Raw genomic sequence first — 138,726 nt, 5'->3', positions numbered from 1 at the left:
ATTTTGGGCAGAGTAGGTCAACTTAGCAGTGACCTTAATGTCAGGGTCCAAAGAAATTTGGGGTACCATTAGCAATTAGCTGAAATTTTCACTCCAGTGCACCATGCACTTTGCTTCTATATTGATTATCTGACCAGAACTGGAGTAGACCATTCTAAGTGAATGACCTTTCTCGTCAGCAGTGAGATTGTGCGAATGTTTATAGAGAAGGGTATGTCATCCCTGGCAGAAGCTTCCTCAAGTGTGATGGCTTTGGCTTCCATTGCAGCTCTGCAGTGGGCATCTATTGTTATATTATGAGCAACATTTAGCTTATGATTCATGGCTATATCATCTCTCAAATGAGCTGTGCAACCCTCCTTCCTTTCTTTCTTGTATCCCGAGCACTGTGACAATTCTAACATTTTGATTCAACTGAATTTGGCTCAGTCATGCATTTTGCTGTGGCCTTCTGAATGCTGTCACATAACTTGTACACAGTGTTCAATGGATCGCTGAATACACAATGTTTATTCATTTGCTGAAAGTAACACTCATGACTTAGTAAGTCTGTACTTCCTGCCTTTACATGCAGTGGCCTTTTGGGGAAGGGGATCAAAATTGAAACTCTTAACCCCTATCCATAAAAAGGGTTAAACCATCACTGTTTAAGGCCAGTGTGTTTTCTGTTGCAAAGGCAGAAATGCCAAATATACATAGCCTTTCAGTGGTCTATACCAGGATGCCATATATCCAGCTATGCTGATCTTCCCTTAAAAGATGGATCTATGGTGCACAGTGCAGTCTCTTGTGTTTTGACACTTTAAACAAATGTAAAGGAAGAGCCTTGCCCTTGTCAAATTCACTTGCATTCCTCTCCATGTGCAGAGGCTTACATGTGAGATAAGGAACCAAGACGCAGCCTGAAATGATGCAGGATTACTTCTTTAAGACAAATAATACTTACTATAACCTCAGTGTCATTTACCAGTAATAAAAGCCAATCAAACACCCAGTTTGTATGTGATGGACTGATCAAAATTTAGTCCAGACTGAAAGAACTGAGTAGAATAGTAATGAATAATAAATTTGCCAAAAAATGCATTTTTCAGAGCACCGAAACAGCTCATGAATTCAGGTAACAAAACTGGAAAAAAGATTTGGAAATGTCTTAACGTTTTGTTTCGTTTCAGTATTCAGTTTTGAACTGACATTTTTCAATGAAAAGTAATTTCAGATGGATATTTCTGAAATGAAATGGTGTTTCAAATTAGCATTCTAAAAGTTTTGTTTGATCTGCATGAAAAAAATTGGGGTTTTGCATTTTGGTAAGAAAAGACTGAGAACATTCAGTTTCAGTTCAAAATGAAGCAATTTTTCCCCCAGAGTGTTCAGTTCAGCCACCAAACCAAAACAATCAATTATTAGCTCAACTCTAGTTTATTTCCCTCCCATACCCGCCATACCCTCAGAGCTGCAGTACTGTGATTAAATACACTAGCATGCAGTTGGCCCTGTAAAAAACCGAAACTTTTATGTGCTGTTTGGTTGAATTTCACCTGCAGTGCCTGTGTTTTTCAGCATTCAGGGAACATAGCAGAGTTGGTCACTAGTTTTGATATTAGCAGTGTCTGATCTTATTGAATTTTGTAGTTCATGGACATGAAAAACTGTATTCAACGAGTAGTTATCAATGGTTTGCTGTCCGACTGGGAGGATGTAACTTGTGGGGTCCTGCCAGAGTGTACTCTGGGTCTGATACTACTCAGTATTTTTATTAATGGCTTGGATGATGGAGTAGAGAGTACACTTATAAAATGTGTGGATGACACCAAGCTGGGAGGGATTTCAAGGACAGAATTAGAATTCAAAATGACCTTGATAAATTGGAAACTTAGTCTGAAAACATGATAAAATTCAATAAAGACAAATTGGAGAATTGGTCTGAATTCAGTAAGATGAAATTCAGTAAAGACAAGTGCAAGGTACCATGTTTGGGAAGGAAAAAGCAAATGCAGAAATTAAAAAACAGGGAACAACTGGCTAGGCATTGGTACTGCAGAAAAGGACCTTGGGGTTATAGCCGTGCATCTGAAGAAGTGGTTTTTTACCCACAAAAACTTCTGCCCAAATAAATCTGTTAGTCTTTAAGGTGCCACCAGACTCCTTGTTGTTTTTGTGGATACAGACTAACATGGCTGACCCTCTGATACTTGGGGTTATAGTGGATCACAAGTTGAAAATGAGTCAAAAATGTGATGCACTTGCAAAAATGACAAATATCATTCTGGAGTTTATTAAGAGGAGTGTTGTATGTAAGACCTGGGCAGTAATTGTCCCAGTATACTTGGCAAAGGTGATGCTTCAGCTGGAGTCCTGTGTTCAGTTTTGGGTAACACACTATAAGAAAGATGTGAATTGTGATAAGGTGTGTACCCCACAGTCTCTGAAAGTGTTAATGTGGTCCTGAGAGTCAATTATGCTACCTGGCTGCACCTGAAGAGTGGGCCAGGTACACTCACACTTCACACCCTTCACGCCCACACCCTGGTGTCCCGCCCCGACACAAAGTGGTGGGACCTCCTGCCACCTTTGGAGGGTGAGCAACCTCGGTGGGCCAGCCTGTATTCCACCTTGGTCCCGAGGCCCGTCGGAGACATCAGTTGGCGGCTCCTTCACGGAGCTGTGAGCACGGGCGTGTTTTTGACATGGTTTACTTCCATCCCGGATACTTGCCCTTTTTGTAATGTGAGGGAAACCCTGGCGCACGTCTATTTAGAGTGTGCCAGATTGCAGCCCCTTTTTCAGCTCCTCACAAATATTCTATTGCGCTTCTGGCTTCATTTTTCCCCCCACCTCTTTATCTATACACTCCCCATCCATGGCCCCACAAAATCGCGGGATCTCCTGGTTAACCTCCTCCTAGCTTTGGCAAAAACAGCCATTTATAAAACCAGAGAGAGGAGGTTGGCCCATGAAACGTCCTGCGATTGTAGGGCCTTTTTCCGATCCTCAGTACATTCACGTATCCGGGCGGAGTTCCTCTGGGCGGCGTCCACCGACTCCCTTGACACCTTTGAGGAGCGGTGGGCGCTGTCCGGGGTTCTCTGCTCGGTGACCCCATCCGGTTCCCTCCATCTAACCCTTTGATTGAGGGGAAGAGTGAGAGACACTAGCCCCAGCCGTTGCCACTGTGGATACCATCGTCACTGTCATCTAGGAGGGCCCTATAATACGTGGGTGTCTACCCCCCCAACCCCAAACTGCCCACCCCGCAGCCGTGCCCATCTTGCCGGGCACTCTCGGGTGGGGGATAATCGGTGACACTGGGTGCGGCACTAGGTAACTCGAGGGGGTGGAAGACCACGAGTGTCGAGGAAGCCCCCCCGCTCTGGGCCCAGGCTAGCCTGAACACTTCTCCCTCCTGAAAGCTGCTGTGTTATACCTTCTGTTTGCATTGTTTTGTTGCATACTATGGTTTATTTCTTTGGTAATTTCTTGTAACTGTCACAATAAAATTCTTTTCTGTTTTACCCAAAAAAAAAAAAAAAAAAGAGTGGGCCAGGCTTAATTAAAGATGAGTCCAAGCTGGGAGAGGAGCTGGGTGATTAATTTAAACTGGAGAAGTTTGGAGCAGAAGGGGACTGCAGAGAAGACAGAAAAGGACTGTATAGTCACTCTCTTGGACTAGAGAGTGAAGAGACTGGGAGGGTCAAGGAGGAAGCTCAGGGGAGAGTAAACCCTGAGATCCTTGTCTGAGTAGACAAGACTGGCAAGCAGATAGGAGAGACACAGAGCATTCACTGGAGTGATGTATAATCTGGGGGTGTGCCCTGGCAAAGACCCTTGGGAGGCATTTAACTGGTGAGTAGAGTAGGAGAAAGTAGAGAGAGATGAAAGGTCAAGACCCAAGGGGGCAGAAGTTTGTACTTGTTGTTTTGGGATTTTGTTGGGGGATTACAGGAGAGGGCCCTGAGAGTACTGGATCTAAAAGAAGGGTGAACCTAGAGAGGTTGTGGGTGGAGAAGGCCTGGGAAAAGCTGGGTAGGAAGAAGTCCTGTGATGTGGCAACAAGAATTCTTGTGGTGTAAACCTCAATTGCTTGTACTGGCAACCCTGGACAGGAACCCATTGGAGTGGGAGGGCCTGGGTTGCCTTAGCAGCCCCTGGTCTGAGGTATAAGGCCCTGAGTAGGGACCAGAATGAGAAAGTCCTGAGAGAAGGGAGTGAGGATCCTGGTGCCCTGACTTAGGGCTGAAGACCTTTTTTGTAATGATTTTGGACTCATTTGTTGGCCTTTGTGACACCAAAAGTGGTGGGATTAAACTGTGACCTGGACGAAGGGCTGAGTTACAAGAAGAGAGACAACCAGGGGGCCAGAGTGGCAGTCAGCAGGATGTGTCATATGGGAAGAGAGCCTGCTATGCCACACCAAGCCACAAGGGAGCACCTTAGAGGTGAGTGCACTTTTTTACATGGACAAATTGGAGAGAGTTCAGAGGAGAAGAACAAAAATGATAAAAGATTTAGAGAACCTATGACCAAAGGTTAAAAAACCAGGGATGTTTAGTCCTGAGGTACGAATACTGAGTGGGGAACCTGATAAAAGTCTTCAAATATGTTAAGGACTGTTATAAAGAGCGTGGTCCCACAAACATAAGACAAGAAGTAATGGTCTTAATGTGCAGTAAGGAGATTTAGGTTAGACATTAAGAAAAAACGTACTAACTATAAGGATAGTTAAGCTCTGGAATAGGTTTCCAAGGGAGGTTGTGGATATTCCTGTCCTCAGAAGTTTTAAGAACAGGTTAGACAAACATCTGTCATAGATGGTCTAGATTTACTTGGTTCTCTCTCAGTGTGGGAGGATGACCTGTCAAGGTCCCTTCCAATCCTACATCTTTGTGATTCTTTGTGCATAAAGACAGGGAGGAAGCTCCCTGCAAATAGGCAGGTGGATGGATAGGAGGGGGTATGAGGGGAGATACTTAGACTCAGGGGAGGATAAGGGTGGGCAGGAGGGTCTGGGGGATTCCTTCTTGCTCCAGGTCCTGTTATCTACTCCTTGGCCTAATTCTGGTCCCTAAGGCAGCTGCTCCACCCCTCTGTGTCCCACTCTCACCTACCCACACACACACACACACATCCAGCATGTGCAGGAGTTAATGTGGGGGATGGAGCCAACACAAATTTTACGTTGTGGAGGTGCTAGCCCTCCCCCCAAAAATTCCCTCTGGTTCTGCTGCCTCTGCTTAGAGGTGCATTTTTATAAACTGGAAGAATAAACAAATCCTCACTACTTTATAGTTCTAGTCTATTAACAAAACTCAATCTTAGCAAGTTTGTGTCAAAAGAAGTTTGACTGGCACTAGTTGCATACATCTTAAGGAAAGGGATAAACTTTGTTTTTCTGAATTGCAAATGATGATGTTAATTTACTCTGAGCACAGCAGATGGCATGAATACACTGTGTCCATTTAATTCAATGGGGTTATTCATGTGTATAAAGTCACTCATGTGCAGGAACATTTGCATAATTAGGGTTCATAACCAGGAATAAGATTGCACTTTTCAATTGGTCATTTCTAAACTTTCATTCTGCTGTTTCATACCACATAGTTAAGATTAGATTTCCTTTTTTCTGGTTTTATCCCTAACACTTTTTAAACTGCACTGGTCTCTTTTTTTTTTTTTTTGGTTATTGTGTTTCTCACATGATGTTGGGTGCATGAACTGATTCTACCACTTCCCTTTAAAAAGGATAAGATTCAGACCTTCTTTTGGATATTTGTGCAGCTATATCTTGTAGCCATTCTAACTTCTGATGTCATTGTAGAGCTCATTTGTAAGGGTTATTGCTTTAAGTGCAGTTGAAAGGCTTTAACTCCTGCCTCTATGTTTAACTCCTGCCTCCTGTCTTTGCCAGCTGCTAGTATCTGAAACATAAATCAAAGGTGGAAACCTGTAGATCCAGAGGACTGACAATTCGTCTCATCACAAGCACATTAGATATGAGAACTGAAATGTGAGCAGGATGGGTTGACTTAAAATCACTGACTTTAAGTGCAATTTTAATCGGCAAGTAGGAAACCATTGATTTAAATATTCTATTTTGTTTTTTTTTTACAGTTTTTAGTTATTTTCTTTAAAAGTGGATTACTGTTGATTACTTTAAAGCATGTTGATTTGTAACCTCTATTTTAAATTTGGTACTTTGTGCTGACCAGGACAATGTGCTATGTAGCAGAGAGACCACATCTATACACATTTATTTAAGCAATTATATACCTTAACATATTTATTCAGATTCTTAATTCATTTTAGTATGTTAGAAAATGGTGAATGAGTCATTTCTTATGATATGATTAATATTTGTTTTATTTGCGTCAAGCTCTGTGGATCGAATTTAGAATTCAATTAAAAATCCATTAACAATATTTTTAATTTTTTAGTTAAATGACCATAAGTATGCTGGTTACAGAAGAAAAATGTTTATAAAACATCTCTTGCAATTAAAAGTAACCAATTTATTAAACAAAAGTATTATCTGGAGTTAGTGAATTTAACTGTTTCTGGTCACCAGGTCCGTCAAGATTTTAGAACTTGTAGATCTCATCCTCTCACATGTAGTTTTATTTTATTCATAGATTGGAAGGTGAAAACACACTTTTCTGCATTTTTCAACTCACTTTTTTTTTAAATTTTGAATTAACTTGTCATTGAACTGAACTAGCTGAATAAATTGAAATGAGAAAAATTCTCTATGCACTTGCAGAAGAGGCTACTGCCGTCAAAAGCTGGCTCTGCACTTCAACAAACTCTGGTTCCCGAGGCTTAGCTAGTGACTTCCACCAGTTCAGTGATTTTTACTTTGTTTAAAGCATCAGAAATATGTAATGCTTAATACAGTTTTTATAATTTTATTTAAACTATTTTAGATTATAATATGTTTAGGCCTTAACAGTTGTCATAATTTCAAAATTAATTTTAAATAGGTTTATTTTTAAAATCAAATGTTTTTAATTTAAATTTAAAAAATCTTATTTTAAAAAAATCAAGTTTTATTCATTCTGGACCTGATGCAGTGTATAAACAGGAATAATTGCTCACCTAATTCTAGGGCCTGACACTGCACTGTTTGCCCAAACTACTCCTCACTACTTTTAATGGGGGTTTGGGGTGATCAGGCAATAGGGGATCTGTCAAGGTTCCTTCCCCACTCTGAACTCTAGGGTACAGATGTGGGGACCTGCATGAAAGACCCCCTAAACTTATTCTTACCAGCTTAGGTTAACAGCTGCCCCCACCAAAGTGTTACACAAAGAACAGGGGAAGTGCCCACTTGGAAACGTCTCTTCCCCCTCCGCCCCCAAATATCCCCCCAAGCACCACATGCACCTCTAAATAGACTATCAAGTATATAAAGACTAACAATATTTTTCACATCTCAAGGATGATTTTAACCAGTTGATTCTGGGAAACTTTCACGGGGGAGTGCATCAGCCACTTTGTTAGAAGCTCCTGAGATGTGTTGGATGTCGAAATCAAAATCATGGAGAGCTAAACTCCACCGAATAAGTTTTTTGTTATTTCCCGTGGTGGTATGAAGCTACCGTAGCGCAGCATGGTCGGTTTGTAGGTGGAAACACCGTCCCCAAACGTATGGGCGTAGCCTTTCCAGAACATAGACAATGGCGTAACATTCTTTTTCACTGACTGACCAGTTGCTTTCCCTCTCAGACAGCTTCTTGCTAAGAAATACTACAGGATGGAATTCTTGATCTGGTCCTTTCTGCATTAAAACTGCTCCCACACCACGCTCGGACACATCTGTGGTTACTAGGAACGGTTTGTCAAAGTCTGGGGCCCTTAGCACAGGGTCAGACATGAGTGTCGCTTTAAGCTGGTGAAAGGCCTTCTGACACTCTTCGGTCCACTGAATGGCATTTGGCTGTTTCTTTTTGATTAGGTCTGTCAGTGGGGTGGCGATTTGGCTGTATTGAGGTACAAATCGCCTGTAATATCCAGCGAAGCCTAAGAAGGATCGGACCTGTTTTTTTGAGTTTAGGACAGGCCACTTTTGGATAGCATCCACTTTGGCCTGTAGGAGGTTGATAGTTCCTTGACCCACCTGGTGTCCAAAGTAAGTCACTCTGTTTAGGCCTATTTGACGCTTCTTAGCCTTAACAGTTAGTCCTGCCTCCCTTATGTGCTGGAAGACTTTTTGTAGATGTTCCAGGTGTTCTGCCTAGGAATCTGAAAATATGGCCACATCATCAAGGTAGGCGACTGCATATTCTCCCAGTCCTGCTAGGAGACCATCTACAAGTCTTTGGAAGGTGGCGGGTGCATTCTGCAGCCCGAAAGGGAGTACATTAAATTCATACAGCCTGACGTGTGGTGAAGGCTGACCTTTTCTTGGCGGATTCATCTAGCGGTACCTGCCAGTACCCCTTGGTTAAGTCCAAGGTAGAGAAAACTGGGCCCGTCCCAGTTTCTCTAATAGTTCACCTGTGCGTGGCATTGGATAGTTGTCTGGGCTAGTCACAGCATTTAGCTTACAGTAGTCCAAGCAAAAACGTATCTCCCCATCTGGGTTGAGAACTAGAACCACTGGAGATGCCCATGCACTGCCAGAAGGGCGGATTACCCCCATCTGTAGCATATCCTGGATCTCCCATTCTATAGCAGTTTTAGCTTGAGGAGACACCCGGTAAGGCTGGGCTTTAATTGGGTGAGCATTACCTGTGTCAATGGAGTGGTATGCCCGTTCAGTCAGTCCTGGGGTGGCTGAGAACGTCGGCGTGTAGCTAGTGCACAGCTCCTTGATCTGCTGTCGCTGCATACGCCCAAGGGTCATGGAGAGGTTCACCTCTTCCACGCCACCAGCACTTTCCCCTTCATAGTAGACACCTTCAGGCCACTCAGCGTCATCTCCTCCCCGGGCTATAAACTGACAACCCTTTAATTCTCTGGAATAAAAGGGCTTTAGAGAATTAATATGGTACACCTTAGGCTTTCGGTTGGAGGTGGGGAATGCTACGAGATAATTAACAGCTCCCAGGCGCTCTTGGACCGTGAATGGCCCTTCCCATGATGCTTCCATTTTATGGCCCTGGAGGGCCTTTAAAACCATGACCTGGTCCCCTACTTTGAAGGAACACTCTCTGGCATGTTTATCATACCAGGCTTTTTGCTCTTTTTGAGCATCCTGTAAGTTTTCTTTAGCAAGGGCTAAAGAGGTTCGGAGGGTGTTTTGTAGGTTGGTTACAAAGTCCAGAATGTTAGTTCCTGGAGAAGTTGTAAACCCCTCCCATTGCTGCTTCACCAACTGTAATGGCCCCTTAACCTCACGGCCATACACAAGTTCAAATGGTGAAAACCCTGAACTGGGATGTGGTACAGCTCTGTAGGCAAAGAGCAACTGCTGCAACACTAGGTCCCAATCATTGGAGTGCTTATTTATGAATTTACTTATCATGGCCCCCAAAGTCCCATTAAATTTCTCCACCAGGCCATTTGTTTGATGGTAAGGGGTGGCAACCAAGTGATTCACCCCATGAGCTTCCCAAAGGTTTTCATAGTTCCTGCCAGGAAATTAGTTCCTGCATCTGTGAGGATGTCGGAGGGCCAACCTACCCTGGCAAAAATGTCTGCTAGTGCCTGGCACACACTCTTAGCTCTGGTGTTGCTTAGAGCTACTGCTTCCGGCCATTGGGTGGCAAAATCCATGAAAGTCAGTATGTACTGCTTTCCTCTGGGTGTCTTTTTTCAGAAAAGGACCCAGAATATCCACAGCTACTCACTGAAATAGAACCTCAATGATGTGGAGTGGCTGGAGAGGGGCTTTGACTTGGTCTTGGGGTTTTCCCACTCTTTGGCATACCTCACAAGCCCGGACTTAGGTAGAAACATCCTTGCCCATTCCCTCCCAGTGGAATGACCTCCCCAAACGGTCTTTGGTCCTGTTCACCCCAGCATAGCCACTAGTATGATCGTGGGCTAAGCTCAAGAGCTTGACCCGGTACTTAGTTGGAACCACCACCTGTCTCTGATGATGCCAGTCTTCCTGGTGTCCTCCAGAAAGAGTTTCCTTGTATAAAAGTTCTCTTTCTACAACAAACCTGGATCGATTAGAAGAGCTGAGAGGTGGTGGGTTGCTCCATGCTGCCATCCAAGCTCTCTGGAGGCTTTCATCTGCTTCCTGTTCAGTCTGGAACTGCTCCCTTTATGCTGGAGACATCAGTTCCTCATTGGATTGTGGACCTAGGCTTGGTCCCTCTGGAAGCGATGTAGGGGATGGAGCTGTTTCCGTTGACTGTGAACTGCTCTCCACTGGTGCACTATGTTGGGGTTCAGGCTTGGTGGAGCCCTCTGGTGTTGGGGTTGCAAGTACTGGATTCAGTGCTGGCAATGGGTCTGGTGCTGGTTCTTCTTCTGGTTCTGGGACTGGCTCTGTCTGGGTCTCTGGGACTGGATCCACTACTGCTATTGCAGATGTTGGCATGGGGTCCAGTTCCATCACCTCTGACCGGGTCCTGGTAGAAGTTTCTGGAACAGAGCTAGGCATGACTGCTTGCTTAGCCTGGCTGTGGGTGACCATTCCCACCCTCTTGGCTAGCTTCACATGCTTGGCTAAGTCTTCCCCCAACAGCATGGGGATGGGATAATCCTCATAGACTGCAAATGTCCACGTTCCTGACCAGCCCTTGTACTGGACAGGCAACTTGGCTGTAGGCAAATCGAAAGAGTTGGACTTGAAGGGTTGAATTGTCACTTGGATCTCTGGATCGATTAAATTGGGGTCCACTAAGGAAGCATGGATAGCAGACACTTGTGCTCCGGTGTCCCTCCATGTGGTGACCTTCTTCCTGCCCACACTCACAGTTCCCCTCCGTTCCGAGGGTATCTGGGAGGCATCTGGGCCTGAGGACCTCTGGTGTGATTCTGATGCAATGAACTGTAATCTGTTGGGGTTCTTGGGGCAGTTGGCCTTTACATGCCCCAGTTCATTACATTTAAAACAACGTCCAGCTGATGGGTCACTGGGGTGAGGTGGGTTGCTGGAGAACGGTGTGGCAGGATGATAAGGGGTCTGGAGTGTTCCTTGGGGTGTAGTTGGGGCCCTGGGCTGCCCCCAGTAGTAGGGTGTGGTCTGAGGTTGTCCCTTCTGGTATCCACTCCAACTGCGACCAGGATTGTTCCCCTCTCCTCCCTCCACCCGTTTTGTTCCGGTTTGCCCCTTCTGATATTCACCCCAACTGCTACTCGTCTTTTTCTTTTCTGCCACCTCCACCCACTTGGCTCCAATCTCCCCTACCTCGATTACAGTTGTGGGCTTCCCATCTAGGATGTATCTTTCTATTGCCTCAGGAACACCCTCTAAGAACTGCTCCATTTGCATTAGGAAGGGGAAATCTTCTGGAGATTTAACATTTGCTCCTGATATCCAGGCATCCCAATGTTTCACAATGTGGTAGGCATGTCAGGTAAATGACATGTCTGGTTTCCACCTTAGGGCTCTGAACTGCCAATGGGAATGCTCGGGTGTTAACTCCATTCTGACTCTCGCCTGTGTTTTAAACAGTTCATACTTGTTCATGTGTTCCTTAGGCATTTCAGCCACCACCTCAGCTAAGGGTCCACTGAGCTGCGGCCTCAGCTCTACCATGTATTGGCCTGTAGAGATGCTGTACCCAAGGCAGGCCCTTTTGAAGTTTTCTAAGAAGGCCTTGGTATCTTCGCCTGCCTTGTAGGTGGGGAACTTCCTGGGATGTGAAGCGGTACCTGGAGAAGGATTGCTATTCTGCTGAGCCTTTGCCTTCTCCAGTGCATGCTTCCTCTCTGCCTCAGCATGCTTCCTCTTTTTCCTTTTCCTCCATTTCCTTTTCCTTTGCCTCCATAGCTCTCCTGTGGGCAGCCTCTTGGGCTGTTTCTGCCTTGGGCTCTCATGTTTGCCTCTGTTTTTACTAACTTTACACCTGAGAGTTAGAAATAAAACAAACAAACAAAACTTGGCTTGTCAAAAAAAAAATAGATTGTGCTGTAACCGGATACCTAGGTTCTCGGATAGTGATTGTCAGCACACCAAAAAATCCTTTAAAAAAAAAAACCTAACACCTTTGTCTCCAGGCAAATAGACAGAAAAACCCTCTAGTTGCTCTTAGCTAAAAAAAAAAAAACACCTCTTCAGTTCTGTGAAGAACTTGTGAATTTCCCTGCAGGAGGTTAACTACCCTGCCTTTAGGTAGAGAAACTCCAGCTCACAGAAGCAAGCTCCCTCTTGTCTCTGCTCTGGCCCCCAGGCAGAGACAAAAAAACCCTCTTACTGCTTTCAGCTTAAAACCTGTTTCCAAGCAGCTCAAAGGGGGGAAAAATATTTCCTTTTAAAATCTTTGCTTCTGGTTCAAAAAAAAAATCTCAATGATTTCAGATTAATCCCACCACTCTGCCATCATGTCAATATTCCTTCCCCACTCTGAACTCTAGGGTACAGATGTGGGGACTTGCATGAAAGACCCCCCTAAGCTTATTCTTAACAGCTTAGGTTAAGAGCTGCCACCACCAAAGTGTTACACAAAGAACAGGGGAAGTGCCCACTTGGAAACATCTCCCCCCCCCCAAAAAAATCCCCCCAAGCACTACACCCCCTTTCCTGGTGAAGGCTTGATAAAAATCCTCACCAATTTCCATAGGTGAACACAGACCCAAACCCTTGGATCTTAAGAACAATGAAAAAAACCAATCAGGTTCTTAAAAAATAATTTTAATTAAAGTAAAAGAATCACCTCTGTAAAATCAGGATGGTAAATACCTTACCTGGTAATCAGATTCAAAACATAGAGAATCCCTCTAGGCAAAACCTTAAGTTACAAAAAGACACAAAAACAGGAATATACATTCCATTCAGCACAACTTATTTTCTCAGCCATTTAAACAAAACAGAATCTAACGCATATCTAACTAGATTGCTTACTAACTCTTTACAGGAGTTCTGACCTGCATTCCTGCTCTGGTCCCGGCAAAAGCATCACACAGACAGAGGGGACCCTTTGTTTCCCCCCACCTCCAGCTTTGAAAGTATCTTGTCTCCTCATTGGTCATTTTGGTCAGGTGCCAGCCAGGATATCTTAGCTTGTTAACCCTTTACAGGTGAAAGGGTTTTTCCTCTGGCCAGGAGGGATTCAAAGATGTTTACCCTTCCCTTTATTTATGACAGGATCTGATTTCCCTTCTGGTTTGAACTGCTACACAATCATTATGTAACCCTTCTGCCCATGAGAGTTGGCAGCAACAAGGGTCAGGTTCAGTATCTAGGGGTTCCATTCCAATAACACAATGCAAAACCAGCTAGAGCCCCCACCCAGTGACCTGGGACAAATATACCACCCCCGCTGGGCGCCTCCAAGAGGCAATACTTCCCCTCTCGCAAGCACAGAGTCTGAGTGTAGCAAAGCCTTTTAATAACAGAGAGAAACAATGTGGCATTATGCTGGGGAAACACCACCAACAGGATTCATAACACAACCCATGAGCAAAAAACCCACCCCAAGCAAATTGGGGCATGCCCTTTCCCTTTGGTTCTTGAGTCCAGCAACCCAAAATCACCCAAAGTCCCAAAAGTCCAATACCCCAAAAGTCTCTGTCCCTGGTCAGTGCAGCCCCAGAGTTCGAAAGTTTATCTGCAGAGTTTTACCTCCCAACCTGGGTGGAGATGGGGAGGGAGGTTAAGGGGCACCTTATGTGGTCCAAAGCCGATTGCCCCACCTCTTCATGGGGCTCTGCTCCACCAGCCATCCCATGAATCATTCTGCTCTGTTAGCCACCCCCATGAGCTGCTCCAGGCATCCCACAGACTGCTCTGCTCCACCAGCCACTCTGCTCTGCCAGCCGTCCCATGAGCCACTCCAGCCATCCCACGAACTGCTCTGCTCCAAGAGCCACTCTGCTCTGCCAGCCATCCTGCAAACTGCTCTGCAATATATCTTCAGGCTCCTCCACTACTTAACACAACACCTAGTGATTTCAGCTCTTAGTAAGTTTAACTCTTTTGTGATTTCAGCTTGTAGTAGGGGAGCCTCACTGCTGGTGCACCATTGGCCCAAAGTGAATTCAGCTTAGCAGTCTTGAACTAGATTCCTAATGGAATCAAAATTAGCTCTGATAGTTTACAGTGGAGAGAGGAGGAAGTACAATTAGCATGTAACAGCCTCACCATGGGACCCATACCACCAAGTATTAATACCTATCCCCAACCTCTCTCCATTCACTGGGTTTTGGAACCCATGACCCTTGCCTAGCAAGTGCTGCTTCGTTGATGGTGAGTCCCTCCATCATAACAAAAGGCCAAGTACAGTTCCACTGTCCTTGATTCACATAGTCAGGATAATAACAGTTTATTCCTGCCCCAATAATAGAGAAACTGGGGCTCTTACAGCAGCCAAAGTGACCATCTAGTGGGGGTGGGTGTGCCTATGCAAATGAGATCAGCCCCTGAAGTTCTTTTCCACAACCCACCATGACTCGCCACCAGATGTCAGGGTAGAGCTCATCCTGACTCTGCTTACAGTTACAAAACTCGTGGAAACAAAGTAGAAACTAGAAGATGTTCCTGTCTCTCCCTGTCTAGCCTAAATGTTAGAGAAACTTAATTGCAAATGACTGAAACGCCCTAGGCTGAATTCTCCAATGGTTTGGGAAAATAACTCCTAATTATGTTCAGCAGAACTTGATTTTTTTATAATTTTGATGGATAATATTTTTAAGCAATGATTTATTTTTATCACTTATGGTGGGGTCAGACAATAATTATTTAATGATAGTCATTGAGATTCAAAAAGTTTTAAAGCTTTATAACCATTAAAACACAAATTGTCAATGTCATATGTCAAAATATACAAAGTAAACATCCTTAATCAAACTCTAAGTTCTCAGGCAAAAAAATAAAAATAAAAAAATGCTGCTTATCTGTACATTTCAATGGTTCTCAATGGAAATAATTCTGTCAGTTTGTGTATATATGGTGAAGTCGATTGTTACTGTTGGGAACTGAAGGAAAAGGTGCTGCACTCAGAAGATTTTCATTGCTGGAGGAGACATTTAATCCTCTCAGGCTCAGTTTTCCAGAGATGCCAACATTTGAAAGCAATTACGGGGGATTTGGAGGGCAGTGATTGTAGAGATATGTTCATGGAAGTCTGTGATTTGGAGATGCTCCCTCAAAAGGGACAGTGCTGTGAGTGTGGGAATTTGCACAGGTGGTGGGTCACATAGGCTGGGGGAGGCTGTGCCTCCCCAAACAGCCAGCTATGGCCCTGCCTTCTGCTTACCCTCACTCCCTTCATGCAGCTCCAGTCCTCCAGGCCCCAGTGATCCAGCTGGGGCTGAGGAGGCTGCATCCATGCGCTGCCCACCTTCCCAGCACTCCTTTCTGGGACTGGGGCCGTATGACACTCGCCCTCCTGGTGCTCCTTTGGGGCTGGGGGCCGAGCCTGGGCCAGGACTGGGCCGGTGGCCACAGTGGGGGGCGCTGGCTCTGGGCTGTGGCAGGGGGTGAAAGGGGCAGGGCCTCGGGCAGAAGAGGCTGGGCTTGGGGCTAGCCTCCTCCAGCTGGCGGGTCACGTGCCACTCATGGGAATTAGGAGACATGACCTGGAGGCGGGGTTTGGCAATACTGCATGGCTGTGTGCAGCAGTTCACTACAGAAGCTCTGCCTTCAGACCCCCTCTTGCAGTTCCAGCTCTGTCCTGGCCCAAGTTGGCTGGGGCTGGCCAGTTTGCTGCAGGGTCTCAGGGAGCCTGATGCTGGGGCTTGCTGCCTGCCTGGCGTTGCAGCCACGCTGCCTGGCTGCCCAGCACACCAGGACTGTGGGCACTGTGGCTGTGCCTCCTGGCCACCTGGCGCACCGTGGCTGGGGGCGCTGTGGCCACCCTGGTGCTGGCAGCCACGGGGGGGGGGGGTGTGCTCTGGGCTCCTGCAGGGGACAGGGGTAGAAAGGGAGTGGAAGGGGAGAAGCCTCAGGCAGAAGGAGAGGGCCAGGGGCTAGCCTCCCCCAAGGGCCAGGTCAACTGCAGCCCTTGGACCCATACTTAAATCTGTCTCCTCAGACATAACCTTTCTCCACCCACATTGTACCCCTGGGAGGTGAAAACTGACTGCCGTGCTGCTCTGCAAATTAGAGAGCTGTGAATCCTAGAGCACCCTGCACATCTTTTCTCTCAGCACAAATATGTTGCTTCTGCAGTGCAAATGTGATCCATCCATCACATGTCATCTTTGTGAGCAAGTTAATTTATTGAAAGCTTTAATTATTTGGGATAAAGATGAAATTGCATAGTGAGTGGATTTCTGCTCCTCCTCATCTATTATTGGGAGTGGACTATATCCACCCTGATCGAAGTGGCCCTGTAAACACTGGTTCTCCACTTGTGAGGTAACTCCCTTCTCTTCATGTGTCAGTATAATGCCTGCATCTGTAATTTTCACTCCATGCACCTGAAGAAGTGGTTTTTTTACCCATGAAAGCTTATGCCCAAATACATGTTTTAGTCTTTAAGGTGCCACCGGACTTGTATTATATCCTGAATTTCAGTTTTCAAAATAGAGTTCTAAATACATTATTCATGCTGCATTTGTATTCATTAGTATCTGTAGTGCTGGATACCCTTAGCTGGAAAAAGTATTACCCAGGTGGATGGAATAGGCTAGTCAACTCAGGGTAAGAACTTCCTTTAGAGCAATGGCACAGAAAAGTTCCTTGAAACCAGTGTTACCCTACAGAGCTAGAAGAGGAATTTGGGGCTATACAAGAATCCTTTTAGATATCCTGGAAGGGGTTCAAGGAAGAAAGTTGTTTCAATCTATTTGCATATTAATTCTAGTTTAAAGACACTCTGCCAGGATAGCTTGGAGTACTCCTGTGTATTATGTTTTAGAGACTTTCTGAATTTTCCTTGAAGTGAGACAAGAAAGCTACCAACCTTGGAAGGTGTTCATCATCACTGCATAGTAGGCTGTTCCTAAGGATTGTACCAACTGAGAAAGTCACTGGGAATTATCATTTTAGGATCACTTGTAAAGGTAATGGTTGCAGAGAGTTGCAGAGGTTTCAGCTACACAGATGTTGGCACAAAGGTGGTATAGTGAAGCGTGGAGTTCTGTCCCTGAGCCTGAAAGAATCTGCATAGTGCAAGAGGGAGCATGCTAGATAAAGAAGTCACTGCAGCACTATACAAACCAGTAGATTTGTTTTCAACCGTTGCATCCCAGACAGGACATTAAGATGACTAACTTCCTTCCTGTTTTGTAAGTGATGCTTCCAAATGCTTTCTGACATGGTCAATTGTGGTATGGAGCAGATGCGGTGCGGGAGAGAAATCTGAAATTCAGATAGCGAGACCAGGTTCAAACTAATATGATTATTAAACTAGAAATGCTGTTTGTTAGGAATTAAGATGTGTTCCTGCCATAGTTGTATAATTGTGGTTTGGGGCTGAGTGTTCACTTACCACCTCATCTCTGCCAACTGCTAGGTAAGGAAGTCATTGCAAAGATTCCTGCAAATGCGGGATTTTTCTACCATAGCAAGCACATCAAATGGTAGAGATCCTTATGGTTCCATGAGTGTGAACTTCGATTTCCAAAATAAACTGCCATCTGTGCTACCACAAAGTGTTGCCTGTTACTCACAGAATTTCCCAGTCAAAGGGTTAGAAGAGGATGTTAGTCTCCTAAACAGACAGCTGTGAAACATTGCCTATTATAAGAAACAAAACAATAATACAGAACTACCTCTGTGCACTAGTCGCATGCTGCTACATTATTGTCTAAGACACTGAGAGCTAGTGCGTGGGTAAGTCTTTGCATATCTGAAATCCCTTATTCCAGAATTTTGCTGTCACCATGGGGAGAGTATTTGTTACATACTCAGTCTATGGATTCTTTGGATTATCAGATATTCCCTGACTTTTTGTGTTTAGGGTGATAATCCCATTTGGAATCTCAAAGTTTACTGGGTTTTCTGCCTCAAAACAAGCATAGAAGAACTTAAATCTGTCCACCCTGAGTGCCACCACCAAAGAGATCTGTAATCATTTTTACTAGTCAAGATATTACTTGAAAATTTTTTAATAAAAGTACTAAATCAGTATGAGGCTTTCCAGAGTTTTACACTCCTGTAGAAAGTCAATAAAATGTCTTTTTTGTTTTGTTTATTCAAGTATTATGCTAGTTCATACTAGCTTTAAGCAATCTCAGTGAATGATCTGTCAGCCATACAGAATCATATTCAGACAGGAAGACAGTGACACTACAGCAATGTGTGAAAATATTTGTATATTATTTGCATGTATTCTTGAAATAACACATACAATAGACAAATATTTGTATATCTGTTGCAATGATAGGATTCAACTCCATTGCCAGTGATACATTGGGAGGTGTTTCATTTTAATATTGGTGAATATTATTTTTCCCATTGTCCCCAAAGGATTTTTGTTTGTATTCAATGTGGGAGTTATAAAGAGGCTTGTGGTCATTCTGAGTTGCATATAACTAGTGAAACATCTATTTTACTGGCACTCAACATTTTTGTGAATCAATTTCATGTTAACTTTCTAAGCACCTACATCAGAGATGACTGACAGCCTTTAATTTGTATTTGAACTTAATCAGATAGAGCTAGTTGGCATAACATAGGGATAAAATAGATTTTCAAACTTGGGGTACCTAAAATAGGCTTGGAAGGATTAGATTTTTATAAGTAAACTTCAATTTTAGTGTACACACCAACAAAAATATTTCCATCAATAATCTAAATTTACAGATAGGCAAAGTAAGAAAAATGCTGCTTGAAAATATTAGAGTCCAAATCCAAGGATTTACACTCTTAAATTAGGCTTGTTACAAATGGGCTAGTGAATGAATAGTAAAAACAGGTATGTCATTTGTTGATTTAAGGATATTTACTTTGTATTTTGACATGTGATGTTGACAATTTGTGTTTTGACCGTTTATAAAGGTTTAACTTTTTTGAATCTCAATATCTACTGTCATTAAGTAATTGTCCACCCTCCCCCACATAACTTCCCATAACTGTGAAAATTTAAATAGCTAAAATCTAAAATAATGCTTAAAACTAAACATTGATACTTGTTGAAATTGTAAAAAAAATTCAAATTCTGCCAAACCAATAAATAAGTGACCTAATATTCAGAGGTGCTGAGCATCTTAATCTCCTATGAGCAGCTTCTAGATACCCTGAGTTATATGCACTTAGAAGCTTTGAAAATTGGATCACTTATTCAGTAACATAAGATAGTAGCCGCCTAAATTAGGCACCCCAATTTGAAAATTTTGGATTAGGCTTTTAAATCCAATTCAACACGGATCTTGGATTCAAAATCAGAGGCGAAAACATCACATTCTGACTGTTGGTTTTTTAAGTGTGAACAAGAAGAATTTCAGAGGCCACAGAATTATCCTTGTGTGTGACTGTATGGTGCCAAATTATAGTAGTCTCAGGTATGTATTGCAACTTAATTTTATTTTGTATACTGTCTTTCATACAAACTGTATCCCAGCATGATAGAGATTGTTCATTTTAAAAACTTACATTATAAATTAACAAGTGTCTTTCCATTATCAATAACAGTTGTATGTTAAAAACAAAAGAATTTCAAGTATCTGATTTACTGTTCACTATGCTTTCTTTCTTTTTTTTTTTTTTTTTTTTTTACTTTTTACATTTGTTTCTGTAATATGGCCTAGTGGATTGTGCACTGAACTGGGACTCAGGAAACCTGGTTTATATTCCTGGCTCTGACGGTCCAGTGGGTGACCTTGGGCAAGTTTCTTCATCTCTCCATGCTTCATAGAATCATAGAATATCAGGGTTGGAAGGGACCTCAGGAGGTCATCTAGTCCAACCCCCTGCTCAAAGCAGGACCGATCCCCAACTAAATCATCCCAGCCAGGGCTTTGTCAAGCCTGACCTTAAAAACTTCTAAGGAAGGAGATTCCACCACCTCCCTAGGTAACGCATTCCAGTGTTTCACCACCCTCCTGGTGAAAGTTTTTCCTAATATCCAACCTAAACCTCCCCCACTGCAACTTGAGACCATTACTCCTTGTTCTGTCATCAGCTACCACTGAGAGCAGTCTAGACCCATCCTCTTTGGATCCACCTTTCAGGTAGTTGAAAGCAGCTATCAAATCCCCCCTCATTCTTCTCTTCCATAGACTAAACATCCCCAGTTCCCTCAGCTTCTCCTCATAAGTCATGTGTTCCAGTCCCCTAATAATTTTTGTTGCCTTCTGCTGGACGTTTTCCAATTTTTCCACATCCTTCTTGTAGTGTGGAGCCCCAAACTGGACACAATACTCCAGATGAGGCCTCACCAATGTCGAATAGAGGGGAACGATCACATCCCTCGATCTGCTGGCAATGCCCCTACTTATACATCCCAAAATGCCATTGGCCTTCTTGGCAACAAGGGCACGCTGTTGACTCATATCCAGCTTCTCATCCACTGTCACCCCTAGATCCTTTTCTGCAGAACTGCTGCCGAGCCATTCGGTCCCTAGTCTGTAGCAGTGCATGGGATTCTTCCGTCCTAAGTGCAGGACTCTGCACTTGTCCTTGTTCAACCTCATCAGATTTCTTTTGGCCCAATCCTCTAATTTGTCTAGGGCCCTCTGTATCCTATTCCTACCCTCCAGCGTATCCACCTCTCCTTCCAGTTTAGTGTCATCTGTAAATTTGCTGAGGGTGCAATCCACACCATCCTCCAGATCATTTATGAAGATATTGAACAAAACTGGCCCGAGGACCAACCCTTGGGGAACTCCACTTGATACGGCTGCCAACTAGACATGGAGCCATTGATCACTACCCGTTGAGCCCGACAATCTAGCCAGCTTTCTATCCACCTTATAGTCCATTCATCCAGCCCATACTTCTTTATCTTGGTGGCAAGAATACTGTGGGAGACCATGTCAAAAACTTTGCTAAAGTCAAGGAACAACACGTCCACTGCTTTCCCCTCATCAACAGAGCTAGTTATCTTGCCATAGAAGGCAATTAGATTAGTCAGGCATGACTTGCCCTTGGTGAATCCATGCTGACTGTTCCTGATCACTTTCCTCTCCTCTAAGTGCTTCAGAATTGATTCCTTGAGGACCTGTTCCATGATTTTTCCAGGGACTGAGGTGAGGCTGACTGGCCTGTAGTTCCCAGGATCCTCCTCCTTCCCTTTTTTAAAGATGGGCAGTACATTAGCCCTTTTCCAGTCGTCCAGGACTTCCCCCGATCGCCATGAGTTTTCAAAGATAATAGCCAATGGCTCTGCAGTCACATCCACCAACTCCTTTAGCACCATTCCCCCATCTGTAAAATGTGCTTTTTAAAATGTTTTTAGATCTACAGATGAAAGTGTTATATAAAAATTAGATATTATTATTTAGTATGTTTATGGTTAGTTTGACTTTAAGGTTCTTAGTGCTGCAATGTTTGGGGAACAAACACGGAAGGGGAATGTGCATTTGTTAAGAAAACAACTTTTTCTGTTGGAATCATGGAAAAAGTGTTATGGTCATAGGTTTTGTATATACTTGCTTTTAAAGAAGTCTAAACTGCAAATTTGGGCCCAAATTTAGTTGGCAGTGTCCCTTGAAATGCAATAGTTACAGAGTTAAAAAAGCATAGCACAGCTTGAGAGAAAGGAGGTGGGGTGAACAACTTTGGGGGCCTGGTCCATGATCAGGGTTTCTAGGTGCTACTGTAATACAAATAATAAGTAACCATAATAACAGCATGTTAGATTAGATTTGAAAGATGCAGTGTTGAGGCAGAGAGCCACAAATGTTGTTTAGATGGCAAATGATGCAGAGAAGAATGTTTTCCAGCAGGGGCAAAATTGTCTGGCGGCCAGGCAAGTGTCAAGCATCTGGTGTGAGACTTATACATTTAGTAGTTCTGTCACAACTATCCACATCTCAACTGCAAGCACTTGCATTCAGCAGTTGTGGGAAGGTAGCTGCCCCAGCTCCTCATGGCCACCAGAGGCTATTGTGGTCCCAAATGTCAGGCAGCCAGGTGGTCTCTGGTTCCCTTGCTGGCTCAAGGACATGGCAGGGGGGAGGAAGGAGCAGTATGAGAGGCTGTTGAGAAGGTGAAGGGAGAAATGAGGGAACTGGGAGGGGGTGATGGGGACAGGGAGGAACAGAATGTGGGGGCAGCGACAGGGGAGCAAGAGGGAAATTTGGGAGGCTACTGGGAGACGGACAGATGAGAGGCTGTCCGAGCCCCTCCCGCAGGTGCTCTCCTCCCTGCCTGCATGCACAACACCTCTTCCAGAGTCTCCCATGCACCCTCACAGGTCTAGTTTAATGAGATTGGTGATTTAGGGCTCATGGTTTTTGGAGGCCCCCTTTTTATGAATGTGGTATTAATGAAAGCAAAAGAGTACCCAGCTTATGTCAATTAACAAATCATTTATAGTACTGGAAAAAACATGAAAAGAAAATTGAAGCTAATGAACAATTTATGTACTGCTTGAAGAGACCTAAAACATTGAGTCAAATGAAATGCTGCATGTTTAAACTGACATCTTGCCAGCTTTAAATGCCACAAATTCAATTATAGTTTCCTCAAATGACTGTGTCTACTGTAAATTCCATTCAACTGACAAGGTAGCAAGAGCATTAAGCTTAGTTTCCATCGTAGTAGATTAAAGACTATTTAAGGCAAGCTTAGAGAAAGATTGCTCTGCTTCACAGTTGGCAATGGGTACACTCAAATACAGTCTCAACACATTGAATATGTTCAAGAAGACATTACTCCAATCTTTGTCATGCAAAAACTTGATGATCCCAGTACCACTCTTGTCCTGCGTGTCCCAATACCTTATAAATAATGAAGATTGATAAATTTCAGCAAACAACTCAGGTTCTAGATCATTTGGGTAAACTTGAGTAATGCCTCAATGCATATTTTCATCTCCTGTTCACTTCATACTTGATGAAGAGACCTAAGGAAGCCAAACTTTGTGAGTAGTTAAACATATCAGTCACTTCTTTATAGTTTCAAACTTCACTTGATGAGGATAACATAAAAGCGCTCAACCTAGAATTTCTTTCTTCCATGAAGTATAGTGTCACTTTTGCCACTTGGAAAGCTTTGCTTTGCAGTATGTTTGTAATGTTCACAGTAGGACTTACCAACATCAATTGCCAGTTTTTTTGCTTGCACCTCAAAATCATCAAACTGAGACTGTAAACTTGTGACAAACTCTTGCAAGGAAGTCATGAAATTAACAGCAATGATGTGATCCAGATCCGGTTTTTGAAGCTTCACACTAATCTTGTCAAACTTTTCTGTTATCAAATTCCATAAGATACTCATCCATATAGTTTCCAGTCAGATTTCAATAAAAATAGTTTCTTGAATGATTATGACCATCTGTGTGTGTGCCAACAAGAAAAGCTTACACACCATTTTTAATATAGTCAGTGTAGAGGATGACGGGGGAAAATAGTTCACTTTAACGTAAGTATAGATTCCTCTTACCCAAAATTATTTAGCTAATACGTTTAACAAGTCATCATCAACAAAAGCACACTTTTTTCCTAAGTGACAGTGGAGCTATGTATAGCCATCAGTAAGCACAGCATCTGAGTTTATAGCTAAACAAATGCTTCTAGCTCTGGACTAAATGAAATACAGTTGTTGACTTGTTGCCCAATAATGTGTGTGTAAGATCTATAATTGAAACACTGACTTCATGGCAACTGTAGGAAAAGGTACAGAGGTGCAAATTCAGAAGAATACTTTCCATACCAAATGTCTCAGAGTACTTTGCTATAATTTCGGCTGAGTAGCTATAAAAAAGACATGCACTTAAAGCCTATTCTATATGAAACAGAGGATATAGAAAATGCCCAGTTAGAAGTGCCCAGATTAAAAATTAGTAATGAAGACAGCTATGCAAAATCAAAGGCAGAGACTGGCTCAGAAAGAGGTACCAGCATATATTTCAGGTTGCTGTAACGTAAAATCTGCCTTTACCTACCACCCCAAACACTACCTGTAGAACATTGCACCACAAGAAAACAGTGAGCTATTGGAGAGCTATTTTTATTAGATTAACTTAATATCCTGAAATACGGTGTTCCGATACTAAATAATACTTATGTTACTTCAGTTATATGTAAAGCAGTCTACAGATGTTATCTAATTTAGTTTTGACAATGATCCTGTAAAGTATTAATTTCCTTCTATTGCTAAAGGAACTAGGGATGAGACATGAGCCTTGCCCTGCCACTAGCTGCTTAGAGACAACATCAGAACTTTTTGAGGAAGATTGTGGAAACTCTCTCCAGATTCCCCTGGAAGATGTCCAAGATCCTGCCCATAAACTTCTGGATATCCTCCACACTATAGGCCCTAACAAGATAATGCTGCCTATTAACGAAACCATATTGGAGACTACTAAAATGGCTTGGCACACCCCAGCTACCTGCACTTCCCTCCCAAAAAGGGTGGAGAAAAAGTACTTTGCTCCATACTAGGGGGCAGAACACTTGTTCTTTCATCTTAATCTGAATTCTCTAGTGGACCAGATTGTCACAGAACATAACAGGCTGCACCAGCTTAGGCCTATCCTTCAGACAAAGATGCCAAGAGACTAGATCTTTGTCAGATTTTTTTCATCAGTAATGCTCTTTTCAAATCTTGAATTACCATGCTTTAATATCCACGTATGACTTTATTCATTACAACGAACTATTGGAATTCACTAATGAACTGCTGCAGGAGCTTAGGCCCAGTTCCACACCATCCTCGATGAAGAGAAATTGGTTACCAGATCATCCCTTCAAGCATTACTTGATGTAGCAGATAGAAGTCACCATGAAGTGGGAAGCTCTGTCATCAGGAGACAGGCATCACTGTAATTCTTGGGAACCCCAAGGAGGTCCAGGCAATAGTAGAAGATCTCTTTTTCAGGTAACAGTCTATTTAGTGAGAAAACAGTTACTTCATTTCCTTAAGGACTTTCCTTAAAGACTCCTTGGGATATATACCCTGGCACCTTGGAGGAAATATTCCAAACTACCTCTCCATACATCCAGTGTAATACATCCTGCCTCTAAGCCCTTCTACCATCAAGGGGCCTATAAGCCCCCTAGGAAGAACCAGAGGGCACAATGAAGCAGGCAGAACACCCTGCCACCATCTTCTTTTTTAGTCCCAGGCTCCCCCAAAAAGGCTTCTTGATGGGATGCCCAAGAGCCATCAACCAACCTCTCAAACAGGAGGTGGACTCCCTAATCCAGCTAGGGGCAATAGAGCTTGTGCCCCTCAGCATGAGGAAGGGGTTTTACTATAGATATTTCCTCATCCCCAAAAAGAAGGGGGGCTGGAGACTCATCCTGGACCTCAGACAAATGAATGTCTTCCTACTCCATTCCAGATTCAGGATGACCACTCTAGACTCTATAATCCCCTCCCTGAACAAAGGCAACAGGTTTGCAGCCTTCAAAATACTTTCGTACAGACATTCATCCAGCACAAAGGAGATTCCTGTGCTTCTCAGTAGGCCTGAGTACTTTCAATACTGAGTTCTCTCCTTCAGCCTCTCCATGGCACCGAGAGGTTTTCACAAAGGTACTCTCCATTGTAGCAGCCTATCAGAATCACCAAGGTAGCCTGGTATTTCCTTATCTCAAGGATTGGCTGCTTATGGGATGATTGTATCAGGAGGTATCAAGGTTCCTTTCCCACTCTGAACTCTAGGGTACAGATGTGGGGACCCTCATGAAAGACCCCTTAAGTTCATTTCTACCAGCTTAGGTTAAAACTTCCCCAAGCCACAAAGTCTTTGCCCTTGGGTTAGGTAAAATGCTGCCACCACCGAGTGTTTTAGACAAAGAACAGGGAAAGGACCACTTGAGTTCCTATTTCCCCAAAATATCCCCCCCAAACTTACACCCCCTTTCCTGGGGAGGCTTGAGAATAAACAAGATGAGCAGAAACCGCTTGGATTTTTAAGACCCAAAAAACCCAATCAGATTCTTAAAAATCAGAGCTTTATTAGAAGAACGGGAAAAAAAAGATCAACTCTGTAAGATCAGAATGGAAGATAAACTTACAGGCAGTCAGATTCAAAACATAGAGAATCCCTCTAGGCAAAACCTTAAGTTACAAAAAGACACAAACAGGGATACACATTTCCTCCAGCACAGCGAATTTACAAGCCAAAAGAAAGAAAACCTAACGCATTTTCTAGCTAGATTACTTAGGGTATGTCTACACTACAGAATAAGGTCGAATTTATAGAAGTCGGTTTTTTAGAAATCGGTTTTATATATTCGAGTGTGTGTGTCCCCACAGAAGTGCATTAAGTGCATTAACTCGGCGGAGTGCTTCCACAGTACCGAGGCTAGAGTCGACTTCCAGAGCGTTGCACTGTGGGTAGCTATCCCACAGTTCCCGCAGTCTCCGCTGCCCATTGGAATTCTGGGTTGAGATCCCAATGCCTGATGGGGCTGAAACATTGTCGCGGGTGGTTCTGGGTACATATCGTCAGTCCCCCCTTCCCTCCCTCCCTCCCTCCGTGAAAGCAAGGGCAGACAATCGTTTCCCGCCTTTTTTCCTGAGTTACCTGTGCGGACGCCATACCACTGCAAGCATGGAGCCCGCTCAGGTAACCGTCACCGTATGTCTCCTGGGTGCTGGCAGACGCGGTACGGCATTGCTACACAGTAGCAGCAACCCATTGCCTTCTGGCAGCAGACGGTGCAGTATGACTGATAGCCGTCCTCGTCATGTCCGAGGTGCTCCTGGCCACATTGGCTGGGAGCGCCTGGGCAGACATGGGCGCAGGGACTAAATTTTTGGTGACTTGACCAGGTCATTCTCTTTAGTCCTGCAGTCAGTCGTATTGAACCGTCTAATGGTGAGCAGGCAGGCAATACGGATTGCTAGCAGTCGTATTGTACCATCTTCTGCCGGGCAGGCAAGAGATGACAATGGCTAGCAATCGTACTGTGCCATCTTCTGCCTGGCAGGCAAGAGATGAGGATGGCTAGCAGTCGTACTGTACCATCTTCTGCCGAGCAGCCATGAGATGTGGATGGCTTGCAGTCCTTCTGCACCGTCTGCTGCCAGCCAAAGATGTAAAAGATAAATGGAGTGGATCAAAACAAGAAATAGACCAGATTTGTTTTGTACTCATTTGCCTTCTCCCCTGTCTAGGGGACTCATTCCTCTAGGTCACACTGCAGTCACTCACAGAGAAGGTGCAGCGAGGTAAATCTAGCCATGTATCAATCAGAGGCCAGGCTAACCTCCTTGTTCCAATAAGAACAATAACTTAGGTGCACCATTTCTTATTGGAACCCTCCGTGAAGTCCTGCCTGAACTACTCCTTGATGTAAAGCCACCCCCTTTGTGGATTTTAGCCCCCTGAAGCCAACCCTGTAAGCCGTGTCGTCAGTCACCCCTCCCTCCGTCAGAGCAACGGCAGACAATCATTCCGCGCCTTTTTTCTGTGCGGACGCCATACCAAGGCAAGCATGGAGTCCGCTCAGCTCACTTTGGCAATTAGGAGCACATTAAACACCACACGCATTATCCAGCAGTATATGCAGCACCAGAACCTGGCAAAGCGCTACCGGGCGAGGAGGCGACGTCAGCGCGGTCACGTGAGTGATCAGGACATGGACACAGATTTCTCTGAAAGCATGGGCCCTGCCAATGCATGCATCATGATGCTAATGGGGCAGGTTCATGCTGTGGAACGCCGATTCTGGGCTCGGGAAACAAGTACAGACTGGTGGGACCGCATAGTGTTGCAGGTCTGGGACGATTCCCAGTGGCTGCGAAACTTTCGCATGCGTAAGGGCACATTCATGGAACTTTGTGACTTGCTTTCCCCTGCCCTGAAGCACATGAATACCAAGATGAGAGCAGCCCTCACAGTTGAGAAGCGAGTGGCGATAGCCCTGTGGAAGCTTGCAACGCCAGACAGCTACCGGTCAGTTGGGAATCAATTTGGAGTGGGCAAATCTACTGTGGGGGCTGCTGTGATGCAAGTAGCCCACGCAATCAAAGATCTGCTGATATCAAGGGTAGTGACCCTGGGAAATGTGCAGGTCATAGTGGATGGCTTTGCTGCAATGGGATTCCCTAACTGTGGTGGGGCCATAGACGGAACCCATATCCCTATCTTGGCACCGGAGCACCAAGCTGGCGAGTACATAAACCGCAAGGGGTACTTTTCAATAGTGCTGCAAGCTGTGGTGGATCACAAGGGACGTTTCACCAACATCAACGTGGGATGGCCGGGAAAGGTACATGACGCTCGCATCTTCAGGAACTCTGGTCTGTTTCAAAAGCTTCAAGAAGGGACTTTATTCCCAGACCAGAAAATAACTGTTGGTGATGTTGAAATGCCTATATGTATCCTTGGGGACCCAGCCTACCCCTTAATGCCCTGGCTCATGAAGCCGTACACAGGCAGCCTGGACAGCAGTCAGGAGCTGTTCAACTACAGGCTGAGCAAGTGCAGAATGGTGGTAGAATGTGCATTTGGACGTTTAAAGGCGCGCTGGCGCAGTTTACTGACTCGCTTAGACCTCAGCGAAACCAATATTCTCACTGTTATTACTGCTTGCTGTGTGCTCCACAATATCTGTGAGAGTAAGGGGGAGACGTTTATGGCGGGGTGGGAGGTTGAGGCAAATCACCTGGCTGCTGGTTACGCGCAGCCAGACACCAGGGCGGTTAGAAGAGCACAGGAGGGTGCGGTACGCATCAGAGAGGCTTTGAAAACCAGTTTCATGACTGGCCAGGCTACGGTGTGAAAGTTCTGTTTTGTTTCTCCTTGATGAAACCCCCCGCCCCTTGGTTCACTCTACTTCCCTGTAAGCTAACCACCCTCCCCTCCTCCCTTTGATCACCGCTTGCAGAGGCAATAAAGTCATTGTTGCTTCACATTCATGCATTCTTTATTCATTCATCACACAAATAGGGGGATGACTACCAAGGTAGCCCAGGAGGGGTGGTGGAGGAGGGAAGGAAAATGCCACACAGCACTTTAAAAGTTTACAACTTTAAAATTTATTGAATGACAGCCTTCTTTTTTTTGGGCAATCCTCTGTGGTGGAGTGGCTGGTTGGCCGGTGGCCCCCCCACCGCGTTCTTGGGCGTCTGGGTGTGGAGGCTATGGAACTTGGGGAGGAGGGCGGTTGGTTACACAGGGGCTGTAGTGGCAGTCTGTGCTCCAGCTGCCTTTGCTGCAGCTCAACCATACACTGGAGCATACTGGTTTGGTCCTCCAGCAGCCTCAGCATTGAATCCTGCCTCCTCTCATCACGCTGCCGCCACATTCGAGCTTCAGCCCTCTCTTCAGCCCGCCACTTACTCTCTTCAGCCCGCCACCTCTCCTCCTGGTCATTTTGTGCTTTCCTGCACTCTGACATTATTTGCCTCCACGCATTCGTCTGTGCTCTGTCAGTGTGGGAGGACAGCATGAGCTCGGAGAACATTTCATCTCGAGTGCGTTTTTTTTTCTTTCTAATCTTCACTAGCCTCTGGGAAGGAGAAGATCCTGTGATCATTGAAACACATGCAGCTGGTGGAGAATAGAAAAGGGACAGCGGTATTTAAAAAGACACATTTTATAAAACACTGGCTACACTCTTTCAGGGTAAACCTTGCTGTTAACATTACATACATAGCACATGTGCTTTCGTTACAAGGTCACATTTTGCCTCCCCCCACCACGTGGCTATCCCCTCAACCCTCCCCCCTCCCTGTGGCTAACAGCAGGGAACATTTCTGTTCAGCCGCAGGCAAACAGCCCAGCAGGAATGGGCTCCTCTGAGTGTCCCCTGAAGAAAAGCACCCTATTTCAACCAGGTGACCATGGATTATATCTCACTCTCCTGAGGATAACACAGAGAGATAAAGAACGGATGTTGCTTGAACGCCAGCAAACATACACTGCAATGCTTTGTTGTACAATGATTCCCGAGTACGTGTTACTGGCCTGGAGTGGTAAAGTGTCCTACCATGAAGGACGCAATAAGTCTGCCCTCCCCAGAAACCTTTTGCAAAGGCTTTGGGAGTATATCCAGGAGAGCCGTGAATGCCAGGGCAAAGTAATCCTTTCACATGCTTGCTTTTAAACCATGTATAGTATTTTAAAAGGTACGCTCACCGGAGGTCCCTTCTCCGCCTGCTGGGTCCAGGAGGCAGCCTTGGGTGGGTTCAGGGGGTACTGGCTCCAGGTCCAGGGTGAGAAACAGTTCCTGGCTGTCGGGAAAACCGGTTTCTCCGCTTGCTTGCTGTGAGCTATCTACAACCTCGTCATCATCATCATCTTCTTCGTCCCCAAAACCTGCTTCCGTATTGCCTCCATCTCCATTGAAGGAGTCAAACAACACGGCTGGGGTAGTGGTGGCTGAAACCCCTAAAATGGCATGCAGCTCATCATAGAAGCGGCATGTTTGGGGCTCTGACCCGGAGCGGCCGTTCGCCTCTCTGGTTTTCTGGTAGGCTTGCCTCAGCTCCTTCAGTTTCACGCGGCACTGCTTCAGGTCCCTGTTATGGCTTCTGTCCTTCATGCCCTGGGAGATTTTGACAAAGGTTTTGGCATTTCGAAAACTGGAACGGAGTTCTGATAGCACGGATTCCTCTCCCCATACAGCGATCAGATCCCGTACCTCCCGTTCGGTCCATGCTGGAGCTCTTTTGCGATTCTGAGACTCCATCATGGTCACCTCTGCTGATGAGCTCTGCATGGTCACCTGCAGCTTGCCACGCTGGCGAAACAGGAAATGAGATTCAAAAGTTCGCGGTTCTTTTCCTGTCTACCTGGCCAGTGCATCTGAGTTGAGAGTGCTGTCCAGAGCGGTCAAAATGGAGCACTCTGGGATAGCTCCCGGAGGCCAATACCGTCGAATTGTGTCCACAGTACCCCAAATTCGACCCGGCAAGGCCGATTTAAGCGCTAATCCACTTGTCAGGGGTGGAGTAAGGAAATCGATTTTAAGAGCCCTTTAAGTCGAAATAAAGGGCTTCATCGTGTGGACGGGTGCAGGTTTACGTCGATTTAATGCTGCTAAATTCGACCTAAAGTCCTAGTGTAGACCAGGGCTTACTAACTTTACAGGAGTTGGAGGCTTTCATCCTTGATCTGTTCTCAACAAAGGTATCACACACACAGCCAAAAACCTTTCTCCCTTACCCACCTCCAGATTTGAAAGTATCTTGTCCCCTCATTGGTAATTTTGGGTCAGGTGCCAGCTAGGTTACCTTAGCTTCTTAACCCTTTACAGGTGAAAGGATTTTGCCTCTGGCCAGGAGGGATTTTATAGCACTGTATACAGAAAGGTGGTTACACTTCCCTTTATATTTATGACAGGAGGCATGGGCAACAGTCCTTACTAGACCTCTTTCATGATCTAGGACTTCAGGTAAATCTAGAAAAATCCAATTTGACCCCCACAAGTTACAGAATTTATCAGAGCAAACCTGAACTTGATCCCAGCCGTCACATTCTTACAACTAGACAGATTCCTCACAATGAAAAACCTCATCACCCAACTCGAACTCAGCCTCCTGATGACAGTCCAGTCCTTTCTGTTCCTGCTAGGCCATATGGCCCCCATGCTCCAAGAGATGACCCTTATCTGCTGATAGTGGGGAGCACAATTTAAAGGTTCAGCCGCACAGGGAACAGCTCAAGTCATGACCCCCACCCCCGGCAGCCCTCCCACTCCTTAGTCTCCCTTCCCGGCACCTCCCAGCTGTTCGTTCTACCTCTCCCCATGGGATGCAGTTTGCCGGCTCTGGCAGCTGCAGGGCAGGGAGGAGACCCAGCCACGCCATGTGACTGAATGTGCCTGGCAAACCCTGGCAGAAATCTGGGGGGGCATGTGACCCCCCCCATGGTCACACCCTTTAAGAGACTCCACCACTGGTGCCTTCAGGCATAATTGTGGACTGACTGTGCTCCAAGAAGACACACGTTAAGCAAGTGAGTCTCGATCCTTCAGAGAGACATCACATCCCTCACTCGGTGGGAAACCAAAGAGACTATGTAGTGGTTCCCTTCATTCTCCCATCACCCACAAATACACTCATTATTGATGCCTCCCTACTAGGTTGGGGAGTGCACCTGGATGACCATATAGCTCTGCATATCAACCTTCTTGAGCTTTGGCCAGTGCACAAAGCTTGCAAGAGGTTCCTGCTCTTCATCCACTCAATACATACCCAAGTTATGTTAGACAACATGGCCGCAGTATTTTATATAAACAAACAGAGGAGCAAATTCTCACCGCCCTGTATGGAAGCAATCAAGCTCTGAAACTGGTGTCTCTGATATCAGATCAAAGTTTCAGAAGTGCACCTACCAGGAGTAATAAACACATTAATAGACAGCCTAAGCAGGCATTTCCACCAAGATCACAAGTGGGAACTCCACACTTAATAGTGCAGAATGTATTCTGGCAGTGGGGCTTTCTATCCTGGTACCTTTTTGTGACCCAAACAAACAAGTGCCCAGCCTACTGCTACTGAGCCACCCAGGACACAACTCCAGAGGTTAGAGGCCTTTCTGGTGCAGTGGTCAGATCTACTATGTTCCTCTATTGCCTCATATCCCCAGGAATATCAAGCAGAACAAGGCAACAGTGATCCTGGTGGAAAGTTGGTGTCTGAGGAAATTCTGGTTCCTTACCATTCTGCAAAAGGCCTCTTGCCCATTCATGCACCTACAACTGTTCCTGAACCTACCGTCTCAGACTGAGGACAAGATTAACCATCCCAACCCAGCATCGCTCCATCTAGAGGCCTCAATTTTCGATGGACAACAAGCTTAGAAAGATCATGTTCCAAACAGGTCTAATCCATTCTTAGAAACAGCAAAAAGCTTTCTACAGGGAAGTGCTATGCCACCAAATAGAAGTGGTTCTCCATATGGTGTCAACAGTGTAACTTGCCTCCAGTGAGTCTGAGATTCCTCTTACCTTCAACTGTTACCTGTCAGTTCACTATGTGTGCATCTGGCAGCTATCAAGCCTTCCATCTCCAGTGGAGAACTGCTTGTCTTTCACCGATCCCACAAACATGGAGTTCCTAAAAGGTATCATCAGAACCTTTCCAATAGTAGTATAGCCTGCATCTGCCTGGAACCTGAACTTGATACTTTTGGCACGAACCCACTATTAAAGCCTTTGGCCTCCTGCTCTCTTTCACCTCTCTGTGAAAGTGGCCTTCCTAACAGCAATCACTTCTGCTAGAAGAGTGGGTGAGCTCTGGGCCCTCATGGCAGACCCTACCTACTGGGTGTTCCACAGGGACACAGTGTCCTTGATATTGTATCCCAGTTTCATCCTTAAGGTCACCTCTGAATTTCACCTGAATCAGACTCTTCACTTGCCCATCTTCTACCTGAAACCTCTCAATAACAGGGATGACAATCTTTGGATGTCTACAAAGCTCTAGCCTTCTACTTGCAAAAGACAAAGAAATCCCTTTAGGAAGTCTAAGACTATTTGTTTCATCACCAAGAGAATGAAAGAGAAGCAATCTTTTTGCAAAGTCTCCTGAAATGGATTTCAGGGGGCATTCTCTTCTGCTATGAGCATATGGAAATCCTTCCCCTCAGGCTGTCAGGGCAAACTCAACTAGAGCACAAGCTGCCTCAGTGGCTTCCCTGCAGGGAATTGTCATCTCAGAAGCCTGTAGAGTGGTGACTTAGGGCTCCATTCATACCTTCACTAGGCATTATGCCCTTGTTGAAGCTTCATCTGCAAATGCCTCCTTCATCTGTGGAAGAGATCTGTGGTGCAGCATGCTTCCTTGCATCCTTCTCCTTAATGAGTTTGCTTCACCCAAAGAAGAAATGGAGGTTACTTACCTTTAGTAACCGGAGTTCTTCCAGATGTGTCATCCCTATGGTATCCCACGACCCCATCCTCCTTCCCCTCTGCTCAAATCCTCATTTGATTCATGGTTGAGAGGGAACTGGAGAGGCAGTTATTCACATTGTCACATATACCCTTCATTCAGAGCACAAGAAGGCATAGCTCAGGCACAGACCAACAGACACAGGTACTGAAAAGTCATCCCAGGGGAGCAGTGAGGCCAATAAACATAACTGGCTTCAAGACTGAGCTTGATGAGTTTATGGAGGGGATAGTATGATGAGACTGCCAACAATGGCTTTCAGCCAATCTCCGACTGCTAGCAGCAAATATCTCCCATGGCCGGTGATGGGACACTAGACAGGGAAGACTGAGTTACTACAGAGAATTCTTTCGGAGATGTCTGGCTGGTGGGTCTTGCCCACATGCTCAGGGTCTAACTGATCACCATCTTTTGGGTCCAGAAGGAATTTCCCCCAGGTCATATTAGCAGAAACCCTGGGGGGTTTCACCTTTCTTGGCAGCATGGAACATGGGTTTAAACTAGAGTAAATGGTGGATTCTCTGAAACTTGAAGTCTTTAAATCATGACTTGAGGACATCAGCCAAAGGTTAGGGGTCTATTACAGAAAGGAGTGGGTGAAGTTCTGTTACTTGCAAGGTGCAGGAGGTCAGGCTAGATTATGATGGTCCCTTCTGGCTTTGAAGTCTGAGGTGCACATGGACAATGAATACTCACAGGGACCACACATCTTGAAGAACTCCAGTTACTAAAGATAAGTAACTTTTTCCATTTCCATCTCTAGTGCAGATATGTCCTAAAATTCCCCTAATCCTGCTCTTGGTTACATTTTGGGAAGCCTACAGTAACTCCACTGACATCAGTACATGTACATCAGTATAAAGTCAGTGTAAATGAGAGGGGAATTGGCCTCAAGTATTTACCCCTTATGACTGTAGAGTTAATTTTCCACATATAAAATTATTACTTAGTATTTATTTGTATTACTATAGTGCCTAGGATCCCCAGTCCTGGATCCAGATCCCATCGTACTGGATGCTGAACAAACACAGAACAAAAAGATGGTACCTCCCCAAAAGCTCACAATCTAAGTATAAGACAAGAGACAACAGATGGATACAGATAGATGGGGGAGTACAGGGAAACAAGATAATATTGGTCAGTATGATATAGCCAGTGGTATCAACATACCAGTAAACGTTGTCAAGTTTTTTTTGGAGACATCACAGCAAAGAAGAGTTTTAAGGAGCTTTGCGGGTTTACAGTGAGCTCCTCCCAACAATAAGAAAAGGAGTACTTGTGGCACCTTAGAGACTAACCGATTTATTTGAGCATAAGCTTTCGTGAGCTACAGCTCACTTCATCGGATGCATGCTCCCCAAGTACTCCTTTTCTTTTTGCGAATACAGACTAACACGGCTGTTACTCTGAAACCTCCCAACAATGAGGAGCAACATAGGAAAAAGCAAAATGGTGCTGTTTTGAAAATTTAACAAGGGTGCAATGGAGGCTGGCATTTTTGGCTGATTGGAGGTGGGAGCTGAAAGCTCAGTAATGCATGAAAGATGGTAGGTAGGGTGGGAATAGGCAATGAAGGGCCTTGAAGGTGAAGACGTGCAGCTTATGTTTAATATGATAGACAAGGAGAAGCCAGTGGAGGGATTTGAAGAGGGGGAACAAGAGCCCATGCAACAGATTAGGAGAATGTTTTTTTGCAACAGCATTCTGAATGGATATCAGTGGGGCAAAAGATGGAGAAGACTTTGCAGAAATTGAGACAGGAGATTAAAAGAGCTTGAACAAGAGTTTTAGCTGTGTGGATGGATAGGAAATGCCATATGGCAGAGATAGTATACAGAAAGAATCAACAAGTTTAGACACATCCTGGCTGTGAGGACCTAAAGAGCGGTCTGAGTCAAAGAGGATGCCTAGGGTCCTGAGTGACTGGCAGGATGTGGTGTTGTCCACAGTCAGCAAGAAAAGATGTGGCTGGAGGGTTTGTGGGGGAAGATTAAGAGCTCTGTTTTAGTTGTGTTGAGCTTAAGTTGACTGCTAGACATCCATGAAATGTCAGCAAGACAGGCTGGATTTTAGTTTGGACAGCAGGAGACAGGTCTGGAGTAGAAAGATGCATATGCAAGTCATCAGCACAGAGATAGTGGTTGAATTTGTATTTGCGGCTAAGATTACCCAGAGATAAAGTATAGAAGGAAACGAGAAGGGGAACAAGGACAGAGCCCTGTGGAACCCTCATAGAAAGTTGGAGGGGGGATGAGGAGCCTCTAAAGCAGTGTTTTTCAACAATTGGTCCGTGGACTGGTGCCGATCTCTGAGATCTCCCTTACACAGTTTAGGAAGGCAGCAAGCCGGTCTCTGGTATCAAAAAGGTTGTGAAACACTGGTCTAATGCAGTGGTTCTCAAAACTGGTCCGCCGCTTGTTCAGGGAAAGCCCCTGGCACGCTGGACTGGTTTGTTTACCTGCCACGTCCTCAGGATTGGCCGATCGTGGCTCCCTCTGGCTGCGGTTCGCCACTTCAGGCCAATGGGGGCTGTGGGAAGGGCGGCCAGCACGTCCCTTGGCCTGTGCCATTTCCCGCAGCCCCCATTGGCCTGGAGCAGCAAACCGTGGCCAGTGGGAGCCGCGATCGGCCAAACCTGCGGATGTGGCAGGTAAACAAACCGGTCGGGTGCACCAGGAGCTTTCCCTGAACAAGCGGTGGATCGACTTTGAGAACCACTGGTCTAAAGGACATGCTGAAAGAGCATTGGTCTCCTGCTGAATCTGGAAATAGACACTTACAAGCTACATCTTAGGGGTCACTTGTGCAATATACTTTTTATTTGTTTGTTTTGGGGTTTGCAAAGAAATACATTTTGGTTTATGGTTATTTTCCTAAATCACACTCTGAGAAGAACACTTAGTTGTTTTTGCTTGAAGGCCTAATAGCCTGACATTTTACAATATCTAACAGTGCTTCATTAATGACAAATCCAAATGATGCCTGTTTGCAAGCTAGACATAGTGAGAAAATGTGCTTAATATGAGCATAGGAAACCCTCAGTAATATTTGTTGTACAGGCTTTTGAACTACATATGCCTCATTTCTACTTAGGCAATGCAAAGTTTTCTACTGAATATTATAGAAGGAAAAGTGATTATTATTACAGTATCCATGTTCTCCAGGATAATAGCACTTTTGTCATTTAGCTTTATTTTCATCCAGTGTTCCAAGCTGGTTGATGAGGTTATACAGTTACTCAGTGTGAAGTGCTGAAGGCTGGAATGTCATTGCCTCGGTAACACTGGTCAGGCTGCTCAGTGCTTCTGTCCTTGGAGCTCCAGTGCTATCAGTACTAGCAAATAATGCAGTTTGCTAATTCAGCAGACCTTGATGTTACTCTTAAAGAAAGACCACACACGTGGTTCAGTGACAAAGGCACTCAGCCAGGTTTATTGTCCTCAGGGCACAGTACTAGAATCCCATAGGAGCTACAGGTATACTAACACATGAGTTCCCAGTGGCAAGGAATGGCTCCATCAGCAATGGGAGTTTCTGATGTCCGTTGGCCACACAAAGGAATAAGGGGAGGTATTCTGACATTTATAGACTGAAACACACAACTTATATATCACCTTATGTATTTCATCATATCTGTTTGTTACTTCCCCTTGTTCCTGATACCTCGGACACAACATTCCTATTCATGTTTCTGTCAAACCATTTTATCTTGGACTAGATAGGGGTGTACCTGTTCCAGCCTTCTGGAATGTATTTAAGTAAATATCTAGTGTGTTATTATTTTGCCAAGGCCAGGCTTACTCTGGTTCATAGCTATTGGTTCAGGCCTCAGGTCTTGCATGAGGCACAGTGTTCTAGGCTCTCTCTCTACTACGCTCGTGTATAGTGAGGTATAATGAATTGGGGTTATATCTGTACAATTTATGAATTCTGACTGATATTGTGAAGTTGGATTATGAACACTTGCTGTATCATTAGTGCCTATATGTATGTGGATCCACCATTGCTGACCAGTCCTGTAGGAGATGCACACAAGACAGGGACAGTGGGAAATACTTAAGGTTAGCGATGACACTTAAACCTCACAAAGTTATGCAAAACAACCAGCTACATCCTTAGAAAAAACAGTTTAGCTTTTTCCTCTGAAGAGAGGGGGGAAGGTAGGAACAGTGGAAAGTTACCAGGAGAACAAAGGAGGCCAGGTAACCAGGAAGAGCTTAAATAAGGAAACCCATAGGAAGAACCAGCATGAGAAAAGAGAGTAAGGTCACAGAAGCTGGGAAAAGGGCTCTGCCATGGGGTACACTCGCCACTAGGGCACCTCCTCCTGGTTGCTCTGGGGATTAGCTCCTCCCAGGTCCCATGCCCTTCTGTTGATCATTCTCGCACCCTCCCATCTCTCTCTCTCTCTCTCTCTCTCTCTCTCTGCAAGTCTTTCCATTCACTGCCCAGATTGTGCCACTTCCCCAGTGGCTGGTAGGGGACTCCAGGCCTGCCCTCTACTCCAGGTTCTAGTTCTGGGACCCTCTGATCAGCAGCCAAGATCTGTAATGTCCCACCTTGCTGCAATTTCCCTGCGCTTTTTCCTATTGTGCCTTTCTCAGGCTTTCACTCCACCCCTTCCTTCTGGATAAACCCTTCCTTCAGGGCCTGGATTTCCTGAGGTTTCTACTCTCCCTCTGGGTTTCCTTTCTTCCTTTCTAACATCCAGAAAGTGGCTTCAGGGTCCCTCATTCCAGCCCCCTTCTGCTGCTAGCTTCCTGGGTTTATACTAGCCCCATCTGTTCCTTCTCAGCAGGGCTCTATCATCACTCGGGGGTTATTTAGGCCACCTAATTCCCCTCAGCTGTGACCTATCAGGTTAATTGTCCCCTTCTCAACCTCATTAACCCCTTCTAGGTTAGTGTGGGGTGAACACCCCATCACAGGCTCCAGAAGGGATTGGTCACCCATGTAGCCCCCTTTCCTGAGCGCAGGTGACCTCAAGGATTGTGGACAACCCAAGGGAATCAAACCCCAGCCCATTGAATGCCCTGGAGTGGTGAGGAAACTGAGACAGAAATATGCATGTAGTGTTTATTGTTTTATATGATCTGTAATCTCCTGTGCTTTCCATGACTAAATCGAAAAGATCATAAAGGTATTAGATTGTCCAAAGTGTTTGTGTTGACTGCTTTACAACTACTGTGTGCCCCGAGAGGGTTAAACTGTAAACCAGAAGCTTCAGACCTTTTGGGTGGAGTTCTGGGAAAGGGGGCTGGAGTTAAACAACTGGGATAATCTGTGGGGTCAGCACTGGTCCTGGGACCGAGGGTAGTAGGCTCAGAAGCCCCATTTCCAAGAAGAGGTGTCAAGGTTCCTTCCCCACTCTGAACTCTAGGGTCCAGATGTGGGGACCTGCATGAAAACCCCCTAAGCTTATTTTTACCAGCTTAGGTTAAAACTTCCCCAAGGTACAAACTATTTTACCTTTTGCCCTTGAACTTTAGTGCCACCACCACCAAGCATCTAACAAATATATAACAGGGAAAGAGCCCGCTTGGAAACGTCTTCTCCCCCCCCCCCCAAATCCTCCCAAACCCTACACCTCCTTTCCTGGGGAAGGCTTAATAAATATCCTCACCAATTTGCATAGGCGAACACAGACCCAAGCCCTTGGATCTTAAGAACAATGAAAAAGCAATCAGGTTCTTAAAAGAAGAATTTTAATTGAAGAAAAAGTAAAAGAATCACCTCTGTAAAATCCGGATGGTAAATACCTTACCTGGTAATCAGATTCAAAACATAGAGAATCCCTCTAGGCAAAACCTTAAGTTACAAAAAGACACAAAAACAGGAATATCCATTCCATTCAGCACAGCTTATTTTATCAGCCATTTAAATAAAACAGAATCTAACGCATATCTAGCTAGATTACTTACTAAGTTCTAAGACTCCATTCCTTTTCTCAAAAAGAAAAGGAGTACTTGTGGCACCTTAGAGACTAAAAAATAAGTACTCCTTTTCTTTTTGCGAATACAGACTAACACGGCTGCTACTCTGAAACCTGTCATTCCTTTTCTGTTCCTGGCAAAAACAACACACAGACCAAGAGAACCTTTGTTTCTCCCCCCACCCCCTAGCTTTGAAAGTATCTTGTCTCCTCATTGGTCATTTTGGTCAGGTGCCAGCGAGGTTACCTAGCTTCTTAACCCTTTACAGGTGAAAGGGTTTTTCCTCTGGCTAGGAGGGATTTTAAAGGTGTTTACCCTTCCCTTTATATTTATGACAAGGGGTAACAGATTGAGAACCAATGCCCAAGAAATGTGCTAGAAAGACCAAGGGGAACGTGTGCTGCAACTGCTGAGGATGCAGAAATGTGGCACACCCCAGGCATCCAGAGACCTGGCTTCCCCTCCCAGCAGTCATAGTGGGAGGCCAGGACAGGGGGCTTGCTAGGTTCTGTGACATGAGGATTTAAAGATATTTTTTTTCATTTAATTCATTTAATTTCTTCTCTCCTCATACTAATTCTTGGTATATTATGCACTGCTGATGGTTGTGCTTTTGAGAAGGCATGGGCTGTGCAGCCAATTTCCTTATACTGCTGACATTTGCTACCAAACTTCAGGTTATCTTTTTGGTACCAGAGACAATTATTTTCTCAGTTACAGTTTCATACTGGGTGTTATCCTAGCCTCATTAAAGTCAATGGCAAAACTTCCAGAGACTTCAATGGAGCCTAGATTTTACCCTCTGACTCTTAGTACTCTCTGGGTGATCTTCCAGCCATTCTCAAGTAGTCTGCCTTTTAAAAAAAAGAAGTGTCTGGTCACACTCTCTATCCTGAATGTTGAAAAAGGAAGCAGAACTAGCATGTTCTTACTATTCCCACCTAATTTAGGGTCCCCCTCCTTGTATTTACATTATTTCAGTTCAGTTTTACCTTCCTTTTGAGGGAACAAATGCCCATTTTACAGTGGAGGGAACCTAGGGGAGGTCTCTGGTTCCCTATGAAATAAACAGTAGAGAATTGAGAGATGAAGGCAGGTGATTCACAGTGGGAGCGCATGGAAGGGCTAGATGTCCCAAAACGTTATGTTCTGGAAAGGGGCTTAATTTTTCACATCATTAACTCATGATGGCATGTCTCAAAGGTGGCATGTTTATAGGGGATGGCTTTCTCAAAGCGAGAGTTAGGAGCTGTCTGGATAACTCAAAGGAGGAGGATTTCTGGAGATCAGTTAAGGGCAAATATCTCATGTGCATGCCTGAGGTATCAGATGTTACGTGGGGGAGGGGTGTCTTATGAACTAGAGGAATGTATGGCATGAGGGACTCTTATAGGGTGCTCACTGAGGGGCACTCGCCTCAGAGGGAGAATGTACAGGGACTGTGTCTCCTAGAAGGAGAGTTTAGGTGATCATCACTGACTTGTCTCTAGAGAGAGTGGCAAGAGCCAACCACGAGCAGCCTCCCCCTAAATATCTTAGGTAGAGCAGAACCTGGTGGTTTGCATCACTTTACATGTATCTTGTTTGATTTTTGTTGTGATACTGTCTGACCTACTTGGAGTTCATTTACCTTCCATTTACTAAAGTGTTTAGAAACTTTTACCTTTTCCAAACTCCCATATCAGTAGATATGCTGCAAAGTGAGACTTTTTCCATATTTCCACATGGATAATGTCATCCCTGGTGTGTGTTGATAGAAGCTCTGGTTCCATATCTTATTAGTCTTTCGGGCCTTACCTAATGTTTCTACTGTTTGGTTTGAACTGTTCTCAGATATTAGTATATTCATGTCACACTGTAATATTCAAGGTCATTACATGACAAAGTTTTTCTTTAGTAGAAAAGAGATGCCAATGTGCTGAAATTTCAGAACAGACACATTAGGAGTTTATTAAAGCAAACAGCTTAAATCAGATTTTCATTCTTGGATTATTTGGAATCAGGCTGTGCCAGAGTGCATAAGTAGATAGCTCATCTTGGATTTTCATTCTTGAATCGAGATTTGGATTTCAGCATGCATATCATTCACACAAATTCCTATGCAAAAACTATAGTAACATACTAATGATTATGCAGTTCAATGCATCAAATCTGGAAGCTGTGCTTTAAATGGAGAGAGAGTTTTTACTGTAGAAGTCTCATATGTATTAATTGATTCAATATATGCATTGATACGGATTTTTTTATTATGTTCATCTTGTCAGGTTTCCACAGGGAAAACTGTTTTATTTTGCCTCTTAGGGTATGTCTACACTGCAGAATGTACCCATGTTCAGCTTCCATGCATGTGAATCTGTGTTTGTTATCTTACCTGAGAATGTCCATACAATAGAGCTACACATGTCCCACACCTGTGTAGCTGCATCCACAGTGGCACTATGTTGACATGTTTAATGCTAAGATTTCTGGGGGCATATCCCAAGGTTCATAGCACCTCACTTACTGAAGCTGCTTTAGGGCTGGGTTCGTGGTGCATTGTGGGAGAATGCGTTTGTAATTCCCAAGTCCTTGTGCAGCAGCATTCTTAGCCCACAAACACACCTACTGGAGTCTGTTCCAGCTAGATCCAAGCCATGTATTTAGCACCAGGGGAAGAGCTTTTCTAGCTTGCAGCTGCATTGATCTGTGTAAACAGGATCTGTGAGGTGGACCTGTGTGAGGAGCTTGCCCCAACCCTCCAGTCCCAGGACACGCACATAAGAGATGCCAAACCGGTCCAGAAGCAGGTTGCTGTTGCCATGTGGAAGATGGCTACCCCAGACTGCTACAGGTCTGTGGCTGACCAGTTTGGTGTTAGCAAGTCAACTGTCAGAGTTGTGGTAATAGAGATTTGAAGCATGGGTTACCCCTGGGTGGTGGCTATCTGAAATAATAGCTGGCTTTGGGAGGATGGGCTTCCTAAACTACACTAGGGCCACTGATGGCATTCCTGTAAATAGTTTGCCCACCACGAAGAGCACGTGAGTATATCAATCACAGAGGGTACTACTATATCATTATGCAGGCCTAGGTCAACTGCTGAAGCCAGGTCATAAACACTAACATGGGATACAGAGGAAAAGTGCACAATACCAGGGTTCTGAGGAGATCTGGCACTTACCTTTTTGGACAAACACTTTCCCTCCAAATGACATGGTTATCAATGGGATATCAGAGCCCACTGCTATTTTAAAGAACCCTCCTTACCCTCTCCTGCTCTGGCTCATGAAACCATACCATGACCTCAGAGGGTCTAGCAAAAGAAGGTTTTATTACATGCTTAGCAGTTACAGGATGGCAGTGGAATGCATTTGGCATGCTTAAGGCAAGATGATGAAGCCGACAGAACCATTGTATGCCAGTGAGGCCATATGCGGTCCATATTATTGTGTGCCCTGTACAATGTCTGTGAGGCTAAAGACAAGTAATTTTGCATGGAGTGGTCTCAAGACACTGCTGGTTTGCAGGCTGGTATAGGCAACCAGAAAGTCCATCTGTTATCGCTGGGGCTCAGTCCAGGCAGACAAGGGAAATCAGAGATGCCTTGTGTGCTCACAGCCTAGTTTTGAAGAGTGGTGTAATGCTGTATATTCCTGTGGTATACACAGCCGATTATTTGCTCCTCGCTGCCTGGCCGCCCTGCAAGCTGCTGTTCCTGGTTGCCTTGCCAGCCGTTGTTCCTTGCTGCCTCCTGCCAGCCGACTACTAGCCACTTTTCCTGGCCGCTCCCGCCAGCCACCCATCAGTCAGCTCCTGCTGCCACCTGCCTCTCTGCTGTGACCCCTGTAGCTCAGTATCTTAGTGATTTTTTTTTTAGCTCTCAGCAGGCTGGGCAGAAACACTGCCTCATCACAAGTGATTTCAGCTTTCATTGAGTACTTAACAAAACAAAAGGCTTCTAATAAAGCCTATTTAGCTCTATCTTTTAACAGTGGGGAGGAACAGGTTAAACCAGAGTGGGAACCCTTAGGGAGAGTACACACCTCCTGGCTGGGACACCTGTCCCACCCCTCTTACTTTCACAGAGGTCTGGCATTCGATCCCCTGGCTTAACAAGGTCCATTCAGCTCAGGGTGACACCCCCCCATCACCATTTGGGACAGGTTATGCGCAGTTCTGCTCCCCTTTATTCATACAATAAAGATGACAACACTGATAACAGCATTTGACTACCTCTGCATTCAATACTAAAGTGACTTGTAACCCAATACCAGCCAAAGTTGATCACTTTGAGCAACACAGCTCTATCTGCTGGATATCTAAGCAGAGTAGATGTGTTCATGTAAATACAGTTTGCTCCTGAAGTCTCTCCACCTCCCAGCTAGCTGTCAGGGGAGAGTTCATTCAGACCCTGCTTAAACAAGCAAAATAAAAAAAAAAAAAAAAAGAGCATACTATTTTACAACATAAAAAAAAAGAAGAAAATTCCCCCTTTTGTATTTTACATCATGCCAAGCTACCGGTTGATACTTTTATCCTCTTGGTATGCTTTATTACATCTTTCTTCACCATCCTGTTCAGAAGCTCCTGCTAACATTGCCAGCCCACAGACACACTGTGATAAGAATTATATATTGAATGAATTAAAAAAAGTAATAAATAAACAACATTTTGGCCCTGACCAAGAGTGGGGGGTGGCACCTCATAAGGTTCCTGTTACAAGTACTGGTTTTAACATTATTTAAGACTGGGGAAGCCTTGGAGGATGTTAGCCTTTGGGGGTTTTCAGAGTGGAAAGAGCAGTTTCTTTTCCAGGCCAGTGGAGGAATTCCCTCTATCTGTGCAAAGGAGATTTTTCAGCATTTGCAAACTGAACAGTATATCAATGAGTGGAGATGATTAGTGAGCTACAGAGGCAGTATTGTAAGTTTGCCCTGCCCAGGAATCTGACCAAGGGTTTAGAGTTTCTCCTTTATGAAAAGTTTTAAAGCATCACCACCCAGGAGGGGAAAATTTGAGGGAACATTAACAGGACGCTGAACTAGGATGCAGAGGCTTGCTAGAAATGGAACTGAGACCCTCCCCCACCATCACCTTCCTCCCCTCCAGACTGGATAGCATGTGAATAGATAGGGGGCCAGGACACTGCTGTCCCTAAGAAGATTTTCCATTCTATTACAGCCACTGACACTTATAATCAAGATTGTTTTGGACACTGCTGCAAAGCTAACAGTGACCTAACTCTATACCAGCACACTGGGAGGAGAATAAGATGAAAGATGCACTCATGCTTGCTAATCTTATAATTCTGGTTCATTTTTTCTACCAGTAAGAGTACAATTAGTAAAAATCACTAGTTTCTTTAAATCCCCCTCTATGCACACACCCCACACTTACAACCACACCCATGTTGGATCCCATGTGGTGGTGGTGAGGCAATGGCAGGGCTTCTGTCCTCAACCGAAGCTAAATCCAACCCCCTGCATATAATATCCTTCATAACAATAATAGCTGGAAATCCCTCCTACTTATGCTGCAGTTTCCAACATAATAATAAAGATGGCAGATGCCATTTACCAGGCTCTAAGTTCCACTGTGATACTGCTTCCTATTCTGGGTGCCCCAAGTGCCCATCCCTAAACAGATATTTGGATCCCCTAGCTGATCCAGCCACATGGCTTGGTGTGAGGCCAATTCCAGCACCATGCTCTATTCCAGCTTCTAGTCTTCCAACTCTGTCCTCTCTGCCTCCAGACTGTCCGATGGCACTGCCCCCATCCCCTCAGCCTCCTGTCTGAAAAATATACTGACCCCGCTCAAGAGATGGTTATGGAGAACTTTGTTTTGGGGGTAGTGGTGAGTGCCCCCCTGAATTCTTCACAGTACAGCCATATAGTGGGGAGTTGCCAGACTAGCCAGTCCCAACCTTTGCCTTGCAGTAGGCAGACTGGCGGTGGGACGCACTGCACAGTATCTGACTGATCTCCAGCACTATGAGTCTCTTGAAGATCTTTTCATATAAGTGCAGGTTTATGGTGCTTCTTCCAAAATCAGCCCCTGAAGTTCTCACTAGACTTCATGGTTCCTCAAAGCTTCTTCTGGGGCCAGAAACAGATGCATTTCCTAAAAGCCAGTTTCAGCTCTTCTGTGCAGCAGCTGGATTGTATTGCTAGCAGTTTTCTCAGCCCCTTGCCTTAAGACAATCAGTTCTCTCTCCTTGGAACAGGAGCTCCCCTTCAGCCCTCTTTCTCGTATTGGGATTTTGTCTCAGGCCTGTTTTAGGTTAGTCAGCTGCAAGACTTTTGCCATCTCCCTTCAGCTGAACACTGTTCCCGTTACCTTCCAGTCTGGAGGGTTCAGCAGACCAGGCCTGCCTGGCTGTGAGGGAGGATGCAGCTTTTAGGCTGTTCCCCTTCTCCCAACTCCTTCCCAATACTGTCCTTAAAGGTACAGTAACTGTCAATGAACAAGAGAACAATTCAGACTCTAATGAAAGACTTGATACCAAGAAGATCAGAAAGGGAAATTAAATGTCCTGAAAGACTCTTAGAGACTTGCTAGCCTTCCTGGAGAAGGGTTATTATAGGAAAGTGAGTGGTAAAGACTCATTCGAGAGTGATGTGCTGATAAATTCTCCTCTCAAGGTAGCTGACACATTGGGTTTATGGAAATGTACTACATGGGTTGAGAATTTAATGTGTGTTTATATATGTATGTATGTAAGAGTTAATTTGTTTTTCTTTAAGAGGGAAGATGTAGAGCTATATTTGTAGAAGATTATAATTTAGAATCACTCCCTCATAAGGGACAGTATTATGAACATAGGAATGTGCTCTCCAGGCAGGGTTTGGGAACATTGTGTGCAGCAACTCACTACAGAAGCTCTCTAGTTTGTTGTATTAAAGTTTTATTCCTTTCTCATTTACTGGTTTGTTGTTTAATGAACCCCAAGATGGTGACAGATTCCACGACCCACCCTCTATCCCCACAGCTCAGAAACTCTTCATGGGACTCTAGGCGATGAAGGAACTGAGCAGTGGGTAGAGTCACGCTGCTGTTCATAACTTTGGAAGGAAGTGAGAGGGCCTGAAAGGCCCATGTGCAACCTCTACTGGACTCTACTGATAAAACTTCCAAATTCCTGTATGGGGGTGTGAGCGTACCATGAGTGGGATCCACATGCAGAGAACTTCTTGAACAGTTACTATAAGGTAAGCAGCTGCTTTTTCCCTATGTCATGTCACCTGATTTGGAATATTTTATTGAATTAAGACTTTTAACTAGAAAATGGGGTGCAAATGTATTGACTTTTTAACTCATGTTTTCATTTTATCATCAATATACTGACTATTCTGCTGTAATTATGCAGAGATGGGTTATAAGAAACTAAATATTCCATTTATTCAGCATACACTTTATCTGGCTGTGATCAGCTGACACTGTTTTTGTTTGTTTCTTTAGACATTCTTTAGACATAATCAGTAACAATGCTTCTGAAATTTGTTCGTTGCTCTATTTGATTACTTCGAGCATTTCCTCTTCTAGTTCCACTTTCCTGCTTCGTGTCCAATTTTGTCATCTTAGCAAATTGATCTTTCTGATGAAACCGATGTTTAAAAAGAAAAGGAGTACTTGTGGCACCCTTAGAGACTAACCAATTTATTTGAGCATAAGCTTTCGTGAGCTACAGCTCACTTCATCGGATGCATAAAAGTGGAAAATGCAGTGAGGATGTTTTTATACACACAGATCATGAAAAAATGGGTGTTTATCACTTCAAAAGGTTTTCTCTCCCCCCCACCCCATTCTCCTGCTGGTAATAGCTTATCTAAAGTGATTACTCTCCTTACAATGTGTATGATAATCAAGGTGGGCCATTTCCAGCACAAATCCAGGGTTTAACAAGAACGTCTGAGGAACGGGGGGGAGGGGTAGGAAAAAACAAGGGGAAATAGGTTACCTTGCATAATGACTTAGCCACTCCCAGTCTCTATTCAAGCCTAAATTAATTGTATCCAATTTGCAAATGAATTCCAATTCAGCAGTCTCTCGCTGGAGTCTGGTTTTGAAGTTTTTCTGTTGTAATATCGCAACTTTATGTCTGTAATCGCGTGACCAGAGAGATTGAAATGTTCTCCGACTGGTTTATGAATGTTATAATTCTTGACATCTGATTTGTGTCCATTTATTCTTTTACATAGAGACTGTCCAGTTTGACCAATGTACATGGCAGAGGGGCATTGCTTGTACATAACGGCATATATCACATTGGTAGATGTGCAGGTGAACGAGCCTCTGATAGTGTTGCTGAGGTTATTAGGCCCTGTGATGGTGTCCCCTGAATAGATATGTGGGCACAGTTGGCAACAGGCTTTGTTGCAAAGACAGGTTCCTGGGTTAGTGGTTCTGTTGTGTGGTATGTGGTTGCTGGTGAGTATTCGCTTCAGGTTGGGGGGCTGTCTGTAGGCAAGGACTGGCCTGTCTCCCAAGATTTGTGAGAGTGATGGGTCGTCCTTCAGGATAGGTTGTAGATCCTTGATAATGCGTTGGAGAGGTTTTAGTTGGGGGCTGAAGGTGACGGCTAGTGGTGTTCTGTTATTTTCTTTGTTAGGCCTGTCCTGTAGTAGGTGACTTCTGGGTACTCTTCTGGCTCTATCAATCTGTTTCTTCACTTCAGCAGGTGGGTATTGTAGTTGTAAGAATGCTTGATAGAGATCTTGTAGGTGTTTGTCTCTGTCTGAGGGGTTGGAGCAAATGCGGTTGTATCGTAGAGCTTGGCTGTAGACAATGGACTGTGTGGTGGGGTCTGGGTGAAAGCTGGAGGCATGTAGGTAGGAATAGTATCTGTTATCAAAGTCCATCTCTTACAGTGCTATCAGTCAGTGTTACTACATAAATTGTTGGGCAAAAGTCAACATGGTTTCTGTAAAGGGAAATCGTGTCTTACTCATCTATTAGAGTTCTTTGAAGGGGTCAACAAACATGTGGACAAAGGGGATCCAGGGGACACACTGTACTTAGATTCCAGAAAGCCTTTGACAAGGTCCCTCACCAAAGGCTCTTATGTAAATTAAGTTGTCATGAGATAAGAGGGAAGATCCTTTCATGGTCTGAGAACTGGTTAAAAGACAGGGAACAAAGGGCAGGAATAAATGGACTGGAGAGGGGTAACTGTTCCCCAAGGGTCAGTCCTAGGACCAATCCTATTCAACTTATTTATAAATGATCTGGAGAAAGGGGTAAACAGTGAGGTGACAAAGTTTGCAGACGATACTAAACTGCTCAAGATAGTTAAGACCAAAGTAGACTGTGAAGAACTTCAAAAAGATCTCACAAAACTAAGTGATTGGGCAACAAAATGGCAAATGAAATTTAATGTGGATAAATGTAAAGTAATGCACATTGGAAAAAATAACCCCAACTATACATAAAATATGATGGGGGCTAATTTACCTACAACTAATCAGCAAAGAGATCTTGGAGTCATCCTGGATAGTTCTCTGAAGACGTCCATGCAGTGTGCAGCAGCAGTCAAAGAAGCAAACAGGATGTTAGGAATCATTAAAAAAGGGATAGAGAATGAGACAGAGAATATCTTATTGCCCTTATATAAATCCATGGTATGCCCACATCTTGAATTCTGTGTACAGATGTGGTCTCCTCATAGCAAAAAAGGTATTAAAAAAGGTTCAGAGAAGGGCAACTAAAATGATTAGAGGTTTGGAACGGGTCCCATATGAGGAGAGATGAAAGAGACTAGGACCTTTCAGTTTGGAAAAGAGACTAAGGGGGGATATGATAGAGATATATAAAATCATGACTGGTGTGAAGAAAGTAAATAAGGAAGTGCTATTTACTCCTTCTCATAACACAAGAACTAGGGGCCACCAAACGAAATTAATGGGTAGCAGGTTTAAAACAAATAAAAGGAAGTTCTTCTTCACACAGTGCACAGTCAACCTGTGGAACTCCTTGTCTGAGGAGGCTGTGAAGGCTAGGACTATAACAGGGTTTAAAAGAGAACTGGATAAATTCATGGAGGTTAAGTCCATTAATGGCTATTAGCCAGGATGGGTAAGGAATGGTGTCCCTAGCCTCTGTTTGTCAGAGGGTGGAGATGGATGACAGGAGAGAGATCATTTGATCATTACCTGTTAGGTTCACTCCTTCTGGGGCACCTGGCATTGGCCACTGTTGGCAGACAGGATATTGGGTTGGATGGACCTTTGGTCTGACCCGGTATGGCTGTTCTTATGTTCTTATGCATGCAGATATGCTCCTAGGGGAGTGAGCATAGCTTTCTGATTCAGGCACTGGCCCTTGACTCAGGAGATCTGGGATTGGCTGGGGTGCTAGAACAATTTGTATAGTGGGGGTGCTGAAAGCCATTGAACCAAACTATAAACCCTGTATATAATGGAAACCACTTAAAACCAGGGGGTGCAGCAGCACCCCCCACACTCTTAGTTCCAGCACCCATAGGGCCCGGTTCCCATTCTCACACAGACTTCCTGTGTAACCATGGGCAAATCATGGAGAGTGGGATTTTTGAAAGCACGTACATCCCATTATGCACTTCTTAAAATCCCACCCTTAAACTTTCTGGGGTAGATTCCCAAAGACCTCAGGTGCGGTGATGCTCAGTGTTGTCAGGCCTAACTTTTTAGTGCCGATAACATCATCACTGGGATTCACAAAGCCAAAGTTACGCACTTAGGCTCCCTATACAGTGAATGGGAAGAGATAGACATTGATGGTTGGGATGGGCTCAGATATTGCAATATAGTGTGGGGAGAGAGGTTCATATAAGCATATACTTAGAAGCTGTTAAGTCACTGCACAATGAACCAAACTGAGCTTGTTATGTTCTGTTTTTTGCAGTTTTCTCTTTTCTGGGAACTGCCTTGTTGGATAGTGCATTGAATTAAACATTGGAGAGGTTTAACACAATAAATAAATTGCTGCAACACAGCTGTAAATTGTTAGGTATTTATCTCTGCTTAAGCTTCCAAGTTTGGCCATTTCTTAAACAATCAGTAATAGGTGGCTGGAGTAACTTAATTTTATGACTTGCAGCAAATGTTTGCCCCAAGAAAAAGTGGAAGTAGACATGTTAGGTTTTGGATCAACAAATCATCATCATTAACAAGTTTCTGGGTTGAAAAGGTCTTTTACTGACATTTGAAGAAGGGATTTTTGGAACACAGCCAAAAACATTCTATGACTATTTGTCAGTCCAGTTAAAGGTATCGAATCCTTTACTTTGCCCATGTAATTTCCCGATGAAAAGGAAAGGCAACAAGGCTAATAAAAAGAAGAGCTGTACAGTGCAAGACAACTTGCTGATTGTGACTGATTCCACATAATTTTACTGATCCAACATCTGTCACTTAGCTGTGAAGCTATTTTGTTTGTGCAATAGATCAGGTAGAGTTTACTGGAAAGCTAAAATTTCAAAGGTTTTCCTGCAGTTTGTAGGAATTCTTAATGGAATAGATTGCTCAAACCTTCATTTAAAAAAATGTAATGAAAGAAAACAAATCAATAAAAGATTTTTTTTCCTTGTAGTTAAAAGGTGTTTTTTTCCATAAATGGCTTTAGTAAGTGTTCTTTTTCTGTATGAAGTAAATTATATGTATCTTTGAGCTTCTGCTAAGCAAGACTGCTAGAGCCGTCTGTTTGTAATGACTAAAAAACTGTGAGCTGCTCCAAATGGAATTTGATGATCTCATAAACATTGCTGGCTCTCAGTACATGAGGAAGAAACCATTTCTGAGAGATTAATGTCTGTGCTAAGATTTATGAATTAAAATGGCAATGGGTCAATTTTATATTCAAGGGCTAAAAAACAAAAGTGAGAATACATAAAATGATGGGGTGTAATAAAGTAAGATGATACGAGTGGTTCCTCTTTGTACAAAAACAGAAAAGGTGTGTTTCTCTGTTTTAGTGCTGAGTTTTCTAAATCATTGTCTAATTTTTTCTTAATCTTATTCTGCTGAGGGAAAACAGAGGAACTGAGATTCTTTAGAAGACATTTGGACAGTGAATGGATCTTTCTAGCTCAGTGGTGCCAGGAGCTGAGGCTTCCTAATGTTCCTAAATCATAAGAAATTTTCATAACAGGAATCACCAAAGCAATATAAATTCTCAGCAAACAACCAAACCCCAGCAACGTGAAATGTACGAAGCCATGGTAATAATTCATTTATATTAGAAAGACACCTATCCCTTACTTTTCAATAAAAGATGATCTGAGGACCCCAATGTTTTTCTTGTGCATATTCTGAGTGAGATATTGGGATGAATGTATTCAGCCATACTATCTCATGTTAAAAATCTTTACAGCCTGCAATTTGACCCTCAAACCTGGCTGAACAATTGTTTTTATAGCCTCTTACTCATGTTCTCAGTCAAACATTTGGTGTGGGAAGCTTCTCAGGCCAGAGATGAAAGGGTTTGAGCAACTGTTCTGCTAGGGCTCATTTCTGATCCCCATGAAGAGTGAGTAACTTGGACTATTAAATGGATCTTTGTGCTCTATAAGTTCAACATAACTTACATATAGTCCTTTGTTTGTTTTTGGCAGATGTGTGCACAGATCTGACTATGAATAGGGCTTCCATGTCTGTGCTACTGCCAAATACAATCATTGTTAAACCCATACCTGTGAACATACATGGGTTTCTAATTAGGCATTTTTATGTGTACCCTGTATCTTGCTCTGGCTGGCAAATTCAGGATGAGCTTCCTGGCTCTTTTCTTCACTGGTTCTAGCATAGTCCTCAGACTAACAGTAATTAGCATTACATGAGAGAGAGATCTGTCCAAAACTGTAGAGTCTAAACAGCGTATGTGTGAGAAGGAAATACACCCTTCCAACGCTGATTTCCTAGCTGACAATATGCCTTGCCCTCTTGCATTGTAACTGTTATTGTACTTGTCCAAATGAGACTGTTGGCTCTTGGGTTATGGACCTTGTCTTTCATGTGTTGTAAAGTGGGGTGTTTATGGTAATGATGTTAGGATATTTACATTATAAAAGAGAGAGAAAATATAGAAATGATAGTCTACTAATCAATCAATGACTTAGTGCTAATTCCTGGTCCCCAGAATGAAGTCTGAGTTAAGGGATTTATCCAGAGGAGCTATGTAAGGGCTGATAGGAATGGAATCCTCCTCCGCTATCTGGTTGTGGGCTGTGAAACATGAGCACACCCACTAGAGGCTGTATGGATTATAGCAGTCCCCAGACCCACTGACCATCACCAATAACAACACAGAAGTTCTGGCCAGTGGATCCTCATAGTTTCAGTTCCACTCTCCTGGATGTGGATTCCCTATGAGTAGCTTCTTCACAGCTTGTCCCTTCGCTCCCTATTCAGCAGAACTATGGCAGTTCTCATACTTTTTGGTCACTGTGCACCTGCAAAAGATACGGAGGGAGCAGGATTTGGTCCACAGAACCAAAAGTACATGGATTAAAAATATATTTGCATATAAACATCTATTCCCACAATCCATTCTAATAAAGAGGTGCCATACCTAGGATGATCAGGCGCACTTACCATGACAAAAAAACATGAGTATTTTAAGAGAGATCAGAATAGATTGTGAGTTGGGACCCTTATTAAGATTTATGAAGCGAGATTTTTTTCATTAGTTTCAGCTTTTGCATGTGTGTGTTTTGGTATTCAGCTTTACTACTTTTGCAAGTCCATTAGCGCTAATGAGTAGTAAAGAATATTGGTTTTTACTACATAATCTGAAGGTTTTTTCCAAACTGCTCAGGTCCCCTGTACTTTTCTGTTCCCAAATGACTGAATATTCACCTTAAACTGTACAATTCAAGGTCAGCATGAAACTTAAAGCTGTACCTTCGTAGAGAAGAGGCGCCAATCTGTTGGAATTTCAGAGCAGACATGTCTGGAGTTTATAAAGGCAAACAGCTTAGGTCAGATTGTCATTCTTGGATTATGCTAAACCAGTTTGTGCCAAAGTGTATAAAAGCAGATAGCTCAGATTTTCATTCTTGAATTGAGACTTGGATTTCAGAGTGTGTGCCACGTGAGTGAATCCCAATGACAAAACTGTAACAGTCATCTAGTTGGTCAGATTAGGGAGTTCTCTGTGTTAAATTTCCATGTTGTTGTTTTTAAGGACAGAAATTGGTCTGTAATGTTTTTTAATTGCTCCTACGATTGCTTGAACTTTATACCTTAATTCTGCTAAGTGAAATACTTTAAATTAAACTTCAAATACCTAACCCAATGTTCTGTATTTGTCTCCCACCCCTCAATTTTTGCTACTACCTATAGTAGAAAGACAGAGCAGAAGGGAGTGTTTATAGCAAAGGGTTAGGAACCACCAAACAAGACTGGAACAAGTCTCTTAACCTGTCTATCCCCTCAGGAAATTGAGATGATAATAATACTTACCTGCTTTGTAATGTTCTTTGGAGAGGCAGTGTGGTCCAGTGGTACCAGGGTGTTAAACAGGAGACCTGGATTGTGTTCCCAGCTGTGTCAATGACTATCTAACCTTGGGCTAGTCTTGTGCCTTTGTTTCTCTTCCCATTCTTTGTCAATCTTGTCTATTTAGAATGTGAAGTCTTTGAGGAAGGGACTGTCTCTTAGTAAGTGTTTGTGTCTATCATAACAGGGTCTGGTTTTATTTGGAGCCTTTAGGTCAGGGGTGGCTAAACTGTGGCTCTCTTACAGTTAAAGTGCGGCTCACAGAGCCCCCCCACCCTGCCCAATTCTCTACCAGATCGGGGAGGGGTAGTTCTGGGCTTCCACCCTGCGGCAGGGTGGTCAACTGGTGCCTGCTGAGAGTGGGTGGGCACAATTTAAAGGTCCACCTCCCCCCCGCCGCAACAGTTTGAGTCACGCCCCCCCTCCCCACACCCCTTCCCGTTACCACAATGGCCACTCCCTGAAGCTCCCAGGCATTAGCTCTGCATGGAGAAATAGCAGTAAACAGCTGGGAGCTGCAGGGAGGGGCCGCTGCTTTAGCTCCATGGGGAGAGGCAGCGACAAAAGCCGCGGCTCTCCCTGTAGCTCCCAGCTGTTTGCCGCTGCCTCTCCCCAGGGCTTCAGCTCCCAGCTTGCTGGCTCCAGCAGCTGCTGTACAGGGATGGGGCCCAGCAGTACTGTGTAACAGCATGGCCAGCAAACCCTGGCAAAAATCTGGGCGGGGCACATGACTCTAACTGCCCCACCATGCATTACCTCTGGTCTGTCCAGTGGGGAGGGAGGTCTTGGGGCTTCAGCCCCGCAGGATGCACCTGTTGGGGCTTGGGGCTTCAGCAGGAGTGGAGCTGAAGTCCCGAGCCCCAGCACGCATGCCCCAGCTCTCAAACTTCTGTTAAAGTTAAATGGCAGCTGCTCCAGGTCAATTAAGACACCTGGGGCCAATTAAGAAGTTTCCAGAAGGCAGGGAGAATGCTAGATTGATTGGGACACCTGAAGCCAATCAGGACTGGCTGAAACTAGTTAAAAGCCTCCCAGTTAGTCAGGTGGGTGTGGAGGTCAGGAGCTGTGGGAGGAAGTTGTGCTGTTGGAGAGACTGAGCAATACACACCATATCAGGCACAAGGAAGGAGGCCCTGAGGTAAGGGTGAAGTGGAGCTTGAGGAAGTGCGGGCTGCTGTGGGGAAGTAGCCCAGGGAATTGTATGTGTCATGTTTCTAAAAGGTCAGCTACCATAGCTGATACTATTAGGGTCCCTTGGCTGGAGCCTGGAGTAGAGGGTGGGCCTGGGCTCCCCTTTTTGCCCCTCCTCCCCTGATTAATCACTGAGACTGTGAGACAACAGAGACTGTGCAAGGGAGGATAGCTTCTCCTCACCTCCCTTGCTGGCTTATGATGAAAATGTCTCAGTAGACTCTGTGACCCTTGTCTCTAGAGAGAGAAGGGTTATGTGGAGGGTCACAGTGAGCCTCTGAGGCTAGCAAAATCTGCCAGGAAACGTGGGACCCATGGAGACAATGGCAGAGCTTTGTCACACATGGTTTGAACTAAGTGGTTTCCATTATATCTAGGGTTTGCAGTTTTGTTCAGTGGCTTTCAACACCCCACTATACAAATTGTTCCAGCATCACTGCCCCTCTGAGTCACCTGCAGAATGATGCAAGCTAACAAGTATGCTTTGAGTTTACATGCAATTTGGTGCATGACTCCCTGCTTATTAACTTAGAATTAGCAAAACAAAACCTGCACTTGAGTGTGGGATAAAAATCAATATTTTTGAAAAGATTAAGGGTGTTTTGTTTAATAAAAAATAAATATTGTAGGCTGTTTTATGTGTTTAATTGAATTCCACTTACCATCCTAATGAAACTTGACACTAATCATGAGCAAAAAGTTAATTATCTAGTAAATAACAATATATCATTCCCCTTTTTCTAACATACTAAAATGTACAAGTAATAAGAATCTAAAATTATTAAACTATATAATTGCTCAAATAAATGTATATAATTATAGTGTGCCCTGCCAGGTAGCAAAAAGTTGTACCATATCTATTGTAAAGGCTCTCTATAGTTGTAAATCAACATGTTATAATGGTTCTATCCACTAATATGCATGCATCTTTCTTTAGAAAATAACTGAAGTACAAATGGAAAAGCTGGTTAAAATCCACAGTTTCAGTTGAGGCTTTCTACTTGATGATTTAAATCAATCCAGCCTGGCTGAAAGCAAGGGTTTTCTTACTGGGAGCTGTCAGAGACTAGCCGTCTATATTCTATAATGATTTTGCAGTTTAATAAAAATGTCCTGAACAGTAAGTAGCATCTTTAAAAAGATCCAAGAATTTGGAAATTCACCGCCCTCTGCTGACTTTGTGCAATCAGGCTCTTTGTGAAGCCAGTGGGACTGCACAGGCTGAAATTAAGCTGCACAAATGGGAATTTGATGTGATAGGGAACAATGTGAATTTATGATGTACAATTACATAACTAAAGTCAATGAGCCAAACTTATCCTTGACAGAACTCCAAACTCGAAGTTATACTGAACATAAGGTGGGAAAAGGTATTGCTGAATCCATGTCTCCTTGAGGTAACACCTTCTAGGTGCAATGTTCTGTCCCCTCTAGTAGCACTGAGATCACTTACAGAATGAGCTTAATGAGTCTGTTCTATACCCAGCTAACAGGCAGTTGGCTTTTAGCTCATGCACTAAACTCCAGAGGTCCCAGGTTTGATCCCGCCCACCGCTGAGCAGGGTCTGTTGGTGTTATACTAACATACAGCAGCTTCTGTGGAGTAACTGCACCTTCAGCATAAGCTCAACAGACAGAGTCAGCCAGCTGCAGTTGGATGACAGGGTCAGCATAATATGATGAATTCAGATGCAGTGTGTTGGTTTAGGCTGGCCAAAGAATTTATTATTTTATTTACGAGTGGAACCTGTCACCTTACGCTTCCCAGAACACAAAATTAAAAACAAATCCTTTAGTAATGAAAGATTTCAACCATATTGTCATTTTAGTGCAAAGGCTTTGAGGTGTCTGCACTGTCTTGCTGGTAATTCCTGGCTTTATGCACTCAGAAACAGGGGCAGAAGGAGGCACTAGCCTAGTAAAATGTCTGTTTCCCCTCTCAAATTCCCTCCAGCATTTCCCCCCTCAAAGTCACTAGCAGGGACAAATTTAGATCCCCACTAACTAGTCCCGTTTGGTGTATGCAGTGTTATTGAAGAAGAGCTCTGTGTCAGAGCCAAAGCTTGTCCTTCTCACCAAGGGAAGTTGGTCCAATAAAAGATATTACCCCACTAACCTTGTCTCTCCGTTCCCATTTGATGCATTTGTAAAGCCTCCTGTTGGAAATTGATTTTAAAAAAATTACTACATCCTTTAATAATTAGTGATGACCCATGTAATATTCAGTAATAATAAATAGTGTTTAGTAAGAGCCATGTGAGAGAGAGCATCAGCTGGAACAGGCCTAAGAACTTAGGACAGCACCTTAGTGGCACAACTCATCTAAAGAATTATGTGGGCTCTGTATTGCCACAGATGCATTTACTCATTTTATTTGCACTATGTGTTTAAATTGATTGGAATCACTGAAGTGCAAAGGAGAAGAGTTATTCTTTGAGTTTGAAATATAAGCCCCAGCCCAACCCCACGGTCAGCTATTTATTATTCCTGTTTGTAATGCACCTCACATATATTTGTTTTTAACCCTACGGTGCAAACAGGCATTTTTGTGACCACCTTCTACTGCAAAGGAGTGGTATAAGATACATGGTTCAATATAAGTTAGTCTCTCTTCCCACACCCACAGCCCTGTGCAATGATTTGTGTCACGCCCCGAAGTCACAAGTTTAACACGCCATGAAGAGAAATCTTGGTCCCAGGCAGGGACCTAGCAAGGGGTGCGAGGCGCGGTACCGCCAGCACCCCCCGCACCCGAGTGGGGACAGGATCACAGAAACTCCTCGTTCAATTACAAACTAACGGTCCCGGGGGCTGCAGCCCCGAGCCGGGGCGGACGCCGCGGGAAGCGGCGCAGGCAGGGGACTAGCTCTGCGGGGGCCAGCCTGCCAGGGGCGAAGCAGACGGGCAGGGGAGCGGGGCAGAGGCGGCGGAGGGCGCGCGGGGGGGGGGGGGGGCAGCAGGGGAGTCCAGGGGATCGCTCTCTCCGCCCCCTGCGCGCCGGCCAGGCGCCCCCGCCCCCTCTGTCCCTCTCCCCCCCGACCGGCCTCAACGGGGGCTCGGAGTTGGCGGGAGCCTATAAAAGCCCCTGGCGGAGCCGGCGCCACCGTCCTGCAGGAGCCGGCCGGAGCAGCCCGGGCACAGAGTGCGGAGACCCCGCGCCGAGAGCATGGCCCAGCAATCCTGTCAGTGGGGCTATGACAGCGACAACGGTGAGTGGCGGCAGGGCGAGCCCCGCAGCCTCCCCTGGGGCGGGAGCCTGCGGCGCTCGCGGCCAGCCCGGGCTCCGCTGTCAGCGCATCTGTCCGGCACCGCCGCTCTGGCAGACGCTGCAAGGGCTGAGACTGGGGCGGGCTGGGTGGCGGCTGGCTCCTGGCTCCTGCAACTTCTGCTGCCATGATAATAAGTCTGGGCACAACTTTACCGCCAGGTCAACCCACGTTCCCCGTCCGATCTCCACCCTCACCCGGAAAGTGGATCTTGGACAGCTCCTGGAGCGCGGCGATCCAGGCGGCTGACTCCAGCTCCCCGGCTGGGCGGGGCGGGGCGGGCCTGTGGCTCGGCGGCATATTCACCTGCAAAAACAGTTTCTTAAAAGGAGTCACGCCCAATGGTTCAAATGCCTCTGTCTGAAAACCAAAAGGAGGGGAAAGATCCACAGTGAAGGGCACAGCTGTGAGGCGATGTATGAATAAAGTGTAACATTGATTGTATTTGTATTAAACAGATGTCAACTTTATACCTAAATGGAAGAGATTTTCATGTCATTCCTTTGCATTTCTTCCTAGGACCTGAGCACTGGCACAAATATTACCCTATTGCCAAAGGAGACAATCAGTCACCTATTGAAATCAATTCCAAAGAGGTCCATTATGAGCCCTCTCTTCTGCCTTGGTGTGTTGGATATGATCCTGTCGGAGCTAGGACCATAGTGAACAATGGGAGAACCTGCAAAGTTGTGTTTGACGACACTTTCAATAGATCAGGTTAGTCTGGGTTTTACCTGAAGAAATTATAGAAATGAATGTTTGCGAAGTTCTTGGAAAACAACATCTGCTCTATATGCTAATATGCTATATGCAGAAGGGTCTTTGTATTGGCCCTATGCATACCAACACAGATGGCCACGTTGGGGGTGGTCCAATATTTGCATTTTTGTGGATCCAGTGCCCCCAGTACTCAACACAGCTGGGGCAGGGAGGTTGTGATTGCTATAGCAGCCCCTCGGTACAGTTTCAGTTGGGGATGAGGGGAAAGGGAGGGGCTGCTCAGCAGCCACAGAATGTTCCCCTTGGCTGTAGAGTGGATTTCCCCTCCCCAGCCACACTGCACTCCACCTACATGGAGCCCAAATCCTCAGGATTTCTGTGAGAGGAGTGAATTTCACCAGAAACACTTTGAGGTCACCAGCTGGAATGCCCGTGTAAATGCAAAATATCATTTTTGAAAAGTGTGATCATACTATTTTGACAAAGAAAAATAGCTAACAATCGACCCTAAATCCTGCTGTGTTTACTCTGGCAAGAATCCCATTAAAGTCGGTGAGTTTTTTGCCTAAGGATTGCAGGATTAAGCCTGTAGTATTTCTGCTAAATGAGTCCCCAGATACAAAAGGAAAGGGCTTAGAAACTTCAGTTTAAAACGAACTCCTTAAAGCAAACATTAACATTCTCTAAAACAGTCGTTCCCAAACTTGTTTCGCCGCTTCTGCCTGGAAAGCCCCTGGCGGGCCGGGCCGGTTTGTTTACCTGCCGTGTCTGTAGGTTCGGCCAATCGCGGCTCCCACTGGCCGCAGTTCGCTGCTCCAGGCCAATGGGAGCTGCTGGAAGCGGCGCAGGCCGAGGGACATACTGGCCGCCGCTTCCAGAAGCTCCCATTGGCCTGGAGCAGAGAACCGTGGCCACTGGGAGCCGCGATCGGCCAAACCTGCGGACAGGGCAGGTAAACAAACCGGCCCAGCCCACCAGGGGCTTTCCCTGCACAAGCGGCGGAACAAGTTTGGGAACCACTGCTCTAAAAGTATCACCATTCTTATTAACCTGTTTACCCACCAATTCTTTACAACCACATGCAAAGTGCTGCACATATCAGATGTGGCTCTTCAGGCTTAGAGCAGCCATACATATCGAAGAGACACGCCAATACCTTTTAGCAAGTGCCAGCAGCATGTAGCATCTCTGTACAAATGGAATTGCATACTGATACCATTGGCTATACTTCATAGAAAAGTTGCTGTCAATAAGCTATGAAGTTGCTTCACTATTGAGTTAAAAAGGAAATCAAGTGACTAGTACTGCAGCTCTAATTCTTACGGCTCTAGAAATCAAAACTTGCTCTCATCTTTGCAGAGCTTTTCAGTGAATATTTCTGAATGCAGATTAGCAGCAACAGCCATAATTTCTGTTCACAAAGTCTCTTGCCCTTGTGAACACATCTCAAGAAGCTTCAGCAACTACATGTACTACCTGGAGTAGAGCGGATAGGAAAATTGTTGTCAAATGAGTTTGTTGTCAGAAAAGGCTTTTTTGTTTAAAAACTTTTTTTTTATGAAATAGCATCTGACATATCGTGAAATAAATGTAAAAATAATATTAAAATGAAAAACTCCATAAATTAAAATTTGAAAGAAAGCTACACAATTCCAACACAATGTTGATATTCTGAAATGACAAATTTTCAAAACTGATTTTTTTTTCTAAGATTACGTCCACACTAGGAGCTAGGGGTGTGATTCCCCTGCTGGTGTACACGTACTCACACTAGCTCTGATCGAGCTAGCACAAGCATAAATACCAGTGTAGCTGCAGTACCACGGGTAGCAGCAGAGGCAAGGCTTAGCCATGCCAAGTAAGGGCTCCGTGGTTTCAGGTGGGTTTGTATTTGTCATGGCTAGGTCATGCCTGTGCTACTGCTATCCACGCTACTGTGGCTTCATTGCTATTTATACTCATGCTTGCTCAGTGAGAGTTAGCACAAGTATGTGTACCTGAGGAGGGGAATCACACCCCTAACTTGTAATAAAGATGTAGCCTAGGTAATCATTTCCTTCAATTTGGGAAGAAAACAACAACATTCCAAAAGGAAAACACATTTTAAAATGTTGAAATTTCCTGCAAATCTGATTTTCGGGCAGCTCCAATTTGGACTCCATGCAGCAGCCCTTATGCTTGAGTGTAAGGTCTGCAGGATTGTGCCATTTATTTGTAATATGTGAAGTACCAATCTTAAAAAAAGGGAAAACAAATGGCTGTCGCTTTATGTTGTAGAGTGAAAGACCAGCCTCTTTTGGCACAAAATATGATGTTGTTTTTAAACTGCATTGTAAGCTTCAACTACTATTGCTAGTAGTGACAATAATTAGTATGAGAGAATTTGCTAAAAGACTCAATGCTCTTAAATATTTAAGTGTGTATACATCAACTTTTTTTTTTATTACTTTGATGGGTTCATGAAAACAAATCTATTGTCAAAATGAATACAAGATGAATTATCCAATAAAATGAAAAATGGAAGCACACAACAGACTGGGAATAGTTATGGGATTTTGATTAGTTCTCTAGCAAAGACAAAACCACATCTCCTTAATGGAAATCACTTAGCATTTCTTCCTAATGTGTTTTTTTTATTAGATTCATTTTCATGGTGTTTGCTTTGGAATTCTATCATTGATGAGCTACATCATTAACGAAACGTAGCTGCAGTATACTAAAGACCTCCATAATCACTGCTGATTATGCGCACTAGGACTGTCTCATTGTTTCCTTGTGCTCCCATCTGTTTGTTGCATCCACCGTTGTCTCCCATTGTATACTTAGATTGTAAACTCTTTAGGGCAGCACAGTACTAAAGGTACCCAGAGCCTAACGTAATGGGGCCCTGATCATGACTGCAGCCCCTAGGGACTACTGTCAAGCAAATAAATAATAATCATAAATAATCTTAGGTAAATTATGAAATGCTTACACATAAGCAATATATGACATTGATTCCACTGCTGTCACAAAGTGCAGAAAAGTTTGTGCTTGTGTAAATTTATTTCAGGCTAGGTATTCTCATTAGGTGTTTGATTCTGAGAGAAAAGGTGACCAAGAATGATAGTGGTGGTTTGTTTGTTTTTTTTTAGAAATCTATCTGCAAAATCTATGTCTGTTTGGTTCAACTATCATGTGTCCCTGAAGTGTTAAACTGTAAACCAGAGTCCCCAAAATGTGGAGCTCTGCAAAAGGGAGTGCCTAAGGTATTGGGTGTGTTGAAGGGAGTTAGGACGGGTCCTGGGGGTCTAGGGCAGCTGGATCATGAGGTCCCACTTCTGTGAGCAACTGAGCAACTGTACTCAGAAAAAGTGTGCGGGAGGCTGGAGCCGGAGAGGCCTGCTGAGGCCCAGGGAAGTTTAAAGGCACGTAAATCCAGGTTGGGATCCAACCACAGCACCTTGATGAGCGTCCAGCATGGGGAGCTTGACCAGGTTAGGCTCTTTCTTCCAGCTCTGTCACTCCACCAGATACCTCTGGCATCTCCCCTGATACTCCATGCACAAATTCTCTGGCCATCTGTACCCCCTCTCACCCCACCCCACTGATTTGTCTGATGGCTGCAGGACAGAGGCTGGAGATGCAGCGTTCAGACATGCTTTCCTGCAAGTCTCCCCCTTGTCTTCCTGCCAGATCTTCCACTGCCTCATTACAGCCTTTCATAGAAATGTTTCTCTTTGGACGTAGCTCATTCATAAAACTTTTACCAACAGAATTTTAATGTGAAGAATTGTATATGCTAGCATTTCATAAATAATATTATATTTATCAAATTTCAATGAATATATGTTCATTTTTTGGCTTCCATAATCATAGAAATACTGAGGATAAATAACAGTAATAACTCTTTTTAGTTGGGAGAAATCTAACTGAGCTTGGACTTGTGTTTTGGTCTAATCTTACAAAAAGTTATGAGGTTGAAGTTGCTTCCTTATTCCTAGTTCCTTATTCACGGTACCAGCTCCTTGCCTTGTCATAAGGTTTTGAGTGTTAAAAGAAAGCCATTTGTAATGTAGAGAGCTCCAAAAACTATTAAAGAATAACCTTTTTAAGGTGCTGCTATCCCTTCTAGTCCCACAGTTCACACTGCAGGGAGTCAGTATTGTCTGGTCATTAGCCAGGAAACTCTGCTAACAGACTTTCCAACTCTGCCACTGATTTGCTGTGTGACTTTGGGTAAGTTACTTAGCCTCTGTCGCTCAGTTTCCACATATGTAAAAGGGAAATGAAGATAACAATGCTTGTCTACTTTTGAATGGCACTTTGAGATCCTTAGGTGAAAGACTTTATATAACTGCAAATTATTTATGATGATTTATTTAAGTATTACTAAAGTCAGTAAGAGTTAGAAGAATTTGCACAGCTAAAACCTAACATAAAGCTTTGCTTATGTACTCCCAATGGATTGCACATATGCCAACTAAAGACAAACAACAAAGCTAAACCTTTTACTCTGTGCTTAGCACATCTTTTAACACTAAGCATTTCAGTATGATGACAGCTAGCATTAATTAAGCAATGCTTAGGCCCAACAGGATTTAAGAATTGTATTGATGTTAACTTTGATCCTCCATGCTGTGGTTGGAGATCAAACCTTGAGTGCTCTTCAAACAAAGTCTTCTGGGGCTGCAGTACTGGTGTGGGTTACATGTTTTCTGCCTCTGGAGACACAGGTTGCATTAGGTCAAAAAAGACAATGAATTTGGGAGCTAATTTTATAGCAGTCTTTACTCAAAAGTGGCCATGAGCTGAAAGAGCAGGCTGTATTGTGTTGTAAGTCATCATGGATGTGTATTGTAAAACTGTGAGAAAACTCTACTTTTTTCCTTTGTATATTAAGTGCTTCTCATCCTTCAAAACCACCAAATTTACATACAAATAACACCAAAAGAAATACTGGGTTTATCTTCCCTTTTTAACAGTTCCTTAGAGTGGAAAATTCCATTTTAAAATATGAATGACGTAACTCTACTGAAGGCCTTTTGGAAACCTGCTTAACTGACTTTATTAGTCATAATGATCATGGGGGTACTGATAGTTTCTGCTCAGCACATGTTTATTTATGTATGGATTTTTTCCTAATGCGCTGTTGACATAATGAACTGTAACATTGCTTAATGATATTGTTCCTTTGTTTCCTTGTAAAGCAACATTTTCTATCTTGGGGAATAATGCCTCATTATTTTCCCTTGTGGGTAACCACCTGGCCCTGTAGATCTGGCCACAGGTAACGGTTTTAAGACTTGTTTGCAAGGACAAGAATTCCTCATGTCTATAAACAGGGCTGACCTTCTGTGCCAAACTGATTTTTGTCACTTGACCTCAGATGAGCCACATGGAAGAGTCTCTGCTCCCCTCAGCTGCATCCTCCTGTACAGCATTGACCCTCACTGGCTATGCCAGCCTCACTAAAAAAACTGTACTGTTTTGATGCAAATGAAGTCTCTTGCTGGTCATAAAACAGTTCCATGATGGATAACCATGGGGCGCTGCAGGAAATGGAGAGGCCCCTCTCCACCAGACCTCTGTCTCTGCACACCCAGTTACAGGCCCCACATTGTGACAGAGGCCTCTTTTAAATAGGTGCTGCGAACTCTACATTTCAGCAAGTACTTTAGACTGTCGTCACTATAATAAATTTTCCATAAATAGGAGAGAAGGGCCCCATTCAAAACCAGTGTACAAACACGCATAGTAAGAATCAGTCACTGACCAGGAGCCCTCTGGGAACCAAAATGTTGTGAGTACTTTCCTAATACCACTCTCCTGGGCTATTCCACCTCTGGAGGGGTGCATCCTAATGGCTTAAGCCAAGTTACTTGAGTCCAACAACAGCAATCTTAAGGGAGTCACATCTGTATTCCCTACTGTGGCCGTGATATTTCTCCTTCAGAAATAAACTGTGGAAAATTCCCAGTTCCCAAAGCCCACACATAAAGCCAAACACTCAGCTAAATGCCTAAAGAAGGTCAACACCATTTTGACGGGGCCACCTCCCACCCACCAGAAATGCTGCGTACACAAACATCATTAGAGAGAGCCTGTGAGCTCCACTAGGAGGCTCTTGTCTGCCCTCTTCTGCAATCCCATGCTTGGACACCATGAAAAGAAGCTGAGAGGGATTTCAGTGTAGGCTGTGATTGGGATTTCAGTGTAGGCTGTCCAGACCTCACTGTCAATGTAGAGGAAGCTTTTCTCCACTTTTAATTTTTCAGAAACGTGTTCCCAAATAGGATAGAAATAGCTGAGGGAGTAAGACATGATAAACATTATGTGCATTGGAACACTGTAAATTCTCAGGTGTTCTTGCTGTGTATGTGAGGTTGCCTAGAGCTAGAACAGAAGAAGGGAATGTGGGACATTCTCTCTGAAGAGGCTACAGAAATGCTTACCCTGCACACCAGACTCATGCTGGGTTACCAATGCCAGGGTGGACGCAGTATTGCAGATATCATGGATAGGAAAAGTTTTGCTTAAACCATTTGGGGTCCCTAATCCAAACAGTTCAGTTCTCCAGAGGCACAGTTATATTGATGAGGTTAAGGAAGAAGGAGGGCATCTCCAGTGCTGTGGCTTGTATAGTTATCCTCAAGCCAAGAAGGAAGGAGATCAAGAGGCTGCACTATCCAGCCTGTAAGAGAATTTTCAACCTTCACTTATGTGCTGCATCTCAAGGCAGACCACCTCACCAACTGGGAGATGCAGGTTCTGGGATATGGAAGCAGAGTTTTCTTACTGACTTACAAGACAAGACATTCAAATGATCAGTCTTTTATGTGCAGCATTCTATATTCACGTGCAGAGATTCTTTTCCAATCCACAGCCAAAGCATTCATCAGCAAAGGCAGGAATGCTTTAGGCTCTGTAAAAGGTCCAATATCATCTTATCAGCCCTGTGATAGGAATCAGACAGGCTAAAATTACACCTTAGCACCAAACCAGTACAAGGGGTCCTCACTTTGTAAATCAATATAAACAGCTTTCTCACCCTAGACTTAGAGGAAAAGATCATAGAAAATCCAGAGTCTCAGGACCTAGAAGTACTGCCAAAGGAAAACTCTCATGGTGGCTGAATAAACTCTATTTTCATGATTCCTACGTCCATTACGGGATATAATCCAATCTTACATGCAAAGTCCATGCAGCTTTTTATGAGTGTCCACCCATTTCTCATGGTCAACCTTTAAACTCAAGGTTTAAAAAGGGGAAGTTCAATGAAAAACAGATTTACACTCAGCCATTTTCTTCATTCCTATGCATCCAAACTATGGGGAAATTTTCAGGCTCTCCTGGCAATTGTGTATCATTGAAAGGTAATTGTGTTTGTCCTGTGGAATGCGTTTTTATCCTGGGTACAGGATAAGTTATTCATCTTATCCTAAACACCTCTGCTCAATATGCAGCAGCATTCAAAAACAGCAAGCAAAAAGTTAGATTGCAAAAAGGAATGGGATGGAAAATAATACAGGAAATATTATGATTGTTCTATTCCTTAGAACTAGTGGAAACCAGGTCAGCATAGATGACCACTGTCCATAACATCTGGAAACTTAAACTGCTCAACATACCCCAGGGACAGAGAATTTGGTGGCAAATCCACGCTTTGGGAGGAAGCATCCCTGGACCCTGAAACATTTCTCATCTATGGGAGACTCTAGTGATGGGATTTTGCCAACCAAAAATGCCAGTAATTGAGATTCTGAAGGTTCCCAAGCAAAGCTGCAGGAAGGATGCATTCTCCATTCCTTGGACAGGACCACATCTTCTCCACCTACTGTGAAGAAAGCAGCAAGATAATTCTGCAGTTAAGGATTTATCATGGACAGATAGCAGTTGTCAGGGAATCTCGCAGGATTTCAGGTACACTTTTGCTTTCAGGTTGGAAGAATGCAGCTGACACATCCTACAATAGGAATTTTGTTCTGTGGGAAAAATCAAACACAGAATATAAAAACACCCTTTTTAGATACTCTTTGTCTATAAAATGTCAGAGGAGAACTCTACATCCATTGTCGAATTATGTACTTGTGTCCTTACCTCTCTTTTTTCTGAGGTTACAGAGGAATTGGACATGCAAACCTCCCTACCCAAATCAATACAGTTCATAAAATAAATATTTTGGGGATGTGAATCTTTTACGCAATCCCTTAGCATCTACTGCTAATCTACTCCTGGAATATCAGAAACTCACCTTCAAAACTGGCATATCTCCTAGTGTTGTGTTTGTCCATCAGAGTGTTAAAATTGGATTTCCTGAAAATGAAGGAACAATGGAAGAAAAAATACCCCAAAGGATGTGAATTTCTTTTGTCTAGGAGAGCTACAACCCAAATAGCCCCTGGCGCGCCGGACCGGTTTGTTTACCTCCTGCGACATATTTCTAAAAGATAGTCTCCATTAAATTTTTTTGTGAAGTTCTATGGCCTGTGTTATACCATAGGGTCACACTAGATGATCACAGTGGTCCCTTTTGGCCTTGGAATCTATGAATTAAAGTTAAGCCATAGTCTTTTGTCATTATGTCTGGATCAAAATCAGTTAGGCACAAATTAAGCCCTGTTTATAGAAGAGAAAAGCTCTTTTTTTTTTTTTTTGGCATGATGTCTTACAGCTTCACCTGGTGCCAGACTTAAAATGACTGGTGATAGTCCACAAGTGAAAATACTATGTCATTATTTCCCCTCAAACAGGATTACTAGGTTTTACAAGTCTGTTTTAATGGACAATTGATGCCCCTGACAGCTGCTACTGATCCTGCTGACAAACTGCCTACAGTATTAAATTTCTGAGAGAACACATGAAAGGCCTCCTTTAGATGCTTTAGTTCTAGGACATTTCAAAAAGGAGCTGAACATGGACTTACTCCCAGTCTTTTCAGATCCAGGGATGTAATTGTCCTTACCTAATGTATATGGACTGAATCCTGTGAGGTGCTGGACCCCTTGTAGAAGTTGTTGAGCACCTTTAACTTCCAGGAAAGTAAATGGGTATTGAGGATTCTCAGAGCTTGACAGGGTCAGACCCTAACCTACTAGCTGGAAAGTGTGAGTAGTCAAGAAGCCACACACCATGATATTGTCAAAATGCACTTACCTTGTTCTTTGTGGTCTATAAATAAAACCTTCCCAGTGTTTGGAATAATGGCTCTTTAATGCATTATGGCCTCTTCGGTGAATACATTGCAATGGGAATTACACCTATGGAACTTCTGCAGGGAAAAAAGTTTGTCTGCGTGTTCAGTCGCCACTTCTCTAACTCATCTATTTTTACCTTTTTCTTCTGCCCTTTCTTCAAGAAATAGACTTCCCGTAGAGGCAACAGACTATGCTATAAATAAACATTGCTTGCAACAAATTAGTTTTAAAAGCTTTGGTAGGGCTTTAGTACTTCATGGCACCTCTACAACACCTGTAATACTGCATGGTCTCTCTAGGGCAAGTTTCACAAGAGAGATTCCCATCAAATGCTCAGCATAGATTTGTTCATTCCACAGCAGGACATTTCCTTGAGGATAGTGGGCCATCCTTAGCATGCTTCATCCCCAAACTGCAGTACCTGCTGCTGTTAGAGGAAGGGGACCTGTTCGGTAACTGGCATCATATTCTGTGGTTTGACCCTGATTCATGGCAGTTTCTATAGCTATGTAATCAAATAGTGCTATGTACCCTAGTTATAGGAGGATATAGGCCCAATCCTGCAAGGTGCTGAATTTCCTCAACTCCCACTGAAATAATTTGAATTTGCAGTAGGTGCTCAGCACTTTCAAGGTTTGGACTCCTCTCTGGTAAATATATGAACCTCTCTTGTGAAGCAAAGCTTTCTGAAAAAGTTCTGAGCCAAATATTGATGTAGGTTATCAATTGCAGTGCTGAGAAATGGGCCACTCCCAGGTATCTACAGACTGCGTCAACTTCACTTTCATTGGGGTTCTTCTAATGACCATGGCTCTGAGCACATTGTGGATGGAGTGAAATATGCGGGAGAGGTAGGACCCATTTTTTATATATATTTATATGGTGCAAACTGAAATTTGGAATTATTGTGCAGCTGGGCATCATGAACAATTTTCACTTTCAAGTATTTATTGGTTTGTGTATGAAACCTGTTATTTCAGTGAATATTCAAAAATGTGAACCAGGGTGAATCATTTCTGCCAACAAACACAGCTTTTTCACAACTAAAATACAAACCCTTCGCCCTTGGCAAAATGTGTAATTTTTTGTAAATATGCTCCAGCCTGATATTCACCATTTTCAGTAAGATCTTTTGCTGTTTTTGTAGCAAACACAGTTTTTGTGGCAAAGTGTTTTGTTTTTCTCAAACTTGTGAAAATATCATGTTTTGCTAGTTTTATTTGTTTATTAACATTAATGCATCTTGGTATTTTCACAGATGAGGGAAATGGCTTGTTAAAGGGATATTTAAATTGTCTGAGGTCCAAAATTGGATGTACCTTAAAACCGATGCAGGGTGGCGGAGAATATCCTCCACATTCTAAATATCTGTGCTTTTAAATCATCACTCTATTGTCAAGAATTGTTTTAAACAAATATTTGCTGCTATTTGGGTGTAAAAGCACCAAACTACTATGTACTGAATTCACTGAAGTTAATGGGTGGATTTGACCCAGTATGTACTCACTGTGGGCCTAAATTCTCCCTAATACTCAAAGTCCAATTAATTAATAACAAATTCCAGTTTCTGTCCCCCTCCCACATGGGAGTTCAAGGCCCAAACTACCATGGAAATACCATGGTTTCTCTACATGAGAAGCCATGCTGCAGCCTCTTAGTGTTCCCACCCTGAAACCCACATACATGCCATGGTGCCGAGTTTTATGGTAGTTCTGAACAGCTTGCCATAAGGAGAAATGTTGGCAGACCAGATACATAGTATAGCTCCGCTGACCCAAAACCTTGTGGTAGGGGCCATGGATGATTTTTTTCTATCATCTCTATTGCTACTAGCGTCAGCCATGGTCAAACTGCATGGCTATGCTAGTTCCAGGCTGAATAGGAGGACTCTGTCTCTCCAAACTCCTGCTTGGTTCCATCAAGCAAGGGGCTTTTACTTGGCCTTTAGTTTTCAGGACTAAGATTTGACCTCTAGGTCTGTGTATAGAGGAGAATGAATTTATGGAGTGAATTGGGCTTCACTAGAGTGTAATTGGAGGCCTTGGGCTATGCTGCTTTTATCCTTCATAATAAGATGTTGCATCAACAGAGAAATAAATTAAGTAGGGCTGTCAAGTGATTAAAATTAATTGCGATTAATCGTACGATTAAAAAATTAATTGCAATTAATCACACTGTTAAACAATAGTAGAATACTATTTATATAAATATTTTGGATGTTTTCCACATTTTCAAAGACTGATTTTAATTACAACACAGAATACAAAGTGTACAGTGCTCACTTTATATTATTTTTGATTACAAATATTTGCACTGTAAAAATAAAAGAAATCATATGTTCAATTCACTTAATACAAGTATTGTAGTTCAATCTGTTTATCATGAAAATTAAACTTACAAATGTAGAATTATGTACAAAAAATAACTTCATTCAAAAACAAAACAATGTAAAACTTTAGAACCTACAAGTCCACTCAGTCCTACTTCTCATTCAGCCATTCTCTCAGACAAACAAATTTGTTTACATTTGCAGGAGATAATGCTGCCTGCTTCTTGTTTACAATGTCACCTGAAAGTTCTCATGGCACTGTTGTAGCCAGAATTGCAAGATATTTACGTGCCAGATGAGCTAAAGATTCATATGTCCCTTCGTGCTTCAACCACCATTCCAGAGGACATGCATCCATGCTGATGATGGGTTCTGCTTGATAACGATCCAAAGCAGTGCAGACCAATGCATGTTCATTTTCATCATCTGAGTCAGATGTCACCAGCAGAAGGTTGATTTTCTTTTTTTGGTGGTTTGGGTTCTGTAGTTTATCCATTGGAGTGTTGCTCTTTTAAGATTTCTGAAAGCACGCTCCACACCCTGTCCCGATCAGATTTTGGAAGGCACTTCAGATTCTTAAATCTTGGGTCCAGTGCTGTAGCTATCTTTAGAAATCTCACATTGGTACCTTCTTTGCGTTTTGTCAAATCTGCAATGAAAGTGTTCTTAAAAGCAACAACATGCTGGGTCATCATCCGAGACCACTATAACATCAAATATATGGCAGAATGTGGGTAAAACACAGAGCAGGAGACATACAATTCTCCCCCAAGGAGTTCAGTCACAAATTTAATTAACACATTATTTTTTTAACGAGCGTCATCAGCATGGAAGCATGTCCTCAGGAATTGTGGCCAAAGCATGAAGGAGCATACAAATGTTTAGCATATCTAGCACGTAAATACCTTGGAATGCTGGCTACAAAAGTACCATGCGAACATCTGTTCTCACTTTCAGGTGACATTGTAAATAAGAAGTGGGCAGCATTATCTCCTGTAAATCTAAATAAATGTGTTTCTCATAGCACTTGGCTGCATAAGAAGTAGGACTGAGCGGATTGTAGGCTCTAAAGTTTTACATTGTTTTGTTTTGCAGTTATGTAACAAAAAAAATCTACATTTGTAAGTTGCACTTTCACGATAAAGAAATAGCACTACAGTACTTGTATGTGGTGAATTGAAAAATACTGTTTCTTTTGTTTTTCATTTTTACAGTGCAAATATTTGTAAATGTAAATTGAGCACTGTACACCTCGTATTGTGTTGTAACTGAAATCAATGTATTTTAAAATGTAGAAAAACATCAAAAATATTTAATTTAAATGGGTGTTCTGTTTAACAGTGCAATTAAAACTGTGATTGATTGTGATTCATTTTTTAAATTGCGATTAATTTTTTTTGAATTAATTGCATGAGTTAACTGTGATTAATCGACAGCCCTAAAATTGAGCAATCTCCTATATTCCACATTCAGGGACAGTGATTCATTGATTCATAGATTCCAAGGTCAGAAAGGATCATTGTGATCATTTAGTTTGACCTCCTGTATAATAGAAGCCATAGAATTTCCAAAAATAATGCCTGTGTGAACTGGAGCAGTGGTTCTCAAAGCCAGTCCGCCGCTTGTTCAGGAAAAGCCCCTGGCGCACCGGACCGGTTTGTTTACCTGCCGTGTCCGCAGGTTCGGCCGATCGCGGCTCCCACTGGCCGTGGTTTGCTGCTCCAGGCCAATAGGGGCTGCGGGAAGGGTGGCCAGCACGTCCCTTGGCCCACGCCGCTTCCTGCAGCCGCCATTGGCCTGGAGTGACGAACCGCGGCCAGTGGGAGCCGCGATCGGCTGAACCTGCGGACACGGCAGGTAAACAAACCGGTCTGGTGCGCCAGGGGTTTTCCTTGAACGAGCAGCGGACTGGCTTTGAGAACCACTGAACTAGAGCATATCTTTCAGAAAAAAAAATTAAATCTTAATTTTAAAATTGCCAGTGACAGAGAATCCACCATGACCTGTGGTAAATTGAGTGAGTGGTGTTTTGTTGGTGTTTTTTTGTTAGTATAAGGGACACCTTGCTAAGTTTAATCAAATTATTGGATTGCAATGATACCACATTTGTTTTATATAAAAGGTTAAAGCTGGGTGAATTTTTATTTATTTATTTTGGACAAATAATTTCATTTGACTAAAAATGAAGTTTCAGTTGACCTAAAATTTATTCACAAATTTAACATAAATACTTTTGACCAGTCACAGAATGGCAAGAAGAAAATGTGCAGGAAGGAGGTGCTCCTGTGGGTTTACTCTCCCTTTATAACCTTTAGCTCAGCAGTTAGGGTACTTTCTTGGGTTGTGGAAGACCTGGGAAGACCTGCTCTGGAAAAGACCTAAAACAGACCTCCCCATTTCACCTAAAATTCGTATTTGATTTAAATCAAACCAATTTTTTAAAAATAGTATTTGGAACTGCAAAATCAGTTGTTTGTTCAGCTCTCCTGAAAATATGTGTTCACATACCAAGTGGTATTAGAAGCTATATAAGTCCTCTGGAAGGGTAAATAAATGTTGAAAATTTTCCTGAAAACATAGTATTACAGAAAGTAGAAGTGGGAAAGGGCCACCTTGTCCATTCCCTAGCAGTGCAGGATTGGGAGTAGAGCAGACAACTACAGAGTAATAATTTATAAAGCATACATGAATTAGGATTTTTCTTTTAGAATTTCATTAACCTGAAAATCCAGTTGAGATTCAACACATCAATGGATAACTTATATATTGCACATGTGCAATTACATGCATGGGTAAGCATCTCCTCTATTACATGATCTGATTAATTTTAAGCAAGTTTTCCAATATTTTGTGCAGTCTCCCTATTCTAATTTTTACACTTTATTTAAAAGTAAAATAGCTGACAAGTGATTGCTACAAAAGCACAAGCACATGGAAGAGCTGTAGAAGGTATAGGGCATATTTATACATATTTTCTTTTTATGGAGTGATACATTTGAGGCCCAATCCTGTATTCCCTGTTCACCCTATTGAAAGAGGTTTGGGTGCACAGTGAATGCAAGATTGGGCTCTTGGTGGCTTGTTATTGCAGAATAATATTTATTAATGTTTAATTGTATTTGGTTACAGCTTCATTTGGTACACTGGTATTCAAAATACAGTAATTACGCTGAAGCTTTGAGAAACTATGATGGTGTGGCTATTTTGGGTATTTTTCTGCAAGTAAGTAGAAAGAGCTCATTCTTTCTTTGTAATATTGCATACATTTGTTCTTTGCAGGAGAAAGGTTCCTGCTCTGCTTTTCAGTATTGTATCACATTAGAGGACATGTTCAGAATGGTGGATTATGTTCTGATGTGAATAGAGGGACTGAGGAAGACGTCTAACCACAGGGTGTACTCCTCCTGCTCGGGGGGTGCAGTGTCAATAGCGGGTGGCTGTCCAATAGCAATCAGGGGTGCACTGTATTACTCACTGACTGATTTCTATATCCGGGATCTCTCCAAAAGATTCCACTTTAATCTTCCCGTGAGAAAAACATGCCAAAAAACAGCATGTATCACTTGTACCAGTAAAAATCTGTAGTGATTTTTCTTTCACATTATGATTTCTGTGTCTGTTACGAGAATGAGGAATGAGAGCACGGGCTATTAGCAGATATAATAGGAGCCGGTACTGAGTGAGCTTCTCCACACATCTCTGCAAATATACCCTGAGCCTTTTTAGTATATTAGAGTAAATTAGGTAAATTTTAATATTTACCAGTCAAATTATGTGGTGGTCTTGTGAGAAGAGACCGATTTCTCATATTTTCTCTGATGCCAAACTTCAGTGGGTGTTTGGTTTACATGGGACTCACAATGAGGCCCAAGAGAATAAGAACAAATTTGCGTTACTGGTGACATGAACCATGTTTTAAGACATTCTTTCAGTGATGAGAAGTTACATTACTTTTAGATTGTGCTACCCAGGGCCTTCCCATAAACTGTAATCCTATTCGGAAATATAGAGAGTCCTATTATAGTATTTCTTTGCTCTTCTCTTCTTTTCTTTACGTGAGATCAGATCCTTTGCAGAGATATCAGCTTTCTGCTCATATTTTCCCTGGATCCTCAGCTTGGCATATAGTTGTATTTTTAATAAAGTCAGGCTTCTGCATAAGGGCTAAAGCATGCATTTGGTAGGAGAATTACCATCAAATGGTACATATGCATGCTAAAGAAACTATACATTTTCTATTTGTTATAAGTCCAAAATTGTGTGAACTGTGAAACTAATTTGCTACTAATCCTCAGAAATTCTTCTTTTGCATCAAGTTTATATTCAATACTGGGAGCCCACCATGCTCTCACTTAAGTCAGTGGTAGTCGTACTAGTCACTTCAACTGGAGCATGACTGAGCCTGGTATGTTGTTTTAGCAAATACTACTATAATGAAAAATCAAGCAATTACTTGATTCTTATATTATTCAGGGTGTTTTCCCCCCTATCAGGTGCAACATTTTGTTATTGTTCCATACAAGATGAGAATGTTGCTAATTAAATGTTCTGAGAATGTTGCTAATTAAACTGACAGATGGGATGGGTCAAGTTCAGTTTTTCATGTAGTCGTGACCTATAATGATGAAGGGGAAAAAAGCAGCTGGCATATCTACTTTTCGACTCTTGCTTCCTGCATTACAGGTAGGAAAAACTCCCAAACCAGAGATGAAGAGAATTCTTGAAGAAATAAATGGTATTAAAACAAAGGTAACAGAACAGTTTTTATTATATTAGGTTAACTGAGTAGCTGCAGTAGGGAAAATCAGAAAGCCAGATTCACTAGTCTGCTCTGGCTGCTTTGCACTGTTCCAGCAACACATAGCAGCCAGCGCATTCTGGTGGCTATGGCCCGGAATATCTTTTTTTCTTTAAGGAGAAATGTAATTCCTCCTCTCATTTCTCTAAGGTCCCACATTGACTTCAGTGGGCTTTGGATCAGTTGCCAGGCAGCTCTTGTTGATAATTAGCACAACTATCATTGCAAACTCTATCCTAAACTGCTTTTTAAATTAATTAATGATCTAAGGGCCTTGTCCCATACTTGTCCCATTATATAGGCAGAACTCCCACAGAAGGGAGCTCAGTTTGCATACGAATTATAGTATCAGGCCTACGTTTAACACCGGAAATAAATGCAACCACTGGGTGTTTCCTAAAAATATTAGTCTGTGACCAACATTGGTGGGGTTCATTCTGATTCTACTAAAATAAAATTCACTCTTCAGAATACATCTGACATTGATTATGTCGCTCACCTTTTTAAGCGTTTGCTTCTGCAAGGTGCTGAGTACTGTGTATCCAATCCAGCAAATCACTTAAGCCTGTGCTTAACTTTAAGCATATAAGTAGTGCCATTGATTTGCAGGGTCAAGTCCTGAACCTCTCCACCAGCTCCCCACTCTCCATCACCTCAGCTTTAAACTTCTTTGCCTTATCTTCAGTCCCTAAATAACTCCACCTCTCCCTGCTTAACCAACCGTGAATCATTTATTACTCTGTCCCTTGCCCTCTTTGCTCTGCCCATAATGCCAGAGCCACCATTTCTCTCTTTTTTCTTAAGGCCTTTTTTCATGCCATCATCTACATGTGGAACAGCCTCACCACTGTAATCAAAGGTTCCTGAATAAGTGAAGAGATCAAACACTGTCAGATACTATGTTAAAAAGACAACAGTGATACCAGCCCCATTACATGGCAACTGGTAATGACTGCCTGTCAGATTTTACACCATGTTTTAGTAACAATGGAAACCTAGCTGTTCAGTTTTGGTTAGTGGAATCCAGTCAAGATGCATATATATCACAGAAATCCAAAACTGGGCTGTAGCTATTCTGAAAAAGAAACAGTTCAAGAAAAGCAGAGAAAGATAAGAGCATGAGCTAAGGAATTAAAATAAATGCACAGCATCTTGAATTTTATTTGTTATACTTTTTTTTCTTGGCAAAGTATAAATCTGAACAAGGCTACATATTTATGTATTTATAGGAAGGGTTAGTGAAAATATATCCTGGACATAAATATTTCATGCACAGTCACAATTGTTAGGTAACAGTACATTATGGTGACAAGAGTTCTAAGAAGTTCCTATACTTAATTACATCAGTGGACACTTTGATAAAGTGGATCTTATTTTATTTCTTTGGGAAATCTCAGCCTTGGACTAGTGGTCATTTCTAGAAAAGTAAGTTACAGGGCAAATGTTTGAAAGGAGGTGGTCAGCCTCTTACATGATATTGGACATTTCATTAATTCTTCCATGGAAACTTGACTCTCTCTTTTTAAGCAAGCTCAGTGTCTCCATTAGTGTTATTAAAGAGATTTCTGTTTTATTTATTTGAAGGGAAAAGAGGCTCCTTTTTCAAACTTTGATCCATCAATTCTTTTTCCTAAATCTTGGGATTATTGGACATACCATGGCTCCTTGACTGAACCTCCTTGTGATGAGTGTGTTACCTGGATTCTTTTGAGGGAACCTATTATTGTCAGCCCAGACCAGGTAAACTTCAGCTGGACATTAACCTCCCTATTGTCGTGGTTCTCTCACAGTTTCGGCTTATTTATTTATATGCCATATCCCAGCCCTACTCTTTCAATAAGAAAAACTCCCCTTGGAGTTAATGGGAAATTGCATGAGTAAAGACTGGGTTAAAATAGAGTAAAAACTGAACGTCAGGATTGGGCCCTTCTGTTAGTAACCTCCTCAGCTGACTTTAGTAGAAGCACCATTGGGACCCCTAAAAGAGCTGCACAGGACTCCAGGCTGCTAAAGGTATGTCTACACTGCAGCGGGGAGTGAGTCTCCCAGCCCTGATAGATAGACTTGTGCTAATAGGGCTCAGGCTAGCATGCTAGCAATAGCTGTGCAGATGCTGTGGCACTGGAGGAGCCTCAGGCTTGGACCCAGGGGTTAGGGTGGGTCTGAGGGTGGGTGGCTAGCTCAAGCCTCCGCCAGTGCCACACAGCTATGAGTCTACCTATCCAGGCTGGGAGGCACTGGATAGGTAGACATAGCTGCAGTGTAGACATACCCTATGAGCCTATCCACCCACCCCAGTTCCTTTCTGTCTCTCCACATTTGGAAAATTGTTGGTTCCAGCTCCTAAATTCCTAGACCATGTTGCTGGGAAGGGTCAGGTCAAAGGCCACAGAGCTTCACAAATCAGTGAGATTGTAACAGATTGGGGGAGAATAGGAGGGGTCACAAGGAAGCAGGAGGTGATCAGAGAGTGTTTGTGTGGGTTTTGTGGCTACCAATGTGGAGGGGACTGATTGTAATCAGGACTATTGTAGATTGAAACAGGAACAGTCTTTCTCATACATCAGCCAAAGAGGAGTGGCAGCTTTCCCTCTGCTTTCCTCTTTGTCTACTCTCCCCTTTACTTAAACTCCGGATTGTAGATGATGGAGCTGGATGTGGCTCACACATGTTATTTGCCATAGAGCCTTGCAAAACCGAAGCCTGCACTGTCCAAACACCAAGCAAATTAAATTTTAAGCCACTAACCTAGATACTTATGTGGTGTGATAAATCAGCAGAACATTTAGTGCATGTAGAAAAAGCTATAGTTATATTTGCTTAAACCATTTCAATTCCAAAGAGGTTTTTCAATTTATAACTTTCTGAAACTTTCATTTTTCAGGCAAAAAATGTCCCAGGTCTGGTGTCTGTTCAAGTTGATTTTTTTGGTTTTTCTTTTTTGTCTTTTGAAAGTTTGAGCAAAACGACTTCAGACATTTTTGAATGAAAAGAGAGTGAAACAGTACACTTTTCTTTATGGAGTGTAGTGATCGAGGCAAATAATAAATAGTCAACTATCTCATTCATTACACATTACATGTGCTCATCTAATTAAAAACTGTTTGTAATGCAACCTCAGTTTTGGCATTTCCAAATTTCTGAGGGATTCATTTTGCAGCCACAATGTTCTTTCAATATAGTCTTATTTAATATTCCAAAAGGTTCCTTCCTAAAATCCATAGGAATCACATTTTAACAGGTGAAATAATATTTTTTTAACAAATGGTACCTATAAAATAACTTGCCCCACATTCTAAGTGGCAGCATGTAACAAATAAATTAATGCAAATTTTGTAATCCTTTTAAATACATTTCTGGAAATGTTCATGGCCAAATTTGAATAAACAAAAGCAACAACTTCAGAGAACCTTCATTTCTCCAATCTGAAGGCCTCATGTTAAACGTAACAGTGTCATAGCAGAAATAAATATTTTTTGTAAATTTCCACACACCCCAGTATACTCATAAAGGTGCTTAAATGATTGAAATTGGATGAAAATGACCAATGACCTCTTTGGTGATCTCAGATGTAAAGGTTAGTTTTCTAATCTAGGATTCAGAGTAGCAGCCGTGTTAGTCTGTATCCACAAAAAGAAATGGAGGACTTGTGGCATCTTAGAGACTAACAAACTTATTTGAGCATAAGCTTTCGTGAGCTACAGCTTACTTCATCGGATGCATTTAGTGGAAAATATAGTGGGGAGATTTATATACACAGAGAACATGAGTATAACATGTGTATAATGTTCTCTGTGTATATAAATCTCCCCACTGTATTTTCCACTAAATGCATCCTATGAAGTGAGCTGTAGCTCACGAAAGCTTATGCTCAAATAAATTTGTTAGTCTCTAAGGTGCCACAAGTCCTCCTTTTTCTTTTTAATGTAGGATTGTTCCTGTGCTCAGCAGTCCACAATGAACGAGTCCCGAAGTTCAAGAGTCAATGGGAACATGAAAATTCTTTGAGTCAGACAGTGAGTGAGTGACATGTTACACATGCACGTAATAGATACATGTAGACATATGTTCTTATCCTAGAATCTCAAGGTGTTTTATGACTACAGTACACATAAGCCAATGCAGGCATCTCTGACACTCCATATGGATCCTAGCAGGCATCAGTGTATCACACAGCACTTTATTTCCAAATTATTATGTCCTGATACATTTGTGGCTGCTTAGTTTAAAAAAAAACTGAATGAGTGGAGTACAGTGAAATCACCAGAACTCAGATCTGACTTGAACCTTAAGAGGAAAGCTAACACAAGGACCTATATGACTGCGTTTTACATAGCTCATTCAAATACAGAGCCAGTCTGGAGGTCACTTCCTTATTTTTTCCTTGTTTGTACCAAAATATAAAGGTATTAGATATTTGGAAGCTTCTCCTTGTATGCAAAATGCAAATTGGCTCTGGTCAGTTTTCCTGGCACAACAACAGATCTGGTTAGAGCCTTATTACTGACTCAGCTGTTTACATCACAGGGGATCATGTACGGGTTTGTATGAAACTCCAATGTAGGTATAGCTATTAGTGAACAGCTCTGTGTTGCATCAACAATAAAAATGTCAGCTTCCTCTCCTCCCCTACTTTAATGGGTTGATCTTAGTGTGAAATTCTTTTAGAATGCAACAGCTATGTGCCGAATCATTGATCCAACTTCATCTGATGTGTTTCTGATCTATATTCAGACTGCTCTTCTTTCTAAATACGGCTAGTAACAAGTTTGGGTAATTAATTGTTCTCCAGGCAGCCATCAGGACCTGTGTGTAATCTGCAGGGAAGCACCTAGATCTGCTCATCAGAAGATATTGATCATTTCTACAAAGCGGATAATTAGTACCTGTAGATGGTGCTTTGTCATTCTGCTTTACAGACAGAATTATTATTAGTAATATTTTTATTGCAATAATGCCAAAGAGCCACAGGCAAGGACAAGGGCCCCACTGTGCTTGGCACTGTATAAACACAGAACAAATCAACAGTTCCTGCCCCAAAGAGTTGCAGTCTAAGGCCATGTCTACACTGCGGGCACTATAGCAGCACAACTATGGCCCAGTACTGATGCCGGCAATAACCCCAAAGTGGAAACACAGCCTAAAGTGATGGGAGGGTTTTTTTCTATCACTGTAGGAACTCCACCTCCCCAAGCAGCAGTAGCTAGGTCAATGCATTGCGTTGACACCTGGCATTAAGTCAGCACCCCTGAGCACTGTAGCTATGTCTACCTACATTTTAAATATAGACCAGGTTTAAGTAATCTTCACCTGAGAGAGGTTCACAGGCTCAGGCCTTAAAGATCTCTAATCCTCGAAGTGTGCTAACATTGCAGGCTTGCTGGCAATAATTGTTTTAAGTGCTAATCCCTTTGCCACAGAGACCAAGATGGTGTTTCTGTATGGCTGAGATACTGAGGGCAAATTTTCCAGTGTGCAATATGAGCACCTGGAAAGATGTGCTCATCCCATATGTGTTAAGCCATGCAAACAGGTAGATATGTACATCGTTACCCAATCCACATGCTATTACTATTTTATTTTTATAACATCCTTGGCATGCCTGGCACTTTTCAGCAAATGTATATACTAACCCTCCTAGGTGCAACCCAGTGTGGGGGTATGGGTCCAGCAGGAGTGGGTTGCATGGAAATAGGTATCGCTGGGTGCAAAAACAGGGAAGAACATTATCAAGTCTTGAGAAGTACCTGGAAAATGTTGCTTGTGGCATCACACAAAGAGAAGATAACCCTGGATTTTTAATGTTTTCACCAAAAAAGAAACAAACTGAAGGCCCAGCTTCTAATCCATCTAAAGCATTGCAGGGGGCAGCATCTTGCTATCTTAATATTGCTGACACTAGTATTGAGTCTTCCTACTGTTCCACAGCAGAATATAGTCTTGTGCCTCAGCTCACTACTGAAGCAAAGGATTTGTTGGAAAATCCAGCCCTAAGGCCTTCTCACAAAGGACCAAATGCTGACTCCTCCCCCACAGCCCCGGAGGACTCTATTCCTATGACCAAATGGTGCAGTTCTTGTGCTGAAAGGGAGGGGATAGGATTTGGGGCCCCTGCATAGGTGGTGCACACCCCTTGCATGTCACAGAACTCTGCAAACCAGTGCTCCCTGCACCCCATCACATTGAGCCTGGGGGCAAGACTGAGCTGGAGAAAGCAGGGGTGGAACCAGTGGATCTCTGACTATGTGGATCTATCTACTGTAAATATTTATGTAGTGCCACTGTAGTATCTAGGCAATGGGTCCCCTGGCTATTCTAATCCTCCGAGAGTAGCATGCTGGCCATGAGAGTTACTGCAGCCAATGCAGCTCTATGGCCTTCGGGGAAAAATTTCTTCAAACTGGCAGTTCCAGTTTATAGCCCAGTCACTCTGATGATGTTCTGGTTAAAGCACTGGGCTCAAAGGTCAGAATTCTCAAGTCTGATTTCAAACTGAGCTTTTCATTTTGGTGCAATTACTCACTGTGTATTTTCCTTTTATACTGCACTGGCCAGATTTCTCATGGAACGGAAAACACATGCCTCTATTCTCCAAAATAGGATTCTTCTTCGAGTGATTGCTCATGTCAATTCCAAGTAGGTGTGTGCATGCCACGTGCACGATTGTTGGAAGGTTTTCCCCCTAGCGGTTCTCTGGAATGGTGCCTTAATGGTGGTGTATGTAGGTCCCTGCCGACCCGCTGCCTCTTCGGTTCCTTCTTACCGCCAGCGACGGTCATTGGAGCAGCTTCTCTCTCTCTCTTGTGTTTAGCATGTGATCCCCTGGTGGACTATTCTCCATTGTTTTCCGTAAATAGTTCAAAAAATAATTTGTAGTTAGTATTAGTAGTTAGTTATCAGTTGGGGGTCCCCCCATCTTGATTCCCCCCTGAGGAGTGGGGCATCCATTGGTCTCAGGGTTTCAAGCTGTGCAGGTCCTGCCTGAAGCCTGTGCTTAAGGGAGACCCACACGACTCCTGCCTGAAGTGCCCTGGAGAGGCACTCCAGTCAGACAAGTGTAAAATCTGCAGCAGTTTCAAGCCCAGAACAAAAAAGGAACGGAACTTTTGGCTAAAACTCCTCCCGATAGAGTCAGTCCTTCACCCCCAGCCGACCCAGGTGGAGTCCGACCCCAAGCCCAATGCTTCGGTGCGCAGCACGCCAGCCTTGGTGCAGGAAGCTTCGGTGCTGAGAAAAGACTTGGCTAAGGACTCTCAGCACTGCCATTCCCCGGTGCTGAAGATCGCCCCTAGTGCAAGCACCAAACACCTCCCATTCGCCAGTGCCTCACAAGAAAAAGAGAGCAGATAGGGGGTGCTCCCCCACTAAAGTAGTGGAGTGGGCAGGCACCAATGGGGAGCATTCCACGTCGGGACACCTGGCCTCGGCCCCACCTATACCGGCACTGTTGACTCCGGCCTCTCTGGGAAGTCCATCAAGTCTGGTCTTGGTGGACTCCCCAGTGCAGGAGGATGACGTAGACCTCCCATCCACGCTGCACACATTTGAAGCCGCCAGGGACCTGATCGTGATGACAGCGCAGTCCCCCCCATCCAGCACCAGCTCACACACCAGTGCCAGTTCTACAAAGAGGCACTGTGGCCTCCCGGGGCAAGCTTATGATGATGCAGTGCCAATCACCATCACCATGGCACCATTCCCTGGCACCGTCTCAGTCCACTCTGCCCTGGTCACTGGGATCAGACTACTCTTTGGAGTCAGAGGTGGACTCCTATGCCTCTAGGTGAAGCCAGTACTGTTCCCACCACCGCTCGAGGCACAATGAAGGGCAACCCTTGCTCATGATGTCCTGGCCTCCACAGTGGCAGGGGCTGGCCCAGTGACCCTTTTGGACACCTTGGGCCCACTGCCAAGTCCAGGACATGGGCTTCAGATCCCTGTCAGTGGCTTCAGAGGTGCAGATCCCTCCCTCTGCCACCTCAGTGTCCCGGGAGCCTCCTCATGAACAAGAAACAGACGCCCAGGTCGGTGCCAACACCAGTGCAGGGCCCAGCACCAGCACTGGTACCAAGACTGGTGTGGTACCAGGAACCAGCACTGTCCCCAGCACCACCGAAGGGGTCACCATGCAGGGGGATTCCTGCAAGCCAGAGGGTCAAGAAGACCCAGTGTCCCTGTGGTCATCATCCTCATCCTTCCTGAATGAGGCTGTGGGTGGGTACCTCCACCACACTGCCTGCCATGGACACGAGGAAGCATCAGGACGGGCTCAGGAGGGTGACCCAGAACCTGAATATGCAGGCGGAGGACGTCTCGGAGGAGACTGATCCCATTATGGATATTCTGGCTCCTGAAGAGCCTTCGTGGGTAGCTCTGCCCCTCATTAAGACATCCAAAAGGTGTTGTGGCATACACCTGTCTCTATTCCCCACACAGCTAAAGGGGTAGAATGCAAATACTTTGTGCCATCTAAAGGGTATGAACACCTATATACTCACCCATAGCTGAACAGTTTGGTGGTGGAGGCAGCCAACCACAAGGAATGGCAGGGACAGCCAGGGCCCACCCCCAAGTCCAAGGAAGCAAAAAAGCTGGATCTCTTTGGTCGGAAGGTATTCTCCACCAAGAGGGCTCCAGCTTCGCATATCAAACCAGCCGGCGGTTCTCAGCCATTATTGCTACAATTCCTGGAACACCTTCTCCAAGTTCCAGGAATTGCTTCCAGAGGACTCCCGCTCTGTGTTTGGGGCAGTCCTGGAGGAGGGCAAGGTGGTCTCAGGAACCTCCCTACAGGTTGCCTTGGACTCAGCAGATTTGGCCACTCACAAGATGGCTACTGCTATAGCTGTGAGATGCAGCTCATGGCTTCAGGTCTTGGGGCTCCTGCATGGGGTCCAGAATAGTATCCAGGACCTACCCTTTGTCTCTTCGGGACTCTTTTCAGAGCAGACAGACTCAAGGCTCCATAGCCTTAAAGACTCGCGGGCAACCCTTAAATCCCTGGAGATTCACATGCTGGCCCCACAAAGGAAGCTGTTCAAACCTCAGCCCATTTCACGCTTCTACTCTGCTCCTCCCAGGCAGGACTATAATAGGAAGTGGGGCAGGAGTAACAGGAGGCGCCCATCTCAGTACTCCTCAGGTCACGGCCAGGGGGCAGCAAAACAGCGCTCAGCTTCAAAACCGAACTTTTGAAGGTACGCCCGAAGACGGAGCACCAGTTCAAACCCCGGATCCTTCCCCTCCTTTTGCAAATCATCTATCCAATTTCTACCATGCCTGGTCTCAAATAATCGCAGACTGATGGGTCTTGAGCACCGTAGAATTGGGATGTTCTCTCCAGTTCTGTTCCCTCCTGTCTTCCGACCCACCATACCTGTTCCTCTTCAGGGACCCTTCTCATGAGCAACTTCTGGTGCAGGAGGTGCAAGTGCTCCTGCAACTCAGGGCAGTAGAGGAGGTTCCTCTGGAGTTCAGGGGTAGGGGGCTCTACTCCTGTTATTTCCTAATCCCCAAGGCCAAGGGTGGGCTAAGGCCTATTTTAGACCTGTGAAACCTCAACAGATTCATGAAGAAGTTGAAATTCCGCATGGTCTCCCTGGCTTCCATCATTCCCTCTCTGCATCCAGGGGACTGGTACGTTGCCCTTGACTTGAAGGATGTGTACTTCCACGTGTCCATAATCTTGTCCCACAGACGGTTCCTACGATTCCTGGTCAACAGTACCCACTATCAGTTCATGGTCCTTCCCTTTGGCCTCTCGGTAGCCCGTCGGGTGTTCACCAAGTGCATGGCAGTTGTGGCAGCCTTCCTACAGAAGCAGCAGGTGCAGGGGTATTCCCATATCTGGATGGCTGGCTAATCAAGGGGCGCTCTCTGACCCAAGTGGAGGACCACGTGAGCCTGCTGCACACAACATTTCTCCAGCGTGGCCTCATCCTGAACATGGCGAAGTCAACCATAATTCCCACTCCAAGAAGGCACCAATGAATTTTATCCTTTGACTCCACTCAGGCCAGGGCCTTTCTTCCAGAATCTCGTTTCCTTGCCATGAGCGCCATCATAGAGGATCTCAAAAGGTTCCCTATGACGACCGCGAGAAATTGCCTAAAACTGCTAGGGCACATGATGGCTCTGTCCCCTTCAGGCGTGGCTAGCCCGAGTGTACAGGCCAAACCAAGACCACCTAGACAGACTGGTCACGATCACTCCTCAGGTCCTTGAGGCCCTCCGGTGGTGGCTCAATCCACAAACAGTCTGTGTGGGAATACCTTTTTCCAACCCTCAGCCCTCGCTATCACTAGTCACAGATGCATTGGCAATGGGATAGGAAGCGCACCTAGGTGGACTCAGGACTCAAGGTCTACAGTCTCAGGCAGAAATTTCACTGCACATCAACGTGAGGGAGCTGCGTGCGGTGCGCCTCACTTGCCAGACATTTCAAACCCATCTCCGGGGCAGATGTACTGACAGACAATACTGACAGACAATACCACCGTGATGTTCTATATAAACAAACAGGGTAGTGGAAGAAGCCTTCAGGCTGTGGGACTTCTTCATTGCCCATTTGATATATTTGGAGGCATTGTATCTTTCAGGCTCACAAAACAAACTGGCCAATCACCTCAACAGGTCTTTTCACAGCCACGAGTGGTCTCTCCTCCCGGACATGGCGATCAACATCTTCCAAAGGTTGGGATCTCCCCAGATAGACCTGTTAGTGACACAAAGCAACAGGAAGAGTCAGCAGTTGTGCTCTTTCCTGAATCATGGCCTGGGCTTGCTCACAGATGGGCTCCTCTCATGGAAGGGGAGCCTGCTGTATGCATTCTTGCCTTTTCTGCTGGCACATAAGGTCCTCCTCAAGGTTCAATGGGAGAAAGCATCCTTGATCCTCATAGTACCACCGTGGCCCCATCAGCACTGGTTCACCATGCTGTTAGACCTATTGGTGGACATGCCTATAGCCATGACCACGGTTCTGGACTTGATCACACAGGACCACGGCCACCTTCAGCATCCCAACCTGGAGTCTCTCCACCTCACAGCATGGAAACTCCATGGCTGAACTCGTTAGAGCTCATGTGTTTGGTCCCGTTTAGGGAGGTCCTCCTTGGCAGTAGGAAACCCTCCACTCGTGCCACTTATCTGGCTAAGTGGAAGAGATTTTCTGTTTGGTCCCTACAAAAGGGCACTCCTCCATTACAGTCATTGGTTCCCTTCATCCTAGACTATCGACTTCACCTGCAACAGCAAGGTCTGGCAGTGTCTTCAATCAAGGTGCACCTGGCCACTATTTCATTTTTCCATCCGGGCTCAGCTGGGTGGTCAGTATTTGCTAACGCTATGGTTGGCCGCTTCCTCAAGGGCCTAGACAGGCTGTACCGTCAGGTACGGCAGCCGATTCCCCCATGGGATCTTAACCTGCTGCTCTCAAGGCTGATGGGCCCGCCCTTCAAGCCCATAGCAATGTGCTCTCTACTTTACCTTTCTTGGAAGGTGGCATTTCTAGTGGCTATAACATCGTCCAGGAGGGTGTCTGAGCGCAAGACCCTGACGTCCAAGCCCCCTTACACTGTGTTTTATAAGGATAAGGTACAGTTGTGGCTGCACCCAGCGTTCCTCCAGAAGGTGGTTTCGCAATTTCACACAAATCAGGACATCTTTCTTCCAGTGTTCAGCCCTAAGCTGCATGCTAATGGCAGGGAACGCATGCTCCATTCCCTGGATGTCAGACGGGCATTAGCTTTTTAGGTTGAGCGGACAAAGCCATTTAGAAAGTCGACACAGCTCTTTGTCGCCATTGCTGAGTGAATGAAAGGTCTTCCAGTTTCCCAAAGGATCTCTTCATGGATTACAACCTATATTAAGGTGTGCTACCACCTATGAAAGATACCAGCCCCAGCGTTAACAGCATACTCCACAAGAGCACAAGCTTCATCTGCAGCATTCCTGGTGCAGGTCCCTATTCAGGACATCTGCAGGGCGGTGACGTGGTTGTCTATTCACACTTTTACATTGCACTACGCCATTACACCTCAGGCTAGAGACGATGCCACGTTTGGCAGAGTGGTCCTGCAGTCTGCAAATCTGTGAACTCCGACCCCTCCTCCAGGGGACTGCTTGGGAGTCACCTACTTGGAATCAACATGAGCAATCACTCGAAGAAGAAAAAACGGTTACCCAGCTTTCCTATCTGTTGTTCTTTGAGACATGTTGCTCATGTCCATTCCAAGACCGACCCGCCTTCCCTTCTGTCAGAATATCCAGCAAGAAGGAACTGAAGAGGCATCAGCTCATCAGGGACCTATATACATGGCCATGAAAGTGCCATTCTGGGAGCTCCACAGCTGATCCGATGGGTACCACTAGAGGAAAAAACCTTCCAACGACTGTGCATGTGGCACGCACACACCTACTTGGAATGGACATGAGCAACACATCTTGAAGAACAACAGTTAGGAAAGGTAAGTAATCGGTTTTTACATTCCTTTACTAGAAGTTCTAGCAACAAAACCTTGCTAAACCACTCTTACTTCCTCTCCAGCCACATAAGCTGTTCTTACATTCTGATTGATCCTGGGGCTGGAAAAAAAGCCTTATGTTGTGAGGCTTAAGGAGCTGAAATTATTCAGCTTATTGAAGCTGTAAACATGGTGGACCAGTGATCTGAGATGGTACAGGGAGTCCTTTTTCTAGATGTCTGGCTGGTGTGCCTAGCTCACATGCCCAGGGTCATACTGAACACACATTTGTGGCTGGGAAAGAATTTCCCCCCAGATCAGATTGGCAGGGACTTTGGGGAATGGGGGGAAGAGTTTGTCTTCTTTTGAAGCACAGAATATGATTTTCCTGAAGGGATCATCTGTGCCTATCTCGCCTAATCAACGCCCAGCCATTGCACAGCACTGGTGACATCTTGATCTCTCCTGTTGTCTGCTGGTGGCACACAGTTTAGTCTCTAGAAGACTGAAATGCTTTAGTCTAATTAGAGTCTTTGGGTTTTTATAGTGGGAACTGGGTACAATTTAATGGCCTGTGTGTACAGGAGGTGAGACAAGATGATCTAGTGCTCTTCTGGCTTTAAACTCTATGAAACTGTGAATGCAATATACAGCGAGCCTTCAAGTTCATGATGGATTTGTTATTGTGTTTCAGATTCATAATACAGTTGATGCACTTTTCATTGCCCTTTGAAGATATAAGCTAACTATTCTGAAGACAAGGTGTCATCATGACTCATGTCACCCTATATACTCTTTCCCTTGCCTCCTTGATCATGGAAAGTAATGTCACAACAAAGAAATGTTATTGAAGTTCCACAGTGCAAGAGGCAGGCAAAGGCTGCTACCACTTGCACATGACAGAGCTCCCTAAGTTGAGGGTTTGTGGGGACAGGTCATGAGTAGGCCAGAGAAGAAGCCAGGCAGAGATGGAGAATCCACTGTTACACAGGTCTACTATGTAAGGATCCCCAAAGTCTATTCCAGCCATTAGGCTGCAGTAGACTCCATGCAGTGGCTCCTGTGACTTTGCAGGAAGATTCCTCTCCAACCCCCAATGCTTGACCCAGCCACAGTGGTTGGTCTAGACATTAGGCCCTGGATTTGCCCCAAGTGAATTCCATATTGACATTGTTATTTTGCTTCTTTGCAGATGGCAAAGCTCCGTAGCCTTTCCATCAATGCTGAGACGGAACCTGATCACCCCCTGGTGGATAACTGGCGCCCTCCTCAGCCTCGGCATTTCAGGATGGTGAGAGCCTCGTTCCAATAAAATCTATGCTGAAACTGGGTGTCTTTGCATGAGGCAATGCCTCCCAAAGCCTAGTTAGCTTTGTGCCCTCTACTGCTCTTCCTCTGGATGCAGCGCTGCATTTCACAGTCCAAAACTCTGCATAATGAAATGTGATGGGTCCCCAACTCTAATTTTGAGATGTCAAAAATTACTCGAGGCAAATTCGAATCTTAACATGAAAATGTGGAATCTGTGTTTGGATCTCAATAACAACCGTGTTGGCTTTAATAGTAGCATTTATATGGCTATTTCTAAGGAAGAAAAATGGAATAGTTACTAATGGCTAGAAAAGGCATTTCTCCATTAACCTTATGGTCTTCAGCGCTTGCCTTTTTCCAGACCAAAGAGGTTTCCAATTAACAGAAACAGAGTCATTTGAATTTAAAACGGGCGACATGTGTCAGATTCTGCTGTCAATTGTACTAGCATAATCCAGTAGGGAATACCAGGTGTAACTGAGGGCAGAGTTTTCTCCTTTGTATTCATATAGAAATATGGAGAGTACAAAGACTCATTAAATTTCCATTGATAATTAAGCAAGTTAAGATTTTAATGAACTGAGAGATTAATATTGTACAATTTTATGTTGAAAACTGAAATCAAGTTGTCAAATTCAGATTATTAAATGGGGGGGAGGAGAGAGTTCCTACTTTAATTATTGTAACAACGGACTTATTCTTGTTAGAATGTCAACATTCATTTTAACGTTAAAGCAACTGAAATGAAATGAATTTCAAGAAATCCCAGGATTTTCTTTAATTTCCTGCATTTGTAGGTCTTATCAGTGGATGAAAGTGAATAGATTCTGTAGAAAACCCTTTAGCATCCTAAGAGTTACTTAGTCCCCATTTTTTCTACTGTACCATTGTCCTTATATATCTGAAGGCCAAATTCTGCCCTCGTATACCTATGCAATTGAGCCTGATGTCGGTGAGATTTGCGTGCAGGTATCTCTGTTGGACTTGTGGTAGCAAAAGCAATAAAAGAGTATTGTATGACTGCACTTGAAGTAATAGCATTTCTGCATTACGCGAACCAACACTAATGAAAGCTCTTTTGTAAGAAATGGTGTTTGGGGTTTTATTTCTAATTTTGGGTGACAGGAAAACGCAACAGACAGAAATACTTGTCAATGTCCTCCTAATACATCTCTGTATACATTAGGGATGGATAAGATTGTAGTACCTAACCCTGGCTGTTTGTACTGAAAGGTACTGGCATGTTTTTTGTGTGTGTGTGACTCCAAGGAAATAGCATCTCTAAAATGAAAAGGAGTACTTGTGGCACCTTAGAGACTAACCAATTTATTTGAGCATAAGCTTTCGTGAGCTACAACTCACTTCATCGGATGCATACTGTGGAAAGTACAGAAGACATTTTTATACACACAAACCATGAAAAAATGGGTGATTATCACTACAAAAGGTTTTCTCTCCCCACACCCCACTCTCCTGCTGGTAATAGCTTATGTAAAGTGATCACTCTCCTTACAATGTGTATGATAATCAAGGTGGGCCATTACCAGCACAAATCCAGGTTTTCTCCCCCCACAACACCCCCCGCCCCCCAAAACACTCTCCTGTTGGTAATAGCTTATCTAAAGTGATAACTCTCCTTACAATGTGTATGATGATCAAGGTGGGCCATTTCCAGCACAAATCCAGGGTTTAACAAGAACATCTGGGGGGGGGGGAGGAAAAAACAAGGGGAAATAGGTTACCTTGCATAATGACTTAGCCACTCCCAGTCTCTATTCAAGCCTAAGTTAATTCTATCCAATTTGCAAATGAATTCCAATTCAGCAGTCTCTCGCTGGAGTCTGGTTTTGAAGTTTTTCTGTTGTAATATCGCAACTTTCATGTCTGTAAGCGCGTGACCAGAAAGATTGAAGTGTTCTCCGACTGGTTTATGAATGTTATAATTCTTGACATCTGATTTGTGTCCATTTATTCTTTTACGTAGAGACTGTCCAGTTTGACTAATGTACATGGCAGAGGGGCATTGCTGGCACATGATGGCATATATCACATTGGTAGATGTGCGGGTGAACAAGCCTCTGATAGTGTGGCTGATGTTATTAGGCCCTGTGATGGTGTCCCCTGAATAGATATGTGGGCACAGTTGGCAACGGGCTTTGTTGCAAGGATAGGTTCCTGGGTTAGTGGTTCTGTTGTGTGGTATGTGGTTGCTGGTGAGTATTCGCTTCAGGTTGGGGGGCTGTCTGTAGGCAAGGACTGGCCTGTCTCCCAAGATTTGTGAGAGTGTTGGGTCATCCTTCAGGATAGGTTGTAGATCCTTGATAATGCGTTGGAGGGGTTTTAGTTGGGGGCTGAAGGTGACGGCTAGTAGCGTTCTGTTATTTTCTTTGTTAGGCCTGTCCTGTAGTAGGTGACTTTTGGGAACTCTTCTGGCTCTATCAATTAGATAAGCTATTACCAACAGGAGAGTGTTTTTTTTGGGGGGGGGAGTGTTGGGGGGGGAGAAAACCTGGATTTGTGCTGGTAATGGCCCAACTTGATTATCATACACATTGTAAGGAGAGTGATCACTTTACATAAGCTATTACCAGCAGGAGAGTGGGGTGGGGGGAGAGAAAACCTTTTGTAGTGATAATCACCCATTTTTTCATGGTTTGTGAGTATAAAAACATCTTCTGTACTTTCCACAGTATGCATCCGATGAAGTGAGCTGTAGCTCACGAAAGCTTATGCTCAAATAAATTGGTTAGTCTCTAAGGTGCCACAAGTACTCCTTTTCTTTTTGCAAATACAGACTAACACGGCTGTTACTCTGAAACCTGTCATCTCTAAAATATGGTACTTCATCACAGCAACTGCTAATTGGCACTTTCCCCCACTCTGATGTCACTTGTGTGTCTCTGCTTCAAGAAAATCCTCATTCCTAATAGCATTTACTTCTTGTTTGATCATATACCATCCTTGATCCTACCAAAACCCAAATATTCAGAAGTATTCTGCTTGAACTTTTCTGAACTGATCTGGCTCATGTCTAATGATGACATTTCACTCTAAATTGCACATGAACTCTAGTTTCCTACAATGAAACGCATGATCGAACTAGATGAGCTGTTGGGTCACTCTGAATTTAACTTTTTAACCTCTGCTTCACTTCCACACGTCACAGCCCACAAGCCTGACTGTTTAAGAATGGCATTAGTAGCTTCTTTTCCCTGAAGACATAGAATAGATATTCAGTCAGTCACAACGAGTCCTGTTGAGGTCTAAAAAATATCAGGTAATAAATTATAAGGAGGCAAAAGTAAAGTCACGTAACTGATTCCTGTAAGCCTGGAGAAAAGCCATCTGGGCCAGTTCCAAGTAATTCCCCAATAGGAGCCAATGGGTCTGGAACTTCCCTCTTCAGTGCTAATGCAAAATTCATTTTTCTGTTCTTACACACACATCTGGAGAGGTAATAGATTAATGCAGGATATTTTGTCACATTATTAGCCCAGAATACATCTGTGTATGTGAACGATTCAATATAAAAGCAAGCATTTAACAATGTTGGGTGGAACACAAGAAAGTATTTTAAGAATAACATGAGTCTGTTCTTACTTCATTCATGATATTGGGGGGAAAAAAGCCCAGTTCTTTAACTCTGAATTTCCTAGTAGCTTGTACGACAACCTTAATAGTATATTTTAAATGTATTATTAAATTTGATACATATCATTCTTTTCTTTCAGGAAGTAATGCTTACGAAGATTATGAAATGTGTACTATGCATACAGAGTATGCATGTTTCCAAGTTTAATGTCCCAGGACCAGATCACTTCTTTCCTTATTAAAGTCAGTAAAAGAGGGAATCTTCCTTGTTATTTACCATGAGGTTGAGTGCAGTGTCTGTTCCTCCCATCCTCCCCTCAATTGCAAGATGATGGCAGAACAGAGATAAGACCTCCAATACCGTTGTAGTCATGGATCTGGTCCCAAACATTAATCATTTGCCATCACAAATCAAGTCTCTCTGTGCGTTTTGTGGTACTGCCAACTCAAAAACTATGAGTCAGACCCCCCAAAATCACAAGAATTGTTTTAAAAGATTATATTGGAGGTGAGGGTTGGCTTGTCTTTTGATTTTTGAATTCCCCCTGCCCATCCCCAGTGAGTGTCAGCGGCAATTTGTGTTGCTCACTCCCACATTTTTTGGGTAAGGTCATTTTGCTGCCTTCCAGTTCAAAGCCCCCCCACCCGACCCAGTTCAGCTTGTCCCTGAACCCCCATCAGTTCATCCCATTGCAGCAAGCCCCCGTCAGTTCAGCCTGTCACCTACCCCTCCAGTTCAGCCTGTCCCCACCCCTCAGTTTAGCCCATTTCCCCATCTCCCTCAAAAGGTGGCTCCTATCTCCAGTCAAAACTGGCAACTTGCCCCATGCATCAAAAAGTGAGGCTTCAAATCTACAAATGCCCTTCCGCCAAATCTTGTTTGGCTTTCCCTTGAAATATGCGTTAACTACTGATATTAAACAATCTGTTCCACCTTGTATTTAGCTGTGACACTCTCAGTACATTTCCCGGACCTGAAGACGAGCTCTGTGTAAGCTCGAAAGCTTGTCTCTCTCACCAGCAGAAGTTGGTCCAATAAAAGATATTACCTCACAAACCTTGTCTCTCTAATATCCTGAGACCAACGCAGCTACAACAACACTCGATTCTGTACCTGTACATGTGAGAATTGTTTGACTTAGAACAAGTTTTAAAAGAGCACCCTTTTCAGTGTTGTTCAGCTGTGCAGTTTAATATATATGCAAAACACGTATGTAATAGAATCAAATAGGATAGAGCCCAAAGTCTGATGGCTGGTGCCAAAGTGGTTGCACAGGGGGAAAGAGAGAAATTATAAAATTGTGTCCCCACCCGTGATGTTTTCCCAGATTGGCCTGTAGATGGCAGCAAAAGTACAAGAACAAGAGCTAATGCACTGAACCTGCCTTCACTGAACTCTATAGGCAAACTCTCATTGACGTAAGTGATGCAGGATCAATCACTACATTATCCTGGCGGCAGACAGAACCCCTTGTTTAACAGCAGTGATATTTTATTTCAGCCTGGCATTGGGTTTCCATCTTAAAAAGGCAGGATAGACATTGCATTGGAATCCACAAAAGGGCGGTGAGGACCTGACTTGAGAAAATCAAATAGTTAATTTGACATTGACAATAGTATTCTCCTTCCATAATCTGCATAGTAGCACATGTTGGTTACTATAATGCATTTAAATTTAAGATATACTGTTATTCTTAGCAATGATGCTTGCAAATAGGAAATGTGGAAGTTTCATGTAGAAATATATTGTATATTCTACAGTTTGTTTGGTGTTTTTATTATTTATTATATTACCCAAACAGCACCATCCTGTCAGATGTGCATGATGCTGAACAAAACTCATAGCTCCTGAGTTTGAGATCAGTTACTCCAGTGTAAATCAGGAGTGATTTCACTGATATCAGAAGGTGAAATCCTGGACCCACTGAAGTTAATGGGAGTTTTGTCACTGACCTCATTACATGGGGCCATGATGTCACCCAGGAGCCATAAAACTTCTGTAAGTGAAATTGGAATCAGCTCCACAGTTTAGAGAAACGAAAATCTAAATTGCATTGGTAGAACTGAACAATGAAATGCTGTGAGATGAGGGATGTGGGGCAGCCGGAGATTTAACTTTGATGTCTCAACCCTGGTCAACAGAAAGAGTTAACCCATCACTGTACGAGGCCAGTATATTTTCTGTTGCAAAGGCTGAAAAGCCAAATAAAAATAACCATTCAGTGGTCTGTAGAAGGGCTGTGGACACCCAGCTATGCTGAGCTTCCACAGCTTGGTGGCTATATGGTACACAGTACATTTTGCTGTATTTTGATGCTTTAAAAAATGCAAAGGAATTGGGTCCACCTGTGTCAAAATAACCTGCATTCCTCTGAACCTGCTTAGGCCCAAATGTGGCATAAGGAATCAAGATGAAGCCTGAAATGGTGTAGGAATCACTTCTTTAAGACAAACAATATTTACTGTAACCTCGGTGTCCTGACTCAGTTTATCAGCTCTCAGTAATAAAAGTGAATCAACACCCAATTTGCACGTAATCGATTAACCTCAATTTGGTCTAAACTGAAGGAAGTCCCTGCTAACGAGGTGAGAAGTATATTCACCCCACATCGCTCATTGGGAACCGCTTCACTAATATTCAGAATAATCGGAGAGCTTGTCCTCGTGTTACCTCAGTGCAGCCAGTGGGAAAATGTTCAGCTGCTTGTTTCACTCAATAGCGTCTCTCAGGCAGAAAGAATCTGAGGGAAGGTTATATTGCAGCCTAAGCTTGTTTGGGTGGCTGTTGTTTTCATGTCATGAGAAAAATACTGCTGCATGGCTGTCAAACTTCAGGGTGGGGGCTGTGTACATATTCTCCTTCATTGTATTTAATGTCTATCTTTGTATAATATGATGATTTATTTGATCAGTTTTGCAGCCCCACTGTCTCTTACCCTCCCCACCATACATACATTCTTTCTGCTTCACTATGATGGGGTGATCTTCCTCTATCGTTGATTTTTCCTGTCCTTGTCTAAGCAGGAGCCAAACTCTCCACTGATTTATACCAGTCACTTCTTTGGGCCAGGTTCTGATCAGAACATTGTAAATCCAGGGTGACCCAGTTTAATTTAGAGCAACACAATTGATTTGATTGTGCTCTCCCTAGTAGTGGATTAAACCCATGGATTCAGGCCCTGACCTGGGAAGAGGCACATGGACCATGATGATTAGGTCCAAGGATAAATGGTGGGGTCAGTGTACATCAGAGAGGGGAGCATTGTCAGAGCAATGAGTGAGGAGTGCCAGGAGCATTTTAAGAAGGGGGATGGGGTTCTTTGGTTTGCAGAGGAGACAACTGACTGGATTAGATCCAAGGCCCATTTAGTTTTAATCCACCACAGCTCTCACTTACACTGGATTTACACCAGAGTATTTCCATTGGGTTTGAGTCCATCTTCCTTACACTAGTTTTACACCAGTATAAGTTCACTGATTTTGTCAGTTACTCCAGATTTACACTGACATGAAGGAGAAAAGAATAAGGTGCAGTCTTTAAAAACTATAATTTTAAAGGGTTTGTTTACCAGACTGGGGATGTCTAAACTTGGGCATAATGGAATTGAAAGCATGATTGGCTCTTGGGAAGAGTGAATTTATTTGCTTTTCCTGCCTTATTGAAAGAGCATCTCACTTTAAAGGAGGGAGTTTAGAAGCCAGCAGTGTTTGTGCCTCATTTCTCCCTTTACATTTTAAAAATCCCTTTCCAGCTTCAAAAATGCTTCTATTAATGACGATGTAAAACAGCTGGGAAGCTATGATGAGAAGCAAAGCCAAGAGTGTTAAAAGAAAAAAGCAAAAGCTGATGTTAATCAGGGGTTTATCAGATCCTAGGACAGAGCATCTGAGAAATCTTAAATAGAAAAAGTTTGTGATTAGAGGGAGAATATTGAGACAAAGTGGCAAAGAGTCCTGTGGCACCTTACAGATTAACAGATGTATTGAAGCATAAGCTTTCGTGGGTGAACACCTACTTTGTCAGATGCATCCGACGAAGTGGGTATTCACCCACGAAAGCTCATGCTCCAATACATCTGTTAGTCTGTAAGGTGCCACAGGACTCTTTGCCACTTTTACAGATCCAGACTAACACAGCTACCCCTCTGAATATTGAGACAAAGGGGCTGTAGGAATTATCCACTCCTTGGGGTGGGGGGATTTCCTAAGGGAGGAAGACAATAATTGGCTTCAGGGAGAATTCAGAGAAGTGACTTGATTCCTGCAGGAAGAGCTATGTCTGCTAGATTGTAGCGTGAAGAGAGAACATAGGGCAGGAAATCCAGAAAGCCTGGGCTGATAAACTGATGGACCTGGAAATGACAATGGGACCTAGACAGAAACCAACAGGCTGCAGGAAAGTCTTTGTTACTTTGAGGAAACTGGGCTTCAGAAAGACTTGACTTTGGGTATCCAAAGCATAGGAGCAGGAGACCTACAGAGAGAGACATGATTTGGGAGAGCATGTGATTAGGAACTGTGAGAGAATTTGAAGCTAGTTTATGGTTAGTAGGATAAATCCTAGAAAGTGCTGGTCACTCAGAAATGAACAGGATTATAGTTTGGAGCTAGAAATAAGATGTAAAATCTAATGTGTGAATGTTGCTACCTTAATCATCTGTACCTATTTTGTTAATGATTATATCTAACTGACCTAGCTGAGTCCAACGGAATAGAAATAACACCACTTCTATACAAATAGTAATATTAAAAAAAGTGTTGACAGATAGATACTCTGTCAACACCGTGATGTTCCAACCTCGGATGTTAAATCTGTCTCTGCTATTAGAAGTATTATAACCAATGTTTCGTTTGTTACAGAGCCAAATCCTACACACCCAATAAAGTTTATTTATAAAAGGATTAACAGTAAAAGATACTTTGTCTTCTTGTGTTTGCTTTCATTAAGGACTGTTGATCCCTCCTTAATTAGGTTAGTGAAATCATGTTCTACTTGTGCAATATAAACTCTTCTTCATATAATGCTGGAGCTTAGATAAAAGACAATTTAGTATTTATGTAGGATTGATGCTTGTGAGATAATGCACCCCTGTATTCACACCCTACACACCATTGTAATAATCTTTGTAGAAAATATGCCTTGTGAAGTAGCATTTGAAACTAATAACTCACTGATTAGTAATATCATGATGAAATGTGTGTAGCAACATTATATAAAGTTACGAGTTCCTTCTGAATGATGTTGATAGCACATGTTCAAACCCAAAGAGCCCGATTAGGTAGGATTGGTCAAACAGGTTCTAAACAAAGCAATGTGTGTTTACTTCGATTTACATATAAATTGTAAACAGAGTTCTCAGATAGCGAGGGGAGAGGACAGGTGACAAGGAAAACCTACATTTCAGCAAACAGAGATGAGAAGAAAACGTGCATCCTCTTTCACCCCCAGACACCATGTCACCTTGTTTACTTTTTGAATGAACTTTAGCTAATAGTGACCCTGGTAAAAATGCATTTCAAAGGGGAACTGAACTATAAAAGTGAGGGGCAAAAACATCCCAAGTTATCTCCCCCTATCCATCTCTCTCTTTTCCACCTAAGAAGACAAAAGAAAGCCTATTGACTTTGAGAACAGATCCTGACCTAAAACTTGGTCAGCAATGATATTGGGAACCTGTGGTAAATGACTTCACCTTGAACCAAGTCCACTTTGTTAAGTTTAGAAAGCTTTTATCTTTATCTCTCTTGTAACCATTTCTGACTTTAGTGCCTTATATTTGTACTCACTTAAAACATATCTCCTTGTAGTTAAATCAACTTGTTTTATTCTTTAATTAAAACTAACCCATTGTTGTAAATTGTTTGCGTAACTCCATTTAAAGTAGCAGCCTATTGTATATTGATCCCCTTAGAGGGGCAACAGAGTTGATTTATCTGGGCTGCCCAGAAGAGGGCTGGACAATGAAGAACACACATTCTCGGGGGTGGGGGGAATCCAGGACTCGGAGTGTGTTGGGGTCACCCTGCAAGTAGTAACCAAGGCTGGTGGAAGCCAGAACGTGGCAAGTGTTTGGTGACAGGCAGCTGGGGTCAGAGCTGCAGGACCAGGGCTGTAACTATACACAGATACTCCAGGTGTGACCTGCATACTGTTTGGCTGCTTGTGAGGAGCCCAGGTTGGGAGTTACAGCAGCAAAGCACTCTGAGACTCCCCAGATTGCTTGGCAAGTGGTGACACAGCCACTCACTGGTCTGGATTGTACCCTGGGATGTCATAATGCTATCACAGAAATAGTAAAATGTTGTATTTAGAACAGGTCTAGCACATAGGCAGTGATGAGGCAAGTGTCCCTGCAGTCTGCTGTCTCAGTCTTGACCAAGCACAATGCTGAGGTGGTAAATTAGGCTCCATGCACAGTTCAGCGATTGGCTCTCCTGCTAGCTAAGATGCCAGTTGTGCTTAGGTGAACATGTGATCACTAAGAACAGGACTAAGATCAACTCATCAAATGATAACATATTTCAGTCTCTACTCGTCTGAGCTAGATTTTTAACCAATGCCCTAAAGGGGTTGGGGAAAATATCTCATTACTGAGCTAACTGATCTCACTGCTTTAGCTCCTGCCAAGACACAGCTATAGTCCTGTGGTATAAAGGGGATTAAAGAAGATGCTACCTGATGTTGTCCTAAAAGAGGAGACAGATGATACTTTAAGAGAAGCTTTTGCTAAGGTAAGCAGAGAAGACCATTTCTCAAAGAGTTTGTTAGTAAAAAGCACAGAGAAATAATTAAAGTTACATGGTGATCTAACAGAAAGTTCAAAGTTTTAGTCTTGAATCTCATTTTAAATTTAGATCTACAACTTTACAGTTTTAGATCTCGATTTAAAATGTATACAGTACTATTCAGGTCTTGGAATGTGGCAATCTTAATGCATCTTTTCTCTTGCATAATATTAAACTTATGAACTCAACATGTTGTAGATTCATTATTATTTATTTTTATTTGTTAAACACTGGTAATGTGTTCATTGTTGAACCAAAGTGAACATAATCTCTAGCTAGAGCAGCTTGGGATTTCAATAGTAACCTAGAAAGAAGTAGTTCTGAAGTAAGTCTTGGAATTGTACAGTGAGCCCTGGATGACATACAACTTATTCCCAAAAATAGTGTCAGTTACATTTCCTTGTTGATGCTATTGTTATTATTATTAATAATAATAATTACTAACAATAATGATGTTTATTATGGTAGTGCCTAAAGGTCAACTAACAATGTGTGATAGTTATGGTACAAACATAGGGTAGCAGACAGTCCCTACCCAGAAGAGTTTACAGTCTTAACAGACAAAACAGACTGAGGATGGGGGAAGGGCAGAACATATAAGCAGCATGAACAAAGTCCTGGTGGCAAACATAATGTTACTGCTGTAATAGTTTATTTATTTATTGTTGGGTTGGTTGGTCTACTTAGGTGGGGGTAAGCTAAATGGAAAGAGAAGGGAGACAGGGCAGGGGGAAAGAAAGTAACAGGGAGAGGAACAGAAGGAAGCTGAGGTGAGAAGACTGTAGTGAACCCACCTGTTTAAGTCACGTACTAATATTATAGTGACTCAATCTCCACAGAGGACCGCAGTTATCTGACATTCTGAATTTAATATGAGTTCCATTCACATAAGCAGTGCAGGTCTCAAGATCTGCTGTGGGAAGCAGTTTGTACCCTGAACTGTCCATTATAGAAGAAAGTTAAGAACGTAAAGAACAAAGTAATTTTCTGAATGCTCTGATCCAGAATGGGTGGCAGTTGTACATGATTTAGCTACGTTTGTTATCTGGCATTGCAAACAATTTGGTGCACAATGTACAGCAATTTCTACATTTTGCAGGACTTCTTGCAATGATCTGTGTTCTCAGATCAGTTACATTTATAAATCCTGAGATAATAGTAATCCTTTCAGAATCCTTAAGAGGATTGAGGGCTATTAATACTTACTAAATAGCCATTCTTTGAGCTCCACATGTGAGAAATGTCATAGAACACCACATAATAGATGAAAATAATAGATGTGTCTGAACCAAAAATCTGGATCAAAAAAGCTCTGGATGATATTGGGGGAATGCCAAAATCTGGCATCTAGATACTACAGTGATGGATGTATTAGAAGTATACAGATTAGATCAGGTTATCTTTAGATTCAGACTTAGATTTAGATTAGATTCAATTAGATCAAATCAGATCAACTCAGCTCTAGCACTATCTATGAAGTGCCAAATCCTCAGCCCCACTCTGGTCATATTGCATAGGATTGTGTTTTCCAAAAAGTGGGGCATGCCCCCGTGGTGGGAGGATCACAGATAGATTTCTCACTTGTTCTTCAGAGTTCAAGCTTTCATTTTTTAAAATTAAGTCTTTATCTGTTATTGTTGTAAAGAAAACCTTGAAAACATAGAACAAGTGTAACAAATGCTGTGTGATGTCTGCCTGAGTTTGCAGAGAGCCTGAAACAAAAGCGAACTATCCCATTCATTTAAATGTGTGATATTGACTTAGGTACCAATGATGCTATTTTAATAATGTTGATGTTTAGTTGTTTCAGTGTTCATCAAACCATATGAGCAAGTAGAACGTATATTATGAAGATCTGCAGCAATTTTCTGCAGTGGAAGAGGATGTGAAGGACTGGGGTAGAGAGGAGTGGAGTGGAGCAGTAGGCCTTTAATATCACCTGATGAGACTGTAAAGGAGGCAGCACTTAATTGGTTTAATTTTCCTTAAAGGGGACTCAGCTTTCAAAAGTATCAGAAAAACTGGCATAGGCAAGGCAGAAAGCTGACACAGATAGCTCTAAACCTTGTCTCCTGCTACCCCACCAGCAGCCTCCCAGTGTAGAGGACATTCTGGAGATATATTAAGGCACAAATGGGAGTTGCTGGAGCAACTTTTGCTCCAGAAATCCTGGGCTGACAGAATGGCCCCTAGGGAGCCATTGCAGATGGCATAGGTTAGAGCAACCCCGAGACTGCTCTAATTTATGTCAGGAGTTGAACAAGAAATCAGCTGCCCCCAAGGTTAGGGAATCACAAAGGTGGCATAAATCACCTTTGTCTCCATCCATCAGGGTCTCCACTAAGTATTTGGCCAGACCTAAAGATCTGGTCCTATAGTTTTCTTAGAATCCAGATAGTGAGGAAAAAGTTTGTGGACTGGATAGCAATTGTGGAGCTAAACTATTTGAAAGTGTTTGTGTTCTGAGTCTTTTGTGCAATTACTTTAAAGGGGCATCACAAATTTAGGTTTAAAACTTTGGCTATGTAAATATAAAGTGTTAACCAAATCAAACATCAGTAGACAAGCTTCCTTTTAAAAACGTCAGTGGACTCAATTTATTTTTTAACCAACACGTCCATGCAAATACTGAAACTGAAACATCCTGCTCAGCAGGAGACTGAGAAACTGACACAGATGAGCCTATTTTCACTGTCCAGGCTGAATGCAGCACAAAAAGGGAAACCAACAGTGTAACATGGAAAATTAAATTCACTTGGCAAATTAAAAAGTGACCAGTGGGGAGGAGGCAAAGGTGGTGGTGGGGAATCTAAACAAAAACAGGAAAGTAACCCTGACATGCTTAACTCCACCATCCAAGCACGCTGATTATTGTTGCCTTCCATCCCCTTATATGGATTGTATTCTCTTTGGGGCAGGCACCTTGTCTTCTGTTCTGTGTATAATGCACCAAACACAATGTTGACACTAAGCAAATAATAACGATACGATGTTGCCTAGGAGTGAGAGACAGCAAACAGCAAAAATAGGAGAGAGACAGTGACGGTGGCAGATTAGTCCCTAAAGAGTGACTGACGATCACTTTATTGTTATGGCCTGTGCCTCTATTATTTTTCTTGAAAAGCTGAGGTGACTAGTCCAATAATTCAGCCTCTTCAAGGATTTGTTGGGAATGAGGAAGCTGTCACGCAGTAGCAATCCAACAGCAAATATGAGAAAACAGACCTCACAATTCCTATAATAATTATACTACTAGGCAGGAGGCTAAACAGACTAATCAATAGGGGTTCTGTGAGAAGGCAGCTTAGATTACTTGCCTGGGGGGACATGAAATGAAGAACAGTTTGCATGAGTGGAGACTGCAATTCTTTTGCCAATCTATGTAGGGATGTGAGTAGAGCTTTATACAACGTTGGTAAAAATCACCTGAGTTTGGGCCTCCTCACAGACTCAAAACCCAGCCCAGGTTTAGTAAAAAGTTCACAACCCTTTCACGTGAACCTGGACTAATTTATAGATAAGCCTGAGTGTGCTGCTGTATGATTGAATATGACCATTTATATCATTGATATTACCACTGTTACACAATCGCAACAAATCTTGTACAAAGTATATCATGTACGGTATCAATAGAAAAGTTATGAATTGCTAAGTATGATTAGTCTGTTTACATGCATGTATCATCTTTGTATCTGAAGTTATGAATATTGGCTATGTACTGGTATGTAAATTCTATTGTGTTACCACGTGTTTTAGTCCTGAGTAACACCCGCCCCCACAATAGAATTTACATTAGGACCAGAGAGCTGTGTACTGATGGCCTATTAAGGACATTCAGCTCACAATGGGGCATTGAAGAAATTCATCCCACTCAATAAACCTTTCCTGTGGACACCTCAGAAAGAATATGGGCATAGACTGCCTCTGTGAGTCAGCAAACCATGTAAGGACATGTGATATGCTCATGGGACCCTAGACTCCATCTTGGGCCACTAATTTTCCATGCACCTGGGCTGTGGGCTTTGTCTGAGACAGTAACATTCCATGCACATGGCAGAGGATATAAAAAGGCACTTGAGACATTTCTGGTTTTGCTTCATTTTCTGCTTCATTTCTCTGGACTGGATTTCTAACAAGGAAGCTCTGAACAAGGACTGATGGCCCCCAATCTCTTTGGGTAATTCCAGAGAGACTTTTGCAAGCTAGTAGTTTATTCCATCACTGCTTCAAACCTAATATAAGGACTTTGCAATCACTTGTATGTCCATGATCTATTAAACATTTATAAATCTTTTCTTCTTTTCTTTTATTATTAAACCTTTAGTTTTTAGTTACTAAAGGATTGGTATCAGCATGATTATTGGGTAAGATCCGTTTTATATATTGACCTGGTTAAGTGGCTGGTCCCTTGGGATTAGAAGGACCCTATAACTGATTAAACTGGTTTTCAGTAACCCCTCATCATGAAGTCCAGTGTCTGGGTGGAGAACCAAGGGCTGAAATGCCTTTTTAACTTCTTGTTAACCAGTGTGGTGATACAGTTCACTTTTGTTACTGGCTTGGTATAATCTAATGATAGAATAATCACCAGTTTGCGATGAGTCTTCCCTATTTCTCACAGTCTGTCTTGAATTTGGCATCCTCGGCTGTGGCCTGCTGAAGTCTGGTGGCACCGAGTTGTAAAGCTTGGACCCATATCTGTCTCCAAGGTTCCCCAAAATTTATGGTTCAGACCAGGCATTGTGGTCTGAATGAAAATTATGTGATAAGTGTGGTTGGTTTCCCTTTGGCTTGATATAAAGCCAAATGAAGCTTGGCCATTTGGACTGAGTTTTGCCTTGAGATTTTGAACTCACAACTCAGAGTGAAACTTAGGTGGGAAACAAACAGTGAATTAAAGATTTATAGTCTCATGAAGTGACACCATCAAGGTTTGCACACTCAATCATTAGTGCTCCTTAAGAGTGAAATTCACCCCCTCCACTGCATGAGGTTTTATGCATGGAACTCCACAGGAGTAGTTGGGAATAGAAATCAACTCCTAACCTATGGGCAAGTCCTGGAGCTGCAATGGCTCCATGGCACTATGTCAGCATGTACTCATTGCAAGCCCCTCTGAACCTGGAGGCTCTGCTCTGTTCTTCTAGAACTCATGTTCCTGGTCTTGACCTACCCCAATGGTCTCTTCTATGCCAGTCTATTCAAAGCTGTTATAGATTCCCTCTACATGGCAAATAAGGGGTGTAGCTCCCTCTGTGCACCCTCTCTATCTGCACTCCCTCCCCTTACAGCCTCACCTCTGGGATTTAATATCTCATATAATGTTGAACCTATATATTTAATTTCACCCTCAATGCCTGTATTTGAAGCATTCAGGAAATAAAGCAGAGTTTGCCACTATTCTTCTTATTAGCAATATCTGATCATATTGAATTTTGTAATTCATAGACATGTGCCTCAAGGTGCATTTTGATAAACTGGAAGGATAAACAATCTTACTACTTTGGTACTTCCAGTCTCTTTAGCAAAACTCAATCGTAGCTAGCTAGTGGCAAAACAAAGTGTTGTTAGTTGTAAATGGCCCTAAGGAAAAGAATAAACTTTGTTTTACTGAAGTGCAGGTGATGTAGTTAATTTACTCCAAGCACAGCAGATGGCATGAATAAATTGTTCTTTGAACTCAATGGAAATATTCACCTGCATAAATTTACTCATGTGGAAGAAACATTTGCTTGATTAGGATTAATAATAAGGAATATGCTCTCACTTGTCAAGTTGTCTTTTTAAGACTTTCATTCTGCTGTTCTGTACCATAGCATTCAGATTAGCTCTCCCCATTTTCCCCATTTTTTTTTATTCTGAACACTTTTAAAAAATGTATTGGTCTCTTTTTTGGCTGTTGTGTTTCTTGCATGATGTTGGTTGCATGAATTGATTCTAGCATGTTATTTTTTAAGGGTAAGATTCAAACCTTCTTTGGATTTTTGTGTATGTCTTGCTGTTATTCTTACCTATGCTGTTATCATTTCAGAGCTCTTAAATTAAGAAGGATGGGTGGGGTCCATAGCTGGATTGCAAACCTCAAAGGAACATTTAGACACTGCTTGAAATGTTACTGGTTGGTGAAGACAATGGTTCTCTATCTTCTGAACCAGGGCTGAACCAATGTCTTAGGAAGGGACAGTTTTCAGCTGGGATGTAATTCCTAGGTCCAGATCATTTATGGCATTAAAGATCTTATGATGTTCCTTATAAGAGTATGGGCATTAACCCCATTTTCCTAATCAAATTTCAGCTCAGATAATTATAGTCTACCTACCTAAATTCCCCCTGCAATTTTAGCTAGGAAAAGAGACAGTGTTACTATTATTGATTGCATTCAGTACATAATGTCCAGGTGATGTCATTAATTTATTTTTAACATAATAGATTACTTAAATAATACTTTGCTTCATTTTTGTCCTAAAAATATCCAAGAGACAGCCAAAACACAGCCAGGATGGAAATGATCCATACTTATTCCTTTCCCACCTCACTTAGTTTGTCAATGATTGTAAGTACTCTAGTACTGCGTGTTTTTTGTTGTTGTTCTTTTTACAGTCCAGGTCTCAAGCCTGCTCGTACTGAAACCAATGGCAAAAATTCTCTTGACTTTGATAGGGATAGGAGCAAACACTAAATGCAGAGGGAAAAACACTGGATGTTATCAGATTGGATTGGTGGAAATACATTCAGAACCAGCCTGGCTCAGATGCAATCATTATGAATACACCCAATAAATGAAAGCATATCTAACTGAACTCCCCAAATTGCTTTTGCTTTATTATAAATGTTGAACACTCCAGTAGTACCATAATCATGCCTGGTGGTTTACAGAAGTACTTTCAGTCTAGGACCCCCATCCAGCTCCCATTGTAGTCAATTTCAAAATTTCCACTGACTTCACTGGGAGTACAAACAGTGCCTTACAGCAGACAAACACAAACACAAACCCAGGTGAACAAAGGTACAACAAATGAAGACACTATAATTAATATAATGGTGCAGATCAAACTTCTGAATCTGGACCAGATCCCCAGGCAGACTTGTGGATCTGACCCAAGGTGCAGAAGCCTGATTTGCAATATAGTCCAGGCCAGCTGTGCTCTGTGTCACCTTACTGCTCCTCTGATCCTAGGACCAACCCTGGAGCAAGTTAGAGCTGCTTAATGGCTGCTCTAAATTATACCAGCAGGATTGATCCATTCTGGCTATAATTACTCCTGCCATTAGCAATGCCCCAAACCTCTCCTTTATGATGTGGTGTAGGGGAGAAGGTGGAGTGGCATACAGCCTATGTCAGGGAAATTCCCCACTGGACAGAAAGCTGACAACCCAGGCCTTTTAAAAAGTCTAGCTATTTTCTCACTGTCTGTCTCCAACTCCAAAGGGAGCTGAGTATTTCCTCAGATTTCATGCCCAGATGTGACAGAAGGATCCAGAAGTTTAAAAATAAAGCTTTGAAGAACTGGACACTTGTGAAACTACAGACATGCAAAGTAAAATTCATCCCGGTGCAGAGGACCAGCAGCAAGGCCTATGCAGCCCATACATCTTCAAAATAGGGCTTAAATGAGAAGTAAGGGATGCAGAAGCCTTGTGCTGGCTCTTGACACAGGAGTGAATTTCACCTGCTGTGGGAGAACAGTTTGCTCCTACTGTAGCCATGTGAGGTTGATGAGGCTTGTATTTGTATTGATGCAATCAAACTCAGCAACACTTACTGGCAAAATCCTTAGGCCCAATATAATCCAAAGAAATGGAGGGAAAAACATGCATAGACAAATACATCTAGTTACATAACTTACCTACAACCTTCATTACAATAGCTGGGGGCTGTTCTACTAAAAAGAACAAATGTATGTTATAATTTTTGCACACTCTTGCCAGCAATGACAAAAATGGAGAAATCTGCTCATACCGATGCTATTTTAATTCCAAAGCCTATTGCAATTTCTACTGGAAACATTAAGGTAGGAGCTGTGAGTAATCACATGGCTACATTCCTTTCCTATCTAATCTACTGACTTATATTGCCTCCATTCCCCACAGTATTTGAGAACCTAATGCACACTCTACAGATGCAAGTAGGCCTTATGCATGTGTATCTCTCTACTGACTTCAATAGAATTACTGATGAGTGAAATTCACTGGACCCACATAGAGCCTAAGAATTCAAGCTTTATGCAGCTGGAGTACAGGTCAATTGGGGATACAGAACCCACACCCAAACCCCTCAAAGGCAGAGCCAGTGGGCTATTCATGATCTGGAGTGGCCACTACACGAGGGGGGTCACAATCGTGCAAGATGATGTAGAGGCACTCTGATGCTTTACTTTGTAAGGTGTAAAGAAACTCAAGAAACTCTCAAGAAACTCCCTGAAAAAGCACAAGAACAAATCCGCACAGACACATCCCTGGAATCCCTACCAGGGGTACTCTATCTGCTACCCAAGATCCATAAACCTGAAAATCCTGGACGCCCCATCATCTCAGCCATTGGCACTCTGACAGCAGGATTGTCTGGCAATGTAGACTCCCTCCTCAGGCCCTACGCTACCAGCACTCCCAGCTATCTTAGAGACACCACTGACTTCCTGAGGAAACTACAGTCCATCGGTGACCTTCCTGAAAACACCATCCTAGCCACTATGGATGTAGAAGCCCTCTACACCAACATTCCACACAAAGATGGACTACAAGCTGTCAGGAACAGTATCCCAGATAATGTCACTGCAAACCTGGTGGCTGAACTTTGTGACTTTGCCCTCACCCATAACTATTTCACATTCGGAGACAATGTATACCTTCAGATCAGTGGCACTGCTATGGGTACTTGCATGGCCCCACAGTATGCCAACATTTTTATGGCTGACTTAGAACAACGCTTCCTCAGCTCTCATCCCCTAATGCTCCTACTCTACTTGCACTACATTGATGACATCTTCATCATCTGGACCCATGGAAAAGAAGCCCTTGAGGAATTCCACCATGATTTCAACAATTTCCATCCCAACATCAACTTCAGCCTGGACCAGTCCACACAAGAGATCCACTTCCTGGACACTACAGTGCTAATAAGCGATGGTCACATAAACACCACCCTATACCGGAAACGTAATGACTGCTATGCTTACCTACATGCCTCCAGCTTTCATCCAAACCACACCACATGATCCATTGTCTACAGCCAAGTTCTACGATACAAGTGCATTTGCTCCAACCCCTCAGAGACAAACACCTACAAGATCTCTATCAAGAATTCTTACAACTACAATACCCACCTGCTGAAGTGAAGAAACAGAGTGACAAAGCCAGAAGAGTACCCAGAAGTTACCTACTACAGGACAGGCCCAACAAAGAAAATAACAGAAAGCCATTAGCCATCACCTTTAGCCCCCAACTAAAACCTGTCCAACGCATCATCAAGGATCTACAACCTATCCTGAAGGACGACCCATCACTCTCACAAGGACGACCCATCACTCTCACAGATCTTGGGAGACAGGCCAGTCCTTGCTTACAGACAGCCCCCCAACCTGAAGCAAATACTCACCAGCAACCACACACCACACAGCAAAAACACTAACCCAGGAACCTATCCTTGCAACAAAGCCCGTTGCCAACTGTGTCCACATATCTATTCAGAGGACCCCATCATAGGGCCTAATCACATCAGCCACACTATCAGAGGCTCGTTCACCTGCACATCTACCAATGTGATATATGCCATCTTGTGCCAGCAATGCCCCTCTGCCATGTACATTGGCCAAACTGGACAGTCTCTACATAAAAGAATAAATGGACACAAATCAGACATCAAGAATTATAACATTCAAAAACCAGTCGGAGAACACTTCAATCTCTTTGGTCACTTGATTACAGACCTAAAAGTGGCAATTCTTCAATAAAAAAACTTCAAAAACAGACTCCAAAGAGACTGCTGAATTGGAATTAATTTGCAAACTGGATACAGTTAACTTAGGCTTGAATAAAGACTGGGAGTGGATGTGTCATTACACAAAGTAAAACTATTTCCCCATGTTTATCCCCCCCCCCCCAAACACACACTGTTCCTCACACGTTCTTGTCAACTGCTGGAAATGGCCCACCTTGATTATCACTACAAAAGGTTCCCCCCCCCATTCCCCACTCTCCTGCTGGTAATAGCTCACCTTACCTGATCACTCTTGTTACAGTGTGTATGGTAACACCCATTGTTTCATGTTCTCTCTGTATATAAAATCTCCCCACTGTATTTTCCACTACATGCATCCAATGAAGTGAGCTGTAGCTCACGAAAGCTTATGCTCAAATAAATTTGTTAGTCTCTAAGGTGCCACAAGTCCTCCTTTTCTTTTTGCGGATACAAACTAACATGGCTGCTACTCTGAAATTTGTAAGGAATGTGGATCCTGTGTGTGTGTGTGCACATACATGATATAAGGTAGCAATAACCATCTGATAAATTGCAGAACCAGATGATAAAGGAAATAATAAATCCTAGTCCCCTGGTACTGCTACTGACTGACTCATTTCATTTGCCCTGGTAGGACTGCCAAGCAGATCCTTGAGGAAGCCTGCCTGCCATGCCCAGCATTATAGTGCCTGAGCTGGTACTTGTTCTGGATGTGGAACTCCCTTTGAAATCAATGGAAGCTTTCATGTGAAAAGATGGCAGGATCAGGTGCCAGTTTCTTTTTCAACTCTGAGTAATGAAAGCAGCCATATGAAATATCTAGACATCCTAGTCCTGCCTTGTGCAGCAAGCCCACAACATAAAGTGAATGCCTTTCTGGGTTTTTTTGAATGGTTGGTGCACGTTTGTTTGTATGTGTCTGTATATCTGGTGTCCATGTCTAAATATGTATGTTTGTTTGAGAGAGTGTCAATATTAATGGAGAGAAAAAATACTAGATCACAAAAAGTGATTTCTAAAAAATAAAAAGGGTTGTAATGAACAAGTGTGGGATTTCCCAGTGGATTTCTGCCCTACAAATTTCCAATTGTAGTGTACATAACATACATTACAGCCACTTCCAAATTACCACTATGTGTATTGCTTTGCTTTCCCATTTCTGCTTTGGGGGTCTCTACTTCTACTTAAATGGAATCAGACAAGTGTGAAAGAACATGCATACTTTGTTAATCAGTAATAATCTTTCACGTATTTTCTGATAATCCTCCAAGAAGCCTAAGAAATGTCTTTATTTCTTCCAAGCAATTTCCTAGCTGGTTCATTTTGCTGTTAGTAACAGTAAATACATTATATGCACACACTCATCCCCTTTTACACAGAAAGACTTCATGGGACAAATTTTATTAGGTTCAATATACTGTAAATCATTTCATTCCTGTGTTGTTGTTGTTATTTCACAATGGAATAATGTAATATTGTTACAACTGAGTAACTCTGGGGTTCTCAAACTGGGTGTTGCGACCCCTCAGGGGGTCGCAAGGTTATTACGTGGGGGGGGGGGGAGTTGCAAGCTGTCAGCCTCCATCCCAAACCCTGCTTCACCTCCAGCATTTATGATAGTGCTAAATATAAAAAAGTGCTTTTAATTTATAAGGGGGTCGCACTCAGAGGCTTGCTGTGTGAAAGGGGCCACCAATACAAAAGTCTGAGAACCACTGGAGTTATTAATGAATTTGGCCCCATACTGCTAAATCAGCCTAAGAACAAAACTAATACTCTTCATTGCATGTTGGTCTATAACTTGTTTGATGATGAAAATAGGATAGCAGTGCCCTTCTGATGCAAAACTGACCAAACCAACAGGACATTAAAAATGTTCCTCTTGGGCCCTGTTTTGCAAACCCATATGAAAATAGTTACTTTACACACACAAGTAGTTTCACCGCCTTCGGGTACAATGGGACCGCTCATGTGAAGTAAACTGCTTCACTTCTGTAAGGATTTGCAGGATTGGGTCCTTCGTGCCCAGCAATTAACTACTGTGGTGCTGGGCAATGTAGAAAAACCCAAGACATGTATTATTGTCTACTGCTTTAGGTTTATTTTCACAGGCTCATTGGATTAGTTTACCAGTCCTGTGCTGTTATTTTAGGCTGGTAATTTACTCACCCCGAGTATATACCGAATTTTAACTGTCAAACGTGTACCTAGACATAGGAGGCGTTGTAAATGTAAGCAGTGTAGACCCACTTCAGGGGAAGCCACACAGTCCACCATTCTCGGGATGTGATAATAGAAACACACCATGAAATAACAGGGAGTAATAATGTCCCTACTCAGGAGGGCCCATCCCCCCTCCCTTCTTCAATGTTACAGTTGTTTCCTTCTAATAAATTGGTTGAGACTATTATAAATCCCTCCTCGAAATCCCCAGTAATTGCTTTCAAATGTTGGCACCTCTGGAAAACTCTGAGCCTGAGAGGATTAAATGTTTCTCTCCAGAAATAAATGCCCTGATTGCAGCACCTTTTCCTTCAGCTCCCAACAGGGAGCAGCAGCAACTTAACTATTCCCCCCCAGCCCAGGCAGCAGCTCCAGCTCCACGCCCGCCCTGCCGCAGCGGAGCTAGCCCTGCGCTCACGTCCCAAGGTCACCGCGCTGCCCGGCGCTGAGGCGAGGGCCGCCGGCAGGGCCGCGTGCGCACCCGCGCTGCAGGTGAGGGGCCGGCCCGGCGCTCTCAGGGAGGGCGGGCGCGGTGGGAGTCGCTCCGGTTCGCATCCCCAGGGCGCGGGAGGACAGCGCTCGCTCGCGCATCCCCGCCGCCCTGCCGGGGTCCCGGCCAGCCGGGGGATGGGCTGCGGGCCAGCCCGGCTGCCGCTCTGCCGGTCCCGGGCTGCGCTCCGGCGGCGGCGGCCGGAGGGAGGATGGCGACGGCAGGTTATAAAGGGCTCGCTGCCTCTCCCCGCCCCCTGCGCGGGCTGAGCCGGAGCCGGAGTCGCCCTCCTCCCCCCGCCGGCCTCAGACAGGGGCATGGAGTTGGCGGGAGCCTATAAAAGCCCCTGACGGCGAGCCGGGGCCACCGTCCTGCAGGAGCCGGCCAGGCCAGGAGAACGAGACCATGTCCCATCACTGGGGTTACGCCAGCCACAACGGTGAGCGAGCCGGCACACCGGGCTCCATCCCCCGGGGGTCCCCGCTGGGCTTCCCCGGCCGGCTCCCGGCTGCTCCGCCGGCACCTGCCGCAGCCACCGCGCGGCTCAGCCTGCGCCGCTGCTCTTCGCCCCTTGGCAGCGCCGGCTCCGCTGAGCGCGGGGCGGTGCGGGGCATGCCCTGCCGCGGAGCCGGGCGGTGCTGCGGCCGGCACGGGGACCGCATTGCCTCTGGCACCAGGGGGAGCCGGCTCGGGGCGCTGTGGAGGTGGAGGGACCGGCCCCAGCGCGATCTACCCCGCTGAAGCCCATGGCAGCGCCTCCAGATTTACTGAGCTGAGATCGGAAGCCGGCCCCTAGGAGCCCCGATTGCTCTAGTTGGGGGGGGGGGGTCTGGTGACGTGCGGTCACTGCCCCCCTTGAAATGCGGTTCCTGGCAGAGGCATTGCCACGCAGGTGCCCGGTCCCGGGGCGTTCCTCCTTCTTCCAGCCCCACGAGCTCTTTCCCCAACCGCTGGACAGTTCAGCCGAGGGTGGCTCTGTCATTTGCGATGAAGTTTCTCTAATAGATCTGGACTGGTGGGGGAGGCTGGAGCATCTTCTGGTTTCTCGTGACAGCAATACTGTGGCGGAGCTCTTCCAATCAGATGGGGAGCGGGGGAGAGGTCAGACCTGTGTCCCCTGCACATCCCAACCCCGCTAAATGCAGTGAGGGGCTGGGCGGGCAATCAGTGCAGGATCGGGCCCTCCTGCTTCCACACCGCATCCGCGTCTCGTGAGTTCTCTCATTTAAGGCGCTTGAGACCAGCGCCTCCCTAACGTGAATGCTCAGTTCTCAGGATCTATGGGTTTATGTGGCAAGGGCCGGAGGTGGCGAAGACGGGTGCATCGTTAAATATTGATGCAAGAGTTAAAGGAGCAAATGCACTTATAGCATCAACTCCTCTATTGCATTTGTTATAAATTATTTCCACCCTCTGTGCCTTGCCTGCATCTTTTTCACGTTGGATTTGTGTGTGCTTTCTCTTGTAGGACCTGCTCATTGGCATGAGAATTTCCCCATTGCCAATGGAGAGCATCAGTCCCCTATTAATATCAACACCCAGTCCGCCCAGTACGACGCTTCTCTGAAGCCTTTGCATGTCCATTATGACCCCTCCACAGCTAAAAACATCGTCAACAATGGGCACTCTTTCAATGTGGAGTTTGACGACTCTGCTGACAAATCAGGTGAGTCCTCGCTTTCAGGTGCTCCTGTAAGGGATTGAAATTGGACAGATTGGGAAGGGGGGAGAGGATTTTAACACTTTCCTCCTTATCTTTTACTAAAACGATGTGGTGAAATCCGGCTCCCGCTGAAGTCAATGGGAGTTTTTACCTCATCGGGTCAGGATTCAACCCATAAAGATTCATTCAGTTCATTTAGGCATCCTTTGCTCTAATTACAAGAAAGTTGATGTTTTATGTACTGTCTTGACCTGGCCTGATCCAAAGGCCACTGAAGTCAAAGGGAATCTTTTCAGTGAGTTCAGTAGGATTTGTATCATGCCTCAAATGCACAATAGACAGAAGTAAGGTAATTTATCAGGGATGACAAAGTGTATTTCTCCACCTGAAAAATACTAGCTTTGAGTGATACCTGCTAAATGGTTACAGTAAAAAGGCAGGATGCACTGCAGGAAGAAAAGGACAACAGAATAGCAAAACAACTAAAATTAGCAACTTGAAATGATTTGGAAATAGCCTCTTCAGTTTTATATTTTTGCTGCCAACAATTGCAGTGCAGAAAAAGGGGGCATCTCTCCAGGTCAGTACTGGACCAGTCAGGAAATGAGTTTGATATTCTCTAATTTAAATCCGCATCAGCCCTGGCATTCCCTGGCTCTGGGCTTTCTAGATAAAGATAGCAATACATGTAGCATGTTCCCACACAGTTCACTGAGAGCTAGCTATTCTGAGGTATTTCAGGAGCCTGTTCATTGTACTGTACTGACAAGGGCCTGATCCTGAAAACCTCTATCCACATGATCTGTCCTTACTCACAGAAGTAGTTCCATTGAAGTGGATGAGAGTATTTGCATGAGTCAGGGCTACTTGTATGAGCAAGGGTTTTGCAGGCTTGCTCCCTAATTGTAATTTCTCAGCTGGCGGGATTTGCAGAAATCACCACCCTTCTGCAATGAATGTGCCTCTATATTTAATTTAGAAAGGGGAAAACAATCCCTCTGTAGAGACAGTAGCTGCCTTCTCTAGACACTGCCTTATTTAACTTGAGCAAGTGCCCTGTTTTTCCTAAGCAGTTCCTTGGCAATGTCATTTAGGGGATGGTGCTGAAAACAAATTATCAGTGCCTACAACATTTTGTGTGTGTGTGTGTGTGTGTGTGTGTACAAACCTAGGCAGTATTGTAGCTGTTCAAAACTATAATGAAAACTCAACAACATATTTTCCAACCTGCCTTTAGAGTAAATGGGACTAAATGGATAGCTAAATGTTTCACAAATGTATAGACAAGGATATACAATTCAGTCAGAACATCCATTGTAGCATGAATATCTGTTTTGCTTCAAGAAAAGGAGTATTCTGACTCACACAGTTTTCTAGTGCCCAATTCTGTGCTGAGAACTCTTAAGTCCTGTTAAAGTTGGTTGGAATTGACAGTGCTCAGCACCATCAGGTTCAAACCTTTAGTGAATTTTAACTATGTCATGAGAAGTGGGAAACATGATGAAATTGCAAAATCCAGATTTGCTTTTCAGGGCCCCATCCTTCTCCGTGCGTGCGTGTGTGTGTGTGTGTGTGTGTGTGATGTTATGAAACTTAATTTAAATTCAGTAACGCAGAAACAGAAAACTGCCAGGGTATATAAAAGTTTTCATAAATATTCTTTGGAAGAACAGCTCCTAATGAGAAAAAAAAATAGCACAGAAATTGAATATCTCTATTCTGTGAGAATGATTCACACACAGCTACAGCTTGCAGAGAGTGGGAAGAGGAGGGGATGAGAGTGAAAATACAGTAGCTCTACAACTCATCAAACACTGGACTGGAAAAAAAAACATTATACAGATATCTGTATAAATTCACCTGAGGGTAGATTCTGTACTCTCTGATAGTCTTTTGAAAATCACCGTACATAAAATCTAGCTGGCTGCACACTTAATTGATTCATTTGTATGCATTTAACTAGTTAGCCTAATTTTACAACACAGCAAAAGCTGCTTATGACTTGCTTACATTTCATGCACTTCCTATATACAACATTCTGATGCTGAGCTTGATTATTTCGTTACCAAGTTCCTGGTTAAACATAATGTAGCAAGCACAAGGAGAAATTATAAGAATTTATTTTATCTGATGTCCCTTTTTACATTAAAAATTAAGGACCTAATCCTGCAAATACTTATTAAAAGGTGTAGTTCTCACGCCGATGAGAAGTCCCATTTATGTCTGTGAGACTACTTAATGTAGTAAGCACACCATGAAGTAGTAAGTAAGGTCCTGATTTGTGACTAATTTTACACACAAGTAATTTCATGCAAAGAAGTAGTCCCATTGGCCTAGATCCTACAAGCACTTAAGCATGTGCATAGTTTCTCTTGTGTGACTAATCCCATTGAAGTCAACAACACTACTCTTGTGACTAAGGTTATGAATATACTTAAGTGTTTGCAGGATCAGGGCCTTATTGTTTACAGAATCAGGGCATGTCCCTGAAATTACAGGCACAGGTTCTAATGTCTTAGTAAAAATAGGTGCAAGAGCAAAAAACGTTTTTGGATAAAATCTTTTGGAATAGCATCATTGTGACCATTATGCATTTCTCTGATTCAGACAATATTTCATGTGGTCATTATTAATAAAATCATTAAAATAAATAGAAATTAGAGATCAGACTATCCAGATACTTGATATAAAACATAGCCCCTAGAAAAGAAAAGGTTCCATATATATTTGTTATATAATGCATTGCATGTGTCTCCTGCATAACTTGTCGAGAGCCTAAACACTAATGCAAAAAAAATGTATTTAAAAATCATCCCTCTCCCTTGCTGAGGCACCAAGGTATTGTGCAGTGTAATAAAAGTGCAAAATAAATGTTTAAATCTCTTCAAAATAAAAACAATGCCATGTGTCTTTTACGAATACTCTATTGTCATAAGGGAAGAAAAGCCTTTAGTCTGCTCTTTTAGAAAATTTGCTCTTTAGTAATAACAGAAGCTTATATGTGCATAATTCTTGATTCAGTTTCTATTTTCATTATTCCAGTATCCCAGGCATGTTCAGTATTCTAAAAAACTCCTTTGTATAGTAATGGTTTAAGATTTCTAAACTAAATCATGATAGAAAAAGGTATGTGATAGCTTTAGAAATTTAAATTTTTAGAAACCACTAAGTATTGAGAGTAATCTTTTTTTAAAAAATATTTTATAAAAGCTCTCGGCCCAATCCTGCAGCTCTTACTTACAAGTGTAGTTCTTCTGAAGTTCTGGAACTACTGGTAAGAATTAGATGGGCAGGATTAGACCCTGGGCTTTTTAAAGTGTGTCCTTAATATTTTACGGTTACTAGTTCAGCCTTAGAAATGCTGTAAGTAGTGAAATGCCCACAAATCAATAGTGACATTTATTTTACTCAAGCGTTTTTCTATTTTGAAAGGCCACGATTTTCCCTTAGTATGGACATTTTATGTATTTTGTTTTGTTTGCAATTTTACGGAAAGCTTTCTGAGACTGTTTGTACCAAGCAGGATACAAACTACTCCAATTATTTTTATCTTCTCTTCATCCACTTTAATTCTTGTGGCTGAACATTTTATTTGGCTTCTCCATGTCTACACATCATTTTGGAGAAAGCAGGAGTGAGCTTCCCAGCCTGGGTCAACAGACTTCTGTCAGCGGGGCTCATGCTAGCACTCTAAAAATAGCTTTGTAGACACTGTTTGAAGTTGCGGCTTGAGCTAGGAGCTCAGGCTCTGAAGTTCACCCCACCCCTCCTTAGGCTTCATAGCCCAGGCTGCAACTTCAAAGCGCTGTCCATACAGCTATATAGAAAGTGCTAACGTGAGCCCTGCTAACCCGAGTACGTCGACCCAGGCTGGGAGGCTTGCTCTCACTTGCTCCAAAATCCTGTATAGACATACTCTGTGGTCTTTTAGTAATAGTGAAAGTGTGAGTATTTCCTAGCAGTGGCATTTAAAATGTCTGACACTTTAAATAAGGGCAAATAGTCTCTTTGCTACAAATACCATAGGGCAGTGGTTCCCAAACTTGTTCCGCTGCTTGTACAGGGAAAGCCCCCAGCGGGCCGGGCCGGTTTGTTTACCTGCCGCATCTGCAGGTTCAGCCGATCGCGGCTCCCAGTAGCCGCGGTTCTCTGCTCCAGGCCAATGGGAGCTGTTGGAAGCAGCGGCCAGTATGTCCCTCGGCTCACACCACTTCCAGCAGTTCCCATTGGCCTGGAGCAGCGAACCCCGGACTCTGGGAGCCGTGATCGGGCGAACCTACAAACGCGGCAAGTAAACAAACTGGCCCGGCCTGCCAGGGGCTTTCCCTGCAAGCGGCGGAACAAGTTTGGGAATCACTGCCATAGGGACTAAATCGAAGACTACAGTGTATCCATTCTGATATCTCAGAAATGCAACTACATCAATGGAACACCTCAAGGTAGTAAGCATTACATGCAGTATTTAGTGTTTGCAGGATCAGGCCCGAAAATATCATAATAAATGCACCTTATTCTTGGGATTTGTCCCTACTGCATTTGTAGCAAAGATGATATTTGCACCTAGTTAAAGTTACAGGCACTTTAAATCCTGTTGTGAGGAAATAGTTACACTTTCACTATTGCTAAATGACCGCAAGAAACAGCGCTAACCAAAGTTGACAACTGACTTGCCTCAGGACAGCTAAAAGTGTCAAGAAAACCTGTAACCTGGTTATAACCTGATTTATATAAACGTTTCTCAGAAATGTTTTCACAGTATGCATAGGGCCTTAATTTCAATGGCACTGCTCACAGTAGTGAGCACAATGCTCTATAGCACCTCTCATGCTTATTGAGCTTATATGAAGCAAAGAATCCTGTCAGTAATGAATTTGTTTTATAATCATAACATAAACTGATCTATTTTTTAGCTATAAAGATGATACAATATAATTGGAAAATCTGATTTCAAGTTCTACAGCTAATAGTAAATAGACTGCTAATTTCTCCTTATGGCTAACTCTTTGATAGTTGTTTCTTTTCTTCTTTTTTTTATAATTGCTTTTAAGATAGAGAAAATATTCTAAGTCAAGCTACAAATTCATGTACATTTGACATTTTTATGGAAATACAATCAATATAAAACCTTAAAGTTACTCTGCCATTCCTGGGAGGTCAACATATAGGGGCAACTTCGACACTAGTACTGCATGGAAGACTCTCCTCAATAATTTTAAGCAAGTATATTTTTTTCAGGTGATTCTTTCTATAATGGAAAAGAATGGAGGTACCTGGGGGACCATTCAGACACATTTCTTTAGTTATGACTCAGTGTAAACAGACCAAGGAATATTTGTTATCCTAGGAGAGAGTGTGTGGGCACTGCTTGGTTTGCAGTGAGTTACACTGCAAACTATGTCGCTGTTGGATTTTTTCATTTCCCACTGCAGCAAGGATCAGTTTAGGGAGGAAACATGCAGGTCTGCAGTCTTCAAGATAAGATGTTCTGAATACAGCCTTTGGCACAGGAGGTCTATTTTTAGGCCCACAAACACTGACGGTATAACATTAGCTATTGCCCAATGTTACATGTCACCATTATATGTCCAGAATACTGAATATTTACATTACTGTATGTCTAAACCAATATTTTGAATCATAAGGGGAACTGACTGAAAAGAACTCCTGTGGCTAAAGAAATGGAGAGGCTAACCTCTGTGCTTCAGGACACACCTGTGCGAGTCAGAACTTTCTCACTGTTATCATAGTCCAAGGCAGCTGTTGTGTTATTTCTTTCAGTTATGTTTTAAACCAGGGATCAGCAACTTTTGGCACGCGGCCTGCAAGGGTAAGCCCCCTGGTGGGCCGGGCCGGTTTGCTTACCTGCCGCATCTGCAGGTTCAGCCGATCGCAGCTCCCACTGCGAGGCTGCGGGAAGCGGTGCAAGCCGAGGGATGTGCTGGCTGCCGCTTCCCGCAGCCCCCATTGGCTTGGAGCGGCGAACCGCAGCCAGTGGGAGCTGCGATCGGCCGAACCTGAGGACGCAGCAGGTAAACAAACTGGCCCAGCCCGCTGGGGGCTTACCCTGATGGGCCACGGTCCAAAGGTTGCCGATCCCTGTTTTAAACTATAAATCTGGCCAGAAATCAGTTTTGGAATGGGCACATAGGGTGCGAGGAAACTCTCCTCACTTCATTGAACTCCCTCCTTAAGAGTCGCTTCTACTGTGTCAACGGAAGAAGTTAGTCAACTAATAACAGCTAAGTTGGGCAGCACTTGTTTTTAAAATATACAGCTAACGAGATGTGTGCCAATCATCCCCATATTCTGTTGGTGAGAGAGACAAGCTTTTGAGCTTACACAGAGCTCTTCTTCTTCTTCTTCTTCGTGTAAGCTTGAAAGCTTGACTCTCTCACCAGCAGAAGTTGGTCCAGTAAAAGATATTACCTCACCCACTTTGTCTCTCTAATATCCTGGGACCAACGCGGCTACAACAACACTGCATACAGTCATCTCTGTCTGTTCTGTTTGTCTGACATATCACTTTCCTCACCCTCTTTCATTTGTTCATTTACTGGAAGTTATAAAAGACTTGTAAGCTCTTTGGGGCAAGGGACCCTGCCTTCCTATGTCTCAGTTCATCATTCATCAGATGTCAAGGAAAATAAGCACCTGTTGGTACTATTGTAATATTTTGCAATACACAATACACTTTTTTAGTAACAGTTGCTAGGACTGTTCCATAGATCCAGCTGCCAGGAGACAAGGTGACATATTGTTACCACAATATTGTTTAAAATCATCTTCATGCTTATAATATGGCAATTATCAATTCAAGGACAGCTCATACAGGATGAAATTCACCCCATTGCAGAGGGTGCACACAGGGTCTGACCATTTAAAACCCATATAAATTGCTTGCTAAGGGATAATGTAGGACTTAGGTGCTGCACTGAGCCTTGTGCTCTGATGAATTTCACCCATAGAGGCTTGGTGTTCCTGATCTGTTCCCCTCTGATGTTAACAGCAATGCACTTTACTCACTTTTTTATTAATGATTCATAGGGATTTCTGACATATATTATGTTTAATATGCATAAGTTGTATCTGCAAATGGTTTCACTATAGGGAAATTTGTTTAACTGTACCCATTGAAAACAACCTTTTCTGACTCTGTTAGAAGTAGGGTTGCCAATTTTGGTTGGACACATTCCTGGAGGTTTCATCACATGATATAATTTTTAATTAAATTTTAAATTTTAATTCCTGGCGACTCCAGGGCAATCCTGGAGGGTTAGCAACCCTAGTTAGAAGCCATTTGGAGAGCCTGATAGAGAAGGTGTGTTTTGGGGAGATAAGAGAAAAGAAATGAAACACCTCTCATTATGTGCCATATTTGCACATACTATATATATATATATATATATATATATATATATATATATATATTGGCAGCTTGACAGTGACTGTGACTCACCTGGGCTGAACTTTTCAGTATGGCCTGTGTGTCAACTAGGGACAGCCCACCCCTACTTAAGGACTCAAGACTATCGGGTGAAAATGGTCTTCAGATTTTTCCTTATGCCACGAGTCCATTGTGCATCTATAAGGAGGTGTGTGTGTACATGTATAAGCATGGGTGTATGTATGTACTTATGTATGCCTGTCTATACATACATACACACACACACACACACAATTAATTGCATTAACTACTAATGGCATGAGGAGTACTCTGGTCAGCATGCTCAGGGAGTAGCCTTATATCCTTAAACAGGGCAAGCTATCCTTAGCTGACACTCAGGCCATATCTAAAAGTTCAGTTAGGGTGTGTCACAGTCACTGTCACACTGCCAATATACAGTTTGTGCAAATATGGCACATATTGGGAGTGTTTAATTTCTTTTATGTTATCTCCTCAAAACACCTTCTGCCCTCTCGGGCTTCCCAAATGGCTTCTATGAGAGTCAGATGAGGTTGTTTATCAGCAGTAACTGTCACACGGTTTTCTTTTGGTGAAACTTATTGCGGAGGTTTCCCACAACAGCCTTGCATCACAAGGTGAACCCGTCCATTCAGAACCATTGGTCCTGCTTTACTCTCTGCTTATTGTGATATATTCTCCTAGGAGGGATGCTTGGGAGAGATAAAATAAAAGGGGAACATCTCCCCAAATGTGACATTCTGTCCTGTGTATTGGCAGCCTTACAGAAAGTATGATTCACCCTGGCTGAACTCTTCAGTATATCAGCTGGGGAAGCCCACCCCCTACATAAGTACTCAGAATCCCTGAGCATGCTCTTTAGTGTATTCCCCATCCATTAACAGTACAGTGTGTTCAAACATGGCATGTTTTGAGTAATATTTCATTTATTATATCTCCTCAGCCAAATTGGTGTTCTATGACTCCTGGGGTTTTCATTTGAGAGGACTCTGAATTAGCACTAAATTCCATAGATTTTGAGCAGTGGACTTCCATCTTGCTTGGATGACTTTTTTCAGCTATAAGAAAATGTTCTATTTTTACTCATTTCCATTTGAGGAGTATTCCCTTTTTCTGCATTTATTCAGATTAACAAGCCTTAGAATAGTTTATTTCCTACCAATTTGATTTGTGTAAGTGGAGGATTTCATTCAATGTCTGAATTATTTTTTGAAAGAATCTTGCAGTTTAGCCATTTGGATTCTTTCCAAGAAAAGCGTTTCCCTGAATAAGATAAATTAGGGCTTGCTCTTTATATTGAGTAAATCCCATCAGTGTTTGGAATCCCAGCAGTAAAGCCACAGTATTCCTGCAAAGCTTCACATAAAGGACCTGACTCTTCTCTAAATAACACCAATGCTACCCACACAGTTTAGGCCAAAGTTGCTAATGCTCTGAAGTAAATGTGGGAGAGGTAACTGCTCAGTAAAACTTCTTTTACAGTAGAATGGCCTGGCCCATGTAACCAGATGCCTTTGACTGTGTAGATTTCTCTTAATCAACAAAATGTCCTTTTAGTTCTACACACTCTACGATCTCACCAGGAAATGTGTTAGGGCCAAATCCAGTTTAATGTATTCATGCAAGGAATCCCAGTGAAATCAATGGGACTTTTCACATGGGTAAGGCGAGTAGGATTTGATCATTAAACTTTCCTATGAGTCAAAACACTTTTACCTCCTTTGTAAAGTGCTTTGGGATCTATGTAACTGCTCGGGGTATTATTCATCATCATCATCATTATTACTGCTGTCTCTCAAATCTGCTCAACATTGTCTCAATACAGAAAAAATACAGTGCCCACTTCTAAATTGAAATGAAGTGCCCCAAAACGTATTGTACCTTAACATCTTTCATGTTGTCACTGAATAGAAAAAAAATCACATTTGTAGCCCATCATCATGTAGTCACATGAGCCTTAGCCACAGAACAGGAGTTACTGCTGTATAGAACATGCTGCTTTGAGAAAGGAACATGTGACAAAGATTGGCTGTTCCCTTTTTCATCCCACACCCAGCTAGCAATTTTCTCCTGCTCACATTTACTTGCGCTTGTGTTGTGCGCCCATGTTTAAACACCTACAGGTTCAGTGGCAGTGGAGTGGGGCTTTTGTGATTGCCAATGGGGCCCGATTTGGGATGTAGGCACCTAACGGCCACTGTGTGTACCTAACTCCTTTTGTGACTCTAGCCCAAAGGGTATATTTTGCCCATTGTACCTAAGTTTTTCAAATCTAATATTATACCTACAAAGCTGTAGCCTTGACAATGGATGCAAAGGTTGTTGTGTATATCTTAAATTGCATTTTCTTGTGGCTAAAGTCTTGAGTCATTCCCTTCACATCATTGTAATTACCCCTGCCCCAGTTGTCAATGGCTATTTTAGTCTGTGCTTGCATATAGTCAAAGTTAGCCAAAGCTGAACAGATAGTGGCCTACTGTAATCAATTTACATACTCTCACACATGCACACACTGGCACAGTCATGGGTATGGACTGTTTGCAAACAGAGAAAAGCATTTTTATTCCATTGACCTATTTTGTTTGTGATGCATAATCCAGGCACTTTTATGGTAACATATAGCACGTTTCTGTCACTTTGGAAGTACAAAATTGGGTTTTAGGGTCTATATCATCTTAAATTTTATTCCTAAAATACCTTTGCTTTTCAGATAATACCAGCTTAAACAAAGGATTAGATTGTGAGGCCTAAATGCTCTGCAGAAGAACAATTTGGCCTAAACCTTTCTCTGTTTACCCACACGATTTGCTCCATTGACTTCAATAGGATTACTTATTACCTGTTCGGGCTTGGTGCTGCACATGAAGACAGTTTCCCTGCCCTGAGCATTTTCCAGGCTCAGGGCTTGAGCCTGCATCTCACAAGGGTGGGCTGTTCTGAGTATAAACACAAGGTAAAAATTAATGAGCAGGATAGGGAATTCAGGGAGCCCAATCCTGCATAATTGACAGTGCTGCTGAGTGCTCTGGTTACACTAGGACTTAGTTACTGTAGTAGCAAGAGTAATACCAAATAGGGGCCTCATTTCCAAACCCGTCTCTCCTCAGACCTGACTCATGTGCCAGTCCTTATTTTACCAATATTTTGGGAGGGACTAATGGAGAAGGGAACACAAGAGGCTTGAGATTTACCTCACTTTAGTGAGGAAGGCTATGCCTATTGTTTAACCTCATATGTGCCTGTTGCTGGCCTTTACTCATACTTACACTGGAGCACAGCAACATTGGGCTCCCTGCTGTGCACCATGACATTTGCAGGATTAAGGCCTAAATGGATGGCATAAAATGAAAGGGCAATTTGCATGAGTAAGGCAAACACTTTTAGGCCTTGAAGAGTGCTTTGGTGGAACATTTCTATATGGCCCTAGAATTCTGGTTATTCATCTTTTTAGAATTTTTTATTATATTGTGACAGAAAAGTTTCTCACAAACCTTTCCTAAATCCAGTCACCTTGTATTATTAGCATGGCTGGTAAATTGCTGATGAATCTCATACATTAAAGCCATGTAAGTTTTTAGATGTCTGGTATAGACTAGGTGCAGCGGTGCCAATACAAGTTTGTAGTGTAGACCTGCCCTTAGAAGCCCTGAGTTCAGTGTTCTGTTTTAGAGTAAGGCTCCATAACAAAGGAGCTGAGGCAAATACTAATGGAGGCTGTTTGGTTTGCAGTGCTGAGGGGCGGAGCGCTTGAGGGAACCTACAGACTGATTCAGTTTCACATTCACTGGGGCTCCTGTGAAGGCCAAGGTTCTGAGCACATTGTGGATGGAGTGCAATATGAAGCCGAGGTAAGACTGGATTTTTTCTTATAGGGGACTGTTCACACTAGGCATTTTTCCTTAAAATTTCCCATCAGCGCTACTCCTCCAGTGGCAGCAATGCTGTGAGTTCTAGCCGGGTAAGACAACATGGTAGTTCAGATGTTGGCTGCTGGTCTACATTAGTGCTCCCATCACAGAAGCAGCACCATACTATAGAATGGTGGGAAATGTTAAGTAAAATCTTGTGTAGATACAGCCTAAAAGTGCTGGATGGTATCAAGCAAGATGTGGTATTCACTGTAAAAGATTTCCATTGCAGCCACTTCATTTCACAGATGTGACAGAAGCAAAACAAACAAACGGCTCATGGGAAGCATTGGAAAAAATTCTATTCCCTGTGCATCTGTATATCATAGGTTCCCCATTTTCTTGTCTCTAGTGTTAAAAACCAAAAAGTGTTTGCTCTGACGTGACAAGACTTTTGGTTTCTTAAAGGCTTTATTGCAGTTTTCAAGTCATGATCTGTGGTAGTGAGCGAGCAAGAGGAACTGTGGAGGGGACATACAGCAGTGGGACCTCAAGCAGACATTTTGGTTGACCCAGCCAGGGACCCCTATAGGACTGTATGCTAGAGCAGTAGCTGCACTACCCTTTGCTACACTCCCCTGGACCCAGGCTCACCTCTACTCTGCTCCTGGAGCGGAAGGAGGACAAAGCCCTAGATTAACTATCTCACCCCTCTCTGTCCGCTTTGGAAGTCTAGCAGTGGCAGCAGAGGTGGAGTTTCCCCAATTCTTGCACTAAGGTAGCACAAGGATTGGAATTGTGACTGGCTCTTGCACTGGAGTATAAGAGAAGTAGCTCCTTGCACTCTTTCTTTTCCTATCCCTTGTGCACCCATGCAGAGCCAGTGACAATCTGGTCTGAGAGTTCACCTGCCCTGCTTCTGCTTCTTTTTCACGAGGTACCGAGCATCTTTCAACTTTCTGAAGGCTCTGAGCACCTTGTAGGATTATACAAAGATTATAAAATTCTGCTTGTGGCACCATAATTAGCTGCTGAACTTCCTGTGCAGATAGTTATGATGGCACAGATTGTTATGATTTCAAATGAGGAATAAGCAGCAGGAGCAGATGAGCTTCTGAAGAATCAAAATCCTGTCTTCATCTTAATAGCCCTAAAAACAACTAAGAAAACAAAAACAAAAAAGAGGAGCTAACCAACTAGATTGATGCAGAGGTACATTTATTTCCAAACAGAATGTCCTCCAAAGTTTTCCAGGAGCTGTCATTTTTTAAGGCATTACCTTAAAATTTGCAGGCCAAACTCAGCCACAGTGTAAACACTTATAACTCCCCTAAGTCAATGGAGTTTATTTAGAGCATGTTTAACTCTATATCCTTTAAAAAAAAAAAAGGACAGAATACTTTGATTTAAAATTAGGCCAAATCCTGCAGTCCTTGCTTCAGCAAAATTCCCACTGAAGTCAACTGGAGTTTTACCAGAATAAGGACTGCAAGATATGGCTCACACTTGGCATTTAGAAATGTTTTTGAAAATAAGTATGAGAAGCACTTCTTATTATAAATATCTATTGCACAAATTTCTACAAGAGACATAAAAGCAAATCAATGATGCAACAATTTCAGAGCTGTATGCAAAACTTTTCAAGTTTCAGCAGTAAAACACCATCTGTGTTAATGTTTTTGGTAAATGGTCATCTATTAGTTGAGATGCTCTGTTAGATGGAAGGTGCTGTTTATAAATGTCTCTTGTCTCCTTGATTCTAGCTTCACCTGGTTCACTGGAACACAAAATATGGTAGATTTGATGAAGCTGTGAAGCATCCTGATGGCTTGTCTGTGGTAGGCGTTTTTCTGCAGGTTAGTTGAACAATCACCTTATTATTATAGTAATGTATTGTTTGTACAGCACCTACCATGATGGAGCACCTAGCACTATTGCAATACAAACACAGAACTAAAACATGCCCCCGTCCCAACAAGATTACAATCTATGGCCTTGTCTACACCCAGAAGTTGTACTGGTTTAGAAATACTGAGGAGTTAAAGAGGTACTTCCCCCCCGCGTTATATTGGTATAAAGGTGCTTATACTCACTAAGTCCTACTGTATGAAGAGCAGTAAGATATATTGGTCTGTGGCCCTTTATACCAATATAATTGTGTCCACACGAGGGGTGGTGGTATTGGTATAAGTATGCCATGAAAAAAAAAATCACACCGTCTAAAAACTGTGTAAACCAGGCATAAATAACCTCTATTTTCCCATTCATTTGTCACTCCTCAATGGCAGGATGTTTTGTGCCACATTAATTACCTTTGCTTAATATAAAGATTGAGAAATACACAACCAGCTAAAGATGATGATTTGTCTCTACTATGCTCCCTCTATTCTGGTCATGTTGGTTTTGTTGGGAGTTTAACTGTTCATTTCTCAGAAGTCAAATTTAAAGTCCAATCATAAATCCACATACCTTAAAAGAAAATCATTTTATTCTGTCCCACAATCCTTGACTTCTGCAGATTAGTCAGCACAAGCCATTTGTGCTGACTGGCAAACTTCATATGCTTTACAATGTGAGGGCACAGCCACTTTCATCATTCAGCATTATGAGAAATCTCTATGAAACTAATTGGTGCTGTGGTGATGTAATTTAAAATGTGTCTTCAGTTAACTATGGTGGTAAATCTAAGCAAACACATATGCACCTACTTACTTTCTTTTCATGTGGTTTGCATTACAGGCGGGACGTGACAGGCCTGAGATACAGAAAGTTATCGATGCACTAGACTCCATTCAAACCAAGGTAGTATATGATCTCTATGCCAACTGATAACAAGCACAGCTGTTTTCTATAGTCTTCTTCTTGAAAAGTGAAAAATTGAAGTTCCTTACTTCTGCTTGCTATAGGCAAGTACTACAGTAGAACAGCTCTCCATGTCATCAGCACTGACACCTTTGTAATCCCTACCCTGACGAGAGCTCAAATGCTTTTTTTTAAAATTAGGCTAATAAAAGATATACAGCATTGTAGGTCATCCAGCAATCGGAAAGGATTTATATAAATAATGTTTTCATACCATTATGATCGTGTGCTTCTGGCTTTCAGTTGCAGTGGAGTCCATAGTTGTTATGCTGGGCCAGGTTCATGCCTGGTGTAAATCTGATGAGTTACACTAATGACTGAAGTCGATGAGTTTGGCCATTAACGTCACATAGCAGAACCAGACCCACAAATTTTTATATTTGCTGTGTCTCTTTTGCCATCTGTGCATGGGATATAGATTGTGGATGTTTTTAGAGGAAGAGGCAGTAACTTTAGACATTTGAAACAAGGATGGAGGGCTTGATCCTGGAAGGTGCTAAGCAACTTTAACCCCAACAGTTTTCAGCAAATTGTAGGAGGGTCTCAGTACTGTTCAGAATTAGCATCCATCTCTCTTTCTCTTTCTAAAGCAGGGGACACACTTGGCAAGAAATATCAAACCTTCCTTAACTAGCTCCACTAATGCAAGCAAGGTGTGTATTTTCCAACTAGTCTTACACCACAGTTTTAACAGGCTGTTCTATCTTCTTAGGGCAAGCAAGCTTCCTTCACAAACTATGATCCCAAGAATCTGCTTCCCGCATCCCTGGATTACTGGACTTACCAAGGTTCGCTGACCACTCCCCCTCTACTTGAATGCGTTATCTGGCATGTTCTGAGAGAACCCATCAGTGTCAGTCCAGAACAGGTAAATCTTCAGTAGCTAAAGGTCATTTTTCTATATGAAAATACTCTCATTCGCCTTCGTTTAGACTTCAGTGGGATCTTCTGCTGAAGCTGCAGTTTACATTACTGGAACAGAATAGAGTCCGATTGCACAGCTTTCTGAAAGAGAAGATAGCATCATGAATCATTGGTTCAATATGCATATCTGAAATGTTTATTTTCTCCCTCTCTGGTAACTGCGTTCATATGTGTGTTGAAGTGGACTTTGCTGCTACTCAGGACTGGAGTCAAGAAGAAATGCCATTGCTTGGAATGCAGAAAATTTGCAGCTTCCAGAAGTTTGCATTTTATCTCAAGAAACTCTTTTATTGTGCAGCCTGATGACACTGGCAAATGCTCTCAGAGTAGAGCACTGACAAGTTGAGTGTCTCTGGGCATTAGTTCTGTGCACCATTCCTTAATGAAATTATGTAGATTCAAGATTCATCCTCAGGGCTGCAGTGGTTTAGCTAAGAAGATAAAAATAGGACCCTTGAGTCTATAAATATAAGCCATATTTGAAGGGCTTTAGTTTACCCTCACAGGCTTACATCAATTTTACCAATAGCTATTGCTCTAACAATAATCAAATAATTGTGTTTCTTTATTGACTTGAGATGAAAAGAAGCTGTGATCTGGTGCTAGGCATAATTTAATAAAAGTGCAGGGGAAAGGAAGAGGATGAACTATTGGAAATGTTCATTAAACTACAGTATCTATTACTACTAATAAGATGCTTTGGAGTGAGTCTTAGCTTGACATCTGTGTTTAAAGCCACAGGAACTATTACTGATGATCAAGGAGACATGAATGTAGCTTTACAACATGGGAGAGAGGGGAGGGGAAATACTCAAAATAAATGAGTATTTTTACCTTATGAAAGCCATCCTCCATCTCCTCCCATCCGCAAATCCATTTATCACATTGCACCTTTCAAAACCAACTACTCAAGACCAAAGCTGCACATATCATGTATTTTGTCATTCCTAAATGCTGAACAAATCAAGAAACCATAAAACAGCTTGGGGAAAAAAGGAAATCCTAAAATTTAGCATCTGTTGGGAATGTTATCACTGGACTTCAATTCACAGTTGGCAACTGTTTTTTTCTAAAGATAGGCAGATTTTGAATATTTGTCAGGAGGAGAGGAGGAGGAGGTGGTGAGGAGGAGGAGGTGGTTTAGGATAGCAAATCCATAAGAATTGCTATACTGAATTACTGATTATTGGAACACGTAGGGTTGCAGCATTCTGAGCCATGTACCATGTCTCTCAGTGAAGTTAAAAGCCTCTCGTAAGGCTGCTCTTTGCCAATCAGAGCGTAGCATGATTTTGTGTCACAGAACCATTCTGCATGTTTACAAATGCTGCAGCCCCCTCGCATCCTTCTGTCAGCAATTTCTATTGCTGTGTGTTTTCAGACATGGTGTCCCGAATCAGTTAACTAAAATGAGGACTATTTCTAACCTGCTGGTCACTTGCATTGAATTATATTTGTCTGACCTTTGTCACACATGAGAAAGCAGCATGAATAGCTGAGTACCTGTGACAAATCCACATGGTGTCCTGGAGTGCTGGGTTTTGCAGTTCGTTCTGAATTAGCTGAAGTATGTGTAAAAATCACACATAGTCAGATAGCTCCCTATAGACCACATCTAAAGAGTCTCCTGTGTGTTGATTATTCTAGCAGGTACCTCAAAGGTGGCAGAGCAAGACTTGTTTTTAATGGAAGTACATGAATAAACACTGTGTAGGGTAAATGTCCTACTGCTTGGGAAACCATACATTTACTTCAGATATTTCAGGGCCTGGCTGTCCCAAGGGACCTTTGGAACAGAAGAGTATTATGGCACAATTATACACAGAGATGGTTCTATTTTAGAGGGCTATGAAATTGCAGATCATGCTTTAGGATAGACCGTCACATTCTTACTGTACATTCCCATGGAAATTGAGATCTATTCTCGTCTCATACCAGTTTAACCCCAGGATAGCTTCACTGACTTCTGTTGAAGTAATTGCTGAATTACACCAGTATGAGAAAGGGATCAAGTAAATGTTATTTAAAAATCAAACTGTCAAAAGAGTTTCAGCTTTCAAAATAGCCAAGTGTTCAATTAATCTATAGACCTGGAACAAACACAGAGCCAGCTCTGGCCCCTTTGTGAAGTTCCTGTGATTCAAAAGTTCCATAAAACTATACCACTCTTTCCCAGCTCTACCAGCACAGATGGCATGTTGATGGCCAAAAAGAATGTGTCAGGGGCAGGAAAGGGTTTGGGTGAAACACCTTGCACTGAGTTCCTTGACCAGCAAAACAAAGAGGGGGGTGATCACTTAGATATCTTTAAGCCACCTTTCCCAATGCCCTAAGACTTGTACTGTCTCTGGCTCGCAGTATATACCATAAATAGGTTGCCGGAGGCATGAGGATGCATCTGAAGGTTAATGTTGATCCTTTCTTTTTTCTCCAGCTGTGCAAACTCCGTGGCCTTTGCTTCAGTGCTGAGAATGAGACCCCATACCATATGATGGACAACTGGCGTCCATGCCAGCCTCTGAAGGGCAGAGAAGTTAGAGCATCATTCCAATGAGCTAAGCACTGAGCTCATAAGAAATTGCTGTGTTTGTGAGGGAGGAGTCCTTTCTGCTAAGCACAAATCAAACCTTTGCTAGCTGTGCACTGGCAACATTTCTTCTCCTAGATCTCTCGCTTCTTCCATTCAGCATCTGAAGTTCTGGCTAATGAAATGTGAAAGACCCTAGACCAAGAGAAAAAGGGTCTTAAGGTGTGGGGAGAGGGGAAATCTGTGTGGTGTTTGATAATTGCTGTGACTGACACTTTGACTGTTTGGCAAAGCACATAATGACAGCAAAATAAGCCATTTTAAGTAACCTCATCTACAGGTGATAGTACATATAACTAACTGTACTCAGTAATGTGAAGCTTTTTGGAAGCACAGGAATACAGAATAATTTGGACATTTTAAATGTGATTTAAGAGATTAAGTTGTGTCAACATAGGCAGTGAAAAGCAAATTAATAATTATTAAATGTCTTAGATTTTAAGAAATTGAAATGTAAATATTTTTTAAATTTTACATTTTTAGCCATGGTATCATCAACCTCAATTATGTCTTAATGTTAGTGTGTTGGGTTTTTAAATTACAAAATGTCTTAAATTAAATATTTATAAAACTTATTACCATAGATATAATACAGAGTAACTTTCCATTAAAATAATATGTCATAATTTAAAGAAGAAATGAATATGTATTTTAGATAAATTCTCTAATAAAAAACCTCTATAATTATAGTTCTGTTTCGAGACTATTATTCAATCCAGGAAAATGGGACAGGGAGTTTTCTGCATTCATGTGTGTATATTATATATATATATATATATAATTAGACACATAGTACTATAATAAATATTAATTAGAAACATAGAATACACAGGGACCAGTCTCACAGGTTTTGTCGCAGAGTTCAAGGAAACAGAAGCTGAAATGTGAACCAGTTTTGGTAACAGGGTGATTGCCTTACAGAGTCCCTGGTAGCAAAAGGAAGGCAACTATCTTTAACATAGAGTATTAGCCTTAAGCAACCGCCCTTGAGGATCAGCAAAACTACTTGCATAATGGAGCTGCTCCTTAACAAAAAGGAGAACAAAATCATACTGAAGACCAAGTTAGGCTCCGAAGGCCATAGGTAGGCCTCTGTTTAAATGGCTTGATATTCAGGAGTCCTGCACTTAGGATGGAAGAATCCTGTGCACTGCTACAGACTAGGGACCGAATGGCTAGGCAGCAGTGCTGCAGAAAAGGACCTAGGGGTTACAGTGGACGAGAAGCTGATTATGAGTCAACAGTGTGCCCTTGTTGCCAAGCAGGCTAACGGCATTTTGGCCTGTAGAAGTCGGGGCATTGCCAGCAGATCGAGGGATGTGATCATTCCCCTCTATTTGACACTGGTGAGGCCTCATCTGGAGTACTGTGTCCAGTTTGGGACCCCACACTACAAGAAGGATGTGGAAAAATTGGAAAGAGTCCAGCGGAGGGCAACAAAAATGATCAGGGGGCTGGGGCACATGTCTTGCGAGGAGAAGCTGAGGGAACTGGGATTGTTTAGTCTACAGAAGAGAAGAATGAGGGGGGATTTGATAGCTGCTTTTAACTACCTGAAACAGGGTTCAAAAGAGGATGGATCTAGACTGTTTTCCGTGGTAGCAGATGACAGAACAAGGAGTAACGGTCTCAAGTTGCAGTGGGGGAGGTTTAGGTTGGATGTTAGAAAAAACTTTTTCACTAGGAGGGTGGTGAAGCACTGGAATTGGTTACCTAGGGAGGTGGTGGAATCTCCTTCCTTGGAGGTTTTCAAGATCAGGCTTGACAAAGCCCTAGCTGGGATGATTTAGTTGGGGATTGGTCCTGCTTTGAGCAGGGGGTTGGACTAGATGACCTCCTGAGGTCCCTTCCAACTCTGATATTCTATGATTCTGTGAGTGCTGAGCACCCAGCAGCTTCCATTGACTGCCCCGAGGCTACATCAGCTAACCCCTGGTGTTTTTATTAAAACATGTGGAACAGATTCAAAGATAATGATGCTGAAGCTGGGGGCGCTGTAACAATGTACATAGTGGGGGTGCTGAAAGCCACTGAACCAAACTGTAAACCCTGTCTATGATGGAAACCACTTCAAGCCAGGGGTTGCAGCAGCACTCCTAGTTCCAGCATCTGTGGCTGAAGCTGAATGTGAAGACAACACACAGGCTCCATCAGGTACAGAAGGTGACTGCCTGCCTTCTCAGGCCTTGTGCTCAAGTCCTTCTCCTGGCTCCCAGTCAGCTTCTGATACCAGCTTAAATCTCTGGTCCTAATTTTTAAAGTCCCAGCTATATTAGATACCAAATTTTGATCACTGAATCGCTGAGACAGTTGTGGTCCTATGGATCAATGCAAAGCTGAAACCGCAGGGCGAAGTGTGTGCAAACTGTGGATAACACACCCTCAGGTAAGGGGATCCAGCTATGGAAGGGACTTTCAGAGGAGATTAGGAGAATTCAGAATATGGCCATTTTAGGAAACCCTGCAAAACCTTCCTTTTCAAAAAGGCCTTGCCAGCATATGAATCACAATCTCTTCTTCCCAAATCATTCCTTCCTATGTGTAGTACTTTGCAGTTATCTGTATTAAATTTCATCTTTTTGCATTCAAACCAATTCTCTAATTTGTCAAGATAGCATTAGAATTCAAAACAATCCTCCAAAATGCTTGCAACCCCTCCTAGACTGTTGGCATCTGTAAATTTTATAAAGCATACTCTCCACTCCATTAGCCAAGTCATTAATGAAAATATTGACTTGTATTGGACCCAGGACTGACCCCTGCCAAATTTCACTAGATATGCCCTCACAGTTTGACAGCAAGCCATTGATAACTACTCTGAGTATGGTCTGTCAACCAGTTTTTCACCCAGAGACGTCCCTTGGGTATGGCGAATCGGGACTCCGCGCTTTGGGGGTCCCCATGGGTGGGGAGATGAGGCGGGAGGTGGGCAGGTGAGTGGGGTGAGGAGGTGAACAGGGAGGTGAGTGGCAGGTGGGCGGGGGAGGGGGAGAAGGAGCCCCCCCTACCAGCACCTCCTCTTCCCCCCCAGCACCTCTGGCAGGCCCCACCGATCAGTGCCTCCCCGTCGCATGCCATGGATCTGATGTTTCACGGTGTCAGGAGGCACTGGGGGAGAGGAGCAAGGGCACAGTGCATGTGGGGAAAGGGTGCTCAGAAACTACAGTGATGGGTGGCAGTATAAAGTCCTAAGATAGACAGAAACTTTAAATTTCTGGGTTAAACTATCCAGCAAAGCGCACACTGTATTAATCATATTCAGGACATGTGTGGTTGGAGTGCGCCATATGAAACTCTGATGAGGTGATGGGGAATATAAGAGGCTGTAACAGCCAGAAAAACAAGACACTTAATGAAATGTGCCACTGGTGTAAACTGGCCAGGTTACATGTCTGAATGAGGTATGGCTGATGCCATGAGGAATAGCTGAGGCAAAGCCTGCTTTAAGGATTGTAATGCAGGCGCTAAGGTTTGAGGTGGAGACTCATTCTCTGAGAGTATGTTAATAATAAATAATCATTTAAAAATTTGCATTGAGCCATCAGGATGTACACTTGTTTGTACAGAGTAACTGCATGGCCTCAGTGCTGTAACCTTCACCCTAATCCTTCCCTATTGGTTGTTACTCCCACACATTGCATCATGTCTAAAATTAGATTGTAAGCATCTTGGGGTAGGGACTATGTCTTTCTGTTTACTCTATAGAACACCTAGTGCATTTTTGGATGCTCAATAAATAATAAACCCCAGTTAGCAAAGAAATCCAACATCACCCATATATTTACATTTCTGTTTGTGTGGGCATGTACATTGCCAATGCCACATATGTGCCCTCATCAAATATACAGAGGATTGGTTATGCAGCCTGGAAGTGAGAGAGAATTCAGTGATGGTTGGTATTAACAGACTGGCAACTGTTTCCACTATGGAACTGTTGTAGCCCACCCAGGAGCATTGCCACTGGTTGGTTATTTACAGTCATAGTTCTTCAGACTTTCTTGCTTTCCCGTAACTGAGAACAAACTAAAAAAGAAACAAGAATTCCCAGCATAAACCAACATGCCAGTTTCCCCTACGTGTGTCCTATATAGCTTAACTATTGCACTACCACAGCCATTTCAAGGAAGATATTTATGCTGAGGCCAACTGAAAAAGATAAACATAAAATAAATGTTTTTCCTGGTATTCATGGGCTGTATCTGCAATGGTAATTTTGTTGGCGATGAATGTGAGTGGAACGGTAGGGCTCTGCTTCATGACCTATGTTCTCCTTCCTTGTTGATTTATTTGAAGAGGTTATAATTATATTTCACAAGTCTCTCCCACCGGGGGAAAAGCAATGCCTACATGTATCACAACATGACTCAGTATGACCAGAACAGTTGGTTTCTGGTATCTCTTAGACCAGGGGGTCTCAAAATTCTTTGCACCGTGACACCCTTCTGACAACAAAAATTACTACACAACCCCAGGAGGGGGGACCAAAGCCTGAACCTGTCCGAGCCCCACCACTCTGGGTGGGGTGGGGGCAAAACCTAAGGGATTCAGCCCCAAGCAGGGGGCCTGTAACCCGAGCCCCACTGCCCAGGGCTGAAGCCCTCCGCCTTCGGCTTTGGCCCCACGCAGTAGGACTCAGGCTTTGGACCAAGGACTCAACAAGTCTAACACCAGCCCACTTTGGGGTCCCGACCCACAGTTTAAGAACTGTTGTATTAGACTAAAGATATCTGGCTGACCAAAAGATAACATTTCATGCAGAGTAAAATGTGTGCATCATTACTGCAAAGTATGCAACTTCGGTACTAGTGAAATGAATTAGCTGTTGATGATAGAAAAATATTCACCTGTGATCTGTCCTTTTTGCACAGCTTGATATCCTGTCTCACACTGGCCCTTCAGCCCCAGGTATTGGAACATTTCATGATTCCTCCTTAGTTTCCAAACACAGGATTTGTATTGAAATGCTATGAATGGGTAGAATGTGATCAGAGATAGTCCTCATCGGACTGGATTATGTATTAGTGTCCCACATGAAGTCAGAGATGGGAGACTTTGTAGCAGGGGATTGACCCTCATGAAATTGAGAGGAGTAGGATTTTCTGTCACTTCAAAGAAAAGCAGCTCACAAGCAGCAGCTGTTTTAAATTTAGGGGCAGAGAAGCAACTAGTTGGTGACTAAAAATGTGGCCAACATCTTCAGAGATATTTTCATGGACTATCGTCCCATCTACTCACAATTGCATGGACCACTTTCTCTCCCAAAATACAACCAGTCAGACATTCAGACAACATTCCCTGGCAACAGCTGTAATGAAAAACTAACATTAGGAAAGTGTTTGATGTAGTTTTAGCCCATTGTACTGCAATTTAATAATTGGATGGCAGCATGCTCCAGTCATGTCTCCTTCCTCCCTCAGCACATGTAGGGTGGCTGGTTGTGCAGTTATACTGGCTCCCTCATGCTGGGAGAATCCCCAGATACCAGTTTAACAAAGCTTTATGACTCCTTTGTTCCACCAAAATGGGGCAAAGGCAGCATAATGGGAGTCAGGAGCTCCATGGTGATAAATTCTTGCCTGGTTTTCCAGATTACACTATTATTACTTATTTGTATTACAGTAAAACCGGGGGAGGGGCTAAGTAACTAAGGCCAGCTCTACATTGCGGTAGAGCAGTTTAGCTATGGTGCCAAAACAATGCCAGCATAACTCTATAATATAGACATGGCCTAAACGAGGGGTAGGCAACCTATGGCACACGTGCCAAAGGTGGCATGCGAGCTGATTTTCAGTGGCACTCACACTGCCCGGGACCTGGCACTGGTCTGGGGGGCTCTGCATTTTAATTTAATTTTAAATGAAGCTTCTTAAACATTTTAAAAACCTCACTTACTTTACATACAACAATAGTTTAGTTATAGATTAAAGACTTACAGAAAGAGACCTTCTAAAAATGTTAAAATGTATTACTGGCATGCGAAACCTTAAATTAGAGTGAATAAATGAAGACTTGGCACACCACTTCTGAAACGTTGCCGACCCCTGGCCTAAACCAACAGAAGGGTGTGTTTTTTCTTTGCTGTAGCAACACTCCCTCCCCGAGCGACAGTAGCAAGGTCAACGGAAGTATTCCTCTATCGACCAAGCGGCGTCTACACCACAGTTAGGTCAGCATAGCTATGGCTCTGAGGGGTATGTAAAATCCACCCCCCCTCCCACCGAGTGCTGTAGTATGTTGGCCTAAATTTTATGTGTAAACCAGGTCTATTTGCTTTGAGAGAAACTTGTGTTTCTGAGTCAATTAGGCACTTTTGAAAATCCCACCCTAGAAGCTTGAACTGGGACTAGAGTAGCGCCCCCATTGTACTAAGCATTGACAAACACATGGTAAGACAGTCATCTTATCATCTAAATAGGGAAGAAAGGGCTCCAATACACAAACATAGTGATCAGAACAGATGGCTGGCAAAAGTCATGTTGATTCCATGCTTTGCTTATTTGAGATGGGGCTTTAATGAATCTGATGATATCACCAGTATCCAGGGACTGTAAAAATCTACTGTGGGGGTAAGTCCACTTGGGTTTGGTGCATGGGGAAGGATTTGGCCCATGTGATGGGATCATAATCAAATGTTGCCTGCATTTGGTAATGCTCTGGTGAGTGTTATTTGGTGACACTTCTCGTCACCACCTGGGTAATAGTATTCAATCGAAATAACATTTTAAACAATACATGTGATTTCCTCTTAGAACAGCTGGGTACCTCCTCCTGA

The 138,726-nt window shown here is 43.3% G+C and overlaps 3 protein-coding genes across 5 annotated transcripts; 2 read left to right on the top strand and 1 right to left on the bottom strand.

Moving 5' to 3' along the window:
* Positions 1-28,982: 28,982 nt before the first annotated feature.
* LOC141981227 (uncharacterized) lies at positions 28,983-33,965 on the bottom strand. The gene is made up of 3 exons (XM_074942904.1): positions 33,909-33,965; positions 30,201-30,570; positions 28,983-29,612 (listed from the first exon to the last, which is right to left on the bottom strand). Exons 1-3 carry the CDS (start codon positions 33,963-33,965, stop codon positions 29,092-29,094), a joined length of 948 nt encoding a protein of 315 aa, XP_074799005.1. The 3' UTR covers positions 28,983-29,091.
* A 24,678-nt stretch (positions 33,966-58,643) lies between these two features.
* LOC141981337 (carbonic anhydrase 3-like) lies at positions 58,644-93,465 on the top strand. 3 transcript variants are annotated; one of them, XM_074943015.1, is made up of 8 exons: positions 58,644-58,744; positions 59,321-59,518; positions 69,430-69,548; positions 74,156-74,248; positions 75,710-75,775; positions 77,409-77,564; positions 89,481-89,579; positions 93,331-93,465. In XM_074943015.1, exons 1-8 carry the CDS (start codon positions 58,702-58,704, stop codon positions 93,430-93,432), a joined length of 876 nt encoding a protein of 291 aa, XP_074799116.1. In that variant the 5' UTR covers positions 58,644-58,701; the 3' UTR covers positions 93,433-93,465. The 3 variants fall into 3 exon arrangements, with proteins under 3 accessions (XP_074799116.1, XP_074799117.1, XP_074799118.1); XM_074943016.1 differs by lacking the exon at positions 93,331-93,465 and having other exon boundaries at positions 89,481-89,600; XM_074943017.1 differs by lacking the exons at positions 75,710-75,775; positions 77,409-77,564.
* Positions 93,466-112,929: 19,464 nt separating this feature from the next.
* Positions 112,930-132,643, top strand: LOC141982256 (carbonic anhydrase 2-like). Its single transcript, XM_074944152.1, has 7 exons — positions 112,930-113,086; positions 114,116-114,313; positions 125,463-125,581; positions 127,345-127,437; positions 128,321-128,383; positions 129,156-129,311; positions 131,802-132,643. Exons 1-7 carry the CDS (start codon positions 113,053-113,055, stop codon positions 131,919-131,921), a joined length of 783 nt encoding a protein of 260 aa, XP_074800253.1. The 5' UTR covers positions 112,930-113,052; the 3' UTR covers positions 131,922-132,643.
* The last annotated feature ends 6,083 nt before the right edge of the window (positions 132,644-138,726 follow it).

Source organism: Natator depressus, chromosome 2 (assembly GCF_965152275.1).
Source record: "Natator depressus isolate rNatDep1 chromosome 2, rNatDep2.hap1, whole genome shotgun sequence".
Lineage (NCBI taxonomy): Eukaryota > Metazoa > Chordata > Testudines > Cheloniidae > Natator > Natator depressus.
Note: the sequence above shows the minus strand (reverse complement) of the source record. Positions and strands in the feature narration are given on the sequence as shown.

Bases quoted from the DNA above. Each gene is read 5' to 3' on its own strand.
- LOC141982256 (XM_074944152.1), top strand. From the start codon at position 113,053: ATGTCCCATCACTGGGGTTACGCCAGCCACAACG. The intron at 125,582-127,344 runs GTAAGACTGGAT...CCTTGATTCTAG, and splicing joins GAGTGCAATATGAAGCCGAG to CTTCACCTGGTTCACTGGAA. The intron at 128,384-129,155 runs GTAGTATATGAT...CTATCTTCTTAG, and splicing joins TAGACTCCATTCAAACCAAG to GGCAAGCAAGCTTCCTTCAC.
- LOC141981337 (XM_074943015.1), top strand. From the start codon at position 58,702: ATGGCCCAGCAATCCTGTCAGTGGGGCTATGACAGCGACAACG. The intron at 74,249-75,709 runs GTAAGTAGAAAG...CCTGCATTACAG, and splicing joins TTTTGGGTATTTTTCTGCAA to GTAGGAAAAACTCCCAAACC. The intron at 77,565-89,480 runs GTAAACTTCAGC...GCTTCTTTGCAG, and splicing joins TTATTGTCAGCCCAGACCAG to ATGGCAAAGCTCCGTAGCCT.
- LOC141981227 (XM_074942904.1), bottom strand. From the start codon at position 33,965: ATGGGGTCGTGGGATACCATAGGGATGACACATCTGGAAGAACTCCGG. The intron at 30,571-33,908 runs GTAAGTAACCTC...GACCTGAAGCAG, and splicing joins AAGAACTCCGGTTACTAAAG to TGCCGCGTGAAACTGAAGGA. The intron at 29,613-30,200 runs GTGAGCGTACCT...ATTCTCCACCAG, and splicing joins AGGCGGAGAAGGGACCTCCG to CTGCATGTGTTTCAATGATC.